General features: G+C 44.9%; 2 protein-coding genes and 1 pseudogene across 6 annotated transcripts; 2 read left to right on the forward strand and 1 right to left on the reverse strand.

The window, feature by feature from the left end:
• Window positions 1-1272: 1272 nt before the first annotated feature.
• On the reverse strand, window positions 1273-47095 carry HEPH (hephaestin). Of its 4 annotated transcripts, none has more exons than XM_088664686.1 (22): window positions 47054-47095; window positions 46448-46616; window positions 42245-42449; window positions 38611-38855; window positions 37551-37766; window positions 36831-37010; window positions 34414-34668; window positions 32323-32491; window positions 29299-29438; window positions 27882-28013; window positions 25689-25900; window positions 24452-24596; window positions 22586-22798; window positions 21325-21538; window positions 18856-18995; window positions 14239-14373; window positions 12772-12878; window positions 11593-11818; window positions 8294-8433; window positions 6680-6842; window positions 4758-4790; window positions 1273-2407 (listed from the first exon to the last, which is right to left on the reverse strand). In XM_088664686.1, the coding sequence occupies exons 3-22, from the start codon at window positions 42412-42414 to the stop codon at window positions 2169-2171; spliced, it is 3474 nt and encodes a 1157-aa protein (XP_088520812.1). In that variant the 5' UTR covers window positions 42415-42449; window positions 46448-46616; window positions 47054-47095; the 3' UTR covers window positions 1273-2168. The 4 variants fall into 4 exon arrangements, with proteins under 4 accessions (XP_088520812.1, XP_088520811.1, XP_034959171.1 ...); XM_088664685.1 differs by having other exon boundaries at window positions 46950-47066; XM_035103280.3 differs by lacking the exons at window positions 46448-46616; window positions 47054-47095 and adding an exon at window positions 44524-44665.
• A 169-nt stretch (window positions 47096-47264) lies between these two features.
• Window positions 47265-98817, forward strand: LOC118079254 (heat shock factor protein 3-like). Of its 2 annotated transcripts, XM_088664687.1 has the most exons (13): window positions 47265-47428; window positions 68981-69089; window positions 69965-70092; window positions 71423-71541; window positions 74192-74270; window positions 75521-75582; window positions 77621-77702; window positions 78292-78419; window positions 79867-80034; window positions 81748-81850; window positions 84335-84403; window positions 94426-94474; window positions 97580-98817. In XM_088664687.1, exons 1-13 carry the CDS (start codon window positions 47285-47287, stop codon window positions 97804-97806), a joined length of 1467 nt encoding a protein of 488 aa, XP_088520813.1. In that variant the 5' UTR covers window positions 47265-47284; the 3' UTR covers window positions 97807-98817. The 2 variants fall into 2 exon arrangements, with proteins under 2 accessions (XP_088520813.1, XP_060126231.2); XM_060270248.2 differs by lacking the exon at window positions 79867-80034.
• Window positions 81865-83986, forward strand: LOC148686611 (uncharacterized; annotated as a pseudogene).
• Window positions 98818-126743: the final 27926 nt, after the last annotated feature.

Below are 126743 nucleotides of genomic sequence, written 5' to 3' on the forward strand. Positions count from 1 at the left end.
CTATTTGATACCATTGGTCTATGCTTACTTCTGACAGGTCATTGCTCGGCATTTTTTAAAAATATAAAAATCAAAACAAAGTCTATTGGCTCACGTTTTATCTGTGGCTAAAGGATCATGTATCAATTTCGTCATTTGTATTGATGTAAAACTCCAGAACATATTTTGTATAGTCAACTGTTTAACTCTATCACCAGCATATTTTATCTTATCGCTATGGCTAGTGGCTAATGCAAATAACGTTTCCATCTATCTTGTCTATTCTGACAAATGGCAGCAGTGCCTTTCAAGGAGGCTATAAGTACACCATGGCCTGATACCAGTGGAGGAATTGGGGGTCTCAAATTTTAGTGGCACCTTGTGCGGTGCCAAAATTTGGTGCCCCTTGCCTCTTTGCTGAAAGATCAAGCCCTTTTGAGACATTTTCTTGTTGCATCTTTAAGTGGGAAATGGTATATCTAACAGCATCATAGGTAGAGTACTACACATCGCTTGGAATACAATGTTGGGGTCCATTTACAAGTTCAGCTGCCAGTGATGGATCAGTTCTGGCAAGGCAAAGCCAGTGAGAGTGTGTAGGTCCTGCAAGAACTCTCTTGAAGGAAAGGAAAATGACGAGCAGGACTCAACTCTGGATAAATATGGAGAGTAGAAGACAACTATGTAACCGATGCAATCAATTTTAAACTAATTACAAACATAATGTTTGACTGTACATTGCATATTCATGGGATGGTTCATTGTTGGGTGGTGGTATAAGGGAATTGTTATATATATGGAAACTGAAAAATAGTTAAGAAGTGTGTGTGTGGGAGCAGCCAAGAAACAAGACTTTCAGGACTCTGGACAGAGAACAGGGATCAGAGCGCCTGTTCCAAGATGTACTCAGCCTCAACTGTGCTAATACCTCTTGTTTGCTTGGATGGAGGTGTGGGTGTGGGTGTGTAGAAGCTTCTGGCTTCTGTGTGGCCGGAAGGTAGCCTACTTCACAAAAGCAAGAGTCACTGCTGCTACTTTGTCCACTTTCTGCCTCAAGCCCTGTCCAGATGGGGGTATGAGCAGAGCTTACAAATTGCAAGCCTCCTGCTACTTAGAACAGCAAATTAATGTGCACCTTCACTCATTTGCCCCATCTAATGTGTATACAATCACAAGCCACCAAACACTGATTCCTCCATTTCATTTAATTAGCAGTCATGACTATTTTACTGCAATGGCCAATTAGGAAGAATCACCCCCCCCCCCAAGCAGAGACAAACAGAAGTCACACTGTAAGATTTCCTTGTTTTTACTTTCTGTGCATGAAGGGGTGGGAGGAGATAGAAGCAGGTCAAAGCAGGGAAAAGAATTTGCTGTTTGAAAACTGTCCCATAGAGAAAACAGTCCCATGGAGTATTTGCTCCCTCCTCCCCCATGCTTCTCTGGGAAGATTCCTTCCCACATACAGTATGTTGTTTCTCTTCAGTTGGCTGGTAAGTCCAGTTAGACCTGCTGGAGCAGACAGTAGCCAAGCAGACTGTCTGAAACAAACTGACTAGGAGCAGAAGGAGAGAGAGCAGCAGAATGGGTGGCTTCTCTGAGCAAAAAAAAAAAAAAGACCAAGGGAATGCTGCACATCCAGGAGCTTTGTTCCACAGAATCACAGAATTATAGAGTTGGATGGGACCCCAAGGGTCATCTAGTCCAACCCGCTGCAATGCAGGAATCACAGCTAAAGAGTCCCAAACAGATGGCCATCCAACCTCTCTCTAAAAAACCCCAATGAAGGGGAGTCCAATGCTTTCCAAGGGTGTCTGTTCTGCTGCCGCAGAGCTCTTCCTAATGTTTAGCGGAATCTCCTTTCTTATAATATGAAAAATTGCTCCGGGTTGGTCCTTGCTTTTCAGCTGACTCTCCAAGTTCAGGAGGATCCCAGGATTATTGTATAAATGTGCCTGATTGAACTTATTGTGGCTTAATTCGAGTCCTGAGTAGAAAGTAGAAAAGTGGATGGCACTTGGAGGGGTTTCCTTTTTTTATTTTCCCTAAGAGGACAACACCATGGGTGGTTTTGAAACATAGCTCCCAAAGTGATTTTAAATTTTTATTTTGCAAAAGGCATTTCAAGGCACTTCCTCCTTGCATGCAGCTAAAAGGCCACAAAAACCTCCGCCACTCCTCTCCAGATGTTAGTGCTTTTTTGTAGACATAAGCTTGAACCCTTCGTCTAGTATGGACCTCCTGTTGCGTCTCAGCCGCTTTTGTCTCTGCAGGTAAATTATCACTCCCAGAAAGCTGCAGGCAATGAGGAACAGCAAGACACCGGTGACGACAAGGAAAATAATGGTTGCCTCTACTTGGCTATGCGCCAGTTTTGACCCGAACAAAACAATGTCATGGCCATTGTCTTCATCTTCAGGAGGTGTTTCTGAGGACAAATGGATGATGAAAGGTCACTTTTTGCGGGTGGGTGGGGAGGAAATGAGGTTGCATATGGAAGTTAATAGTAAGAACGACAGCAGCAAACAATCATTCTGCTGTCTTTTCAGTTTAAGAGCAAATTCAAATTTTCCAAGGAAAAACAGGTCCCTGTTACTTGTACCATGCAAAGAACTTGAAACAACTTGGAACCAGTCCTTAGCCCGCTCAACCACTTTGATCGGTGGAATTTATTTATTCCCCACCCTTCACTCTTAAGGTCCCAGGCCAGGTTACATTTTTAAAACACAGTATTAAAAGCAATGTAAAACAACTTACAAACCATAAAGTAAAAAGGGTCCTGAAAACATACACGTCAAGTGTTTAAAAACCAGGGTAAAGAGATGGGCTTTCAGCATCTTCTGAAAGGAAGGGAGCACCATGGCCACACAGAATGTTATATTCTGGGCTCCCCCCCCCAGCTTCTGAGGGCAGAGGAACTTCCAAGAGGACTGTCCCTGCCAATCTCAGCACCTAAGAAGGTCTGAAGCATGGGTAGGCAACCTAAGGCTGGGGGGCCAGATCCGGCCCAATCGCCTTCTAAATCCAGCCTGCTAATGGTCCGGGAATCAGCATGTTTTTACATGAGTAGAACGTGTCCTTTTATTTAAAATGCATCTCTGGGTTATTTGTGGGGCATAGGAATTCGTTCAAATTTTTCCCCAAAATATAGTCCGGCCCCCCACAAGGTCTGGAGGACAGTGGACCGGCCCCCTGCTCAAAAAGTTTGTTGACCCCTGGGTCTGAAGGAAAGGACTTTCAGATATTTCAGGCCTGAGTCACTCAAAACTGGCACTATGCAAGATGCCGCATAATACTTTTGTTCTTTTAGTGCTTACAAATTCCACATTTGTAAGAACTCAATCTTTTGGTGTGGTGGCACCTAAACTTTGGAATTCCTTGGGTATATGTGATTTTTGTGTATAATCAAACCTCGGTTTCCGAATGGCTCCGTTTCGGAATGTTTTGGCTCCTGAACGCCGAAAACCTAGAAGTAAATGCTCTGGTTTTCAAGCATTTTTTGGAAGCTGAATGTCCAATGCGGCTTCCACTTGAGTGCAGGAAGCTCCTGCAATCAATTGGAAGCTGTGCCTCGGTTGTCAAACATTTCAGAAGCCAAATGGGGTTCCGGAACAGATTATGTTCGACAACAGAGGTTTGACTGTATATGCAGAGCCCTTGGAACCAATCCACCCCACCCCCGTATAAGATGCAATCCGGGCCGTAGCTAGGGGGTGGTGAGGAAAGTTCCCACCAGGGGGCAGGTGGGGGGCGAGTGCACAAAATCTGCTAAAAGTATGTCCATAAAAATTAAATATTGGATTTTCTGTGAAAGAATTCATTACAAGGTAAAGTGTGTGAGGAATTGAATGGGTGGAGGGGGGAGGTTGGAGGAGAGGCAGAAAGAAGAGCCAGGGGGCGCAATCTGGACGGTTCTGCCAGGGTTGCAAGATCATCTACCGGTAGCTACAGCTCTGGATGCAATTGTTTTGTATTACAATTTGAATTCCTTGGAGTGTTACGTTTGCACAGATATCAGCCATAACAATGGCTAACTGGACTTCCATCTTAACCAGAGTTTGAACACTGTTTGCAAACCATGGCTAAAAGGGAATCTTCCTAGCATTAGGTGCAGTTAGTCAGTGAAGATGTAATAGCAAACCATGGTTAAAACTGGCAAAGTAATGGCTGCTTACCTGGGAAGCAGCAGTTTGCAGCCTGGTGCAGCCATGGCCCAATCTGTGGGCCATCTTTGGCAAAGCACGACCACTGGGGGACGTTAGAAGGCTGTGTGTGTGAGAGAGGTTGTGGCAACAGGCCTGACTTCCCTCAGGTCTATCCCTGTAGTATATATCCAGGCCGCAACCAGACCCCTCCAACTAAGATTGCCATGGGATTCCATCTTAAGTCTGAACATAGTTCATGGCTAAGAGGGAATTTTCCTACCGTAGCATTAGCTAGTCAGAGTCAGTGAAGATGTAACAGGAAACCATGGTTAAAGCTGACAAGATAATTTGCAATGGTTATGGGAGAAGGGAGCTGGGTAGAGTGCACACAGAGAACACTGACTCTCTTCCAGCTCTCATAGAATCATGGAGTTGGAAGGGACCCAAATGGTAACCTAATCAACCCCCTGCAGTGCATGGGGTTTGCAGGGAGCTAGCAGCACTGGACCATGGGGTGAACTTCAGGAATGAAAGAGGAATAAGGGTGGACAAAAGGGGTGCCTTGCTAGGCTTCACACCAGGAACTGTCCTTATTCAAGGATGCTCAAACCTGAGATGCAATGACAGCCATACCTGTATAGGAATTGGTCTTCAGAAGCACTGAATCTGAAAAAAAGAAGTACACAATTTAGTAGGAAGCTACTGGGAAGCACAAAAGGATGGTGCGACGTAAGAAGTCCCCACCTTACGCCTTTTGTTTTCAAACCTCTCAAATTATAAAAGCACTAATAGGGATTTCTGAGGTAACACTAAACCTCTCCACTCTTCCCTATAGCCTTATTGTAATTCCCCTATCCCTTGTGGGTTTTACAAATAAAATGAGAGTACTTTTCCAGCCCAAACGTGGCCCGGTATCTTCTTAAGCTCTGGGGTGAATATGAGACTATTCTTAGTGTACACACCAGTAAGGGGTTCTTCTCACTTGAGTTTTCCCCACTGTGAAGCTTTCCTCCCTCCTGAGGAAACTCTGTGTCACCCTTGAACCAGTCTCCCTCTTCCTCCCCCTCTCGGTGCACTCAAGGGACAACCAACTATCCTTTCTGCTTTAGGTAGGGGTTTTGTCCTTTTAATGAGTATCCCCACCAGATGAGCAATAGATACCTCTGCTGGAAAGATCACACCGACGATAGTTTAAATGGCACTTTAACTTAACATTTAATGTCGTAAAATCTTAACGGTTGCATTCAAGTTTCATGTGTACAAGCATGTGGTTTCAATAGAACTGTTCTTGTTAATCATATAATTGCAAAACTAACCAATTCCTCATCTACACCTACTCTAGTAACCTACTCCACAACCTCCCACACGCTCACGCTCCCAAAACCCTCTCTCTCCTGAATTAACGGCTACCCATGCTCTTTTAAACCCTTGGCTGTCCCGCCCCTCATGGAATGGAATGCTGTCAATCAACTAGGAGGCTGGGTTTAACACTTAACACCCTGGAGTTCTACTCAAGCCAGCCCAATCCGTCACAGATGGCATAGGAAGCTGTGTTCTACTTAGACCAAAGGAGAACAGATCTCTAAGGTTTCAGACAGGGGACAACTCCCAGTCCTACCTAGAGATGCTGGGGATTGAATCTGGGACCTTCTGCGTTCAAAGAAGATCTTCTAAGCACCAAACTGTGGCCCTTCCCAAGCACTGGGACACTGTACTAGAAATATTTTTTTATGGGGGAACTGTTTTTAAATATTCACATTGTTTTTAATAGTTTTTACACTTGTTTCTTGGACTGCAAACTGTTTTATTTGTTTTGTAATTGCATATTTTACCCACCCTCTGACCCGGTGGTGAAGGGTGGGGGGGGAAAATGAGACAAAACAAATAAGCACAAGAGATCCCTGTGTTCAAGCCAGATAAAATGGGTGTCTGTAGCATCATATTCTAATATTAAGAACACAAGAATAGCCTGCTGGATCAGGCCAATGGCCCATCTAGTCTGACATCCAACCAGATGCTTGTGGGAAACCTGCAAGCAGGATTCAAGCACAAGAACATTCCCCCCCTCCTGTGAGTTCCAGCAACTGGTTTTCAGAAGCATTTACTCCCTCCGACTGTAGAGGGCAGAGCATAGCCATCAATCGCCCTCTCCTCTTCCACGAATTTGTCTAATAATCTTTTAAAGCAATCTAGGTTGCTTGCCATCACTGCCGCCTGTGGGAGAGATTTCTACGGCTTAACAGTGCTTTTGCACTCTTCTAGTGACTTTGTCCATGGCCATCAGGGCTGGCTCTGCTCTGCTTTTCCTCCTCCTCTTCTTCCATCAGTCCATCTGTCTGAGTGCATGGACAGGCAAGGCGGGTTCCTAATCACTCGGTGCCAGAGTGGAGAGGCTCAATTTTTGTGTGTCCCTCTGCCCCCACCCCCGGACCTGCACCCTTGGTGGGGGCCAACCTAGGTATATCCCTGACAATGGCTGTAAATAAAATAATAGTAATGATATAATGATAATGATGATGACAAATAAACAAGCAACCAACCTGCTCTCTCCTTACCGTGCTTAGGAAAGACTGTGAAGAGAGTTTCCATTCCAGCATGGATGTGATCGGCCACATGGCAATGAAGCAGCCATGTTCCAGGATTGCCAACCAGCATCTCCACCACTTCAAAGGTCCCAGGGAAGAGGTCCACCACATCTGCTCTGTACGTCTTGCCACTCTGTCATGTGGGGAGGACCCAGAGAGCAAACATTACTTTGGAACAGGGAGGGCTGCCCCTGCAAAGCTACTGCCTGCACCAAGAAGAGCTGGGTTTCTGGGCCAGGAAAGTCAAATCATGTTACTTGTACCTATTAGGTAAGGCTTTTTTTAAAGGTAAGTTTATGCTGCAATCTTGTTGATTTTTCGGTAAAGGTAAAGGTAAAGGGACCCCTGACCTTTAAGTCCAGTCACGGACGACTCTGGGGTTGTGGCACTCATCTTGCTTTACATTTGTCCGCAGACAGTTTTTCCAAGTCATGTGGCCAGCATGACTAAGCCGCTTCTGGAGAAACCAGAGCAGTGCACGGAAATGCCGTTTACCTTCCCGCTGGAGCAGTACCTATTTATCTACTTGCACTTTGATGTGCTTTCGAACTGCTAGGTTGGCAGGAGCAGGGACCGAGCAACAGGAGCTCACCCCGTTGCGGGGATTCGAACCACCAACCTTCTGATCAACAAGCCCCAGGCTCTGTGGTTTAGACCACAGCGCCACCTGCGTTTGTTTGGGTTCAAATCCCCACTTGGCATTAAGTTCACTGAGTCTGACTTTGGGGGCCAGTCACTGCCTCCCAGCCTAACCTACATTACAAGGTTGCTGTGAGGATAAAACCAGGAAGGAGAGAACAATGTGGGATTTAAATGCAATTTAAAAGAAAAGAAAAAAGGTTGCCATTCCCCCCGGCTTAAAAATAAAAAAGTTAAGTATCTTATTAGTGGCCTCTAGAAGCAACACAGGGATTGTCATAAGAACATAAGAGCTTGCAGCTGCATCAGGCCCATGGCCCATCTAGTCCGACATCCTGTTCTCATAGTGGCCAACCACATGCCTGTGGGGAACCTGCAAGGAGGATCCAAGCACAAGAGCCAATCTCCCTTCCTTTATTTCCAGCGTCCAGTTTTCAGAAGCATGGCTGCCTCCAGAACTATGGAGGCAGAACACAGCTGCTGTGGTTAGTAGCCATTGATAGCCCTCTCCTCTAGTAACTTGGCCAATCATCCTTGGAGTCATCTTCCAAGTTGGTGGCCATCACTGCCTACTGTGGGAGTGAGTTCCACAGTCTGTGTGCTGCATAAACATGGACCTTCCTGAATCTCCCAACATTCACCTTCATTGGGCATCCAGGAATTCTGGTGTTATGAAAACTTTTCTCTGTCCGCTTTTCCTCCATGCCCTGTATAATTTTAGAAATCCCTGTCATGTCACCTCTTGCTTGCTTTTTCTTTAAACAAAAACTTTTCATGTCAACTTCGGGGGAGGGGTGAAGTTGAGAAGGACACTGACCCCACAGTTCTACATATACGGGCAGAGCACTGCATGGATTCATTACATGGGAAAGTTCTGCTTTGTAGCAGCAGACTGACATTACATAGTGTCATAAGGTTATTCAAGCAACAGCTTCAGATGCTCACCCGATAAATGAAGGTCTCAGCGTGGAAATGAACTGTGTGGATGTCAATCTCCTGGCCCATTCCCAGCAGGTACCAGTTCACCCAGTCTCCTTCGTACATTGTCAGCCCAGGCAAGTTTGCGTAGAGTTTACCATTGATGGCTAAGCGGGAGGAAGGAAGAAAAGGTCTGCTTATTGAATGAATGGAACCCACCTCTCTTTGGTTCATGAAATATTGCAAACTGCTGCTAGGGGGCACTGTTGGGATTTCCATGGGTTCATACAAGCAGAAACATGGGCAAAGTTGATTTCTGCAGGTTACATGCCTTGTAATGGCACAGAGCTGCTATCCATAAAGATAGTGGCAACTCACCTTGAAGCCTAAAAGTCAGAAACGATTACAAGGTTTCAATGCATCCTAATAACATACATTTTTTTGTCCATCTTCTTATACCCACAGGGGTACAGTTATTGACTGGGGCTGGTGGGAACTGTAGTCCAAAACAATTATGGGGGCTACTAGGACGCAGGTAGCGCTGTGGGTCCTAGGGCTTGCTGATAAGAAGGTCGACAGTTTGAATCCCTGCGACGGGGTGAGCTCCCGTTGCTCGGTCCCAGCTCTTGCCAACCTAGCAGTTCGAAAGCACGTCAAAGTGCAAGTAGATAAATAGGTACTGCTACAGCGGGAAGGTAAACGGCATTTCCTGTGCTGCTCTGGTTTGCCAGAAGCAGCTTTGTCATGCTGGCCACATGACCTGGAAGCTGTACGCCGGCTCCCTCGGCCAATAACGCGAGATGAGCGCACAACCCCAGAGTCGGTCATGACTGGACCTAATGGTCAGGGGTCCCTTTACCTTTACCTGGTTGCTGAAGGCTGAAATATTTGATCTTAAGATCCTCACTTCTCATTTCTGAGACACCAGGAACTGTTACAATCTCTTGGGATGCTTCTGTGGGTGGGATATTTTCCCCGCCCCAACAATGAGGTCTGGTTGACCACCCTATCTGGGAATAAAGAGGAATCTTCCCTAGGAAAGGTTGTCTAGTGACTCCGGTAAAGGTTTTAGTTGCCTCTCCCTATAATGTAGCTACATTACATTACATTACATTACATTACATTACATTACATTACATTACATTTATATCCCACCTTTCTTCCAAGAAGCTCAAGGTGGTATACATGGTTTTATGTCTCCCTTTCCTATCCCCACAAGGTAGAGTAGGCTGATAGACAGTGACTGGCCCAAGGTCACCCAGTGAGCTTCATGGCCGAGTGGGGACTAGAACCCCAGTCTCCAAGGTTTTAATCCAACACTCTTGACCACTATGCCACATTGACTCTCCCTCTCTTCTTTGCTCCTGGGTGTCCTTCCTGCAACACCCCTGCTTTCCCTCATGGCAGGGTTTGGGGGTTTGGGTTGGGTTGGTCTGGTTTCATTATCAGTGGATTCTAACTTACCAGTACAGTAATTAAAAAGGGCATTTAAGGTGCAGCCAAAAGTCAAATCCTAACAACTTCTGAGTCTTTCACGGATTACTTCCAGCAACTAATCATGTGCAAATTGCTACACAGCAGGCTTTTTTCTTTCACAACTTAGCAACAATTACCGTAGAGAGAAAAGCTAATGGCTGAAAGTGGCAGGTTCTGAAGTCTGTGCTGCTGCACTTTTCCTATAAAAGGGTGCTCCCCTGCAAAGTCTGAGATCCTTCCTTACTCCTCCCTCCTCAGAAGGTGTGTTTAATGGTCCTGAGTGCAGGGTGCTATGCAACACCTTCTCGACTCTTGAAACATTGGGTGAGGGCACAAAGTGGAATTGAACCTTACCCAAAACAGTTCTCCTGAGTTCTCTGCCAAGCTTCCCCAACACAACAGGTAGTTGGTGTGACCAACCTCATCACACCATTGTGCTGTGGGCCTCCCCCTCTACCCTCTGTTTTTCAGAAGAGCCTGCTGGATCAGGCCAACGATTCATCTACTCCAGCATCCTCTTCTCATAGTGCCCAACTGAATGCAAGCAGAATTTGGACACAAGTCTGCTCACCCCATTTGGTGAGGAAGCATTGCAAGATGGCAGAGGCTTCACCCCCCCCCCCTTGAGGGAACTGGAACAGCGGTGCCCTTCTTGATAGGGGGTTGGGGCTTAAGCCCCCTCCGCCTGTCAGGAACTGGATCCTAACCTGCACTCGGCTTTGGTTAATGGGGATGCAGGCTGGGACGTGGGCTGTGCCAGGGGGCGGAGCGGATGGAGCCAACAGTGGGCTTCCCTCGGATCCACCCCTTGCCCATTTAAGCAGCCCACATCTAGGGCTGTTTGTTCCGGGTTTTTCCCCTGCTCACCCACCTTTAGTTTAAGCTAATAGTCAATGATTTTGCTGTGGCTACGGTGGTTGCCGTTCTTTAAGGGGCTGGGTAGGAATTTGCCCACTGGGATAATTTGCTCTGACCCATGGTTTTGCCTACCTCAAAGCAATTGTCGCAACAGGTTGGCCATAGGGACAATCCTTTTGTCTTGGATGGAGGGGAGGTTGTAGTTTTTGCCTGCCCTTCCAAACGCTGGAGTATCCTGTTAAAGGGAACTGGGGGGAGTGGCCATGTCTGTGTGCCCAGAGGGGCCAGGGTCGAAGGCATTGCCCCATATGGTGGTCCCTGTGGGGGTCACCCTATTTGATGTAAATTTTAGGAACCTCCATCTGGATTGGCCTATGCGTCACTTTAGGTGGGCAGGCCGGAAGTATTTTGATTGCCCCATGCCCAAGCCAAACCTCCTTCATCTGCATTCAATAAAGTTGTGGCCTGTTTTGACTCATAAAACCAGCCTCATTAGTCTCTTATTTGCATGGGTTGGGGTAGGGGAGCCTGATGCCTGGTCCTGCAAGAGCATCTCTTCCCTACCCTCCAGGGGCTTCAGAAGTATTGCTGCCTATCTTATAAATATTATAGTTATTGCTGCTGTTATCATTTATTTATTACTTGCCCTTCACCAGCAGGTCCCAAGACAGTTTGCTAAAGTTTAAACTTAAATACTAAAACCAATTAACACAAATTACAGTCATCAGAATAAGGTGGGATCTGAAAACACACAATACCTTGGTTGAAAGGCGGTAGAGAGGTCTCTTTCTTTTCCCTACCCCCAAAGACTTTCCAGTAAGAAACCCAAATAAATAAATAGGAACATTACTTTTGAAAAGATGGTAACAGTGGGAAAATCAATTGCCCAGGTGTTGTTGTTTTTTTAATACAGACAATTCTAGGCAACACTTTGCAATCCAGGGCAAAGGCAGCCAGCCATGCAGGATGAAAAAGTAATAACACAAAGTCACCGTGCATTTTGTTGCTCTCCAGAAACTCTTCGTCCTCTCGGTGGGAATGAGCCCAGTCCCCCTGGGCATACTTTTGCACATTCTCCTCTAGGTACCAGGACTGATTTTCATCAAAAATCAAGAAGAGAAGTGCAAACTCCTTGTTGACACCTTTCCTTCTCCCATCTAAATCCAGCGTCCCTTTACGGCAGACTTTTAGGGGGCCAATGAGACCACTGAACACATCCTGGGGGTAAAAGGGGAGAGAAAAGTTGGGAAGCCTACCGTTGGCTCTCGCATGTAGCAGTGTTAGTTACAGACTCTTGTTAGCTGGTGCAGCTTCTGGAACCAAAATAATTCTCCTTCAAAGGACATTTCTATGGGCTACAACCATGGCTTTCTATAGACCAGGGTTTCCCAAACTGCCATACTTTGGATTTCCCTGGACATTACTGGGATTTCAAAGGTGGAATTGATGTCTGGGGGTGGGGGGTTATTTGTCTTGTGTTTTTTTGGGGGGGGGGTGTTTTTGTAAAATGAAAGCTCAACAGCTTTGGGGTGTCCTGTTGTTTTTTTTTTACTTTTTGAAATATGGCAACCCTATTGCCAGCTGTGAGGAATTCTCTCCCTCTCCCGATGGCACCAAGAAGCAGGGAGGAAACAAAGTTTTTTCTTATGAATTTTTTTTCATTCATCACTGTGAAGGGCAAAGAATCCAGTCAATCCTCAATGGTGGCATTGCTCGCACTGAGCTCCTCCCTCCTTCCCTTCTAGCAACAACACCTGCTTCTATGGTGTCCATCCATGGTCAACTGTCTCTGTGCCCTTTGTTCCTGCACCCTTAACGAATGTTGCATTTTGGGAGAAGGGGGGTTGGTTATGCTCTCCAGTGATGTGTCAGCTAACTGTTCTGTCTCCCCTCCTCCTTCTCCTAACACCTGTTTGCCTCTCTCTAAGCTGTTATCTTCCTCAAAGCCCTGCTGTAATTCAAGACTGCCATCCTCTTCTCTGGGAGCTACAGGAGAAGGGGGGTGGTGACCTTCACCATTCCTCCTCTTCAACCTAGTCCCTGAAACCTGTACAGTGAGCACAGGTCTTTTGCTTGCACAGTGTAAGTTTGGTATGAATAAACTTCCTGGTGGGGAGCTCCATCGCATGATTGTATAATCCTCTTACAAAAGCCAGAGAAAAACTGCAAACCTTTACAGGATCCACATTGGAATAGTAGATCCAAGAGACACAGGCAGAATCATTTGGTCCTGGGCCAGATCTTTCAGGAACATCCCACCGATAGGTGACAATTTCACCTGAGACAGAAACAGGCAGAAATTATTATTATTATTATTATTATTATTATTATTATTATTATTATTATTATTATTATTAAGACAGGTAGGTAGCCATGTTGGTCTGTTGGTCTCTAAGGTGCTACTGGAAGGAATTTTTTTAATTTTTTGTTTCAATTATTTTAGAGAGAGAGACATCTTTCTACTTCTGTTCGGAATCTCAGCGACTTACTTATTTCATAACATTTATACTGTAAAGGTAAAGGGCCTGTGACAGTTAAGTCCAGTCATGAACGAATCTGGGGTTGCAGCGCTCATATCGCTTTACTGGCTGAGGGAGCTGACCTTTGTCTGCAGACAGTTTTTCCGGGTCATGTGGCCAGCATGACTAAGCCCCTTCTGGCAAAACCAGAGCAGCGCATTGAAATGCTGTTTATCTTCCCGCTGGAATAGTACCTATTTATCTACTTGCACTTTGACGTGCTTTCGAACTGCTAGGTTGGCAGGAGCTGGGACCGAGCAACGGGAGCTCATTCCATCACAGGGATTCAAACTGCCCACCTTCCGATCGGCAAGCCCTAGGCTCAGTGGTTTAGACCACAGCGCCACCCACGTCACTTATACCGTACAGTGCTTAATTATATTTTAAAAAAACATCTCAAAAGGGTTTGCAAAAAAACAAAACAAAACAATACCTTTTGCCCTGCTCTTCCCAGGCACAGGCCTACACTTTAAAGTTCTGTATCTGTTCCTTTCCCTCTGGAGCTTTCTCCGTGATATGTCGCTCTTTAAAGGAGCGAACGGTCCTTTAATGGGAGGAAATGGCTATTTGGGGTTCCTGTGGGTTGCTGTTTGCTTCCATTGAGCTTTGAAGAGCAGGTTTTACGGGGAAAGCTCAGGAGCAAACAAACAAACAAACAAAAACCCTCCAAGGAAGGAGAGTCTACCACCTTCCAAGGGAGTCCATTCCACAGTCGAACAGCTCTGGCAGAAAGTTCTTCCTGATGTTTCATCAGAATCTCCTTTCTTGTCACTCAAGTCCATTGGTGTGGGTCCCAGACTATGCAAAATGATAGGGAGTCCACCCAGCCTCTAACCATACAGGTGCCTGAGAATGGACTCCAGGTGGTCTTTGTGAGCACTGCGGGGGGGGGGGGATAGTTAATAAGAAGCTCGGCTGCTATACATGACACAGGGGTCTAGGCAAGGCAACTCACAGCAGAGGGCTAAGACCAGGCACCCCCAAACTTCAGCCCTCCAGATGTTTTGGACTACAATTCCCATCTTCCCCAACCACTGGTCCTGTTAGCTAGGGATCATGGGAGTTGTAGGCCAAAACATCTGGAGGGTCACAGTTTGGGGATGCCTGGCTAAGACTCACCAGGCAGTGCTACTTCCGAGCCTTTGTTACTGTTCTTCTCCAGGACTCCATGGGCATGAAGGGAGTAAGGCCGTGTGGCATTGTTCTTGAACACAATATTGAGGACGTCTCCCACTTCTGCCCAGATGAATGGACCTAGAGGCAAGGAGATGCTTTAGGTAACAAACGCTGTTCGGACGGTGACTAGGAATGGATGAGAACAACATAAAAAGATGTACCTTACACTTGAAAGCAGTGCATTGAAAGCAATACGTGGGTGACAGAACAATGCTCATACAGTGATGTGCATGTGGTCATGCAGTAAAAAGGTTAAGGTAAAGGACCCCTGACAGCTAAGTCCAGTTGCGGACGACTCTGGGGCGCTCATCTCACTTTACTGGCTGAGGGAGCCGGCATTTGTCCGCAGACAGTTTTTCCGGGTCATGTGGCCAGCATGACCAAGCCTCTTCTGGCGAAACCAGAGCAGTGCACGGAAACACCGTTTACCTTCCCGCCGGAGCAGTACCTATTTATCTACTTGCACTTGACGTGCTTTCGAACTGCTAGGTGGGCAGGAGCTTGGACTGAACAATGGGAGCTCACCCCGTCATGGGGATTTGAACCGCTGACCTTCCGATTGGCAAGTCCTAGCCTAGACTCTGTGGTTTAGACCACAGCGCCACCTGTGTCCCGGTCATGCAGTAGCTGTGGCTATTGCTGGGTCAGTACAAAGAATTATCTCAATGTTTCCACAGTCCAAGCTATCGGAAGAAGTGGGTCTATTCAAGCCTGCCAAGATGTGCAGGGGGCACTGCTATACTAGGTTCAGAGTGAATTTGGGACCCAGGCCCACACCCCACTTGCCTGCTTCCCAAAGTAAGTCCCCACTCACTAACTAATGAGAGTTCTGAAGTGAAATACGCAAGCACTATTTTAACCTGCTGCTTTGGGAGAAAGCAACTCTCCAGGCCTCAATGCAGGCCACGCCTCTCAGTTCTGCACAACCCTGCCTGCTTTTACCTGAGTGTGTTTGATTTAGCCTACTATACATGGATGCGGGTGGTGCTGTGGGTTAAACCACAGAGCCTAAGGCTTGCTGATCAGGAGGTTGGTGGTTCGAATCCCTGCGATGGGGTGAGCTCCCGTTGCTCGGTCTCAGCTCCTGCCAACCTAGCAGTTTGAAAGCACGTCAAAGTGCAAGTAGAGAAATAGGGACCGCTCCAGCAGGAAGGTAAACGGTGTTTCCGTGCGCTGCTCTGGTTTGCCAGAAGCAGCTTAGTCATGCTGGCCAGTAAAGCGAGATGAGCACCACAACCCCAGAGTTGTCCGCGACTGGACCAAATAGTCAGGGGTCCCTTTACCTTTACCTGGGCATAACCAGGGGGGCAGGGAAGAATAGTTGCCCCCCAAATCAATAAAAATGCATAGTTAACTGAGGTTCTGTCACCCCAACAAACGGCCTGCCCCCTCAAAAAAAAAATCTTGCTACTATACTCATCTTTGCAAACAATTTTAATTAGCTAAAACACTGAAAGGCAGGAGGAGGCTCCCTTCTCCTGAATGAACTGGTTAGAATGGTGCCTGAATATCTTGCTTCAGAATTCTCATTCTTCAAGGGGAAGAGACTTTTACAAAAGGAAAGGAAAGCTACGGGGAAACCAAGACCCCCCTCCTGCAACTAATTAGCCAAGGAAAACCTGGCAAAGTATCTTAATGATAAAACTTATGTATAAGAAACATGCAGCACTTATTTTACTCCTCAGATTAAGAACATACCCAATAAGAACCTCATCCTCCATTTATTATTGGCAGCTAGATTAGTGATCACAAAGATTTGGAAAACTTTAAATGCAAATCTTTTTGAAGGCTGAAGTTTGCAAGTATGGGACGTCATGCGTATGGACAAACATTTCACAAACGGAATATTGATCCAGTGGGATGGGATGACTAACACTTTCTATATATCCTTTTATTCGCTTTGTTAAGGCAATCAAACATGGTTTTCACTCTCTACAGACTCAATGAAACTTATGGAGAGACACTTTCATTTGATTGTCTTTGGAATGTTTAAAAATACAACCGTCAGCTGCTATTTATCTTTCTTTTCTGAACATCTACTAAGTCTGGTTTTCCTTGTATGGGCATGTTTTGTTAATTGAAATCGAAAAACCAATTACCAAGAAAACCGAAGAAAGAAAAGAAAAATGCAATTTGAAATAATTAAGAAAACAAAATGTATTGAGAAGTTCTTACATTTCTGGATGACAATGTAAACGATGACATTTTTCCTTTTAATAATTGCCCCATAGAATTTTTTGTTATATTATCCCTTCCGCCTTCCACATCCCATGTTCTCTCCCCCCCCTCCCTATTTCTAGTTAATTTGTTTTCTTTCTTCTTCTTAGGAAACAAGAATGCTTGATATATAATAGCTATGGCAATGAATTGCAATAATAATGTTAATAAAACCATTTTTAAAAAGGAAAAGGAAAAAGGAAAGCTGAGAGTCTGGACCCCAGATTTGTTTTGTGCCTAGTACAGCTGTGCTCCCCTGCAATTATTATTGTCAGTCCTGAGCAGACCCATCTCTTCTGATGGCTTGCAGTGTGACTAAGCTGTAATAGTTATTTGTACTGACCCAGCTATTTTCCCATGTGAGGGGGAAAGGCATGGGCAGAAGAGAGTGGGCACGGACAGAACAGCCCATAATAAGCAACCCATAATAAATCTCCATCGCTACCCACAGTACACCAAAGAGCCACTGAGAGGGAAAAGCAGAAAAACTTCTTAAAAGAACACAACACTACAGAGATACAGTCCACATTGACACCATGCCATTAAAGTTCTATGGTACCAGTTTAAACAGTCAAGGCTTCCCCAAAAGATTTCTGGGAGCTGCAATTTTTTTTAAGAGTGCTGAGAGTTGTCTCAGACCCACCCACCCACCCCTCTCATTTCCCATCACAGAGGTACAATTCCCAGAGCTTCTTGCAAAGAGGGATTGATTATCAAACCACTCTGGGAATTGTACCTCTGGGAGGGGAATAGGGGTTTCCTACCAACTTTAAACCAGAGCAGCACAGTCTTCTGGTTTGTGCTGCTCTGGTTTGCCAGAAGTGGCTTTGTCATGCTGGCCACAGCAATAATGCGAGAGGAGTGCGCAGCCCCAGAGTCGGTCACGACTGGACCTAATGGTCAGGGGTCCCTTTACCTTTACCTTACCAACTTTAAGCACCCTTAACAAACTACCGTTCCCGGAATTCTTTTTTTTTGGGGGGGGAAGGCCTGTCGTGACTGTTTAAAGTGGCATGGTGCTCACATGCTGCTTTAAATGTGTGTTGTGAATGTTGCCAGAGAGAGACTCCCATCTACATCTGGAGAGGCATAACAAGGGGGGGGGGAGAGAAGACCCTCGAGTGCCTAGACATCCTCAGTTCTTACTACACATTTATAATGAGAGTCTAAGAAATATGATCATGATGATAATTTGAAGTCTGAGGTACATCTTCTTTTTATGTAATAATTTTTTCAGTTACAATAACCCAATAAAAGCCTCGTTGTCAATACCAAATTATAATACCAAATCATAATACAATTAATAATACCAATTGTTCAGATGCCAAACTATATTATTTTGTTGGCCCCCTGCGTGCTAGAATTGATGATTTGATAATTTACTCTGCAGTCCAATTACACACCAGTCAGAATAGCAAACCCTTATGCCTCCAGTGCTGTTTTTCTAGAAAAAGAGGTGCCGGAACTCACCACGAACACCCCCCATGTTCTCTTAGAATGGCAACGGTGCCCACCTAAGAGGTGAGCTCCAGCTGGAAAAAAAAGCCGTGACCGGGCTTGGTTTACACACACAGACATATGAAGTATCAATAGCATGGCAGGGTTCTGAGGTGGTGGAATGCAATGTACCACCTCAGACCACGAGGCATCCTATTTTTTGAACACTCTCCTAGAGTATCAAACTAAACCAAACCATTAAAAAACCCACCTCTTGTTAATTAGAAAACTGGTAAATCTAGCAACAATTTCCAGCGGGATAGCTGAGCTAGCCTATTGCTGTGAAAAATGAGAGTCCTGTAGCACCCCACTGCATTAAAGATCATTTGCAGAGAATGTTTTTACAAAGGGGCTGATTCAGAAGTTATACCCCCACCTGCTGTCTGAAACAGTGCAGTGCACCCTACTGTCTCTAGATTTCAAACATCTCATTCTGCTGCACGTGTAGACCAGGTGCATCTGGATGGGTGTTCACTGTGGGATTTTTGTGCACAATTATTATTATTTTTGCAGTGTCCATGCAATGCTGTTTTCATCAAAGTGACAACTGGCACCCCAACCCCCAGATGCAATTAATTTATATTCACCCTTTTCTATGGAAGTTAAAAAAAAAGTAAAAGTAAAAGTAAGTAAAAAAGACCCAGGTGGCCAAAGGCCTGTTTCTGATTGTGCTATCTAATAAACTTGCTTGCAGTTTTGCTCGACTGGAACACAGGAACAAAAGAAGAGCCTGCTGGATCGGGTCAGTGGGCCATCTTTTAAACCCATCTAAGTTGGTGGCTCATCACTCCCTCCTGCAGAAGTGAGAGGAGCAGCACCTACTTTGTGTACAATCCTTCTCCTTACCCAGGATCCCTAAGTGTTCCTCGACATCCTTCCTGCTCTTTGGGGTCTTGAACGTCCCATTTGTGTATTCCCTGTACACCGCTTTCTTGTACCGGGAGCCAAGGAGTCCGTTCTTGCCACTCAGAAACACGTCGCTATACCTGTGAATGTTGAAGTTCCTTTGTGAGTTAATGATGCTCTGTTGGCATTAATAAAATAATAACACACATCTTGTCTGTGAGGGGCAGGTCACGGCTCTAGGGAATCTGGGTTCTGGAGATGTGAAGCCCGTTGAGATGAAAGGCTTCGGGAGATGCCTGGAAAAGGCTTAGCATAGGGGGACCTGGGTACGGGTCAGCTAATGAACTAGCAGGGGAACTAAAAACGGTAATATTCTGGTGCATGACCTTGGTGTTTGTGGTGGAGTGGTTGCATGAGATTCCTCCAACCAGGGATTTCAGGGCTGCATTCCCACATGAGCAACTTTCAAGGGGCCAAATTTCAGGGATCAGCAGGGCCAGAGAGGCAAAAGTGGATGTGGCCAGAGCTAAAATGGATGTTGTTGCTCCCTTTCTGCAATCAGCTGCATTCTAGCTGTGCAAAAGTCAGAAGCTTTTACCCACCCACATGTCTTCCCAGCCTCTGTTCCGGCAAGTGGGAGGCATTCTGTTGAAGGACACATTTCACTCAGGTAAAAGCACTCAGGAGTGTGCGGAACTGAGGGGGTGGTTGGAGGCCGAGAGAGGGCCTCCTTTTCCCTTCAGCCTTAGGCTCCCCATGCCTTTCCTTAGGCCATATTGCTGCGATCAGCACATTTAAGGCATCAAAAATCTTCTGCCTTCCCTATGGTGCGGCTAGGGAGCAATAGCAGAGCAGGAGCTAAGGAAGCATGTTAAAAGGCCAGAGGGCACACCATCCCTTTTGTGTGCAGATATTCGAGAGGTTCAGGAAGACTGAAGAGGGCAAATGCCTGGGAGCAAGCAGCCAAGTTGGGAAGGGGCAAGGAAACAGGGAAAAGGAGAGGAATCTGCCTCATTTTAAACTAGAGAGCAGGAGGTGGGATGGGAGGGTAGAATGTGTCCCAGAATGTTATCCAGGGAGCGAGGAGGGTGGACTGTGATTCAGCCTTGCCTGGTTTTCTAGAGCACTTGGGGTTATTACTCAGGAAGCACCCCTACTTCTTGCCTGCGTCCTTGTTCTATTCTCTGAGCAACTATTGCGACTAACCACTCAACTTCGGCCTGCATTCCCAAAGCTTAGAAAAACAGTCTCTTTCTCAAGAGACTTTCCTTGGGCTGCGCTGATACTGATACCAGCAAGCACCTTCAGCGCTGTCTTATCGGCACCTACCAAGATATGTATTTTGTTTAGGCTAGCCTAAACCCATACATTTACGAAGTCGGTGTCAATTTGTTTTTAGTTTATTGTCATTTTGATTTCCACATACAACCCCCTGAAAAAGTCTTAGCTTAGAATCACTGAATTGTAGAGCTGGAAAGGGCCCCAAAGTATTGCAATTAACTATTCTTACTTATAATTTTATTGCTTTAGCTTTTTCATAAACAGCTTTGGGGTCCCGTCCCCCCAGAATAAAGCAGCATAGAATATTTTTTTATTAAATGAATTAAAATGAACAATATCACAATAATTATAAGCACCACAGCAACTACACTTAAAACACACTGCTGCTGTTGTTACTATTATTAATAAACTGACCTGGAATGCATGTATGATCTCTTTGCCCCGAAGACTGTCAAGTCAGGATTTTCACAGACCCTGATATTTTAGGGCCCAAATCTGGGATGCAGGTATGGGTCCCAGTGATGTCATGGGGGAACAGGTCTTGGTGACGTCACTATGTCTATGCAATAATTTGCAAAGACAGAGTCTAACTAGAAAAGTGGAAGGGGGAGGGGGGAAGTGAAGATATCCCCAGAGAGTTTGTGCAATGATTCTCAGCTGGCTCCTACTAGGCTGAAGCTTGCAAGCTGCACTCACAGCCATAATAATAATAATAATAATAATAATTTTTCAGGTGGTCTTGTCCATCTGGAGATTCAAGCCATCCCGTCCCCCCATCACCTGGTAATAGCCAAGCAAACCTGGGAACTTCAGGAAAGTCCTGGGGGTCTGGCAACCTCATTGCCCCTTTGGCTTAAAAGGACAAGCTGGGTTTTTAAGCTCTCTGTTTTTGAACTGTAACATTATTTTGTGGGTATGGACTAGTAATTGCCTTATGCTGTCTCTTTATAAAATTGCAGATATTTCTTTTTTTCCCCTTTTTTAATGACACTGACTATAAGCCCCCTTATGGAAACTTTTGTTTTGAAAGGTGGCATACAAATCCATAATGTAAAGCAAGCAAATAAAAGTTAACTCAGTCAACATGGCATGGAAAGGAGCCAGAAGAACAGAAGAAGAGCCTGCTAGCTAGATCAGGCCAATGGACTATCTAGTCCTCCTGCTCCTTTCTGAAGCAGACCCAGTTACCTCTCCTCCACAGAGCTGTTATATCTTTCCAGTGCCCAATGGCGATCTGGAGCATAGTCCCACTCTACTTCTTCTGCCATAATGTAGAGGGTCCTCACTTGCTCATATTGCTGGTCCGGAAACAGTGTGTTCTTCCCACACTGCTGAACTGAGTAGCGTCCTCTCATCCCAGACTGGTAGTGGTTGCTAGTCTGACAGTATACTTCAAAAGTCCCTAGTGGGCAGCATAAACAGAGATGTGCAAGATGGTGGCAAACAGGTCCCTCCAGATGTTTCCAATCAAAATTCCCACCAGCCAACACAGGAATGCCCCCCCCATACCATATGGCTGCGTTGGCTGTGGCTGATGGGCTTTGTAGTCCACCGCAGGGAGTTCCACAGTTCAACCCAGTCAGATGGGTGGGGTATAAATAATAAATTATTAATAATATTATAATATTATTTCATCTGTCTGAATCTTCCAACATTCGGCTTCATTGGATGCCCACAAATTCTAGTGTCATGAGAGAGGTAGAGCAACGTTTCTCTATCCACTTTCTCTTTGCCAGGCGTAATTTTTTATAAACATCAGTCATGTCACCTCCCTTCCCTTGGGTTTGCATTTGCAGGACAGATGTGTTCTATCATATCAAGCCATGGGTCTAACTAACAAACCCTCATTTTATCCTCAAAAAAATTCTGTGAGGTAGGTTAGGCTGAGAAGGAGGGAGTGACTCAAGATAGCCCACGAAGCTTCATTGCTGGGTGGAAATTTGAACACTAGTCTCCCAGGTTCTAATTCAATTGCACTATGCCCTACAAATCTGTGATTCTACCACACTGGCTTGTGCCTCAAGCACATTACAATGTTGGTGCTTTACTGAGCTTGAAAGCAAAACAAAACCCACAAAAATTCGTTTGGGCAGGGAATCTGCAAAACTTTTCTAGGGATTCAGGAGAGGGATCTTGCATATCCAAGGTCACTATCTGTACATGGCTTTGGCTGAAAGCTTGCATAACTCTTTTTCCTTGGATACACTGGAAGCACACGCTCCCCCCCCTCTCCAGCATCCTGCAAAATGTAGTCCATGCCTCACAGAGCTATAATTCCCCAAGACCCTTAACAAACTATAGTTCCCAGAATTCTTTCGGGGAAGCCTTGTGCTTTTAAGCATGCATAAAATATATGGTTTGGGCATGACCTATGTCTCCCTTGATGCTGAAAGAAACCCCATGATAAGCCTTAGAGAGAGAAAGGTTGCAAATGGGTCGAGGCATTTACCTTCACTATCCGGCCACATGAGGGCTGTGGCAAATGTGTGAGGAAAGAGACTGGCTCCGTCTCGCCTCATCCCATTCATCAAGACCGTATTTCCCTGGAAGGTTGCGCCATGGACGTCAGCTTCACTGCCAAAGCCCAAGAGATGCCAGGAGACAGTTTCTTCCCTGCAGACATCTAGGAGAGGCATGTTGCTGAACAGGAAGCCATTAATGGCTTTAAAGGGGAGGGGAACACCAAAGGAATAGAAACAAAAAAGGAGACATTTATTTATTTGATTCATGCATAGACCATACCTTTTCAAATAATTCTTTGAATTTTGGGGGGCTTTTTTCTTCTTCAACCAAGCGGAGTATAAATTTTACAGAAGAAATAAATGAAATAAATCGTAAGAGCCTGCTGGATCAGGCCAAAGGGACCCCATCGAATCCAGCATCCTGTTCTCACAGTGACCAACCAGATGCCCCATTGGGAAACCAGCAAGCAGCGCAAGAGATACACTTTCCCCTCCTGTGGTTTGCAGCAACTGGCATTGAGATGCATTGCTCACTCCAATGTGTTAACGCAGAGCATGGCCATCATGGCTTGTAATAATACTATCATAATAGTTTATTATTTATAATCTGCCCATCTGGCTGGGTTTCCCCAGCCACTCTGGGCGGCTCCAAACAGAATATTAAAAACACGATAAAACAGCAAACATTAAAAACTTCCCTAAACAGGGGTGCCTTCAGATGTCTTCTAAAAGTCACATAGTTGTTTATTTCCTTAATGGGAAGGCATTTCACAGGGTGGGCGCCACTACCAAGAAGGCCTTCTGCCTGGTTCCCTGTAACCTCACTTCTCTCAGTGAGGGAAGCACCAGAAGGCCCTCGGAGCTGGACCTCAGTGTCCGAGCTGAACGATGGGGGTGAAGATGCTCCTTCAGGTATACTGGGCCGAGGCCATTTAGTGCTTTAAAGGGCAGCACCAACACTTTGAATTGTGCTTGGAAACATACTGGGAGCCAATGTAGGTCTTTCATGACCGGTATTATATGGCCTCAGTGGCCACTCCCAGTCACCAGTCTAGCTGCCGCATTCTGGATTAGTTGTAGTTTCCGAGTCACCTTCAAAGGTAGCCCCACGTAGAGCGCATTGCAGTAGTCCAAGCGGGAGATAACTAGAGCATGCACCACTCTTGCTAGACAGTCTGCAGGCAGGTAGGGTCTCAGCCTGCGTACCAGATGGAGCTGATAGACAGCTGCCCTGGACACAGAATTGACCTGCGCCTCCATGGACAGCTGTGAGTCCAAAATGACCCCCAGGCTGCGCACCTGGTTCTTCAGGGGCACAGTTACCCCATTCAGGACCACACAGTCCTCCACACCTGTCTGCCCCCTGTCCCCCAAGAACAGTACTATAGGTTTGTAGCCATCAATACAGTCCTCTCCTCCATGAATTTGTCTAAACCTATAGGTTAGTGGCCCATCCTTGGCTCTTCTGGGAGCAAGTTCTGCAGTTCAGCTATGCTCTGAGTGAAGAAGTCCTCTCTTTAATATGTCCTTAATCTTCCTACATTCAGCTTTATTGGATGCCCATGCATTCTGGAGTTGTGTGTGTGTGTGGGGGGGGGGCTTTCCTCTATCCATTTTCTCCATGCCATGGATTTTTACAAACTTCTACCATGTTGTCTCTTACATGCCTTTTCTCTAAATTGAAGTCCCAAATGTTGCAACCTCTGATTACAGAGGAGTTGCTCCATCCCCTTAATCATTTTGGTTGCCCGTTTCTGAACCTTTCCCAACTCTATAACATCCTTTCTGAGGTGAAAGCTCAGAGTAGATATTTCAGATAGGTGCTCCAATTAAGAGTGGGCGTGATAACATACCATGCATCCTGTTGGATTCCTTGAAGTCTTGGTCTTGAAAAGGATGGTCCTTTCTCAAGAAGTACTTCAGATTTGCATCCAGATACCAACTTAGATTTTCATCGAACACACCAAACAAGAGATAAAACTCCTTCTCAACACCTTTCTATGATAGCAACAACACACAGGATGTCAGCTTTTGAAAAATACAGATTCTCATGCACTAATCATTATTGGTTATAGTCTCAAGAGCATTGCTGGTCATTCTCAAGTTGGTGAGGCTCATTTGACAACAATGAGAAACTAATCCTTGAGTGTCATTGGTCCAGTGCAGTGGAACTGCCTGCCACTGGAGATTCATGCCTTCTTTGTCAACTTTTAAATTTCTGCTGAAATCTTTTATATTCTGCCAGGCCTATGCTGGCAGTTAATAACACATCCTACAGCAATTGTTATTTGATATCTGTTTTTAACTTTTTAATGGTTTTATTGTATGGTTTTGTTGCTGTAAATGGCTTAGATTTTTTTAATGACAAAACGACATACAAATATACAATGGAACCTCAATTTTCGAACTTAAACCATTCCAGAAGACCGTTCGACTTCAGAAACATTCAAAAACTACTCAATACAGAAGCCTCAATACAATAGGGAAACTCAAAACGCAAGCCACGTGGCACGTTCAGCTTCCAAAAATTGTTCCAAAAAGCAGTTACTTCCAGGTTTTTGGAGTTTGAAAGTCGAAACGTTCGACTTCTGAGACACTTGAAAACCGAGGTTCCACTGTACTTATAAATAAAGTAAGTAAATAAGTAAAACTTTTGGTTTGTGTTTAATGCTGTAACTTTGCTGTTAATTGCCCTAGACCAGTGTTTCCCAACCTTGCGCCTCCAGCTGTTTTTGGACTACAACTCCCATCATCCCTAGCTAGCAAAACCAGTGGTCAGGAATGATGGGAATTATAGTCCGAAAACAGCTGGAGGCACAAGGTTGGGAAACACTGCCCTAGACTCTCCTGAGAGGATGGGCGAGATATAAGCAATAAAATAATCCCCATCATGTTCCAGGTCCACCCACCTAAACACAAGCCACTGTCAGTCAAATAGGGAGCCAGGGAATTCAGACCCTGTAGGGCTGGACGTTTTGATGGTGGTTGCATGGGAGTACTAATGTAGGTTCAGTCTCAAAAAAATTACCCATCTCCAGTCCCTTCTGTTGATACTGGTCAATGGCACAATGGCAAAGCAACAAAGCATACCTGCTTATTATGTTCATCGAGAGTCCCAGGCCGACATATAAGCAAGGGCCCCACTAAGCCAGAATTGGTGTCTCTGACCGGATCTGCTGCAGAAGAGTACATCCAGGTCAGACACGGAGGGTCGGTGGCTATAGGCCCAACATGCGGAGGGACCGTCCAGTGGTACACAAAGCTCCCCAGAGGCTTCACAGCAGCTCCGTTCCTGGATAAGCCTTTGAAAAGCAAGAAGGATTATGCAACTCCTTGTATCATTAGAGCTAGTCATGGTGTAGTAGTTAGAGTGTTGCAGAGACCAGGGATCAAATCCCCACTTGGGCATGAAGCTTGCTGGGTGACCTTGGGTCAGTCACTGCCTCTCGGTCAAACCTACCTCACAGTTGTGGGGATTTGATGACAATGGGGAGACCATGCATACCACACCTCAGGCTCCTTGAAGGAAAAGGTGGGATATAAAAGGAAAAAATAAATAAATGAAAATTTAAAGCCGTTCATAGCAGCTGGGGGAGACAGTGTGAACCAGGGAAAGCCTGCTTAGTGATCTCCAAATACTGCAGGACTCCAGTTCCCATGAGTCCCCACGAAGATGGTCAAGGATGATGGGAACTATCTGGAGTGCGCCAAGCTGGTGAGAGACAGTGCTGTGAGGGGTTAATTTCCTGTTTGGATCTTGTCAGTCTGGATCTTACTGACCAGTGCTGTTCAGCAATCTCCTGAGTCTAAGAATTATGATAGGCAGACACTCCTTTCTCACGCTACATTTTCCACACCATCCATCATTCTATATACCTCCACTATCTCCCCTCACCTGCCTTACCCTCAAAGGCCTCAGAAACTTTAACACCTACTCTTAGGAAGAGTTCTTCAATCCCTTGACAATTTGAGTTGTTCTTTTGTCTACCTTTTCGTGGCATTGTGTCTTCTTAATTTTTGTGGTTCGGCTCGTTTCCCCCACTTCATAACCAAGCTGTCAGCACGGCTTGCAACAAGTACAATTGCATCTTATTTGGGGTTCTGTTTATGTCTATCCAAAGCCTCAGAGCCGCCCTACAACTGGAAGGGTGGGGTGGACAAAGAGAAACCCTCATGCTCCCAGACCCCATGCTCTGAGTGGGCCTTGCTCCCTCTCCCAGCAAGTGGGGAGTCTTTTTCAGCTTGAGGGCTGCATTCTCTTCCAGGCAAGTTTCCAGGGGCCACATATCAGTGGTGGGTGGGGCTGGAGGCAAAAATGGGCAGGGGATCTATTGATGGCTACTAGGCTGGATAGCCATGCTCTGCCTCCAATGCTTCTGAATGCCAGCTGCTGGAAACTGCCCTTGAGGAGAGAGGACTGCCCTTGTGCTTAGATTCTACTCATGGGCTTCTTCCCATTCTGAGCCAGGTCCCTTGGAAACTTGCCCATATGAGGAATCAGCCCTCTAGCTGAAAAAGGATTCCTCACCTGATTTCCAGCAACTGTTATTCAGAATCATAATTCCTCTGGCAGTGACACTAGAATATTGCGGGTCGCTTAGCCCCAGGTCTAGAAAGCAGTGGACAAGAAGGAAAACCACTCGGTCTCATACTTTCTACACATGGGACAAGCGGGAGCATGGATAAGCCCTATGTGTCAACTTTTCGCCATCCACTTTCTCTGAAATGCCATGCACAATTATGCAGATTTCTATCATGCCATCTCTTAGGGCTCATTCACACTTATCAAGCCTCACACTTTCCAGGCAGATGTCCACACTTTAAAAGTCAATGTCCAAGCACTTTAAATTTTTTTTGCTCTGCTGCTTTCCACAGAAAGACCTGCTCTTTAATGCTGAATCGGAGCAAACAGAATCCTGTGGGAAATCCAAATGGCTGTTTGTTCCGATTGAGCAGTAAAGAGCGGGTTTCACAAGGGAAAGCACCAGGGGGGGGGTTGTCGAACATGGAGCTTTAAAGCAGAGACCTGATCCTAAAATATGTGGCACAAAAGTAAGTTTGAATGTGAGACCTCACTCCAAACTGGAAAGTTCCAAGACTGCAACTGCTTCTCATAGGGAGCTCTTGTATTAAAACCATTGTGAAACCTACCCTTTCTGAAATAACTGAAAACAACCTCTACTTCTTCACCCCAAGCAATTTATCCTGGTCTCGCTAAGCAAGTGAAGAGCACAGTTTTTATGCAGCTGTTGCTAAAATGAAAATGTGCATGTAAGAACTAACCATCCTGGTAAGCAGTTCCTTCCCATTCCTTTTCATAAAACACACCATGGGGCTGAATGCTAAAAGGCCAAGAGGCTTTGTTTGCAAACGTAACCTGGATGGTGTCTCCAACTTCAGCTTTGATCACTGGTCCTGCAGGGAGAAAGACAGGAATCATAGGTCATATAATTGTAGAGCTGGAAGGGACTTAGTCCAACCCCCTGCAATGCAGGAATCACAACTAAAGCTAGTCTGTAAGTTTGCCCCCTCTGCAAGCCATTTTGTTTTCAAACAGCAGGAGCATGCCTTATTTCCACTGAACACTGCGTGCAGAAGGCACCTATTTATAAGAATTGAAGCATAGCTAAAAATCAGTATTGTGCAAGAGCTCTATATTAAAAAGCAAAAAAGAAAACGTGTGTCCCAAAATAGCACAAGCCTCCGTAAGAACGTAAGCAGAACCTACTGGATCAGGCCAACGGCCCACCTAGTCTAGCATCCTGTTCTCACAGTGATCAACCAGAAGCCTCTTTTGGGAAACCGCAAGCAGAACCTAGGGCAAGAGTACTCTTCCCTCCTGCACTTCCAGCAATGGACGCAGAAGCATTTACTGTGTCTGGCCATGGAGGCAGAGCATAGCCATCATGGCTAGTAGACATTGATAGCTGTCTTCTCCTCCATAAGTTTGTCTAATCTTCTTTTAAAACCATCTTAGTTCGTAGCCATTACCACCTACATTTTGCCCTTAGCGAAGCATGGTAACTAGGAGCTGGTAACATTTGCTGTTTTGCACTAACACATTTCTGGTTAAAAAACAACTTTAAAAAAAGGTATTTGTGCACGGGCACAGAAATACCTCCATTCATCCCCAGAACAGGCAAAAGTAGTGGAAAACAGGAGAATAATGACTGAGGGCGGGGGCCAGAAATCATTGTATCAGAGACTATCTATTGCTGTGTGGACAGGAACTAGCAGAATGCATATGAAAAATCTAAGATTAAAATGCAGTGTGTATTGATAGTCTATCGTGCACAAAGAAAATTGTTTGCAACAAAATGTGGAACCCCCTCAGTGATTGTACCCAGATTGTGGGAATCTGCCTGCCTAGGGAGGGTTGACTGATTCTTCATTGGTGGTTTTCCACTGCCTTGTGAATACTATTTTTTTTCGTAGTAGGCATTTCATCTTTGGGGCTGCTCTTGTTTTTAGGTTTTTGTAACACTGCACTGGCTTTTGAATGACTACCCCTGTTTCCGAGATCATAAAACATTTATACAGTAGTTGATGTGAGCAGCATTGAGTGTCTCTGTTAAGACAGAATGAGCGAGATACAAATCTTCAAGATAAATAGATAAAACTTCCCACCGTGCCTCTCAAAATGTAACAAGTCACAGCCCATATATCTGGCTGGGCAGGAAAGTTAATTTTGATGTATTACCAAGTATTCCAAGATGCTTTTCTTCTTTTGTCCGCCCCTTCTCCACCTGAAAAGTTCCATCCGTGTATTCAGTGTACTGGACCTTCCAGTATGTTCCCCCAATCCTAGTGGAATTCTGCTTGAAAAACTGCTCTGAGAAACTAAACACAAAGAAGCAAACATGTGATTGATGCAACAACAACCAAATCTTTAGATTTTGCAGCTTTTGTTGCTGCTTCTGCAAATACAGCTGCATCAGCCAAGGTCCACATGAGTTTTCATGCTGAACTATCTAAGAGACTTGGCAAAAGAAGACAGTTCTCATCATTAACACTGTCTTTTTAGGGAGGTGGGGAGGGTGTTTATGTGTCACATATAAAGGCTGATAGTGCAGCTAGGCTGACAAAAAAAATCCAGCTAATTGCCTTTGGGGAGAAGGGCCAGAGAGGCTCAGTAGCAGAGCATCTCCTTAGCAAACAGAAGGTCCCAGGTTCCATCCCTGGCATCTCCAGGTAAACCTGGGGAAAACCCATGTCTGAGATGATAGAAAGCCTCTCCTGCCAATCAGTGTAGACCACACTGAGGTCTCATCCACACTTCTGCTTGTCCCTTGCCTAGAAAGCATGAGTCTGAATGGTTTTCTGCTTGTCCTGCACTTTCTAGCCACCATAGCTGCCAAGTTATCCCGTTTTTTCAGGGATTTCCCCTTATGCTAAATAGGCTTCCTCACGAGAAAAGGGAAAACTTGGCAGCTATGCTAGCCACAGTTCCAAGAGGTTTTGCCTTTTCTCTGCTGCTTTCCCCTGGAAAATCTGTTCTTCAGCACTAAATTGGAACAAAAGTCAATCCGAGTGCTGTTTGTTCTGATTTAGTGCTAAAGATTGGGTTTCTCCAGGGGAAAGCAGCTGGGTGAACAGAGGTGTGGATATGCCCTAAATTAGATGGACCAATAGTTTGACTCCATGAAAGTTGGATTCCTAGGAAGTAGGGAGCATTTCCCCTTTGCTAGTCAGCTCAGGCCAGAGGTGGATAATGTCATAAGAACATAAGAAAAGCCTGCTGAATCAGGTCCTGTGAGATTTTGCAAGAAAACAGTGGGGGCTGCCTAAGCAAGGCAGAGAGCTGAAAACTCTCTTTGTGAAGGGAAAACCTGGTGCTAAAAGAGCTTTAAAGAGCTCTGCCTTGCTTGCATTTAAATTGTGGAATTTTAGCCAGTGGGCCTTCAGCTGTGTGGGGTTGAAATGGTGCGAGTTAAATGAGCATTCGATGTGATCGTGCTGTTTATAAGTAGCTGAAATCAGGGTGACTTGGGGTGGAGTTGACAGAACACTGTGCATACCCAGTGATCCAAAAGCAAGACAATTAAGAGAAGTTGTTGTTGTTGTTTAGTCGTTTAGTCATGTCCAACTCTTCATGACCCCATGGACCAGAGCATGCCAGGCACTCCTCTCTTCCACTGCCTCCCGCAGTTTGGTCAAACTCATGTTCGTAGCTTCGAGAACACTGTCCAACCATCTCGTCCTCTGTCGTCCCCTTCTCCTTGTGCCCTCAATCTTTCCCAACATCAGGGTCTTTTCCAAGGATTCTTCTCTTCTCATGAGGTGGCCAAAGTATTGGAGCCTCAGCTTCCCGATCTGTCCTTCCAGTGAGCACTCAGGGCTGATTTCCTTCAGAATGGAGAGGTTTGATCTTCTTGCAGTCCATGGGACTCTCAAGAGTCTCCTCCAGCACCATCATTCAAAAGCATCAATTCTTCGGTGATCAGCCTTCTTTATGGTCCAGCTCTCACTTCCATACATCACTACTGGGAAAACTATAGCTTTAACTATATGGACCTTTGTCAGTATAGTTTGTCCATATTAAGAGAAGTAGCTCTCACCCAAATCAAGATTGGGGTAGGGAGGCTCATTCGAAACCCCCAGCTTTAAATGAAGAAGCCCAGATAATGAGCAGCTGGCAGATGGGATGAGAAAGTGCAACTGTTCAGTAATCATAAAACACCACCAAAAAAGCAACTGCAGAGCAGCCCCACTACTAGTAAGGAGTCAGAGCTGTTGCTTTGTAAACATGTACCTAGTGTTTTGTTTCCCAGGGAAGCACAATCCACCCCATTATTTCATTTAAAAAAAAACAGCATCTGGGCCAAGTAAGAGGTGACCTGATAGAAGATTAAAAAATTATGCATGGCCCATGGAAAGTGAAGAGAGAGAAGTTTTTATCCCTCTCTCGCAATTTAACACTAGAACTGGCTGACTTCCAATGAAGAAGAATGTTGGGAGACTCAGGACAGATAAGGACTTCTTCACACAGCACAGCTGATAGCTACCAGCCAGGGTGACTATGCTCTGCTTTCAGCTGGAGCCTGCTATGCTCCTGAATCCCAGTTGCTGGAAACCACAGGAGGGGAGAAAGTGATCTTGTGATCAGGTCCTGCCGGCAGGTTTCCCTTTGGGGCATCTGGTCAGAATAGTATGCTGGCCTGATCCAAAAGGCTCCTCTAATGTTTTGATGATCTACCTCCCAACCTTGGGACACAGGGAATTAAAAGGGATAGGGAGATCTCAGGATCTGTAGAAGACTACAATTGCCATGATTAGGGGTTTGGGGGTATTATCACCATCATTTTTATTTAGTTATTATTAGACTTCTATCCTGCCCTTCCTCCCAAAGGAGCCCAGGTGTCTATCCACTTGCTGTTATTTCTAATTGCAGGAGGGAGGTGGACTAGCCAACAAATTCCTGTCTTGTTATCAAACAGACCACAGGTGGACAAACTGCTATGGTTAACCATTTTTAAGCTGCTTTATATTTGCTGTATGGGTACCTAAATTCAAAACCTGGCCCACCACATTACAAATAAGCTTGGTTCAAAAAATATTTTGGTTTCTTGGGGCAAAATGTGCCATACTGTAGTGTCTTGAAAAGTGCAGATTTAGCTACTCTGTTGAAAAGTTAAAGTCTCCTGTGTGATGGGGACACCCTTTCAGCACTGTGTAAATGCATTCTCAAGCAGAGAAGGAAATCCACAAATAAAAGCCCCCTTACCTGTTTGGCTGCAGCAGGCTTTCCCCAGTGCCCAGGTCTAACCCTGAGGGTCCGTAATTCCACTGAACTTCTTTTGCTGCTATGTAGTATTTGCGAAGTTTCCCTTTCACGGCAGGCTCTGAATTCTGATAGGAGCAGTTCCTGACTTCATAGAGAGCCTCCATCCCAGCTGTAGGAAGCACAACAGAGCACAACACACTCAGCCTGGTCTGTTGTCAAAACAGCCTGCAGGTTGGGAGGGATGGGGGCGGGGGAGATGTCAGGAGCAGCCTAACAGTCAGATCCTGTTCACCACCACAGATGCAACTTCCAAACTCTATTTCACTTAAATAAACCATTTTTATAGTACATATCACAAGGGAAGAAGCATAAAGAAATTCAGTATGATCACATCTTGAGAGTGATCAACATGCACAATTTCATCCTTAAAAGGTTGAACCCAGGCTGGTTGAAACTGTGCAAATTAAATGCATGCAAGGCAGAGAGCTTAACAGCTCCTTCTGAGCTGTGCTTTCCTGGTGCAGAAAGAGCTTCTAACCTCTCAGACTTGTCTGCTGGGCTCAGGAATACTCTTGGAAGACCTTGTGGGAACTCGGATGGCCCCACAAGATCTCAGAAGAGCTTCCTAGAACACAGTTAGCAAGGCAGAAAGCTTAAATGCTCCCTGCCTTGCTTGTGGGGCAAGGTCCATTTGGTGCACCAGCTCCAGAAGGTAAGATTGTTCATGCAGGGGCTGTTCCAAGGGGCTGGTTCGAGCATACACATTTTTGCATATATGCGCCACCCCTGGAACGTAACCCCTGTGCAAGATGCAAACATGCTGTACTCATAATGTTACAGCAGGTCGAAAGCAGCATTAGGTGGAACGCTACCATTAAATTTACTGTTCCAAAACATTACTAATTTTTCCCACCATAGGCTGGTTTACATATATTCTTTTGTAGTAGATTAACTTAATCATAGTTATTAAGAGACCAATTTTTCTCAATTTGTTCATATGTAGTAAGAGATATGCAGCTTTCAAGCTTCGACCTGTATGAAAAATCCATCCTTGTACCCTTAGTGATTGCTGGTATCACAAGTATATTCCTATCTTGGCTCCTACAGCCACACAGCACTTAAAACTTACCTTCTCTAGACACAGGTCCATGTTTTAAAGAGCTGCGTTCGAGCCCCCCTCCCCTCTTTTTTTTGTCCTGCACTTTCCCCAGGAGAACCCACTCTTTACAGAAAAATCAGAGCAAACAGCAAATCTGCAGAAAACCCAATTTCTCTGATAAAGAGTAGGTTTTCCTGGGGGAAATGCCAGGGCAGAAAAAAGTAAAAAGGTAAAACGTGGCACTTTAAAGAGTGGACCTGTGCCCAGAAAACGCAGGATGAAAGGTAAGTGTGGATGAGCCCTCTCAACTCAATTGTTCCTGAAGGTATGATTCAAAAAAACTACTGCATGGCATATACCTAGATCAGGTTACACTTTACACAGTTCAAGAATTCAAAGTGGAGTTCTGAAGTACATGGCTGGGCAGAAGCTAATATGGTTATCTAAGCCCTGGCTGCAGTTTAGTTGAGCTGGAGTCCTATGTCTAAGAATGTATAAAAGAAAAGAAAAGAAAAAGCCTGCTGGATCAGGCCAGTGGCCCACCTAGTCTAGCACCCTGTTCTCAGTGAGGCCAGCCAGATACCTACAGGAAGCCTGCAAGCAGGATTCAAGCACAAGAGCCCTCCCTCTTCCTGTGGTTTCCAGAAACTGGTATTCATAAGCATTTACTGCCTCCAACCACAGAGGCAGAGCATAGCCATCCTATCAGCTATCAATAGCCCTCTCCTCCTCCATGAATTTGTCCAATCCACTTTAAAAGCCATCTAGGATGGTGGACACCACTGCCTCCATCGCTATATATAGTGATGAGAGCTGTAGTCCAAAACATCTGGAGAATTCCAGGGATGGCTAGCCTATTTACATCATCTGTGAAAAAGAAAATACTGATTCAGGCAGCCATATGCCCACTTTTTGTTGTCGTGGGCAAGGAATTCAGCAAAGGACTAGTGATCACAGTTGCAAGGGGAACTCGGTCTGGGAGACTGCCTTACCTTGCAGGTGATCATGGACCTCGCAGCTCAGCAGCCATTTCCCAATGTGGCGAGGGATCATTTCTGCTGCCACAAAAGTGGCTGGGAAGAGGCTGGCCACGTCAGTCCTGTGGCCCCGGACTATCAGGGTCTGTCCATGGAAGAAGACGGTGTGGACATCGATCTCATTGCCCATCCCAAAAAGATGCCATGACACGTGATCCCCAGCACACATGGTCATCTCAGGCAGGTTACCAAACACGTAACCATTAATTGCTGCAGAAATAGAGATGAAGATGTTAACACGAAAAGGGTGTTTAGTATCAGTGTGTGGGTGTACATATATGTAGCATCCTATAGTCATAAAAATGTAAGGCTGTTACTGTGCAACTGGAGAATTTACAGTGCCTCATCACAATCCTGGATTTGCATAAAGTCAGGATGAGAGAGGGAAGAAAAAGAGAAGGCCAGTTTAAAATGGTGGTTTCAAACAACAGCAGAGGTTTGAATAAAGCAAAGACAGAGGTCCACAGGTTCAATGTATCCTGTTAATCTAATCATAATTTAAATATCCTGTTAATCTAATCATAATTTAAATACCTTCCGCCTACTTTTTTTGGGGGGGGGGAAGCTCCAATATTAATAGATTTGCTTCATTTTCCTTCTGCTTTGCAGTTTGGAGTCACATTGTGGCTTGCCAATTTTGCTTTCAATGGCTGTGTAACTCCTGTGAAGTTGTGTAACTGAGTGGCTTGGGTTGTGTGGTTTCCCAGTACAGCGTTCCCAGGCTCACATTTGCTTTCATAAAGTATTAGGCATGGGTTTCCCTAAGGCAGTACCCATATGAGAGAACTAGTTGTACATGTGAAAGAACGAAAGCTGTGGCTGAAGAGGCTAGGGTGGAAGGTTATCAGAATGGCCTGTCCACATGATGCTCAATCACTGGTGCTCCAGTGGCAAACCTGTGGACAAGATACAGTTGCTAAGGATGATGGGAGATCTCACTTGCCACCCTTGTATTGTGTTCCCTACTGTCAAGTCATGTAAAGTGATTAACACGTTCCTCCAACTCTCAGAGGCTTGGGGAGGGGTATCCCAGCGGGAGGGGGCCTTGTAAGCTGCCAGACTTCCTCCTCACAGAGGCTCCCCTGGCACTTTGCTATACACTGTACAGTGGTGCCTCGCTTAACGAATGCCCTGCTTAATGAAATTTCCGCTTAACGAAAGGATTTTTCGAGCGGAGGTTGCCTCGCTAGACGAATTCATTTTATGATGCAGCAGCTAAAAAAGCCAATGCAATTCTGGGCTGCATCAATAGGAGTATAGCATCTAGATCAAGGGAAGTAATAGTACCACTGTATTCTGCTCTGGTCAGACCTCACCTGGAGTACTGTGTCCAGTTCTGGGCACCACAGTTCAAGAAGGATACTGACAAGCTGGAACATGTCCAGAAGAGGGCAACAAAAATGGTCAAAGGCCTGGAAACGATGCCTTATGAGGAACGGCTTAGGGAGCTGGGAATGTTTAGCCTGGAGAAGAGAAGGTTAAGGGGTGATATGATAGCCATGTTCAAATATATGAAAGGATGTCATATGGAGGAGGGATAAAAATTGTTTTCTGCTGCTCCAGAGAAGCGGACACAGAGCAATGGATTCAAACTTCAAGAAAGAAGATTCCACCTAAACATTAGGAAGAACTTCTTGACAGTAAGAGCTGTTCGGCAGTGGAATTTGCTACTAAGGAGTGTGGTGGAGTCTCCTTCCTTGGAGGTCTTTAAGCAGAGGCTTGACAGGCATATGTCAAGAATGCTTTGATGGTGTTTCCTGCTCGGCAGGGGGTTGGACTGGATGGCCCTTGTGGTCTCTTCCAACTCGTGATTCTATGATTCTATGAAAAATTCATCTAGCGAATCACGGTTTCCCATAGGAATGCATTGAAATTCAATTAATGCGTTCCTATGGGGAAAAAAAAATTCAAAAAAAATTCAATGCACACCTATGGGATTCGCTAGACAAATTTTTGGTTATAAGAAAAGACCTGTGGAACAAATTAAATTCGTCTAGTGAGGCACCACTGTACAACTTCCAGAGGATGCTGAAGACACACCTCTTTACCTGACACCTGAGGTGTATATTTTTTAGGAGTCACTTTATTTTTATGATTGTAAGTTGTTTCAAACTGTTTTCAGTGTTGTTTCAATGTGGTAACATCCATTGGAAACTTAGGGTGAAGAGCAGACAATCAATCAATCATCAATCAATCAGTCAGTCAGTCATTTTAATCAGTTATAATTCTTTCAGAGTTTGACACCCCTGAAGTTAATACACCTCCGTTCTTTATGATCTCTGAGTTTCTTTGATCCAGAGAGGGTGTGCTACAGCTGTCCCTACCTGGATATAAACAGAGGTCAAGGAAGGGCCCTGCCCAACTGCACCCACCATGCATCTTGTTGCTCTCCCTGAACCCCTCATCTTCCTCATCAACAGTGCTTGGATCTCCGCAGAAGGAGGCAATGTTTTGATCCAGGTGCCAGCTCTCATTCTCATCAACCACGCTGAACATCAGAAAGAAATCGAGGTCCACGTCATGCCGCCTTTGAGAAACACTCTTCAGAGTTCCTGGGCCAGGAGAAGATAGGAGTGAATGGAAGGAGCCAGGAGGCCTGATGTTGTAGGAAATGCTGGTTTTCTTCCTACTTTCAAGAAAACCCACCTCTCTTAGCCCTGAGGGAACACACTTCTGCTCTCAAAGCAAGTCTGGCGAAATCCACTTCATACATTTAAATCACATTCAGTTGAGAGCCAGCGTGATGTAATGAATGGTTAGATGTTGGCCACTCTGGAGGAAAGTGGCAGGGCAAACAGAACTGTGGCCAAGGCATTGACATCTTGCCACCTCTGTATGAGTTCAAAAACCAGTAACACCCAAACAAGAAAATATAACAATGCCTCTTTCATTTCCAGTTCTGCAAATGGCACGATCTCTTTCTTTCATTTAAACTCCCAGGCTGAATACGGTCTAGAAGCTTGTTTAAGTCAATTTAAACCTGAACTGAGGAACAATTCAGGGAAGGTACTTGTGGCCTATTGCACTGTTTGTGATATAATTTCAAAAATAAGCTATGAAACTAAGCAATATTTCCCCAAGGGCAGCCTTACCTTCTCTACATATCAGGAGGGGCCCAATTAAGCCAGTGGCAATGTCTTTTGCTGCATCAACATGAGAATGATAGATCCATGTTAAACAGGCTGGGTCATCATCTGTTGGGCCATGATCCTCAGGAACAGTCCAAGTATATGTGTGGTTCCTGCCCGGGGGGATGGCATCATCCTTTTTAAGGTCTTGGGAAGAGGACTCATCAGGGTATAGGGATCCTGGAAAAATTGAGAAATGGCAGTATCCATTCAGTACAATTTCCATTTAATACTGTTGCATTAGCCTTGAGAAGAGCCTGATGAACCTGGCCAGTGGCCCATTTAGTCCAGCATCCTGTTCTCACAGTGGCTGAACAGACGCCTCTTCTGGGAAACTCACAAGCAGGATTCAAGTGCAAGAGCGCCCTCTGCTTTGGAGATTTCCAGCAACTGGTATTCAGAGCACAGCCATCATGGCTAGAAGCCACTGGCAGCCTAATCTTCCATGAATTGTATTGATGCACACAACCCCAACTTCTGAGTTTCAAGAGACTGCAGGGTGCCAGTGCTTAGCCAGGGTTCCATTCCGTTGGAAAGAAAATAAGCTGAGACTGTGGCGTTGTTAGGATATATGTTTTTATTTACACATATATACTATATGAACATGGGGTGGAGGGGCTCACAGCCTTAATGCTCCAACCTATAACAGTATACTTTGAGAGCTTCCATTTGGACAGCAGCCTCTCCAACTTAACACTCCACCATGAATTGCTTTTAAATCATCCAGTGATCAGAGAGCCGGTGGTTAGAGTGTTTGACTAGGACCTAGGAGACCACGGCTCAAATCCCACTTGGCCCAAAAGCTCACTGGATCACCTTGGGCCAGTCATTGCATCCCATGTACACCTTGAGCTCCCTGGAAAAAAGGTGGCGTATAAATGCAATAAATAAATATATAGATAAATAAAAGCATCATATGCAACATGCCACCCCATGTAGAAACATCCACGAAAGCAGAGGTGAGAGGAAACTTGTTTATTATTATTTATTCAATTTATATACTGCCCTTTATCAAAATATTTACCTTCCGAGTCCTTCTTGTAGAAGACACCATGAGGGTGAATGGTGAATGGTTGCCTGCCAAAATTCTTCAGGTGTACAATGATGGTGTCACCCACTTCTGCTCGTATGATGGGCCCAAGGAATCCCAGCCAGGGGGGGTTGGGTATTTCTGATGTGTACGTCTCATCTAAGTATTGCTTATACACAGATTTCCTGTAGATGCTGCCAATTCTGTTCTTGGCAGGCTGGAGGAATCTAGAAGCTGTCCTGAAAAGAAAGGGGGAACAACAATAACAATATTGGTAGCAATTTTCATATGTGCTGATGCTAAAACATCCCGTGGAGTTTCTCTCCTGCTATCTGTATGCACAGCTGATTGTGTTTAAGGCAAGGCAGAGAGAAGAAAATGTGTGTTTTATTAGTCACTTTATCTTGCCCAAAGCAACCCAGAGTTGCTTACAACCACCCAACCAAAAACCCCCACATAGGTACATTAAAACCAAGAGGGAAAATAAATATATTAAAAACATCCCACCCACTTCTAAAAGCAGGTTTAGTACAGAAGTTCCCAAAGTGGATGGTACCTTCCCTGTTGGGTGGGGATTCCTAGCTGGACGCTAAGAGACAAGGAGCTGGCAGGGAGGCAATGGAGGTAGAAATGGCTATCAGACTTTGAAAAGTTGCCATCACTGAATCAAGTTCACTGGTGCCTCGCTAGACGAATTTAATTCGTTCCACGGGTCTATTCTTATAACGAAAAATTTGTCTAGTGAATCCCATAGGAATGCATTGGATATTTTTTTTTAAAAAAATTACCCATAGGAACGCATTAATTGAATTTCAATGCATTCCTATGGGAAACCATGATTCTCTAGACAAATTTTTCGTAAAATGAATTCGTCTAGCGAGGCAACCTCTGCTAGAAAAATCCTTTCTTTAAGCGAAAATTTCGTCTTACAGGGCGTTCGTTAAGCGAGGCACCACTGTTTATCAGTTTTGTTGAATCAATCAAACTAAAAAGTTTTAATTGGGTTTTAAATACAGTAAATGTCCAATTAATGGAACTAAACCATTGGTTTAATAAATTCTGAGTATGTTCTTGTTCCGCTTAAGAAACTCAACTGTGCTTTACTACATCAGATTAGGGGTCACATACCCCTTGGCAAGAATTCTGCTCTAGCAGGTAACTACATGGGCCCTTTTATCGAAGTTAAAGCAACCAGTGGGAGTCCTAAGTCCAGCCAAGCAGTGACGTGCTTTTTATCTCTACTTGAAGGTGAGAGGTGCACAGCCATTAATGTGCACGGCAACATCTTGGGAGGGATGTTTCCAGCTACCCCACCCTTTGGCCTTGGAAACTGCTGCAGGAGATGTGCTGTGAGCAACACATCAGGTATTTATTAGGACTAAGGTGAAAGTGTGAAGCTACCTTGCTATTCTTGCTATCGGATGGTGTTTAAGGAATCTTGTTATATGTATAGCATTAGAATATGGTATTTTGGTATGTTATTATATTTGCTATTGTTTTGCTATATTATTGGTGTTTTTCCAGTGCTTGTTCGAAATGCATCTGTTTCTTTGTTGCAAGCCACTTTGAGCATGGTGTGTGTGTGTGTGTGTGTGTGTGTGTGTGTGTGTGTGTGTAAAAGCAGGATACAAATAAAATGAATGAATGAATGTCAGGTTTTGAGTATTGGATGCAGAGGGTGGGGTGGGGGGTAGTTTATGATGATTCCAGGCAAGTGGGGAGTGGACAGAGGTGAAACCATCCCCCCCCCCCCGTGGGAAAGGCAATCTCCTGTATCTTTCACTGATACAGAAAATTGAATTCTAGTGGATACAATTTCTCTCTGCCCCTTGCATAACAACCTACACCAGCCAAAAGTCCTGTATATCAGTGTTCAGAAGTGCAGCCATTCTCCACTAGGCTTCTCTAAGCTGTCTAAAACGTGTCCAGAAGAGGGCAATGAAAATGGTCAAAGGCCTGGAAATGATGCCTTATGAGGAACGGCTTAGGGAGCTGGGTATGTTTAGCCTGGAGAAGAGAAGGTTAAGGGGTGATATGATAGCCATATACAAATATATAAAAGGATGTCATATAGAAGAGGGAGAAAGGTTGTTTTCTGCTGCTCCAGAGAAGCGGACACAGAGCAATGGATTCAAACTACAAGAAAGAAGATTCCACCTAAACATTAGGAAGAACTTCTTGACAGTAAGAGCTATTCGGCAGTGGAATTTCCTACCAAGGAGTGTGGTGGAGTCTCCTTCTTTGGAGGTCTTTAAGCAGAGGCTTGACAGGCATATGTCAAGAATGCTTTGATGGTGTTTCCTGCTCGGCAGGGGGTTGGACTGGATGGCCCTTGTGGTCTCTTCCAACTCTACGATTCTATGATTCTATAAAACATACATGTACCTGAAGAGTGGTTGGACATGTACAACTCGTTCTCACTTCCAGATGTTGGACTCCCAACTTCTATCAACCCCAGCCAGCAGGGTGCCCCTCGAACCAGCTGTTCAAATGCTTGAATTGATATTTTTTATATAAAAAGGGGAACTGAAAAAATAATAATCCAGAATTATGTTGCCTTTGGGGAGAAACACCAGTGTGTTAATCTCCTTTAATATTTTCACAGATGGCTTCAGGAAGGTTATTTTTGGGCTAGACCAGTGGCTCCCAAAGTGAGCAACACCAGGGTGGGGGTTCCCTGAGGGTGACAAAAAGGCATGGGGATGGCAAGGAGGGTGTTGCATCTATAAACGTCTATCAGGCTTTGAAAAGCTGGTATCACTGGATCAAGTTAATCAATTTTGTTGAAATATTTAAATTGAATAGTTTTAATCAGATTTTGAATAAATGCAATTATTTATTACTGTTGTTGAATTTTTAAAAAATCAAACTGTCCTACAAGCCACTATTATAAATGATGCTTTTTATATGAAAGTGTAGAGGGCACTAGGGATGAGATTATGGAACCAAGAGGTTGGGACCCAAAACGTTTTAGGAACCTCTGGGCTAATAACTCTCCCATGGAGTTTCAGCACCCACTTTTCAAACAAGGAAACTCAATCTGCTGGTGAACATTGGACAGAAGGTATTGTCCCCCAGTTCACAACCTGGTTGTGAACCTCAGCTCTTAAATGCCATGGCAGTGGTGTCAGTGCCACACACAGAAATTCCTGCATGTGCAATGTGTGTGAGAGAGGGGCAGCATTGCCAATAAGCCACCATAGCAGAACTTACAGATGCCTCATTATTGCTGCAATACCTGACTGATTCCCCATCACCTTCAGGTTATTTGAGTACATAGGCTTGACCAGCCTTTCTCAACCTGGGACCTTCCAGACATCTTGGACTCCAGCTCCCATCAGCCCCAGCCAGCATGGCCAATGGTCAGGGATGATGGGAACTGTATCCAACATCTGAAGAGTCATAGGTATACATCCTGGTATTTTGTATGTTACACTACTGAAGCTTGTTGATTCTCCTGTTTCTTACGTAACGTGGCATTAACCATTAAACCAACCAAGACCAGATACATATCAAGAATGTACCATATTATCCTCCTTTAAAAAATAAAAATAAATGCAACTCTGAAGTGGCTAAAGTTAACTAAGCCATTAAGCCAGGACCTAGTAAACCAAGAAATGAAGCTCACAGATCATTTGCTATGCTTTGTCCTGTGATGGTGTTCTTCCCCAAGGGAGCATAGTTCCAGTCCACTTCACGGATGCCCAGGTAGTAGACTCTGGTGGCACCTTCGGCCAAGACATGAACAAGGAGGTGGAGGTGGAATGCAGTGTGCCATGTTTGTTTACAGGTCAACATATCAGCTCTTGGAAGGTCAGTTCAGGTGTCAAGATCTTCAAAAAGGGAGGAAATAAAAATAAAATCTTAGCACAAGTGAAGAAGGAACAGAGGAGACTGGCTTATAGTGAGCCATGCCATGGGTCCAACCAGTTCGGTACTGGCCTTGCTGACGGACAGCACCTCTGCAGGCTTTCTGACATGGCCTGTTTCTCAGCCCACCTGGAAACATTGGGGGATTAAACCTAGTACCTTTCACATTCAACTCTGTTCTCTGCTGCTAAGTGATAGACTTTCCATAAAAAAAGGCAGGAGACGCTACAAGGCCATATAAATCTGCAGATTTTATTTTCCAACAGATGGCATGTGTGGGTGAATGAAGATTAGGTGATGTTCTCTGCATGTAATCCACCGCACTACTGTCCATTTAATTAAGTGCCAGATAATGTCAAGATGACATACAGCTTCAAGGACTCTCTTTGATGGTGGAGCAGGGGTTGATGGAATTGAATCAGCTAGGATTCAGACTTCAGTCTCCTAGTCTACAACCACCAGCACCCTTCATGGCCCTTTGGTTCCTCTAATCCCAGATGGGCTATAAATCCTTCAAAGTTGGGGCCTTCACCTGGGCAGCAGCCAAACTCTGGCCCTGCCTGCCTTTGGATGGACTCATCAGCCTGCCAAAACATCTGAAGGGTACCAGGTTAGGGAAGTGTGGGATAGAGGGAAGTCTGGAATAGACTCTCAGTGCACTAGCCCATTCCAAACACAACTAAAGCCTGCTAACATTTTATTTTATTTTTGCTGGCAGAAATAATGATATGGAATGAAATGAAAACATTTGTTTGTGTGCCTATAGCGTGAAGGTTTAAACCCCCCCAACAATCATCAGTTGCCTGGTTTCACATTTTTAGTTACTGATACAGGCAACAAGACCAGAGGTACATTTGACATTAATCTGCTGTTACCTTTTTTATTTATTTTTATGTAAAGGTGAAGGGACCCCTGACCATTAGGTCCAGTCGTGTCCGACTCTGCGGTTGCGGCGCTCATCTCGCGTTATTGGCCAAAGGAGCTGGCGTAAAGCTTCTAGGTCATGTGGCCAGCATGACTAAGCCGCTGTTAAGTTGTTTTTAATATTGTGTTTTAATGCAGCAATGCTAGCCATATTTCAAAAAGTGACAATTGGGACTCGAAAGTTGTTGAGCTGTTTTCTGGCGAAGTTCTTTCAAAATTTCAGGACATATGGCAGCACTAAGCAACACATCCTAGGATCTTAAGGTGAAGGACAATAATAGCTCTGTTGTTTGCCTCTTTTCAGTGGCAGAGATTGCGAAACACTTTAGACGTCCGGAAACTATGAAGATGATCCCAGTCTTTAAATACTGCTTGATAAACAAAATCCCTAAGTGGTCTACTTAAAACACAGTAAGACCATAAAAGAAAATTATAGGCAAACATATACACAAAGTTATAATCAAAAATACAAAGAAATACATTAGCAAAAACAGAAAATCCATCAATAAAACATTAAATTAAATTTCAACAAATAATAAAACAGAGCGGTTTTATTAATCTTATGAGCAAGGGAAATCCTGTTTAAATAAGTGAATCTTCAGGAAGTACTGAAAGCTTGCCACAATTTCTGCCTAATCTAGTGCATTCCAGTTGTCCTGAACTATTGCTCCCACCCTAAGTAGCCCAAAAAAACCTGGAGGCAGACCAGGATAGTGAAGATTTCCATCTTAGAAGTCACCTGCTTCAGAAATATTTCCCCTCCTTATCCTCCCCATATCATACCTCATGTCCCATTGAGAGATGTGACCCACTTGTACATGTGCAATTTGCACGCTTCCTAAGAAGTAAGCCCAGCCAGAATTAACACTCAAGTAAGGGGACAACAGAGAACGAGATGGTTGGACAGTGTTCTCGAAGCGACCAATATGCGTCTGACCAAACTGCGGGAGGCAGTGCAAGACAGGAGTGCCTGGCGTGCTCTGGTCCATGGGGTCACGAAGAGTCGGACACGACTAAACAACAACAAAAAGTGTGCCTAGTATTGCGGCCTCAGCAACCCACCCACCCCCTGCTAACTAAGTATTCAATTAAAGAAGTTCACAGATCCCTTACTTTGATACAGGAGAAGAGCTGGTTAGAAGCTGAGACCATGGGAAGGGCTTCAGAAGTGTTCCCCGAACATTTTCTTCCTGAAGCTCCAAAGAAGCTTTATGATAGCTACAGACGCCAAGAGGGGGCAAAGTCTAGGCCATAAAACCAGCTGATCCCTGGGCTCAAGCCATTGGCCTATCTGGAACACGTAATGCTTTGGGACTGCACTAAATAGAATAAACATTTTGCAAGCTGATTGGCTGCTGAGCAAGGTATACATGCTGTGCCCTACATTGATCAATTTGATGTCATTAGCATATCTGTATGCTGCCTGCATTTGTTTCATTTTCAAGCTTTAGATGGCAAGGGCAAGCTGCTTGTGTAGCTTGTCACTCCCAGGTCTTGTGCAGCTTGTCACTCCCAGGTCAATTATGACTGGATATTGCTTTATGGCAGAGTGAAAGAACAAATGTTAATATGTTGGTCGGAATTAACTGTGTGATAAGAAAGTAGAAATTGACCAAAATGGAGTAAACTGGGGACCTGAAATTTTGTAGGGTCATGCTATAACCTGCTCTGCCTCCACAGTTGGAGGCAGCAATACTTCTGAACTGCATTAGGGGAGAGTTGCTCTGGCGCTCAGGTCTTGCTTGAGGGTTTTCCACAGGTATGGGATTTGCCAGTGGGAAAAGTGAATGCTGGATCAGATGGGCCATTGGCCTGATCTAGCAGGGCTCTTCCTCTGTTCGTATATTCCCAAATATGTTTGAAGAGCATACCTAGAATTGAAGTGTGAATGTGCATGCCACCTTTTCGTTCCTGGAGGAAAGCTGGTACAGTATACAGTGGTACCTCTACTTATGAATGTTTCTACTTATGAATGGAGCTCCGTCCGCCATCTTGGATGCGGTTTAGATAGGATATTTTCTACTAACAAATTTTTAGATAGGGTTGCTTCTACTTAACGAATTTTTTCTCCCAATGCATTCCTATGGGATTTGAGTTACAAATTTTTTCGACTTACAAATGTGCATTCGGAACGCATTAAATTCGTAAGTAGAGGTACCACTGTATAAAGTATATAAAGGTAAAGGTGATCCTGACCATTAGGTCCAGTCGCAGACGACTCTGGGGTTGCAGCGCTCATCTCGCTTTATTGGCCAAGGGAGCTGGCATACAGCTTCCGGGTCATGTGGCCAGCATGACTAGCCGCTTCTGGCGAACCAGAGCAGCGCACGGAAACGCCATTTATCTTCCTGCCGGAGTGGCACCTATTTATCTACTTGCACTTTGATGTGCTTTCGAAGTGCTAGGTTGGCAGGAGCAGGGGCCGAGCAATGGGAGCTCACCCCGTCGCAGGGATTCGAACCACCGACCTTCTGGTCGGTAAGCCCTAGGCTCTGTGGTTTAACCCACAGCGCCACCCGCCACCGTACAGTATATATAAATGCAATAAATAAATGAATTAATCTAGTTGGACAGCAGGCAGCGGCTGGAAGAGCCGAAAATGGGCAGGGGTGGTCTGAGCAAAACCACAGCTTTAAAAAAAAACCCACAACAAACTGGGGAAAAAAACTCCCAAACTTCAAGCAAAGAGCAAAAGGAAAGAAAGTAGTTTCATTGTGCATACAGTGAAGAACCTACAATAAAGGGTTTCATATAAACACTTTTGGTTGGTTTCAGTGTTTATTTATTTTTGTGTTACCCTTTATGGATCTCTTGAGCCAGGATATATGAAGTGGACTTGAATTGGATTTGGATTTGGAAGAGGACCACCATCTTTCATGGAGAGTTGGTGGGGGAAAACATTTTTCATTTCCAATTTCTTCATGTATATTGTTTTGTAATATATTATCTTTTATTTATTTATTTTCCACTCGATTCCAAAACAACACAAATGTTGAGCATGGTTATATTAATTTTATAATATACAAAATTGCCTTACCGCATGCGTGTCCACTTGACTGCTTCGATCAGCAGAACTAGCACTGTTACAGGTGCCACACAAAATACCTTCTGCATTTGCGAGAAATTGATCTTCTGTTGTGTGTGGTGTCGCCTGCACTCTGGAACTCCCTGCCTTTTGATATCCTTCAGCATGCTCTTTTCGGCACCTGCTAAAAGTATTTATTGTTTAGCATAGGTGCTGTCAGGATTTATGTTGGGGGGCAGGCTTCATGCTGTGGGGAGCAGAACCTCAGTCAATTAAGTTTGTAGTTTTACTTGTTGGGGGGGGCGCAGCTCCTCCTCTTGGCTACGTCCAGATTGTTCAGATATGCTATTTTAACGTTTGAAAGTTTTAATTTTTTGTTGTTAATCCAATTGCTTTGTTATTATTTTGTAAAATGCATTGAGGTCGGGGGTTTTTTGCGTATAAATTCTTCGAAATAAATTAATACATGAAAGGGAAAGGGAAAGGGAAAGTGAAAGGACTTAGGACTACATACATATATATGTCAGAAAAGCTAAGCGATGCGCTTAGAGCGCATTCGCGGCCCCAGCGTCTGCAAGCGGCAGACCGCACCCGCTGCACCGTTTTTACCGCACGTACGGCCGTGACGCTTGGCCGCTACCTCCGAAATCCTCCCTTTTTCAATAGCCGGAGCGCTCTTCCAGCACATGTGTGCGTATTTGCGTCGCCTCCGCTCCAGGGGCAGCCAATGGGCGGCCGAGCGCGAGGCCCCGCCCCCTTAAAGCAAAGTTAAGCAAACTCTACCGCCCCATCTCTCTTCCCAGCAAAGGGATTCCCTCTGGCACGAACAGCAGCCGCTCTCCAGGTACCATGAGGAAGGCGCAAGCTGCTCCTGCCGCGGCTGCCGTGGGGGTCTCTGCAGCCCCCGCAACCCCGCAGCTGCCCCCCTTCCTGATGAAGCTGTGGGCTATCCTGGAGGATTCTCGGAACGACAGCATGATAACTTGGAGCCCGGTGAGGCGGGGAGCGGTGGGGTTGGATTGGGGATGGAGGGTTCCGCGGGACATATGTGCAGGTCGGGGGAGCGAGCTGTAATAGACTTCTTGCGCTTCTTTTTAAAGGGAGGGCAATTTGGAAGCTGGTTTAGACCAAGTTAATGGCATTTTAGGCTTCGTCCACGTGAATAGGAGTTCACTTTTTGAACAATAAGAATTAAATGTCATGGGATTTTAGAGATGCCTAGGTGGGGCATGGCCAAAAAAAGTTTGGGAACCACTGCGATAGAGGAATGTTTTTTTGCCTTCTCCCGTAACACTAGAACTCTATCGAAGTTGAATGTTGGGAGAAGGCAGAGAAAAGAAAGTCTTAACTTCACACAGCGCAAAGTTAAACTGTGGAACAGCTTCCCGCGGGAGGCGGCAATCATGGTCCCCAGCCCTAAACAGCTTTTTAAAGCGGAATAGGCAAAACTCACGAAGGAGGAGAGGGTTATCTACTGCAAGGGAACTGGTAAAGTGGTAGGAGGCAGCTATGCTTCTGACTACCAGTTGCCAGACGCCACAGGATGGGAGAGTTGATCTTGTTCTCAAAATCCCGCTTGCGGGTTCCCTAGATAGGAATCTGTTTGGCCACTTTGCGAAAAGGATACTGAACTAGATGGGCCGTTGGCTTGATCCATCAAGCTCTTCCTATGTTCTTACATTTTTCCAGGAGGCATTTAAAATCCGCCAGGTGCATTTTGCACCTGGCTATTGGTCACTTGCAACCAAGTGAAGATGCCAAGGTGCCAGGATGGCACCTGATATCTCCACCATCTGGATGTGCATGCCTGGGGATCCTTGGCATGCACGCAGGCTAGCAACACATCGTGTAGAATTCTATTCCTTATATTTTATCTGCACAATTGGAATGAATTTCAGGAACGAAAAAGCTGCATTGAAAAATACGATTTTCAAGCTGCATGGCAGCTTTTTGGTGACTTTCCTTTTTGATGACTGTAAAACTGGTTTAAGGAGTCATTTGGTGTCTAGCTTATTATATATCTGAGTTTCTCTGTTTCCAGGGGTTTTCAAGGCACCTGCAAATCAGCTGCTGACAAATATAAAACAGGTGACAAGGCATGCACACACAGAATTAAACCACAGTCAAAATGTTAATGTAAAGCTAAAGACGAATGTAACAATTCCGAAAACAACTAAAAAATAAGCACAGAGTTCAGCAAAGAAATTTAATTCGTTATCCAAGTGCCTTTTCAAGATGTCATCCCTTCACTAAGTGTCTAAAGTTCTATAATGGTGGGGGTTACTTCAGCCATGCCCCTTGCAGACCCAGGGCAGAGCTGCCTGCTTCCTTCCCCAATGCAGTAGAAGGCTTCATGTAGGGAAGTTAGGAACACCATTGCAGGAACTCATGCAGAGATGTAATAGGCAGCCTCCTCTGCGTTCTGATAACCTTGGCTCATCTAAGCTCTGTGTTGTTTATTGGCAGCAGCTGCTGGAGACTGAATTTGTGACCTGACGGGGGTCCTTTTCTGCACAATCCTGTGCATGTCTATCCAAAAGTTTTTCCTTTAAAAAGTTATTTATTTGGTTTTTTCAGATTAATATTTTACAATCACATATCCAACATACAACATAAAAACAGGATTCTGTCCTGGACCTACCTCCTCCACTTTCTGGGTCCTATTGTTAATTATTTCCTCCTCCTTCTTTTATGATAATCCAAGTCTTTTACCTCTCTATTGTGTCCAAAATTCACCATTAAACTACAAGTCTTATTCCAATCCTACCAGGGTGGATTTGATTTAAATCAAATCGATTTCAATCACTAAGACTTTATTTAAATAATTTTTTATTTTATTTTTTGCAGAAATATTCATTCTTGCTGGTATAATCTTAATATTTACAACCAGATGAAGGTTTCATTTTTGGAATAATAAATTTTCAGAGTAGTTTTTACAGTCATATCAAAAATTACTGATATGACTATACTATTAGAAATACAAAGACTGATAATTATGAAATTATTGTGAGGTTTAATAAGTTAACTTTATATTTGGAAAACTTTTCTACTGTACTTTATTAGAAGGAGAAAAATAATCATTTCCTTAATAACAATTTAAACAACTTATTTAACTAAATAATATTATAGCATTATAGCACAATTTAAACAACTTATTTAACTAAATAACATTATAGCATGTGTATCCATATTTGTTGAATGAATGATGTGGTTAAAGTATTTTTAAAAAACCACTTAGACTGAGTTTTAACACAAATGAGAAACTTAAACAAATCTTTATTTCCTGATGAATAGCCTTTGGACTATAATGTAACTTAAATAAAAGACCATATTTAGATTTTTTTTTCTCCAAAAGCATTTTATTTTAAAAATCCAATTTAAATAAACATCCAATTTAAATAAAAAAAACTGATAAAAAAACCCTGATATTTTTTTTAATAAAAAACCCCATTGATTTTTATCCACTCTGAATCCTACCAACGATTTTAGCTGTTTACAATGGTTTTTAAGATAAATTATGAATTTCCCCCATTCCTTATTAACACTTTTGGTCTTCCTGATTTCTTATTCTTCCAGTCATTTTAGCCATTTCAACATATTATATCAATTTAATCTGCTATTCTTCTCTGGTAGGGACTTTATCTACTTTCTACTTCTGGCCAATAGCATCTGTGCAGCTGTGGTCGCATAAATGTATTTATGTATCCAAAAGTTTCTCCCATGCATTTAGGATTGTAGTAGTAGTTTTGTTTTATTTCTTCTAGTTTTCTAATAGTTAATTAGTATAATAGTGTTAAATAGTTAAATAGTGTAACCTGATGTATGCACATGTTTCTTTTCTGGAATGCACGAATACATTCTGTGTGTGTGCATGCCCATGTATGTTCATATGAAGGTATATAATCTGGGTTGCAAAAGTTTGCCTAATTCTCGATGTGGCACATCTTGCCTGGTTGTATCGGTTTGTATTATCTTGCTCCCCTAATACTTGCTCAAAGGAAACTAGGCATATATGCATTGCAATTTGCAAACTGGAGAATTGTGCAGTAGTGAACAAGCCAAATGCCAATTTCATGGGGTCCACTGGTCTGAAATATTATTACTGTAATATGAAAATTGCACATTTTCATGATGTTTCCAATGCATATTTATTCGCTCTAGTGAGGGTAAACTGGTCCTAGCCTGTAAAATTGTACTTTTTGCATTGTTTAGTTTTTTAGTAGGACAGGACATGGTGTCAATTTGGTGCAGTGGGCAAGTACCGTAAATGCCAGCATTGGAAACTAGCTGACTGTACTCTGATAATTTGCCCATGTAGTGAGAGAATCAGAAACAGTTGAATGGTGTGATATATACGTAGGGAGACTGAGCCCTTTTAAGATGCATAGCCAAGTTGCATGTGTGCCTTAGAGAATGGCAAAGAAGGCAGAATATGCATGCTTGAGTTTGCTTTTTAAGCTGAGGATACTGTACTTTTGCTTATAACATGGCCATGAAGGATGGTGTAATGAAATTACAGCTACGTGTTTTCTTTGTTTGTAAGTTTTCAGTTCATACACCTGGGTCCATGCATGTAGTAGTAGTAGTAGTAATAACAATAATAATAATATGTTTGTACCCCACCCATCTGATTGGGTTCCCCTAGCCACTCTAGGCGGCTTCCAGCATATATTAAAACATAGAAAAATCTAAACCTTAAAAAGCTTCCCTTCCAAAAGTTATATAATTACGTACTCATCTACTTCACATCTGATGGGAGGGCATTTCACAGGGTGGGCGCCACTGCCAAGAAGGCCCCCTGCCTGGTTCCCTGTAACTTTACCTCTTGTAATGAGGGAACCGCCAGAAGGCCCTCGGAGCTGGATCTCAATGTCCGGGCTGAAGGATGGGGGTGGAGACACTTGTTCAGGTATACAGAGCCAAGGCCGTTTAGGGCTTTAAAAGTCAGCATCAACACGTTGAATTGTGCTAAAAAACAGGTGTTATATGTTCTTAGCAGCTGCAAGTATAGTTTATGCGTTAACCATATTCCCACCTACACTGTGCTGCTGGCAGTGTGTTGTGCAGTTTTAGCAACCCAGTTCAGTGGCGGAGGAAGCCGCTCAGGCACCCGGAGCAGCCAACATAGCGTGCATGTGCGGCATCACTACGTACAACGTAGCACAGGCATCCCCAAACTGCGGCCCTCCAGATGTTTTGGCCTACAACTCCCATGATCCCTAGCTAACAGGACAAGTGGTCAGGGATGATGGGAACTGTAGTCCAAAACATCTGGAGGGCCGAAGTTTGGGGATGCCTGACGTAGCACATGCGCGCTACGAAGCAGTTTGCTGGTGGCGCTGCTCGAGCGCCGTACGGGTAGTGACAGGATTATCTGCTCACGGCTGCAGCTGTGAAGGAAGGATCCTCTACATGCGGCTGCAGCCGTGACCAGAGGATCCCAGCACCATCCGTACGGGGCTGGAGTGATACCACCGGCAAACCGCTTCATAGCGTGCATGTGCAGCGTCGGCGGCGTACATAGTGACGCCACACATGTGTGCTACGAAGTGGTTTGCCAGGGCCATATGGATGGTGCCACGATGGTGCTGCAGCCGCGAGCAGAGGATCCCAGCACCATGAGCGAGCAAGTCAGCCTCCACCGCACTAAGCAAGGCTTTTTACCAGGCGGTGGCAGAGCTCGGCTTGGGAGTCGCGGTGGGGCACCGAGTGTCACCCCCCTCCAGGGTGGCACATGGGGCAACCTGCCCCAAACACACACCCTTGTTACGCCAGTGACCCAGTTTCATTACTGTCACTGAGATAGTTGTCTTTTCTCTTGGATAAGATTTCCATTTATATTTCTACATTAAGTGTAATACGGTAGCATAGGATTCCTCTTGTTCTTTGGGTTGAGATTCCAACCCTTTGGAAAACATACCAGGTTTTTTCCGTCTATAGGACGCCCCAAGGTATAAGACCCGCCCTCCTATTTTGGGGGACTCAATTTTAGGAAAATGAGGGGAGATCAGGGCCGGCGTGTCCATTTAGCCGAACTAGGCAGCTGCCTAGGGCGCCAAAATGGAGGGGGCGCTGGCTGGCCGGCCGGCCTGCTGCCGCCCCCCCCCCCGGTGCTGCCTCTATTGCGCCTGTCACCTGTTGAGCAGCTTCAGGCAGCTATCCTGAGGCATGTGCTTGCCTTCAGAGAGAGGTCTGAAGCAGCTCAACAGCTGACAGGCGCAGTGGAGGCGGCCCCAGGCTCGCGCTCCCTGCATGAAGCTCCAGAGGCATGTGGGGCATGGAAGCCTGGGGCTGCCTGCCTCCTCTGCACCTGTCACTGCACTTGAGTGGCTTCAGGTCGCTATCCTGAGGCGCGCCTCCGGAGAGCGGCCTGAAGCCGCTCAACAACAGTTGACAGGTGCAGTGGAGGGGCCCCCAGGCTCGCGCTCCCCACGCGAAGCTCCAGAGGTGTGCAGGGAGCGTGAGCCTGGGGCTGCCTGCCTCCCTCCTGCCTGTCACTGCACTTCAGGCAGCTATCCCGAGGTGCACGCATACTGTTTAGTGGAGGCGGCCCCAGGCTCCTGCTCCCTGCGCGAACCTCCGGAGGCACACAGGGAGCGTGAGCCTGGGGCTGCCTGACTCCTCCGCACCTGTCACTGCACTTGAGCGGCTTCAGGCCGTTATCCTAAGGTGCGGGCATGCCTCTGGAGAGCGGCCTGAAGCTGCTCAAAAACAGCTGACAGGCGCAGTGGAGGCGGCCCCAGGCTCGCGCTCCCCACGCGAACCTCTGGAGGTGCCATCTCGCCGCGCCTCTCAGCTGTTTTTTTTTTCCTACTTTTTATTTTCTCTATTTTCTATTTTTATTTTTTCTATTTCTAATTTTTATTTTTTCTATTTTATTTTATTTTATTAATGGGGGGCGGGGCGCCAGAAGGTGATCTCACCTAGGGCACAAAAAACCCTAGCACCGACCCTGGGGGAGATGGCCCAAAGTTGTTGAGCCTCTCCCCCCACGCAGCTGCGGGCAGGAAACACTCCCTAGATCGTTTCCGCACGCAGCAGCATCGGAGGAATTTGCACTCCCACCAGCCATTGCGTTCCAATGCTGCCGAACAGGGGAAACAATCCAGGGAGCGCCCGCCGCATGCAGTGGCACCGGGGGAAGTTGCGTTCTGGGATCACAACCTCCCCCGATGCCACCACATGCGAGAAACGACCCAGGGAGTGCCCACAGTGCACAGCGGCATCAGGGGGAAGTTGCACTCTCACCAACAAGCCGACTGGCAGCGTGCAGCTTCTCCCCCCCCCCACATCTGCGGGCAAGAAACACTCCCCGCTCGCTGTGGCATTGGGGGAAGCCGCACTCAGGGGCATAGGAAGATAGGGGCGGTGGGGGTGGTGCGCCCTGAGCGATGCGATCCCAGGGGCGGCATTGCCGCTGCCCGCCACGCCCCCAAAATGCGCCCCCGTCCCAAAATGTGTGCCATGTCCCTGGGGCCAGCACCCACAAATGAGCTGGCTGCCAGCACAGCGCTTCTCTCCCCCCCCATGCCACTATTTGTGTATTGGACGACCCCAGTTTTTTGACGTGATTTTTGAGTCAAAAAGCCTCGTCCAATACATGGAAAAATACGGTATGTCTTTCCTTGGTCCATAGCAACTATGCTTAACCTAACTTACTGCAAAAGAATACATATAAACCAGCCTAGCAGGTTTATGGAGGGAATTGTATTCTTTGAAAGAAAAAAACTGAGCAGGAAGTTCAAAGATAATGCCCAAACTTATGCTGCTTTCAACTTGCTATAACAGTATTTCTGTAAGTTTTCTATCTTTGGTTTTTTCATTTATTGGTGAATAAAGAATGTTTTGCAACATTTAAAAAGCATACCTTAATTTATTTATTTATTTTGGAGCCTGACTATTCAGCCATGATGGCAGGTGGTAGGGCTGGGCACATTCAGCTGAGTGGGGCCTCAGATTTTGCCCTCCAGGATCGTGCCCTGACCAAACAAATTAGTATACTTACTTTTGTGTTCAATGAAGTATCTCTGCAGTTCTGGGGTTCCACCACCAGAGGTGCATTTAGGGTTTTAGAATGACAGATAGCCTAGCACTGGACCATGTCTGATTATCGAGATCATGGTATACCAACAGCTAAGCATTGCGATATACTACCATCGCACAACATCTGAAATAACTCTGTTCGCCTGTACGTAGTTCTGTGCGTATCACCTGGTAACTGCTAGTACTCAGTGGCATAAAATGGATAGATTTTTCCTTGCCTTTCACATATTGCTATAACTGTGATTCTGTAGTACATATAATTTTTTATTAACACTTTTTCTCTAAATCTAAAGTTCTAGAAGTAATTAGTAGCACAGCAATCAAAGGTAAGGTGAGTGATTGTTCCCTAATAGGCATGAGAGAGAGACAGGGACACACCTGATTGTTGGGGAGCAACATGGGGGTGTGATTGGGGAGGTGAGGTGGAAATGGTTTCCTGCTCTTCCAAGGGCCCCAGGAAGGTTTGGGTGTCAGGTAAAAAGGTAAAGGGACCCCTGACCATTAGGTCTAGTCGTGACCGACTCTGGGGTTGCGGCGCTCATCTCGCATTATTGGCCGAGGGAGCCGGCGTACAGCTTCCAGGTCATGTGGCCAGCATGACAAAGCTGCTTCTGGCGAACCAGAGCAGTGCACGGAAACGCCGTTTACCTTCCCGCTGTAGCGGTACCTATTTATCTACTTGCACTTTGAGGTGCTTTCGAACTGCTAGGTTGGCAGGAGCTGGGACCGAGCAACAGGAGCTCACCCCGTTGCAGGGATTCGAAGTGCCAACCTTCTGATCGGCAAGCTCTAGGCTCTGTGGTTTAACCCACAGCACCACCGTAGTGAAGGGTAAATAAATAAACGAATGGAGAGCCGAGGAAACCCATTCTCCATTTATTTATTCCCCCCTGCCCATGAACACAATCACCTGTGCAAACCTCGCTCCACCCTCCCAAAGACGTACCTTTCATACCTCAGTTACTTAAAGCGGGGTGCTAATAATGCCAAGGTTGTGCGTTTGATCCCTGTATGCCACAGCTGCATATTCCTGCCTGCAGAAGGTTCGGCAAGAGGATGCTCGGGTCCCTTCCTACTCCAAAATCCTATGATTCTATGGTTAATATTTATTTGTCATTATTTGGCGCCCTCAGGTGGATCTTCTCTATTATGATTCTTTAGTACAGATAATTTTCGATTAGCGCATTTCTATCACAGGTAAGGTGAGAGAATGCTCCTTAATAGACAAGAGGAAGTGATAGGCACAGATCTGTATGTTGGACAGAGTTGGGCAGCAACATGGTCTGCAATTTGGGAGGCGGCTTCCTATTTCTTCAAGGGTGTCGGGAGGACCAGGTGGGAAGGAATGAACAAACGGAGAGTGGAAGAAATCCACTCCATTTTTTCATTCCACCCCCACCCCACCCCCAGTGCACATACCTGTGCAAACTGTGAATTTATCAGTTTTAGCCGGCTTTGGGAAGGCGGCAACATCCCAAAGATAAACGAGACAGACGGACTTTGGTAATACAGTGCAAGACGAATTTAATTCCTTCCACCGGTCAATTCGTTTTACGAAAATTTCGTCTTGCAAAAGCATAGTTTCCCATAGGAATGCATTGAAATTTAATTAATGTGTTCCTATGGGCTCTGGGGGACTGGCGGTAACAGCGCTTGCTTGGTTCAGGGAAGCCAGGCGGCGGCAGCACCGAGGCGGCCGATCCCGGCCTGGCCCAAGGGCGAGCGCAGCGTGCGGGGCAAGCAGGAGAAAGTATGTGGCAGCTGCAGCACTGAGAGGGCCGATCCGAGGGCGAGCGCTGCGTACTTTCTCCCGCTCGCCTTGGCGGCGCTGGCGCTGAAGCGGCCGATCCCAGTTCGGCCCGAGGGCGAGCGCAGCGCGTGGGGCGAGCAGGAGAAAGTGTGTGGTGCTCGCCCTCCGGCCGGCTTGAGGAAGACAGGCGGGGGCAGCCCCCAAACTGCCGCACTTTTTAAAAATATATATATATATACTTATTAAGGATTTTCACACATGCAAAAATACAAAACACACTAAACACAAAAAATACAAAAATACGAAAAATACAAAATACATAAAAAACACAAAAAATATACATAAACCAAACTTCTTATTTATAAACCTTATTTCTAATCTATTGACTTCCTCTCCCTCCTCCTGCTGCGCTTCTTTACATTTCATATTTAGTAAATTCTAAATCTTATATAGATTCTACCGTAGATTTGCATCAATATTACCATATTACTATATCTATTATATCTTATCTTTTAAACATCCGGTCTATATCTTTCATCTTAATACTAATATCCCTATCTTCTAACAATACTTATTTTCAAACCCTTATATAATCTACAACTTCCTTGTATCTCCCTCACTACCATTAAATCAATCTATTACATGCTTGTTTTTCAAATAAATTCTAAATTTCTTCCAATCTTCTTCCGCTGCTTCTTCACTCCAGTCCCGAAGTCTCCCCGTCAACTCACAGTTCCATAAATTCTATCAATTTCTTCTACCATTCGTCCACAGTTGGTAATTCTTCTCCAGGGGACGGAGCCAAAGCGCGGCAGGCGCTGCTTGCCAAGGCTGCCGTCTCCTGTCTTCCACTTGGCTCAGGGAAGACAGGCGGGGGCAGCCCCCGTACCACCACGCTTTGGCTCCGGGTATGAAGCCGAAGCATGGTGGGTGCTGCTTGCCAAGGCTGCTGCCTCCTGTCTTCCCCTTGGCTCGGGAAGACAGGCGGAGGCAGCCCACACACCGCCGCCTTTGGCTCCGTCCCCCCTGGCAAGCCCTGGGAAACCAGCTGTAGCGTGGAAGGCGGCAAAGGAAGATCAGCTGTCAGCTTCCCACGCTGACAGCTGATCTTCCTTTGCTGCCTTCCCGCGCTACATTCTATGGCTGCGCTTCGCAAGACGAAGCGGCGGCCATAGAAAACCTTGTTGTCTTGCGAATCCCTCGCGCAACGCAAAACTCTTTCGTCTTGCAAGTTCTTTGTTGTGTGAGGTACCACTCCGCGGGCCAGATTTAGAAGGCGATTGGGCCGCATCTGGCCCCCAGGCCTTAGTTTGGGGACCCCTGTCCTAGAGCCTTTCCCTCCTCCCAAAGATAGACAAAATGGAGGCACTCTTGTGATCTTTCATAAAATGACGCCTCTGGAAGGCTGCTATTTAGCGCCCCCAAGTGGATCTTTGTAATTTTGTGCCATCTCTGCTTGACATCTGTGCAGAGAAACCGCTGGCACCTCTCTGAATTTTGTACTGCATCAGAGCAAGGCTTCTAGCTCCAGGAATTAATGTCTAGGACTCTGGCAGGATCTTAGAGCTCTTCCCTCCTTCCCAAAGCTGGGCAAGTGTTTACTGGGCTTTGGGAAGAAGGCAGGAGGTCTCTGGAAGCATCTCAGATCACCTCACCACCACCTCCACCTCACCAAAGTCTGGTAAGCAGCCCTCTACCTTGCTGGGGGACCCTGTTCTGGGGGTCCTTTGCGCATTTTTCGACCTCAGTGTCCTGCCTTACTAAAGCAGTGATGAACATATGATTTACCCTTCTTTTCAATGAGGCGTCTATGCATTTCTGCTTTTCCACCACTAGAGGTGCATATAGGAGTTTTGAATGACTGGGATATTATAGCACTGTGTAAAAAAAAAAACCCACCAAGAACAGCAATAATGGAGTGAAAATAGCGTTAAGTATCTCAGGAAGAATATACCCTACAAGAAAACCAGGTCTTATATGCCCTTTATTAGACCATCGATGAAGTTCTGCTCTGTGAATAGGCAGGGAGGTAGAAAGACTGAATTGAGCATCTTACACGGACAACGGTCTGAAAGGAAAAGGGCTGCAAGTACGGCTGAGCGATGTCTGGTTTTCAACATCGTGATATGTGAGCAGCTAAACATTGCGATATATATATACCGAAATAGTAAGATGCCTGAAATAAGGACAGGACCACATAGAGGCGTACAGAGTAACGTCTTGGCAACTTAGTGGCATAAAACTCTTAGATTTTTACTTATCTTTCACTTATTGCTACAATTGTTACTTAGTAATGCAGATAGTTTTAAAATTGACACGTTTTATCTAAAGTTAAAGCTGTAGAAGTAATTAGTGGCATTTATGTCAAAAGTAAGGTGAGAGAATGTTCCCTAATAGACAGGAGGGAGACACAGGTACACACCTGTATGCTGGGCAGGGTTGGACAGCAACATGGGGCGGCGATTTGGGAGGCAACTTCCTGCTCATTCAGGAGGTGCTGGTGGGGAGGGACACGGGAACATGCTCTCCATTCACTTCTCCCTCCCCCCCCATACACACACCTGTACAAAACTGTGATTGTTTCAGGTTTTGCGGGGGGCGGACAGCATCCCAAAGATAGACTAGATATATGAACATTGGTAATCATTCAAAGCTGATATTTGAGTCCCCTCTGCGGCACCTCTGCTCTTGTTCCCTGTGCAGAAAAACAGCCAGGCTTCCAGCTTAGGGAAGGTGGTGCCAGGGATCTGGCAGATTCCCTGAGCTCTCACACCGCCCTCCCAAAGCCATACAAAATGGAGGCACTCTGTAATGTTTCATAAAATGGCCGCCTGTGCGAGGCTATTTGGCTCCCCCATGTGGAACTTCGTAATTTTGCGTCGCATCGGTTAGCACCCTGTGCAGATAAACTTTCTCTGCTGGCATATTTCAATGAGCAAGGTGCCTGACTCAGGGAAGGTAACTTCTGGGCTCTGGCAGAATCCTAGAGCCCTTCCTCCCTTCTGAAAGCTGGGCATCCACTTAATGGCTTTGGGAAGTGTTATGTACTGAACTGCCAGAGTCATGATGCCACCTCCCCAAACAGCCCTACACCATGCTGTGGCTCTAGTTCAGGGGTTTTCTAAGTTTACAGATTTTCCCTGTATACAGGATCCTCCAGCACATTCAGCTGAGTAGGGCAGCAGGTTGTACCCCCCCAGCGTCCTGCTGCCGCAAAACCAGTGATGTGTATATATACCTTTTTGTACAATGAAGTATTTATGCATTTCTTGGTTCTACCGCTAGAGGTTCATTTTGGTTTTTGAATAACTGAAACAGTGTAGCATTATGTAAAGATGCTATGGCAATAATAGATTGGAAACAGTGTTAATATACCCTACAAGAAAAGCAGGTCCTCTGTGCCATGTATCATAGATGACATCTGGAGGTGCGGGGGGGGGATAAATAATTGGAGAGCAAAGGAAAACCACACTCCATTTATTTATTCCATACACCTGTGCAGAACTGCAATTAATAATTTCCTTTCCCCCCTTTGTTTCTTATTCTTTATAAGAATAAAAGAAAATGGGATAAGCAGCACCCCACCTTTCTGGGAATCCAGTTGTAGGGGTTACTGGCTGTATTCATTTTTGCCTTAGATTTTATCCACCAGTGTCCTGCTCTGACAAAAACCAGTTATTTATAGATGCTTACCTTTTTGTTCAAGGAAGTATTTATTTAATTCTGGGGATTCAACAGTGGAGGTGCATTTAGGAATTTTGAATGGCTGAAGTAAGGATTGCATCGTTCAAAACTGATAACAGCAATAATGGACTGGAAACAGCTGTAAGTGCCCAGGAGGAATATACTTTACAAGAAAAGCAGGTCCTACATGCAGTGTATTAGATCATAGGTGCGGTTCTGCTGCATGAAAAGGCATGGTGCCTGAAAGACTGAAATGAGCATCCAACATGAACAAACATCAAAAAGGAAAAGGGCTGCAATTACGGCTGGGCGATACGAGATCATGATATACCAGGAACTAAACATCACGATTTGAAGCCGATATTTGCCGCCCCCAAGTGGATCTTCTTAATTTTGCATCACCTCAGCTCTGTTCCATATGCTTCCAGCTCAGGGCAGGGCTCTGGCAGCATCCCAAAGCCAGACAAAATGGAGGCACCCTGTAATCCTTCATAAAATGGCCGCCTTTGGGAGGCTATTTAGTGCCCCCAAGTGGATCTTTGTTATTTTGTGCCAGCTCTGCTTGATACCCTTTGCGGAGAAACTGCTACCGGTAGCACCTCTACGAATTTTGCACTGCAGCAGAGCAAGGATCCTGACTTTGGGAATTAAGGTCCATGGTCCTGGAGCCCTCCCTCCCCCTTCTCAAAGCTGGGCAAATGTTTCTCGACTTTGGGAAGAAGGCAGGAGGTCTCCGGCAGCATCCCAGAGCACACCCACACCCACCCACACATACCACCTTCCCAAAGTCTGGTAAGCAGCCCTCCACCTTGCTGGGGAACCAATTTTGGGATTACTGGCTTTATGCATTTTTGCCTTGGATTTTGCTTCCCATGTCCAGCCCTGACAGAAGCAATGATGTACATATGCTTACCCATTTGTACCTTGAAGTATTTCTGCAATTTTGAGATTCCACCAGCAGAGGCGCATTTAGGATTTTTGAATGAATGAGATAATGTAGCATGGGGGGGGGGAGAGAACAGCAGGAATGGACTGCAAACAGTGTTAAGTGTTTTAGAAGGAATATGCCCTACAAGAAAAGAAGGTCCTACATGCCCTGTATTAGATCGTGGTTGAGAATCTGCTAATTTAAAAGGCATGGAGATTGACAGACTGAAATGAGTATTATACATGAACACAGGTCAGAAATTAAAAGTATTGCAAGTAGGGCTGGGCAATGTCTGGTTCTCAAAAATTGTGGTATACCAGCAGCTAAACTTTGCAATATACCTATATTACAATGTCTGAAATAAGTATAGAGCTATGTGGCTATGTAGAGGCGAATGGAATAATGTCATAGCAGCTGCTAGTACTTAGGACCATAAAACGGATAGATTTTTCCATATCTTTCACATATTGCTACAACTGTGATTCTATAGTGCATATAATTTTTATTAACACCTTTTCTCCGAAGTTAAAGCTCTAGAAATCATTAGTAGCACAGCAATCAAAGGTAAGGTGAGTGAATGTTCCCTAATAGACATGAGGGAAACACAGGGACACATCTGTATGTTGGGGAGCAACATGGGGGCACGATTAGGGAGGTGAGGCAGAAATGGCTTCCTGCTCTTCTAAGGGCCCCAGGAAGGTTTGTGTGTCAGTTGGTGCAGGGTAAATAAAAAATGAATGAATGGAGGAAAGAGGAAACCCACTCTCCATTTATTTATCCCCCCCCCTCTTTGGCAGTCAATCGTAGCTGAGTAAGATTGTCTTCCATGAAAAATGAGCCCGTAAGTTAACAACGAATCTGTAAGTGACTGTGGAGGCCAATTCTGGATCCACATGTCCTTCCACAGTGGGGACATAGGTTTCGAGGCAGGAGTTTATCACTGTGAGGGTTTGCCAAGCATGCCTTCCTTTTAGCTCATTTCTTCCTTTCGTCCTTAGTTTAAGCGTCTTCAAAGTCCATGACACCTTTGGTAATGGCTATTCTCCAACTGGAGCGCTCACAGGCCAGCGTTTCCCAGTTGTTAATGTTCATACAGTGGTGCCTCGCAAGAGGAATTTAATTCATTCCAGGAGTCAATTCGTCCTACGAAAAATTCGTATTGCGAGTCGCGGTTTCCCATAGGAATGCATTGAAACTTAATCAATGCGTTCCTATAGGCTCCGGGGGACTGGCGGAGGCGCTTGCTCTCTTGGCTCGGGGAAGGCAGGCAGGCAGTTCCTACTGGCTCTGGGGCTGTTGCCGCCTGCCTTCCCTGAGCCAAGAGAGCAAGCGCCTCCGCCAGTGTGGCTCTGGCTGTGTGCGAGGCGGGGGGGGGGGAGGAGAAGCTGAGAATAAGGATCCTTATTCTCCGATTCTCCCCGCCGCCACACCACGGACACCCTGGGAGCATTGGACGGGGCTTCGGAGAAGCGCTTCTCCGATCCTTCGCCTGATGCCTTTCCCAGCTTGGGGGGGGGGGAGGCGAGCGGAGAGTAAAGATCCTTTCCTCTCCACTTCTCCCCCCCCCCCGCTGCCTTGCACAGAGCAGACATTGGACGGGGATCGGAAAAGCACTTCTCCAATCCCTTGTCATCGCCTGCCTTGTCAAGCCCCGGCAAGCAGCACCTGCCACGCTTTGACTCCGGGCGCTGCTTGCCGGGGTTGTCACCGTCTGCCTTGGCAAGCACTGGCAAGCAGCGCCCGGAGCCAAAGCGCAGCGGGCGCTGCTTGCCGGGGCTTGACAAGGCAGGCGGCAACAAGCTTGGGGGAACCAGCTGTAGCGCGAGAAGAAGGCAAAGGAATATCAGCTGTCAGTTTCCCGCACTGACAGCTGATCTTTCTTTACCGCCTTCCCGCGCTACATTCTATGGCCGCGCTTCACAACACGAAGCGGCGGCCATAGAAAATCTCCTCGTCTTGCAAGTCCCTCGCACAATGCAAAACTCTTTCATCTTGCGAGTTTTTTGTTGCGCGAGGCATTCGATTTGTGAGGTACCACTGCACTACATTTTAAAAAGATTTGCCTTGAGAGTCTTTAAACCTCTTTTGTTGACTACTACGGTAGCATTACGCTTTCCATTTTAAAGTTCGGAATAGAGTATAGTTGCTTTGGAAGACAATGATCAGGCATCTGCACAACATGACCAGTCCAACAAAGTTGATGTTGAACAATCATTGCTTTGACACTTGTGATCTTTGCTTCTTCCAGTACACTGGCATTAATTTACCTGTCTTCCCAAGTGATGTGTAAAAATTTTTGGAGGCACTGTTGATGGAATGTTTTGAGGAGTTGGAGATGGCGTTTATAGGTGGTCCATGTTTCACAAACCTAGAGTAAGGTTGGTAGTACAATAGCTTTGTAAACAAGCATTTTGGTTATTAGTAATTATTAGCATAGCTATTGCATAAAGGTGTAGGAAACCCACTCTCCCTATATTCCCCCCCAAAAAAATACACACACCTGTGCAAAGCTGCAATTGCATCAGGTTTAGCTGCCTTGGCAAAGGGAGTAGCATCCCAAAGATAGATAAGACAAGACAGACTTCGGTAATCTTTTGAAGCTGATATTTGGCTCCCACAAGTGGATCTTTCATTTTTTGCAGCATCTCCACTCAGCTCACTGTGCAGAAAAACTGCCACGCTTCTAGTTTAGGGAGGGCAGTGTCAGCATCCCAGAGCTCCACCCTCCCAAAGTGAGACAAAATGGAGCCACTGCGTAATCCTTCATAAAATGGCCGTTTGTGCGAGGCTATTTGGCACCCCCAAGTGGATCATTGCAATTTTGCGCCACCTCGGCTTGGTGCCCTGTGCAGCGAAATCGCTTGCATGGCTCTTCATCCCGCACTGCAGCAGAGCAAGTCACCTGGCTTGGGGAATGAAGGTCCAGGGCAGAATCTAATACACGCAATGTATTAAATCATAGATACGGTTCGAGTGTGAAAAAGCAGGGCGATTGACAGACTGAAATTAGCATCCTACATGAACATAGAAAGGAAAAGGGCTGTAATTATGGATGGACGATTTTCAACATCGTGATATATCAGCAGCTAAACATTGTGATATACTAATATTGCACAATGTCTGGAATAAGCCCAGCACTACATAGAGGCAAACGGAGTAATGTCTTGGCAACTGCTGGTACTTAGTGACAGAAAACTGATAGATTTTTACTTAATTTTCACATATTGCTACAAGTGTTATTTCAGTATCCTTGCTCCAAAGTTAAAGCTGTAGAAAGAATGAGTAGCATAGCTGTCAAAGGTAAGGCAGGAGAATGTTCCCTAATAGACAGGAGGGGAGATACAGGCACAGGTAAAATAGATTTTAAAAATCCTTCCAGTAGCACCTTAGAGACCAACTAAGTTTGTCATAGGTATGAGCTTTCGTGTGCATGCACACTTCTTCAGATACACTGAAACATAAGTCACCAGACCCTTATTATTATTATTTTTTAAAAAAGGTAAATGAGCCCTGGATGGTTAAGTCCAGTCAAAGGGGACTCTCACTTCAAGTTTGTCCACAGACAGCTTTCCATGTCTTGTGGTGGGCATGACTAAACTGCTTCTGGCACAATATACCCAAGAGCCTCAGTGTTTTAGACCACAGCACCACCCGAGTTCCTAGTATTGTCCCTAAGTGGGAGACACAGGCACACATCTGTATGTTTGGGAGGATTGGACAGCAGCATGGAGGGGCAATTTGGGAGGCAAGGCATTAATCGAATCGCTTCCCGCTCTTCCAAGGGTGTTGAATAAATAAATGGTGAGTGGAGTAAACCCATTCCCGATTTATTTATCTCCCTTCCTGTACAAAACCGCTATTGCATTTGGGAACGTGGTAGCATCCCAGAGCGCTCAAGCTGCCCTCCCAAATACATTGGTAATCTTTTGAGGCCAATTTTTGGTGCCCTCAAGGGGATCTTCTCTGTTATGGGTCTTATTGCTGGTACCACTCTGGCTCTGGGCAGGAATCTCCAGGGCTCTGGCACGGTCCTAGTGCCCTTCCCTCCTTCCCAGAGATGGGCAAGCACTTCTTAGGCTTCCGGCTTAGGGACTGCAGTGTCAGGGCTCTGGCAGCACCCCAGAGCCCTTGCGCCACCCTCTCCAGAAAGCCAGACAAAATGGAGGCACTCTTGTGATCTTTCACAAAATGACGGCTTTGTGAGTGCTATTTAGCGCCCCCAAGTGGATCTTCTTAATTTTGTGTTACCTTGACTGGCGTCCTGTACAGAGGAACAGCTGTTATTGCTGTCAATCCTGTATTAAGCATGGAGGCTTTCTGGGGTCCCTCATTCTGGCAGGTTCCTAGAGCCCTTCTTCCATTTGGAAAGCTGGACAAGCACTTACTGGCAGGCAAGAAGCTCTGGCAACATCCCATAGCCCCAACCACCACCTTCCCAAAATCAGGTAAGCAGCCCCATACCTTGCCAGGGACCAGTTTTGGGGGTTACTGGCTTTACTCATTTTTGCCTCAGATTTTGTCCTCCAGTATCCTGCCCTGACAAAACTAGTGATGTGTAGATTAGATGCTTTACCTTATTGTTCAATGAAGTATTTATGTGATTCTGTGTTCCACCACTAGAGGTGCATTTGGATTTGTGAATGACTGAGATAGCATAGCACTGTGTAAACATGGGAACAGCAATAATGGACTGGAAACTGTGTTAAGTATCTCGGGAAGAATAAATGCCATGTATTAGATAATAGATGTGGTTCTGCTATGTGAAAAAGGCATGGAGACTGACAGACTGAAATGAGCATCCTACATGAACACAATCCAGAAATTAAAAGGGCTACAAGTACAGCTGGGCGATTCTCAAGATCGTGATAAGTCAATAGCTAAACATCGCGATATATTGATATTGCACAAGGTCTGAAATACTTATTTCAGCAATTTAACATATTGCTGCAACTGATATTTCATAGTACAGATAATTTTAGCCTAGCACATTTTCCCCTAAGTTAAAGTTGCAGAAATAGTAGCATAGCTATCAAAGGTAAGGTGATAGAATGTTCCTTAACATTCAAGAGGGAGACACAAAAGCTGCCAGGCTCCTCGCTTAGGAAAGGCAGTGCCAGAGCCAAACAAAATGGAGGCACTCCGTAATCTTTCATAAAATGGCCACCTTTCCGAGGCTATTTAGCGCTCCCACGTGGATCTTTGTAATTTTGCGCCACCTTGGCTTTTGCAGATAACTTTTAAATCTGCACAGAGTTAAAGTTGTATAAGTAATTAATATTCTACATCTCAAAGGTAAAGTGAATGTTGCCTAATAGAAATGAGGGAGGCACAGGTACACATCTCTGTGTTATGCAGTGTTGGGCAGAAAAGGGGGGCCAATTTTGGAGGTGAGGTGGAAATCACTTTCTGTTCTTGCAAGTGTGTTAGGAGTCATGCGGGGGAATAAATAAATGGAGAGATGAGGAAACCCAGTCTTCTTTTATTTATACTCCCACACCCTTCCTGTGCAGAACTGTGATTGCAACAGATGTCTTTGGGAAGAGAGCACTCGTGCTGCCCAACCAAAGACGAATAAGATGGGTGGATTTTGCATAGCTCAGTTGGTTAGAGTGTGGTGCTGATAATGTCAAGGTTGCACATTTGATCCCCTTTTGGGACAGCTGCATATTCCTGCATTGCAGGGGGTTGGGCTGGATGACCCTCAGGGTCCCTTCCAACTCTACAGTTCTATGATTCTATGGTTAATTTTTCTGCTCCCAATATTTAGCGTCCTCAAGTGGATCTTCTCTATTATAGATCTTGCTGCTGGCACCCCTCTGGCTCTGGAAAGGAACACCCAGGGCTCTAGCTTGGTCCTAGAGCCCTTCCCTCCTTCCCAAAGATGGGCAAGCACTTCTTAGGCTTCCGGCTTAGGGAATGCAGTGCCAGGGCTCTGGCAGTACCCCAGAGCCCTTGTGCTGCCCTCTCCAAAAGCCAGACAAAATGGAGGTACTCTCTGTGATCTTTCATAACATGGCGGCCCTGAGTCTGCTATTTAGCGCCCCCAAGGGGATCTTCTTAATTTGGCACCCTGTGCAGAGAGAAACTGCTAGCACCACTCTCAATCATGCACTGAGCAAGAAGTCTGGCTCTGGAAGGAAGGTGTCGGGTTCTGGCAGGGTCCTAGAGCCCTTCTCTCCCTCCCAAAGCTGGGCAAGCACTTACTTGGCATTACATAGGGTCATAAGACTGACAAGATATTTACCTACCTTTCACATATTGCTGCAGCTGTTATTTCATAACTCAGATAATTTTAGAATTTGCACTTTTCCTCTAAAAGTAAGGCTGTAGCAGTAAACAGTAGCATAGCTAACAGAGGTAAGGTGATATGTTGTTTCCTAAAAGTTTAATTACATTAATAATCAGGGGGGGGAAAAAGCAAATTTTGTGAAGTGAGGGAGACAGAAACACACACACACACACACACACACACACAGAGAGAGAGAGAGAGAGAGAGAGAAGGGGAGCAGTGAGGAAGGAGGCATAAACAAGAGGCCAAGTTTTAGTTCTATTTTATTTAACTCAAATGTTTATAACCCCAGTTCATTTTTCTCCAGGACTAGCAGTGGCTTCCAAGGAAGCCCCAGCTGAGGGCAGCAGTCGCTCAAAAGGCAGGGCTGGGCAGCCACATGGCAGCTTTTGTGAGGCTAGACAGAATGGGCTTCCTGCATCAGAGACCTCCCTCAACCACCTACCAGCCTGGCCTCTGAGCTTAAAAACAAGATCATGGCCTCAATATTACTGAGGAAAGTTTCCGGGTAGGCTCCTTTCTTCAGTGCCTGCTCTCGTGGATTGCTCCCATATGCAAGAGGCAGGAAAGAGCTGAAGTGCCAGAGCAACAGGGGCAGCAGGAATCAGGAGAAAAGCAATGACTTGCTTCAGTTTTCCCCACATTATGATTTTTACACAGTGCACAGAGACATCATGAATTGCAATATATTGCCACATCACCTGTTATGAAACCATTACTGTGATGTGGTCTTTAAACTGTTTTTGGATGATGTAACAATTCACCCCCCAGCCCTTTTTCAGATTTATTCAGCACGTATCCCTTTTCTTAAAACAACACTTTCTGGCCGCAAGATATTGTATATGCTGCTTTAAAACTTAACCCCTTAAAGATACTATTTTTTTCCTTTTAGTATTTTACAGTGGTGGAGGAACCTGGGGCAGCGCACCCAGGGGCAGGGCGCACCACCCATAGGAGCGGGGTGCACCGCGGGGCCTCCAGAGTCTGCCTGCCTCCTCCCACACAGCCACCCTACAGTTGGGGGGAGGCAGTGGGCAGACCATTTGGGCAGTGCGGAGCCTGCGCGCCCAAGCCGCCGCATCTCTGTCATGAGAGACACGTGGCTCGGGCACACTGCAGGCCCCACAGTGAGTGCTGCCTAGCATTTTGTCATCCCCTTCACCCCCCTTCCTCCACCCCTGCTCACAGCTGTCTTGTGTCACTTGAGTGGGACTCTGTGTTTTGCAGCTACTTGCTGGGGGCCAGTAATGGGAATCAGTCTTGCTGAGCATTTTCTTATCCAATCCAAACCTTTGTAAAAAAAAAAGTTCACATAAGTTATTAGCCAAACCTCCCTGCCCTGTGTTAGGCACATCAGCACCCTGAAACCATGAAAAGAACCCAAATACCTTCTAGTTTATGTGTGATTGTTTGGCTGCTATCCTTTAATCACCCCAGCTAAGTGACTCTTTATATGCCTGTTCCATACACCATTTTGGGACCTGCTGCCATTTTCTGGGACCTGTTGCTGGGCTACAGCTCCTGTCTTCCCTGCCCCTTGGCCATGCTGGCTGGGGCTGGTCGTAGTCTCAGTCCAACAATGTCTGGAGGGCCAGAGTTTCCCCATCGCTGCTCTAAGATTAGGCAAAAGAGGATGGGAGCTTGGCCACAACCTACTGAATTTGTGAGTGTGGAAAATCAAATCTAGGATTTCTGCATGTAGTCATAAAGCATTAGGCATTGTGCCATACTCTTCCTCCTGCCTCCACAATGGCTCTTACAATAGCACTCCTTGTGTGTCTAATATGTAGGAAGCTCAGATTTGTTGCCGCTCTTCCTTACTGTGCTGTTCCCCACCTTTAATATTTCTAGGATGGGCAAAAAGTTTGCATCTTGGATGATCAAAGGTTTGCATATCAGCTGCTCCCAAAATACTTCAAACACTGCAACTTGTCCAGCTTCGTTCGTCAGCTCTACTCGTGTAAGTACCAGATCTGTGTCTGTTTACTGTTTTCTGTCCATGATTTTCAGTTAGTTCACAACATAAACACAAATGATCCAAAACTGTTCTCTAAATAAAAATCAAATGATTCTCCATTGTAGTTGAACAGAACAGAAATTGTGGAACAATTAAACACCCCTTCTCAAAATTTCCTAGTAGGTGTTATTCCAGATTTTTAAAGCCTATCATTCTGACAGTTGATATGCCCAGTTAACTAGGATATAATTAGTCAATGCACAACTCTTATGATTCATGTGAGTTGGCCACAAGTGTTGGAGGAAACAGCAGCAATTCTCTCAAACTCTCTCTATCCAGATGATTATGTTAAGTGAAGACAAAAACTCAACACAGTTTACAAAAAGGATAAAACAATAAAATCAGTAAGAAAAATGAATAAGACATTTGAAAAGTTAAAATAGCAATAGACTAAAAACAGATTAAAACACACATCAGCTTTTTTTTAGAATGTAAAGACAGGGTTGTCTAAACAAAAATGTTTTTAGCAGGTGCCAAAAAGATTACAGGGAAAGTGCCTGCCCGATGTCAATAGGCAGGGAGTTCCAAAGTATATGTGCTATAGCACGAAAAAATTCTTGCAGATGTGGAACAGGTGTTATATGGCACCTGTAGAAGTACCAGTTCTGCAGATTGAAGCTATTGAGTAGGTGTATATGGCAATCTTGCAGGTAAATTGGTTCCAAGCTGTTAAGGGCTTTGTATACCAATAGAAAAACCTTAAATAATGGATTGGTATATTGTTATGTTCTTACTAAGGAAGGTGAACAGATCTAGAATTGTATCACCTCTTGGGAGGAGAAACTAAAGAGCATTCATCTCCTTTAATGCCTTCACAGATGGCTTCAAGAAGGTGATGTCAATAAAGAATGGAACAATGGTCGCTGTCAACAACTCTCCCATGGAGTTTCAGCACCCATATTTCATACAAAGGAAACCTGAACTGCTGGTGAACATCCAACGGAAGGTATTGTCCCCCAGTTCACAACCTGGTGAAGACCTTAGGTCTTAAATGCAACCACAGTGATGTTGGCGTCACTCACAGGATTCCTGCATGTGCATGTGTGAGAGAGAGGGGCAGCATTGCTAATAAACCACCACAGCAGAACTTACAAGATGCCTCATTACTGCTGCAATACATGACTGATTCCCCATCACCTTCAGATTATTTGGGTATAAAGGCTTGACCAGCCTTTCTCAACCTGGTACCGTCCAGACATCTTGGACTCCAGCTCCCATCAGCCCCAGCCAGCATGGCCAACAGTCAAGAATGATTGGAGTTGTAATCCATCAAGGTGTGGAGGGGCCAGGTTGAGGAAGTCTGAACTTTACTGCGACTGGCTGTTACAGCCATCTATAGCAGTCATTTTTGTATGCCGCCTTCTGAGATTATTAAGAAATTGCAGTATTTTATTAGAAAAATATCTTGGTTATATAGGCTGAAATACCATATACAGATTCCAAGTAATGTTCAAGGCTTCCAACTGTTTTCACACATCTGTGCAATAGTCTTGTTGTTTGAATAGTCAGGAGTCAATAACTTTGGACTGGCCTTAGCAGCCTAGTTCTCCTGCTGCTTCTGGACCGGTGTGGGGGCAAATTCTTCACTGTGCCATCATTCTGCATCTCTGAGGGGGCTCCTCTGACCTGTTGGGGCAATTCTCTCCTCCCCAGGAGTGTACAGGGCTCTCACTGTTTCCTCTGATATTTTCTGAGGGTCAGTGCAAAGTTGATGCAACCCTCCACTTTCCTTCCAAGCCTGATTTCAGACCATGCAGTGACTCAGGACAGGGCCTCGATTGTGGAATTCCTTCCCCTGGAGGTGCAGAAGGCCACTATGCTGGTATAAGAGTAGGGAAGGATGACCTTGCGTGTGAACCCGAGGCTCATCTGTGGGGTGGGAAGCTGAGGTTTTCCTTTTGTGCGAATCAGGCCTCTGCGAGTGAAATACTAGTGGCCTCTCAAGTGTTCCCTAAACATTTTTTTCCAAACTGCACAAACCCACTTAAAGGGCTCACTTTTGAATGATGCCTGACTCAACCTGCACTGGCGGTTTTCTTACTGAGGCTCTAAGAGGCCATTTGTTTCCAAAATTATAGAGCTGCAGTTGTGTTGCTGCTGCCAGCTGAGGTGGCATATGCACCAGATTTGGGATTTCTCCTGCGATAGATAGCGGTGAGGCTGGATGGCTTCCAAAGCCCTCGCTCTGCAAAAGCCAATCTCTTAACTGCATTTGTTTCCTGCTTAAACAATAACTTGTCTTTAAAAAAAGTACCTGCAATCTGATTCTGTCACAGGTGCCTACACCCAAGGAGCCCGCAGCCGGCTCAATAGACCTGCAGGCAATGCTCTCCGAATTCCGGGCAGTGAGAGAACATCAGAATAACATAAGCCTCAAGCTGGATACCATGGCAAGGTATCCATATTTCTTCTGTTGAGCCTGTACTGTCTTGTAATGAGAGCCACTCTGCTCATTTTAGGTTTTGCAACATCTTCAACTTATCTGCATTTGCAAAGCTACAGGTAGGGTGGGGAAAAATAAGCAGAATCTGGGTAATTTACACACTCTTTTCAGTGCCCTTTTCACCATTATGGCTTAGTAGCTTGTAGGTACCACGAAGCTTCTATCTGTGCTATGTTTTGAGCTTCACTTGTGTGCCATATTATCTGTTTGCAGAGCTCAATTTAGGGCAGAGACTGAAATGTCCTGTTTAATTTCTGGGTAATTCAGCAGCATTAATACTTTCACACTTGGCTGTTTCTCACTTGCATTTAGGCGGTTCTGAAGGGGCTGTTAGGAAGAGCCATTCTGTATCATTGGCATCTGTCTGCCTTGAGAGACAATGGAGTGTGCCTCCAGGGGTTAAGTCAAACTGCTGGAGAACCCACAGCTCATTTCTAATAAGGGCATGCGAGGAATCCTGCTGGATCAGGCCTAAGACCCATCTTGTTCAGCATCCTGTTCTCACAGTGGCCATCCAAATGCCTCTGAGAGACTCAGAATTGTGAGCAACTGATATTCAGAGGCCTGCTATTCCCAGTACTGGAAGCACACAGTCATCATGATAACATTATTTGTTCATGACTGATAGACCAAATAAACTTATCCGCCATTAATTTGCCTAATCCCATTTTAAACCAGTCACATATGGTGGTTATCACTACATCTTGTGCTTAGCAGATTTCATAGTTTACGCACTGAGTGAATAAATACAGTGGTATCTCTACTTACGAATGTTTCTACTTACAAACGGAGCTCCGTCCGCCATCTTGGATGCGGTTTGAATAGGATTTTTTCTACTTACGAATTTTTAGATAGGGTTGCTTCTACTTACAATTTTTTTCTCCCAGTGCATTCCTATGGGATTCAACTTACAAATTTTTCTGACTTACGAATGTTCGGAACGCATTAAATTCGTAAGTAGAGGTACCACTGTAATAGCTTTTTTCTGTCTTGAAGGAAAGTGCCTTATATTGAACCATACATTTCCCCTCAGCTTTGTCTACACTGGTGTGGCCAACATGGTGCCCCCTAGATGCCCTATATAATATAGCCCAAGCTATCTGAAAAACCTTATTCCCTCATATAAACCTGCCCCGAACTCTAGATTTAGAGAGGCTGCTTCTAGGCTTTGAAGCTCTCTCTCCCCAAAGAAGCTACACTGGCTCCCATGTTGCCCTTCCACTGGCGGGGGAAGATGGTTTTATTCTGACAGTCTTTGGGGAACTTTTTTTAAGGAAGTGTTTTCAACAGTGCTGTTGTGTTTTTATTATCTAAAAGATCATCATTAAAAGGTAACTAAGCTCTTACAGAATTGAAACAATATAAAAACAAGTCTATTAAGAGTTACTTTTTAATGATTATCTCCCTGTTTTTAGATTTTTTCTTTTTTTGTATTTTATCTGTGTCATTGTGTCAGTCCCGGTCAGCAAAAGAATGTGAGATACAAATAAATGAAATAAGAATTCATAATGGATATTTTTGACTACAGTTCCCGGCAGCCCCAGCAAGCATGGTCTAGTATTAAGGGATGATAGGAGTTGTGATCCAAACATCTGGAGGGGGCGCCACCTTCTGCTTTAGAAGGGTACAGTACATATGCATGTCTAACATTTGTGATTTCAACTTTATGCTGTTGAAGACCAGCTGGTTGAAATCAAACAAATTAATTGCACAGAAGGTGGAGAGCTTAAAAGCTTTTATTGCACAGGATTTTTTCTGGAGTGGAAAGAGCTTTTAATCTCCCTGTTTTGCTTACCTGGCTCTCATGAAATCTTGGGTGGCCCCATGAGATCTCACAGCCCGGTAAGCAGAGAGCTTAAAAGCTCTCTACCTTCCTTTGGTGTGCTGGCTCCAGAAGATTGCTCATACGTGCATTTCAAGTACCATATATTCCGCGGTATAAGATGATTGGGTGTAGAAGATGACCCCCAACTTTTCCAGTTAAAATATAGAGTTTGGGATACACTCGCCGTATAAGAAATACAACCCAGCGTATAAGACGACCACTGACTTTTGAGAAGATTTTCCTGGGTTAAAAAGTAGTCTTATACACAGGACTGTACAGTATATGTGTTTTTGCATATACATACTATCCCTGGAATGCAGCCCCTGCAGAAGATGCAATTGTACTGTACCTTCCAACACGAGGACTGGCTGAACAGCAAGGGAGGTGTATGCGAAATTCCCCAGAACCAACCCAGCAGGCCTGGCATGTTGAGGAACAAGAGCTGGTTAACTCAAGGGTCGTCAGGACTGGCGGTCCAAGTACATAATCACTGTTTTTCTGACACATCAAGCTGTGGTTTTCCACTGAGTGCGGCACTGAAAAGCAGCTATGTCTAAAATGCTTGTATGAAGTGGGTACATTGCCTTCCCACTTCTTGTTTCTGGTTCTATCTCTGAAAAAAGCAGCATGAAATGCCCCCTCACGTTGTGCCATCATAAAGCAGGTATGTGACCATCTTCCCCTGTGAACTATTTGTAAACTAGAAAGCTGGTGTGAAGTGAACCAAGTTCCCTCTTCCTTAGTTCTTTTTACCTCCCTCTGTGCCTTTTCTTTCAGGGACAGCACATATCTTATCAAGAGAATGGCCTCTCTGCAAAAGAAGGACAATCAGCAGCAGCAGCACGTCTTATCTCAGGTACCAGAAAAAGACTTTGCTTTTCTCCTGATGTTCCAGAGCAGCCTTTGCCAACTAACTGTCCTCCTGGTGTGTTTTGGACTATGGCTTCCAAATGGTCAAATGGAAGTGGCATCTGGAGGGCACACCCCTGTTTGCAAAGGCTGCACTATAGCATACCAGAAGTAGATGAGTAAAGTATGCAGAGATAGATGGCAATCTTTTATGTCCTGTTAAGGCAGGGTAATTTAGAATAGTGGCTAAAACTGAGCTGTGAATTTGGAAGTCCATCCCCCCCCCATTCAGAACTCTCCTAAATGCTCTAGGTCGGTTGTGCAAACCACAGCCTGCCTCGCCTCACCTCCATAATATGCAGTATAGGGATAGTGCTTGTTTGCTTAAAAGTATTTACGTACCATTCAATATTTTCAAAAATCTAAACAGTGTACAAGACACAATCTAAAACCAGTAAATCAGCAATATAAAAACAAATGAAACAGATATTCAGAGGATTCAAACACACAAATATGCTTCCCTGAAAGTTGGTAAACGGCAAGCAAAGTTTCAAGGATGGCAAGTTCTTCAATTTATTTACAGCATTTTCCCTCTCACTCTTCATCCCCAAAAGCTTCCGAGCAGCTTGCATAAAATCATTAACAAATGAGGCAGTCTCATTTGCAAATGAGGTGGGGCAGCGCTGTCTGTGCTCGCTGTGACTTGAAGGAGTGTGGGCGGAAGGTAGCCCTGTTCCTCTTCCCTGCCGCCCCTCGACGGAGGCAGCTCCGCTGCTGCCATTGCTGCCGCTGCCTCGCTTCAGCCACCGCTGCCAGGAAAGGAGCGAAGCAGGCGAGGCGGAGGCGTGGGCGGCTCTGTGTGCCTCCTTGATGCGCCCTTTGCTGGGCGGGCACCCTGGTGCACTGCGCCATTCAGCCCAATGGGAAGGACGGCCCTGCCAAAATGTTACTGAGTAATTACTGCAATGACTAGTCTGAATGGAGCTGAGTGGAGCTGGTCTTTCCTTGATGCACCCTGATGGAACTCCTTCTGCCAAGTGGCAGTTGAAGGGCGGGAAGAGCCCATGCTGGCTGCTGCATGGCAAATGCTGTTTCAAACTCAGGCCTTATTCTGTAGCTTGCAAGACTGAGCATGGCAAGACTTGATAGCTAACTCTCAGCTGGAATGGTCCCCTGACCCTGTGGCAATGGCTAAGAGGGATACATGGCTCCTAACAGTCATTCATTCATTCTCTCTCTCTCTCTCTCTGACTTCAGATCCTCCAAATCATTGTGAATTGGATGTCTGAAAAAGGCAGGCTGGATGCTGAAAGGAAAAGGTAATTCTTACTACTTTCTTCTCCCGTTGCCCAAAATGAACCTATAAAATAATTTCCCCTGTTTAGTTGGGGAAAGAAGCCAAAGCTTGTATTTGCGGCATGCAGTGCTTTGACCTCTGGAAAACGTCTTAGACAAGATTGGCAGAAAGGGGTTTGCTGAGGCACTAAGACGCCAGGTATCCTCAGTGGTGCTTCTTTGAAACATGGCACTTCCTGTTCATTTCACACTGTCACCACACTATTTTAAATATTGAGGCTTCATCTCTCTGATTTCTTATATTTGGTTTTGTGAAATATTTGTTGTGGGCTTGTATGGAGATACTTAGTGTTTAAACTGTTTAGGGATGCTTTAGATACTGTGGCTTTCTTGCTTACCTGGAAAGGTCACATGAAGCTGCCTCATACCAAATCAGATCATCTACCTATCCATCTAGACCAGTGTTTCCCAACCTTGTGCCTCCAGATGTTTTTGGGACTACAACTCCCATCATCCCTAGCTAGCAAGACCAGTGGTCAGGAATGATGGGAATTGTAGTCCGGAAACAGCTGGAGGCACAAGGTTGGGAAACACTGATCTAGACCAATATTTCCTATACATGGACTGGCAGCAGCTCTCTGAGTTGTTCCCTGCCCACCCAAGCCCTCCTACCTGAGAATCTTTTAACGGGAGATGCTACAGATTGAACCTGGCCCCTCCTTCATGAAATGTGTGCGCCTCACCACTAAGAAGCTCCTTCCCCCATGGTCCATGTTCACCTGTTACATCCTTGTCCTTTTCTCTGTACATCCTCACCTTTTATGGATGCTTGGGGAGCCATAGCTCGCAAGAGCTTGCAATTTTTACTTGGAGTGTTTGTGCCTGGTTCTTCAGCCCAAAAAGCTTACATATAATCAATGAGTGGCTTACATATAATCAAAACAGGACAGTCCCCACCCAAAGGCTTAAGATCTTAAAACAACAACAACACCGACAAGGTAGAAGGGAAAAGGGAAGGTGGGGTGGAGAGGAAAACCAAAACCCAGATACCAATTTCTAAACAATTGTTCCTACAATGCCCAAATGGCACAGTTGAGGACCAGCAAGTGTCTGGTGGAACTGGGCCTCCAACAAAGCTGACTGACTGAGCTTCCTGCTTCCCTTCCTCTCCCCACTGAGGTAGCCTGATGGAAGGGCTGGCCACAGTTGATGGCTGAGGTAAGGGAAGGCCGGAGGCACTGGCCTGTCAAAAAAAAAAAAAAAAGCTTGGTAGGAAATTACGCATTTTAAATAATTTCACAAGACTGGCTTTCAGATTTTACTGCAGAAATCATACACGACAGAAAGCCTTTGTGAAGATACTTTATCAATCATCATAATATGATTGATATTAACAATACAGTAGTTAGTGTAAAGGGATCTCCCGTGCTGCAAAAGAGGATAAAATCTTTTGCAAGTGGATAAGATTTAGGCCAGGGGTCCCCAGACTTACCGGCGTTTGGGCCGCTTCCCACCGCGCCGATCGCGCGGTGGGCCAGAGGACGGGGGAGCACGCGCCTGTGCGCATGCGCACGGGCGCTTACTGGCACACCGGCGCACTTCCAGGGTGGAAAAAGCACCGAAAATCCATTGTGCGCATGCGTATGGGCCCCCCCGACCCGGAAGTGCACCAGAAATGACCTCTTCCGGGTCGGGAGAGGCCCATACGCATGCGCACAAAGGCTTTTCGGCACTTTTTTCCCGACCCGGAAGAGCGCTGCCGCGCTGCGCGCCGTAAGAGCGGGCGGCGGCGGGGGTCGTCGCGGGCCGGATTGGCAGGCCAATTGGGCCGCATCTGGCCCCCGGGCCATAGTCTGGGGACCCCTGATTTAGGCCAACCTATCTACTTCTGGCTTTGCCTCCTCCATTTCTTCTGCAGGCTAACCCAAGTAAGGATTGCCTTATGTGGAAGACACCTGCACAGATGAATTTTTGAATTGGATGTTTTGGCCCCTCATTTCTTTCTAAGCATGCCATAACAATTTGGTTGTGTCTCTGTGTGTTTCTCTCTCTATCTCTCAGATCTCAGAATGATGCTTCAGAAGCCCCTCGTCCAAAGAACAGCCGTCCACAGGCTCGCAGTGCTATGGAGGGTCGTGAAACAGTAAGCTTTTAAAAAAATAAAAAAACCCAAAACAATTCTCCTGTTTTACTTTGTGTACAATAGCCCAGGTAAAAGATATAACCAGTATGAGACTAGTCAGACATTTTATTTATTTCATAAGATTTATACACCTGCTTGATGGTTGCGGGGGTGGGGAGAACCTCAAGAGAAAATTAAAAACCTTCTAAGAGTAAAATAAGCTAAAAGCAGATTAAAACATATCAACATTCTATATGTCTGGGTAGGCTTGCCTAAACAAAAATGTTTTTAGCAGGCAGGCCGAAAAGACTACAGTCGTACCTCGGAAGTTGAACGGAATCCGTTCTGGATGTCTGTTCGACTTCCAAAACATCCTGCAGCCAATTGGAAACTGCAGAAGCCCCACGCCAGCCGTTTGGGTTCCAAAGAACGTTTGCAAACTGGAACACTCACTTCTGGGTTTGCTGCGTTCATGAGCCAAAATGTTCGAGTCTCAAGGCGTTCAGGATCCAAGGTACAACTGTATAGTGAAGCCTGATGTTAGTAGGGAGTTCCAAAGTGTAGGTGTTGTCACACTAACACATCAGTTTCTTGCTCTTGTCTCTTGCAGGCAGCTGTTCCAGGACACAGTGCAGACCGCAAAGACTTGATTGTGACCCCTAAAATCGAGGGTGAAGCAGGGGGTGCTGCTGGTACAAGTAATGGGCAGGCTGTAGTGCATGAGCGCCGTGGGACTAGGTGAGGATGCAGAATTCAAAATGTGCATTGTGGTTTAGACAGTCAGGTTGGCTGGCTGCTTCTCAGCAAACAATTCAGAGGCTGAAGACGGTGCTGCAGCCCTTTTTGCTTTGGGTGATATATGCATAGAGTGTCTCTCTTTGGCTGACTGCTTGGAAACCACAAAATGCCAATAAAGTGATACATGCTTCCCTGCTTCCCAAAGATTTGATTGTTGCTTCTTGCATAAATAAGTGAAAACAATCAATATTCAGCAATCCTACATAGAAGCCGCAAATTTAATTACATTTAACTTTACAGTCATTTTAGTTTTTAAACGAAGGCATCATTCCATAAGTTTTTGTGTGTTCTCGGAGGCCCTAAACTACGTTCTATCAGTGTTGCATATGCAGTGCTTTTTTTCTGGGAGGATGCAGGGGGACACATACCCCTAAACATTTTGTGAATCTAAGTTTGGTCTCATTGAGGGGCAGTATTTCAGTATGAGTAGGAAAATGAGAATACCCCTAAACATTGTTTTTAAAGAAAAGAAGCACGGTGCATATGTAAAGAGAACTATGCCAGGTTGATTGAAAAGTATTGCTTTTCTTGTCCGTTTCACTCTTTCAAACATGGGTTGTTAGTTTTTCTGTTAACATTAAGTACAAAAGTTGTGGAGTGTTTTATTTTTGCAGAATACTGTAATTTCTAGCCACTTTTACTTTAAAAGAAGCTTAGTAGAGCTGGCAAAGTGTGCAAGGAAATGAGTAAGTACAAAACTGAGTGGGTTTTCCTTGAAGAGCAAAGCTAGGAAAGATCCCAAACAGAGCCTTCCTCTGTGTTGGAGATTCTTGTAAATGGAGATGCTGAGTGCTGAATCAGGGGGCTCTCTGCATGGAACCCTGTGCTTTGGTGCTGGGTTATGTACCCACCTCCTAAGATTATACTTACAAAGTGTATAAATTAGTACAGAGTTAATGAATGGAGAAACCAGTTACTGAACTGAAGTTACTGAATTCACAGACATGTGGGGGATATTCAGTGTGAATGAACAAGTGGCTGCCAGCGATTGGAAGCACTTCCTCATAGTTAATCTATTTCTTTCAGTGAGTTCCATAAGATATGGCCATAGCCACTAGGCTCAATTACTTGTTGAAAGTTTTAAGTTAGCCCCTGGTAGCCAGCAATGTGGTGTTTACATTCAGAAGCCTCAAGAAAGTGTCGATGCTGTGGCACAACAGGGGCTGGAGATAATCATTTTAGGAGGCCTGTGGATTTTCCATGGGGTATCAAGTTAATGGGCCAGCAGTATTAGCATGGCATTTATGTTGTGGCTTGTTTAGGGTTATAGTTAGCTTTGTATAAAATGAAATAGAAGTGGTGGTATGTTGGTTTGACTATATTATATGCTAAGAAAAAGCAGCAAGGGTACTGGATTCTCATCTTGTGCCTGTGGAATGTCCCTTAGGGTGGCCCAAGTGCTTGCAACAGGAGACACTCCTGCCAACAATGGACTCCAGACTGTGAACACTCCACTCCGGACCACGGCAGCAGAGACCAGTGCTATGAAGCTGCTTTCCGCCTTTGCCGCCTATGCCAATAAAAAACAAGCACAGAGCGGCTCTTCTCATGACAGGTGCACCTAGTTTCATGGGGCACAGTCTGATTCCTTGAGTTGGGCATTCTGGTAAATCAGCTAGCCCAGCGGTTTCCAAAGTGGGTGGTATCACCCCCAGTAGGTGGTGGAATTACCTAGGCAGGTGCTAAGAGGCAAGGGGGTGCTAGAGGTGTCAGTAGTTTTCAAACCGTGAAAAACTGGTGTCACTGGATCAAATTCATCAATTTGGTTGAATTAAACTAAATAGTTTCAATTGAGCTTTGAATAAATATGAAATCAATTGTTACTGTTTTGAGTTTTATCTTCTTTATTGGGTTACGCAAAGCAGTATTCTGAGCGATGCTTTACGTAGGTTGGGGGGCTCTGGGGATGGGTTTATGGAACCAAGGGGGCAATGACCTGGAAAAGTTTGAAATGCCAGACCAGTGGTTCCCAAAGGATGATTCATTAGTGGCCTTGGGTGATCATCTAATGCAGGGATGAGCTGACTTAAAGGGCCCATCCACACTTTCGTATATGCCATGATATTTAGGCACAGGTCCGTGATTTGTAGGTGTGTTTGCTGCTGAACAAGAAGAAATATCAATTGGGTTTTCTGTGGATTGGTATTTGCTCCACTTCAGTGATAAGCAATGGGTTTTCTCAGGGAAAGCACTGATGCAAACAGAAAGCTGCTCAAACCAGTCCCTACAAATAAGGGGCCTGTGCCTGGAAATCATGGCACAAATGGAAGTGTGAGTAAGCTCCAAGTCTTGTATGATCAAGTCCCCTCTTCTCTCCCATTAGGTTTCAGTACCACTGTTCCACCTGTGTGTTAAATTTATAAAGCAAAAGTCAAGTGCCTCTTCAAGATCTTTTCACAGTTAAGGCATAATTCAACCAGGGTTAAGTGATGCTATGTATAGTATGTGTGCTTGCTTAAGAACAGCCTGCCTTAATGTGGTGCCCTGCAGAGCAGCCAGCGCAGGTTGGGAGAAACTGCCTGAAAACATGAAGAAGTGCCTTTCTGAGATCACATTTAAGCCAAGTTGAGTCCTCTTTGTTTTTGACCACAGCTAGGTTCATATGGACCTACATACTGTATTTCAAAGCAGGTTCTCAACCACTGAGCTGTGGCTCTACCCATCGTAACTACCCTTTGCACCAATTTTTATTGTTAAGGCTGTTTGGGAAAGGGCCATAGCCCACTGGTAGAGCATTGGCTTTGCATGCAGAAGGTCCCCAGGTTCAATCCCCAATGGTGCCTCCAAGTAAGGCTGAGAGAGATTTCCTGTCTGAAACCCTGGAGAACCACTTCCAGTCAGTGTAGACAACACTGAGTTGCATGGACCAATTGGGTTTAAGGCAAGCTACCTGTGTTCCTTTGATTTGTATTGAGAGGTGGGACATTAGCACTTTATTTAAAACAACAACAACCCTACTACATTCCTGCCATTGAATCAAAAGATCATAGTATTGTAGAGTTGGAAGGGACCCCCAAGGCTCATCCAGCCTAATCCTCTGCAATGCAGGAATCTCAACTAAATCATGCATGACAGATGGTCACCCAACCTCTGTTTCAAACCCTCCAAGGAAGGAGAGCCTTCCACATTCCAAGGGAATTCATTCCACTATGAAACAGCTCTTTGACCAGGCTGCTTGTTTCCTTTAGCTTCCCCCGTGAATGTGGTAATGCTTCCTTTTTTTCTTCTACCTATTGTTTAATTTTAGGCTTTCTGTTTTTCTTCACAGAAAGGAGCTTCAAGCCTTCTTGAATTTCTTCTGTTCAAACACTGTGGAGATTGGTGCGCTGCTGAGTGAGAAGTTTAACTCTATCTCAGAAATACTTACTGAGGTAAGTTCATCTTCATGTGGGCAAGTTCCTACCCTGTTTCTCCTATTTTAAGACGTAGTCATAAAATAAGCCATAGCAGGATTTTTATGCATTCAAGGAATATAAGCCATACCCTGAAAATAAGACATAGTGATAGGCACAGCAGCAATACCGGCCGCGGCAGGAGGAGGAGGAAAAATATAAGACATCCCCTGAAAATAAGCCATAGTGTGCTTTTTTGAGGAAAAATAAATATAAGACGGTGTCTTATTTTAGGAGAAACATAGGTAGATTTGTAATAGCAGGACTCAGTCATGCAAGGATAGTTCTTGTAGCACGTATGTATTTATATGTCACATTCTAACAAAGGACAAAAACAGCATTTGTGGATTAAAAAAAAAGTGGTTTGCCATTGTACTATCATCTCGGTTGTGAGTCTTGGAGGAGGGCAAGGTCCTTACTGACTGCAGATTTGAAAGCTGAGGCATCTGAAAAGACCTTTGGGTTGGGGTGCTTAGCTGGTTTCAGTTTTGTTATAATACCCCCATTGTCTAAAACGTTTTAAAACGTTTTAAACTGTTTTTGTCTTGCATGTTTCTTGTTTTCTGTGGAATATGCCTGGGGCGAGAGGAGCTGGGAACAGCAGCCTCCCCCCCCATCACAGTGGTTCAGGGTAGGGGAAGGTATGGTGTAGGAGGTGGGCAGGCAGGGTAAAAGGCACATGGCACAGGCAGTTGGTGACTGCCATGTGCCAGCTTCTCCTTGAACTCGAGGACTTATCTTATTATCCAGCCCTCAGGTCTATGGCTGCTGTTGCTGAATGCGAAGTTGGCTCAGAGTGAGAGCATCCTCACCCATTGTTCCACTGTGGATGTGGAGGCTCATCTGCACAATATAATTGAGACCTGGGTGGGTGAGCAGGGTGGAATTGGTCTCACCTAGTTGTGCCTACCTGGATATTTGGTGCAGCATCAGGGCAGATTTGAGGGTCAGGGAAAGGGGAGTCACTGTATTCTGTAGAAATTCTCTTTCTCTCCAGCGTGGGGCAGGGATCAAGAGTGTGTGTTCCCTGGCGTGGGGCAATCACAACAGATTAGGGATTCTGCTGGTTTACTGCCCATCTCGCTGCTCAGCAATCTCGCTGACAGAGCTGGTCTCAGTGTTGAGGATTCCCAGACTGGTGATTCTGGTGAACTTAAACATCCATGCTGAGGTGACTGGCTCTGGAGTGGCTCAAGACTTCATGGCTGCCACGATGACCATGGGGCTGTCCCAACAAGTCACCAGCCCAACACTTGTGGCACACCACATTCTGGACCTTGTTTTCTCAACTGGGCAGGAAGAGGGTGATTTGAAGGTGGGGGACATTGACATCAGTCCCTTGTCATGGTCAGATCACTTCCTGCTGAGATTTAGGCTATCAGCATCTTCCCCCCATCTCAGAGACGAGGGTCCTGTGTGAATGGTCCGCCCTCAAAGGCTGATAGACCCAATGAGTTTCCATAAGGCTCTGGGAGATTTTCTGGCTGATATGACTGGTTCTCCTGTTGAAGCCCTGGCCCACCTCTGGAACATCCAAATGACAATTGACACAATTGCCCCTGAGCACCCTTTCCCACTTTGTGGAGCCTGCTTGGCTCCATGGTATGTATACTCCAAAGCTTAGGGCGAGTGAGGTAGCCTGAACACAAGTGGAGGGAAGATCTGGTTGAACATGGGTGAGGGCTCATCATCAAGCCTACCTAGCAGCAGTGAAGGCAGCAAAGAAGGCCTATTTTGCTGCCTCCATTGCATTCTCACTATGTCATCTGGCAGAGCTTTTCCTGGTAGTGTGGAGCCTCGTTACAGTCTGAACCAAAGGAGATGGTGTAACTGACAGTGGCTCAATATGACTTGTTTGCAAAGCATTTTGTGGATAAAATTGCTTGCATCCCCTGTGATCTTGACTCCACCGTTATAGCAGATGAATCTCATGGGGTGTCTAGACCTGATGTGTTGGGTGAGTTTCAGTTAGTAAGGCTCAAGGATGTGGACAAGGTGCTTGGATCAGTCAGGGTGACAACCTGCAGTCTGTACCCTTGCCCCTCTTTGCTGATAAAAACTAGCAGGGAGAGGACAGCAGTCTGGGCCAGGGATGTGGTTAATGCCTCCCTGTGAGAGGGGCTGGCAGTGACAAAACCACACCTCAAGAAACCATCCCTGGATTTAGAAAATCTACGTAACTGCCAGAGAGTTGCTTGTCTCCTCTTCTTGGGGAGAACAGGATGCTGGACTGGATGGGCCACTGGCTTAATCCAGCAGGCTCCTCTGATGTTTTTATGTTCTATGTGAGAATCAGGAGAATCTGTCATCTTCAGTTCCCCTATTTCAAGTCTCTTGCCTGATTGGTTGGCAGGCAGAACCTTATTTGGGTTGATCAAAAGTTTATGTAACTGATTCACAGACAAAATGCTGTATCACTGCTTAATTGACAACATCTTTTATTTTCTTGGTTTGTGCTTTCAGACCTTCGTTCCTGAGCGTCAGGATCTGGATGTGAAGTTTGAAGGAGCTCTAGACGGTAGTTTGAAAAACGTAAGCGGCAGAGGCTTTTTCACTTACTGGCAGCGAGACGTGAGGCAGTGATATGGGGAGAGGTGGCTCTGAGTTCACAGTCAACTTTTTTGTCTCTTTGTGGGCAACAAAATTACCTGGATGCAGTGGCCCTATCCCAACAGGTTTGCCAGATAGATAGAACAGTAGGAATAGTATTTGTGAGGGGAAAGCTCTTGGGCAGGTGTCAGCAAACTTTTTCAGCAGGGGCCAGTCCACTGTCCCTCAGACCTTGTGGGGGGCTGGACTATAATTTTTATTGGGGGGGGGGAATGAGCAAATTCTTATGCCCCACAAATAACCCAGAGATGTGTTTTAAATAAAAGGACACATTCTACTCATTTAAAAACACGCTGATTCCCGGACCGTCCATGGGCCGGATTGAGAAGGTGATTGGGCCAGATCCGTGCCCCGGGCCTTAGTTTGCCTACCCATGCTATTGGGCATGTGGCAAATGCAGTCTTTTTCTGGCGTTTCTACAGGACCTGCCTGTTTTACGCAGCTCTGCCTTAACTCTCACAGCTTCCAAACAAGGAACTCAAACAGGGATGGAGGGCCACATTTCTGTTTTAAAAAAAGATATTCCATATCTGCCAAAAGAAAGGAGCAAAACAGTCATGTAGCGAAGTACTTGAAAAACATAGTCTGACTTGCCCATCTCTAAAACCCTGATAACTTTCATTTGAAGGGAATGGTTGGGATTCTTCCCCAATCCCTCCCAAAAAGCAGTTTTCTGAAGAAGTCACAGGAGTTGAGCAGATTCAAAGTGCTTTAAATCCTTGATTTCATCTGAACAGAAAACCTCCGTTTCTGAAAGAATTGCCGTCAGGGTGCATGTGAGGAGAAGGCCGGCCCTCCTATACCTGAATGCTTGTCAAGGATTATGAAAAGTCCAAAAAGCTACTCCCCAGCCCCCAACTTTCAACAACAACAACAACAACAACAATAATAGTAATAATAGTAAAAATAAATTATTTATACCCCGCCCTCCCCAGTCAAAACTGGGCTCAGGGCGGCTAACACCAATAAAATTACAATAAAACATAAAAAGCAATTAATTAAAATACAGATTAAAATACAATATTGAAATTTAAAATGCAGCCTCGTTTTAAGTAGTCCATAAATCCAAGCCATGAGGGAGGAAAACACAGGGGTCAGACTAAGTCCAGCCCAAAGGCCAGGCGGAACAGCTCTGTCTTGCAGGCCCTGCGGAAAGATGACAAATCCCGCAGGATTCTCCCCCACCAACCTCCCACCACCTCTGCCCAAGGAAATGTCACTCTCCTGTAATGGAAGAAGGGGATCCTGTGTGGTGGCTTTACCCCCACCTTAGAGAGGGAACTACTCCAGGGATTAGCCGTAGGTGCAGAAAACCTTTCATGGTAGCTACAAACTTCTGCTTTTCTCTTTAGCCTTTAAGTGGCACCAAATGGTTTTCTTCAGATTGTTGAGTGGCTTAAGGATGGTTACCAAGCTAGACTGATTATGGGTGTGTGTGTGTGTGATGTGCTGATTCTTTTGACTGGCCTTGAGTTGCTTTAGCAATTGCTTTTCTTCTGAGCATATCTGATAGGCTGGGAGATTAGATGAACCTTCTGGTGAGTTTTGTTGCTATTGGCAGCAGCTCAAGCACAGTGTTCCTGGCCGAGGCCCCTTCACCTACTGATATGCATTACCAGTTTGTGATATCAGCTCTGTGCAACTTTTGAGACAAGCTCATCTGCTGTTTGAGCTCCCTGGCTTGGCTTCCATTAGAAGCAAATGGAACAGCATTTTTAGGGGTCTTCTAGTGAGTCCAAACCTGTTTTTTTAATTAAAAAAAAGTTTAGATTCAATAAAGAAAGAAAGAAAATTCATAAAGTTAAAAAGCAAAGCCAAAACTTACACACATTTAACTTGTGCACATTCAGCTGGTCCCTTCCCACTCTACAATTCTTTGGTTCTATGATTTAAACACATGGCAATAAAAAAATGAAAATTAAAAGCCAGAGGTTCCGGGATAAATAGCATCCAACCACCACTGGGTTTTTACTGTACACGATTTTGGCTTTAGGCGTGATCCCCAGAATGTAACCCTTGCATAAGTTTCAGAGAGGCTTCACTCAAAATATTACAGCAGATTGAACATTGTCTTTAAACATATTATTCCAAAACATTAACACCCCTCCCCAATATTTCCAGAAACTTGTTAAGCTGATTCTAACAGTATTCTTTTATGATAAGTTAACTCAACAATTGCTAATATATTCCAGATTTTTTCCAATCCATCCACATATGGTAGGAGATGTACTGCCCGCCCCCAATTATTACCGGTATTATTATTATTATTCATAATCTTAGTAGAAGTTATGACATAATACTGATTATTGATCATTTTCAAGGATAGCATGCTTTAGATAGGTCAAACAGAACTATTTTATATTCCAAGCGTATAAGGGTTGTTAGGTTTTTCCTTTAAGAATGATGTGGTCAATGGTGCTACACAGAGATGTGTGTTTGTAACCTTGATGTGAATGATAGCACACCTGTGAGCTTTTGCTAATTTGAATATTTGAAGGTAGAGTTTGCTTACTGTAATGTGATTGGGTAATTGATTATTTTGAATTCTGTATTTAAGCAAATGGTTCATGGGTGTGGTTGTGGTGATGTATTGTGAAATGAGAGGAAAGGAGTAGAGGAGTGTGGTGTATATAATTGTAAATAAAAACAAGCAAAGATACTGAAGACGACTTTGTTATTTCGTCGACCCTGCCGCTGTTGCCACTCAGTTGGTGCGTATTTTGCCCAACATCCGGTTATGGGCCCAGGAACTGCGCATGGGTGTTTGAACTGCTTGCTAAGAGGGCTGCAAAGCTGAGCTATCTGCCAGTCGAAAAGGAGCCAGAAGTATATCCAAGATGGATGACGGCGAAAAGACGGCGCTTACCTTTCCTCAACTAACTGATGGTAATTATAGTCTTTGGTCCTATAGAATGAGAGGATTACTCGAATGTAAGGACCTGTTTAACTACGCCACAGACACCCCTCCTCAGCCACTTACCCCTGAATGGACACGGGGGGATAACAAAGCCAAAGCTTTTATAAACTTAGCAGTGTCCGACCAGCAAGTTGTGTATATCAGAGATAAAACGTCGGCTAAAGAAATGTGGGAGAGTTTGGCTGCGGTCCATTTGAGAAAAGAGTCCGCGTCAGCCTTGGCTTTTTACCGCCAGCTTTATCAGGCAAAGCTGCAACCTGGCGGTGACTTGGCAGCTCACCTGAGACATTTACAGGAAATCAGGTTGGAGCTTTTGAGAAGAGACGTTGTGGTTCCTGTTAATCAATTTTGTTTTATAATCCTCTGCTCATTAAACAAAGAGTATGATGCAGTCGCAAGCCAGCTCGCTTTGGTCCCTCCTGACCAGCTGAGTATTGAAGGCATGACTGCAAAACTGATGGCGGAGCTGGACAGGCGAGATGCCTCTGTTATGTCAGTTCCCAAAGAGCAGAATGTGCATTCAAATGACAATAGGGATGTTGTAGCTTTAAGAGCCAACAAGAAATGCTTTGCCTGTGGCCTTTTGGGACATTTTGCTTCGGAATGCAGAACAAAGAGTAAAAAGACTTCCTCTAGGTCGCAAAAGGGACACACAGCCACTCAGGCGTGGAAGCCTTCACAGCGACCGAAGCGAGGTAGTCAACTCGAGCCACAAGCATTCTTTGCAGAACCACAGCCTTGTGAAGTTAAAAGAGGTAACTGGGACTTTTTCATCATCGATAGTGGCGCATCGCAGCACTTGTGCAGCAATCGCAGTCTCTTCATAAATTACACACCAGAGACTGGAAATGTGCATTTAGCGAATGGAATAGTTTTGCCCTCACTTGGAAAGGGTACTATAAAACTGCATAGTTTGAATATTACTATATCAGATGTTGTTTATTGCCCTGAACTGTGTGGGAATTTATTATCGGTTTATCAGTTTGCACGTCAAGGTATTAGAGCTAAATTTACTGAAAAAATGTGCCGGTTTTATCGGGCCAATAAGCAGGTTCTCTATGCAAAACAGACTCATGGGCTTTACAGGCTCAAGTTTCACTCCTCTTCAGGAGGAAGCAATAGCTGTTGTGGTGTAGCCAATAGGAGCATGCAGGGGTTGGCAAATTGCCAGCCACATAAAAACTGCCTACATGAAGCTCACCGCAAACTTTGCCATAAAAACTTTGCAGATGTTTTGAAAACACGGGATATAGTGCATGGTCTAGAGATTAAACCGTGTAAATTTTACATGAACTGTTTGTCATGCTGCAAACATAAAATTAAGGTGGCACGAAAGGGCAAAAGCACTATGAGAGAAGTAGCAGAGCCTTTTGAAAGGGTTCACTGTGATCTAGTAGGACCATTGCCAGAATCACTTGGAGGGTCCCGATTCTGGCTAACACTTGTGGACCAGAAAACCAGATATGTTTGGACATATGCAATCTCTAAGAAGTCTCAAGCACTAGAAATGTATAAAAAGTTTTGCAATTGGGTTAAGACTCATTTTGGTAAAAATATACAAAATCTGTACTCTGATCTTGGAGGTGAATTTATGTCGCAGGATTTTGAAGAGTTCCTAAATGCGCAGGGGACAGTACACCAAATGTCCTCACCCAGGAGTCCCTGGCAGAATGGGATTGCTGAGGTTGTTAACAAAAACCTACAATCTGGGATAAAAACAATGCTCCATGACGCTCAACTTCCTGATAGCTTCTGGGCTGAATGTTTGAGCTGTTACACGCATACAAAGAATCGATCCTATCATTCTGCATTAACAGTAACACCTTATGAAATGCTTTTTGGAAAGCGTCCCAATCTAAAGTATTTGTGTGTTTGGGGCAGTGATGTTATGATGCATTACCCAGCTAAAGGGAAGCTGCAGGAAAGAGGTATCCCAGGTAAATTTATGGGATATCAGCAAGGGAATTATCGCATTTATTTACCAGACACAAAAAAGTTTCACCTTACCCGTAGCATTATACCATCAGTACACTGGGATGGTGTAGCTGAGTTTCAAGATAGTGATGGTCTTAAAGAAATATCCCCAGAGAGTACAGCTGATGCTAACGAGCAGCCAGTTGATACCGATCCTGACAGTAATCAGTCAGAGATTGGAGAATGTGAGTTTAAAGGGGAAGAAGAGGCAATGGACAACTCAGACCATACTTTAAGTCCAAAGCCCTCTACTAGCCATATTTCTGAAGTTTTGGAAGGAAATTTAAAAGCTGACAGTGAAAGTTTACCAGAGCTTAGACACTCCAGTAGGATAACTAGACAGCCGCAGCGTTACATCGATGAACAACAGCTACAAAGGCAAAAACGACAGGAGCAGTTGTTTAAACGTAGAAATATTGCTACTGATGAGGAAATAGAAGAAGTTGCAAACAATGTATACTGTAACCAAGTTAATTTTGAACCAAAAAGTTTTAAAGAGATACAAACCATGCCAAAGTCACAAGCTCAACAATGGAAAAAAGCAATAGACGCTGAGCTTGCATCTCTAAATCAAAATAACACCTGGACTTTTGTGAAGCAAACACCTGATATGCGAGTCATAGACTCAAGATGGGTGTTCAAAGTAAAACTTAATGATAAAAATGAAGTAATGAGATATAAAGTTAGGTTAGTAGCAAGGGGTTATCAACAATTGGAAGACATTGATTACGAGAATGTGTTTTCTCCGAGTGTGAAGTTTGAAAGTATAAAGTTGATGATGCTAGACGCTGTTAAAAATGGGTGTGAATTGTACCATTGTGATATTTCCACAGCTTATCTTAATGCTGATTTGCATGAAAACATATACATGAAAGTTCCGGATGGTGTAGATGCTGCACCTGGAGTAGTTTGTAAATTAAACAAATCTCTGTATGGCCTACATCAAAGTGGCAGGAATTGGCATGAAACTTTAAAACAAACCTTGATTGAATTTGGATTTGTGCAGGGGAAAGCTGATAATTGCATTTTTACCAAACAATGTGATAATTCTGTTGTCAAATTGGCCGTTTATGTTGATGATTTATTATTTTCATGTAAACATTTAAAGGAATACCAGTTGTTTCTTTCTCAACTTTGTAAACGCTTTGATGTAAAAGATTTGGGGAAAGTTAAGAATTACCTGTCCATGCAAATAGACAGGGCTGCAGATGGTTCTTTTGCTGTACATCAAACTGCAAAAATTAAGGATTTAATAGAAGTGCTAAATTTGGAGAACGCAAAAGGAAAAGAAACCCCATTAACATGTGGATTTACTTTTACTGAAGAGGATACACCTTTTCATGACAAAACACTTTACAGGTCGATATTAGGAAAGCTGAACTTTATTCAGCGCGTGTCCAGACCAGACATATCTTTCAGTTTTAATTTTCTTTCCACATTTGTGGAGAATCCAACCAAGCAGTGTTTCCGAGCGTTAAAAAGAGTGGTGCTTTATCTTAAACACACACTGCATTACAGGTTACATTTTAAGGCGCATAATGACACAGGGTTCGATATTTTTTGTGACGCATCTCATGCATCTGAACATTTCAAATATAAAGGTGTGTCCGGTTTTGTTTACAGATACAATGAATGTCCATTTGAATGGAGAACGCGCAGACAGCATATAATTTGTATGTCAACCACAGAAAGTGAACTTTGTGCATGCTCTGAAGCCATCAGAGACATTGAATGGTTTTTGCAGTTGTTTGCAGACCTAAAAATAAAAGTAAAATTACCAATACCTGTGCACATTGATTCCCAAAGTGGAATAGCCATTTTGACATCAGAAGGCAATACCCAACGTACCAGAACGTTACGGTTACGCTTGGAGTTTGCAAAACAAATGATTAATGAAAAAATGATTACTTTTGAATATGTAGCTGGACTAGAGCAAATAGCAGATATTTTCACAAAAGCTTTGCCAACAGCTACGCATCTTAAACATACAGAGAAGATGCTGGATGTTACTGCTACGCATCATTGACCAGCAGGGGGTTGTTAGGTTTTTCCTTTAAGAATGATGTGGTCAATGGTGCTACACAGAGATGTGTGTTTGTAACCTTGATGTGAATGATAGCACACCTGTGAGCTTTTGCTAATTTGAATATTTGAAGGTAGAGTTTGCTTACTGTAATGTGATTGGGTAATTGATTATTTTGAATTCTGTATTTAAGCAAATGGTTCATGGGTGTGGTTGTGGTGATGTATTGTGAAATGAGAGGAAAGGAGTAGAGGAGTGTGGTGTATATAATTGTAAATAAAAGCAAGCAAAGATACTGAAGACGACTTTGTTATTTCGTCGACCCTGCCGCTGTTGCCACTCAGTTGGTGCGTATTTTGCCCAACAAGGGTATCTTAACATGTCAGAAATATTATCCCGAACAGATTTCAAAAATATTTGGACAATCACATTGGTTCTTCATTTGAAGTGTCTGTACTTCTTTCTACAAATTGGGTGGGGATGTTGAGTTCTTGCACATGGAATGGACATACAGAACAGGGAGGCTGGGTCTACTCCTAGGTCAGAGAAAAGGAGCCCAGTGGACAAAGAATGATCCCTGATAAGTTAAAGGCATTTCCCCCCCCCCCCAGAGTTGACCCTTAAGTACATCCACTTTATGTCCCGTTTTCCTGAACTCTCTCTAACTTCCCTTCAATATTAGTTGGGGTCCAGTATTTTAAAGCCTCCTGTGTTATACTACAAGCACCTGCCTTTGACTTCTTGAGAAGTTTTCCCCCTTTCCTCGCTCCCACCCCCCAGCCTCCCCCCTACCCCCCACTCCATTCCTGGGCCCATCAGAGGTAAAGCTCTTCTGTGTGTTTAGATAGACAGTGGGAAATACCTCTTCCACGATCTTGTCTGCCTTCTCTTTGATCAAGTTCTTAGAAGAAAGCGTGTTCACTTTTTCTTTCTGAATTAGCTCATTTTCCAAGATGTTTTGGGTTTTGCTAATGCTGCAGTGGCGTCTACCAGCAACACCAGTCCCGCAAGTGTTGCTCAAAACTGTAGTGTGTAGTCTGACCTCCTGGAAGAATGCCCTGTGCAGGTTTCCTAAGGGAGAATGGCTGGTTGGCGATGGGGAGCCTCTCTTGCAAAATGCAGTGCAGCAGGGACGCTTTGGTTGGTTTTGTTTTGGGAGCATGGGCACTTCAGGCTGCTGCTCCTTGCTTCTTGAAGAAGCTGCTTTACTGGGTGGCGGGAGCATTGCAAGCTTGGACTCCTGGCTTTCATGCAATTGTAAGATAAAATGGTTTCAGTGTGAGGGATCAAATTGGAGCAATGTATTCGATTATTTCCTCTATATCCCACCTTTCCCAGCAAGGCTCTCTCATTTTATCCCCACAACAACCTAGGCTGACATGCAGTGACTGGTCACACCCAATGAACTTCATGGCTGAGTTGGGATTTGAACCTGGTTACCCAAGGCCCTGGTCCAACACTTGAACCACACCATCGCGCTGCCTCTCAGTGAATGAGTTCTATTAAGAATTACACTGGAGGTGCAAAAAGAAGAACAGGATGCATTGCTATATGCAGTGAACCTATAATTCTGCACAAAAATACTGGAAGATCATTATTAGAATAATAACAAAAAAATGAAATCTGAAGTTCCCTTAGATCCGGTTTGATTGCCGCTTGGCAGCCAAGGCTGGCTCTCAGTGCTTCTTAAAATTATTTATTTAAAATATGTATACGGTACACTGCAGCTAAGCAGAGCAGAACTACCAGGGTAACAGACCCCCCCCCCCCAAATAGTTACTTTAGATGCCTTAATGTTTTAGCTGACACACAGAACATATCAAGCACATACTGGGATTTACTGGTACACATCTGGGAGCAGCTGCAGCAGTGCCCCAAGTGATCTCAAGCAAAGTGTCAGTGACAAAACATGAGGAAATGACCTGCATGAATTTGGCCTCTAGGACTAAACAGATGAAGTATATTAGAGTAAAGAAGAGTAGACCTTTTTCAGTAGATTAGTAAACAACATTCAAAGATTTATTGATTCCTGATCAAATGAACTATGCACAAGCTGTGTGTTTTATTATAAATACTTTGCAAACCAGGCAAAGCTAAGCAACTGTCACCTCACATTCAGATTGGTTTTTAAGCATCTGCCCTGGCTGCTCATCTACTACTGTGCCAGGTTTATGGTTCCTGAACTAATTTACAAGGCCCTGAGCTACTTAGGTACTGGGTACTTCAGGGACTGCCTAAACCAGGCATAGGCAACCTTGGCTCTCCAGATGTTTTGGAACTACAACTCCCATGATCCCTAGCTAACAGGGCCAGTGGTCAGGGACCATGGGAGTTGTAGTTCCAAAACATCTGGACAGCCAAGGTTGCCTATGCCTGGCTAAACCCTAATATCCCAGCTCAGTTACTGAGATCACCCACAGGAGCGTTGTTGGTCATTCCCCAAGTTGGTGAGGCTTCTTTGACAACAATGAAGGACCAAGCCTTTCATGTCATTGGCCCAGTGCTGTGGAACACCCTGCCAATAGAGATTCAGCAGGCACCTTCTGTGCCAACTTACCGTAAGTCCCTGAGATGTTTCTACAGTCATACCTCGGGTTACAGACACTTCAGGTTGTGTCTTTTCAACTTGCATCCCGCACTGAACCCGGAAGTACCCGAACGGGTTACTTCCGGGTTTCGGCATGCATGCATGCACAGAATCACTAAACCATGCTTTGCGCATGCGCAGAAGCACCGAATCGCAACCCGAGTGTGCGCAGATGTAGGTTGCAAACATGCCTCCACACGGATCACGTTCACAACCCGAGCGTCCACTGTATTCCTTGTATATAGGTAGTTAAGAATACAACTTTCCATAATAGTTGATTCCTGATTTTAATTTTTTACATGATCTTTATTGAATGGGCTTTATATAGAATTGTTGTAAACCACTCTGATTTTTTTAAATGAATAACAGAATTTAATTTATATATAAGTAAGTGTTCATCCTTAATTGTTTCCTTGTATGTTTGCTTTTGGATTATTTGGCAGGAAACACTTGCGACTGGGATGAATGAGCAGGAGGCACCAAGGAGGAATGGTGAGTTATTGGAAATAGGTGAACTGCTTTGGTAGAAAGTTTATTTATTCCCAGAGGTAGAAAGTTTATTTATTCCCAGATGTTGCTCAACGTGGTGGTGGTGGTGGCGGTGGCAGTGCAGGGAGATGATATCTTTCTTTCTTTCTTTCTTTCTTTCTTTCTTTCTTTCTTTCTTTCTTTCTTTCTTTCTTTCTTTCTATCTTTCTCTCTCTCTCTCTCTCTCTCTCTCTCTCTCTCTCTCTCACACACACACACACACACACACACACACGTTCACCTGGTGTTCAAGACCATGTGATGATGGGAACACTTTTATCTCCATTTGGTGATCTGTTTTTTACATACTATATTGAAGAAAATAAAAACTGCTCCCTGCACTGCAGAGGCAGGCCCAGGCACACGTTCCTTGACTTGAGAAAAATGAAACAAAGGGTAATAACTATTGCACCAAGTGTCATACCTTTTGAAAGTTTCCTGCTTTTCAAAAAACATTACATTGAGCGTATGCGAGCAGGTCTTCAAACTCTCATAGCATTGTAGAGTTGTAAGGGAGGGACCCCAAGGGTCATCTACTCCAGCCCCCTGCAATGCAGGAGTCACAGCTTAAGGCATCCCTGACAGGTAGTCACCCAACATTTCCAGTGAAGAAGAGTCCACCACCTTCTGAGGAAGTCTGTTCCACTATTGAACAGTTCTAACCATCAGAAAGTCCAGATCTCCTTTCTTGTCATTTGAATTCATTGGGTCAGGTCCTCCCCTCCAGAGCAGCAGAAAAGAAGCTTGCCCTATTTCCCATGTGACAGCCCTTCAGATGTTTGAAGGTGGCTATTGTAGAAGAAGAAGAGGAGTTTGGATTTGATATCCCGCTTTATCACTACCCTAAGGAGTCTCAAAGCGGCTAACATTCTCCTTTCCCTTCCTCCCCCACAACAAACACTCTGTGAGGTGGGTGGGGCTGAGAGACTTCAGAGAAGTGTGACTAGCCCAAGGTCACCCAGCAGCTGCATGTGGAGGAGTGGAGACGCGAACCGGTTCCCCAGATTAAGAGTCTACCGCTCTTAACCACTACACGTCACACTGGCTCTCCTCTGTATCACCTCTCAGTCTTCTCTTCTTCCGGCTAAACACCCCCAACTTCCCTCAACCATTCCTCATAAGGCTTTGTTTCCATACCCTTGGTTGCACTCCTCTGCACATGTTCCAGCTTGCCTTAAATTGTGGCACCCAGGTCACAAGACTCCAGGTGGTGTTCTGACCAAGGCAAAATAGAACAGTACTGTATTGGGACTTCCCTTGATCTGGGTACCATAATCCATTGATGCAGCCTAGAATTACTTGACTAAGAACCTTGCTGCCTCCAGCCCCTGAAATGGTGAGACCTTGTCTAAAACTGCACATCCGTTTCTCAGTTTAAGCCCATTGGCTACCTACTAGATTTAGGGGAACACATTCCACTCCTGCAGCACTTGGCTTCAGAATGCTCCTGGGTTTAGCTTTGCCTTTAACACAAAAGTTGTGAATTAAGTTAAAAAGAAGAAGAAGTATGGTGCTTTGAGTGAGCTTGTATAAAAGCAATGCTTTTTTTTTCTTAAAAAATGTTTAGAGGTACTCTCATTTTGACTCAAGAAAATCACCATTTTATAGTTCAAATCAGGGGGAAATAAATACAGTAAATGGACAAAAGTACAAAGATTCACAAAATGTTTAGGGGTATGCATACCCCTGCGGATCCCCAGAAAAAAAGCACTAGATAAAAGTATTTATTTATTTATTTATTGGTGGGTTTTGATGGATTTATATCCCACCTTTTTCTCTGAGGAACTCAAGGCATCCATGGTTTTCTCCCACCTCATTTAATCCCCACAACATCCCTGTGAGGTAGGTTAGGCTGAGAGGCAATGACTGGCTCAAGGTCACCCGGTGAGCTTCATGGTCGAGTAGGGATTTGAACCCTGTTCTCTCCCAGATCCTAGTCTAAAACACTAACCACAATGGCTTCTCCCCCCCCCCAAAAGTAGGTTAAAAAGGAATTGCAATAAATAACTATTCACTAAAAAAAAGGTGAAATGTCTTACTACATTTCATGGGAAGTGAAGCTCCCACCGCCCCCGCCCCCCCCCCCCGCATTGAAAAGTGTCATGAAACAGTCTGTTCCCATCCACCCTCGTTCCTTTTGTTCTTCCTTTCTCTGCCCCTCTGGTTGCTCTTAGGTCTGGGATACACACAGGCACACATTGCTCAGCTTCTCTGTGCTTGAAAGGCAGCTGAACGCATGAACGGAAAGAATTAGGAAGGGTTATGGACTGGTCAGGCATAGGGCTTGCCCACAGTTTGCTTGTGCCATGCCCACCCAGCACATGTCTGAGAGACTTTCCGCTTGTCCTGAGATTTCGAGGCACGAGTCAGAGAGGTTTTTCCGTTCGCCCTGCCACTTTCCCAGGGAAACCCTTAGCCCTGAACCTGAGCAAACATCAGTCCACAGAAAACCTGATTGACATTTGTTCCGATCCAGTGGTAAAAAGTGGGTTTTCCCAGGGGAAAGTGGTGGGGAGAGTGGATGAGCTCATATATGTGTGGTCTGGGGAGAAGCCAAACTAGACAGTTTTGATGTGGACTCCATTTATTATTATTATTATTATTATTATTATTATTATTATTATTATTATCATCATTACTATTTATAAAAATAGGGAGAGTCACATAAGTACTCCTCCCGGTAGTTACTCTTTGCTATAGCTGGGCTATATAGACTCATCTTAAAATCTTGGATATGTGCAACTGCATCTTTTTATTTATTTTTATGCCGGGTATGCTACGTGTTTGCTTGGTCATGTGCTAATGATTAATAAATAAATAATTGAAAAGAAAAGAAAAGGATTACGGTTCAGGCAGCATGGAATTCTTTTTTGTAAACCGCTTTGGGGTTTTTGTTTTTTTTACAAAAGCAGCATATAAATTTTATGAAATAATAAAAGGAATAAAGTCCACTCTGTGGACTTTACATCTGTGACCCATTCGGACATGCAGACCACCCCTCGATGTTGCTTGTTCACCCCTTGATTATACATGTGGCGTCTCACTTAGTTGTGTTTTCCCTCTTCGCAGACTTGCAGCTGTTTCAGAACCGCGCGAATCCCATGTTGGGAGAGCCTCCAACTATCAAGATGGAATATGGCAGCAATGTTCCCCTGGGGGCTTCTGTAGAGAACAGACCTCCTGTTCCTTTCAGCGGTCAGGCACCTGTGGCATACATTGGTCCAGTACACCAAGTACCTACCCTGTTGCTCCTGAATCAGCCACTTTTCTTCGGAAATGTGTATGGGAACCACTAAAGAGGTCCCCCCTCCTGCTCCCCAGCCCAGTTGCAGACTTCATAGAGAAAAAGCTACCTAGATGTAGCTGTCAGCACCGAAGGCTGGTGAAGATCTGTGGTTTTCTATAAGGGGAGGATTTATTCTTCTTTTTCTAAGTACCAAAGCCAGTGCAGCTAGAAAGCTTGAATTGTGCCACAATGGTTTGTTTGTTTTTTCCAAAAAAGATAAAGTAGATAATTTTATATACAAGTAATTTTTCTAGTCTTAGCAACTTGTAAAGGTAAAGTGGCCCCTGACCATCAGGTCCAGTCGTGTCCGACTCTGGGGTTGCGGCGCTCATCTTGCTCTATAGGCCGAGGGAGCCAGCGTTTGTCCACAGACAGCTTCCAGGTCATGTGGCCGGCATGACAAAGCTGTTTCTGGCGAACCAGAGCAGCGCACGGAAACGCTGTTTACCTTCCCACTGTAGCGGTCCCTATTTATCTACTTGCACTTTGATGTGCTTTTGAACTGCAAGGTGGGCAGGAGCTGGGACCGAGCAACGGGAGCTCACCCCATTGCAGGGATTCGAACTGCCAACCTTCTGATCAGCAAGCCTTAGGCTCTGTGGTTTAACCCACAGCGCCACCTGGGTCCCCTTGTAGCAACTTGTAGCTCACTGTAAACCTTTGCCTATCAAATTGTCTAGTCTCATGATATCTATAATAATTATAATAATAATAATTTATTATTTATACCCCGCCCATCTGGCCGGGTTCCCCCAGCCACTCTGGGCGGCTTCCAACAAAACATTAAAATACAAAAATCTAGTATTACAAAACTGCAATAATTTAACTCTTGTTAAATTTTGATTCAGAGGTGGTTTGTACTCCCGTTAGGATTGATTAACTTTTGTGAAAATCAGAACTGAAGAGGCTGTTCCCTCTTCAGTTATTTTAATTACTGTTGTCAGAATAATGCTGTATTCTTTGGTTATGTATTCGTTGGTTTCACCTCTATTTTTTATTGCTATTAAATTTATTATCATCATCATTGTCATCATCATCATTATTAAATTTATTACTCACTTTTTCTTTGCCACAGTGACCCAGAGCAACTAATGAAATAAAAAAACAACAACAACCTGAAATACACACACTAAAACTGGGGGCGGGCAGGTGAGAAATACATTAAAACACCCCACTCACTTTAAACCAGACACCCCCAAACTGCGGCCCTCCAGATGTTTGGCCTACAACTCCCATGATCCCTAGCTAAGAGGACCAGTGGTCAGAGAAGATGGGAATTGTAGCCCGAAACATCTGGAGGGCCGAAGTTTGGGAATGGCTGCTTTAAACGATCACAGATAGAGGCCTGGTTGGAAAGGAAAGCAAAAATTTTGCCCAGCACTGAAGATCTATAACAAGGGCACCAGGTCTCCCTCCCAAGGAGGAGCATCCCACAAGAAAGAGTCACATTGAGAAGGCCCTGTTCTCACGTTGCCAACCTCGGGTGCTCCCATGGGTGGAGCACAAGAAGGAGGGCCTCAGATGACAATTGCAGGGACTGTGTTGGTTCATATGGGAAGGGCTGGTCCTTGGGGTAGTGGGGTTCTGATAAGCATAATACTTTGGTCAAAACCAGCACTTTAAACTGGGCCCAGAAACCTATTGCTAGCCAGTGCAGTTGGGCTAGGATCGGTGTTATATGTGCAGAACATCTTGCCACAATGAGAAAATATCAATGTAAGCAATTAGTTTCCTTTGGGAAATTATATTTCTAATTCCTATGTGTGAAATGACGCCAGCATGTAGCTACAATACTGAATATAAAGACAACACTTCAAAAAGCTGGTTTCTTCTGTGCACTGTCCGCCAAATCTTCCCAAGTCACTTCTCAATAAATTTGTAGCAATAAGCAAAATAAATATCATTAAGATGGTGTTAGTTTGTGTAGTTAAATTTTCTCTTTTTAACTCCTGGGCCAAAAGTTTGAATGATTCCTGTGACCTGTCCCACCTGCACATCTCTGGCAAATGACCTTTATTATAAAGAGTGTGACCTGCTACTTGTTTTCTCACAAAGCTCTTCACAAGGCTTCAAAGTTTGAGACTGGGGGTGGGGGTGGCAGGGAGAGTCCTCCCTGCGCTCAAAAAACAGTGCTAGGAAACAATCTAGCATTGCTTTTCTTTAAAGTGCTTTAGTTACACAATCACTTTCCATAAAGTCTGCTGTTTGCCTTGTGAGGTTGCTTAATGGTTCGCTTTCCCAAAAGCAAAGCCCCTCTGTAGTCCCTAGGCAGTGTTAAATGTCCTCCTCCTTTCTGCCATTCCTGGATTTGGCCCTTGCACCATCATCCAAAGCAGGAACATGGAAGAGCAAATGCAAAGGGGATGGTGGTTTAGGTTTGCTGATGAGCTGCGTGGCAATGATGAGGCCTAGCAAAGTTCCTATTCAAATGGAAGACTTTTGTTTTCAAATAATTGTATAACCGGCTAGGAAAACCTTTTGGGAATTTAATATGGCTCTTCTTGTGTCAATCTGGGAATGAAGAACAGAGGTTCTCAAAATCAGTGGGTTTATTTTATCCTAAGCTTTGTTTTCAATAAATTAAGGACCTGTGATTTTCATATATATTAGAAAGTTTATACTGGCAAATCAAAACTCAAGTACATTCGCTCCTGCTAATTAGTGCTCATCATAGATTTTTGCATTCCTTCCAGTCTTTTTTTATTCTTTTGGTTCAACTGATGGATGCAGATTTAAATTCTTGGGTTTCAGAACTGACATTTAAAATGCCACTGACACAAGTACTTAGACCACTTACACAGTACACAGAAACCACTTGCAGGACCAGGCATCGGGGTCCCCATACCCCAACCCATATAAGAGACCAATAAGACTGGTTTGGGGTAAAAACAGGCCACAACTTTATTGAATACAAATGAAAGAGGTTTGGCTTGGGCATGGGGCAATCAAAATACTTCCGACCCGCTCACCGGAAGTGACGTGTGGTCAATCCAGGTGGGGGTTCCTAAAACTTGCATCGAATAGGGTGACCTCCACAGGGACGCTCCCCCCCCCGGGCATGCGGACGTGGCCACTCCCCCCAGCTCCCTTTAACGGGATACCCCAGCATTTGGAGGGGCAGACGGAGACTACAACCTCGCCTCCATCCAAGACAAAGGACTGCTCCAATGCCCAACAAGCTGTGACGATTGCGATGAGGTGGGCAAAACCACCAGCTCAGAGCCAATTAGCCCAGTGGGCAAATTCCTACCCGGCTCCATGAAGAACAGCGACCACCGTAGCCACAGCAAAGTCATTGACTATCATTGTAAACCAAGGGTGGGTGGGCAGGGAAATCCAGCGAAGGAATGAACAGGTAGTGCCCCGTGTGCGGGCTGCTTAAATGGGCAAGGGGAGGATCCGAGGGAAGCCTATCTGCTCTGTCAGTTCTGCTCCCTGGTGCAGCCTGCATCCCCATTAGCCAAAGCCAGGAGCAGGTTAGGATCCTCTTCCTGATAGGCAGCTGGGGCTTATGCCTCCACCGCCCATCAGGAAGGGCACTGAAGTTCAAGTTCCCTCATTGGGGCCCCAGTGATGCCTTTGCCATCCTGCAACGCTGCCACACCAAGAGGACTTTGCAGCACTTCTTTCTTTTAGCACATGCTAAAATGTGGAAATGCTTAACATGAGAAACTTGCACAATTCATTAAATTTCAGGATTGTCACGCCAGCAAATCCTTTACATTTCTCTCTTAAACCAAGAGAAGCGAGACAAAAGGGCAGGGTCAGCTGCAAGGGCTCTAGCTGAAGAGACTCCAGCCATCAGGGTGTGGCACTGTTGGAACACACAAAATGTTCCAGGGGAGGCATGAAGGAGAGAAAGTCTTTCCATGGACAGCAGCACCAGGGGACCTTCCAACCTTACAGTGCTGTTGTCCTGTTGTAGTCTCAACCACAAAAGAGATACTGTAAAATTGGAAAGGTTCAGGAAAGGGCAACCAAAATCATCAGGGGGGTGGAGTGACACCCCCCCCCCAATCTGAAGAAAGGTTGCAACATTTGGGACTTTTTGGTTTAGAGAAAGGATGAGTAAGAGGTGACATGGTAGAAGTTTGTAAAATTATGCACCGCCTAGAGAGAAAGGAGATAGAGAAGTGTTTCTCTCTGACATAACACTAGAACTTGTGGGCACCCCAGGAAGCTAAGCAGTGGAAGAGTGAGGACAGGTAAAAGAAATGACTTTTTCATGCAGCACATCGTTAAACTCTGGAACTCCATCCCACAGGAGGCAGTGCTGGACACCAACTTGGTTGGCTTTAAAAGAGGATTAGACAAATTCATTGGGAGGGCTACAAAGGGCTATTAGACATATGCCAATCGTCTGCCTCCACAGTCTGAGAATGTTCTGGATACCAGTGAATTTGTCTACCCCATATTTTAAAATTAATCCATTAAAAAACAACAACATGCACACAAGAACTCTCTCCCCTATTGCAGTTCCCAACAAACTGGTGGTATTCAGAAGCATTGTTGCCTTTGACCTGTGCCAGAGCATAAGAATCATGCCTAGCAGTCTTTCATAGTCTTATGATCCTTCATGAATTTGTCCAATACTCTTTTAAAGCCATCTAGGTTGGTGTCATCACTGCCTCTTGTGGGAGTGAGTTCCATAGTTTAATAATAATAATAATAATAATAATAATAATAATAATAATAATTTCTTATTTATACTCCGCCCATCCGGTTGGGTTTCCCCAGCCACTCTGAGGGGCTTCCAACAAAGATTAAAATACATTAAAATGTCACACATTAAAAAACTTCCCTAAACAGGGCTGCCTTCAGATGTTTTCTAAAAGTCTGGTAGTTGTTTATCGCTTTGACATCTGATGGGAGGGCATGCCACAGGGTGGGTGCCACTACTGAGAAGGCCCTCTGCCTGGTTCCCTGTAGCTTTGCTTCTCATAGTGAGGGAACCGCCAGAAGGCCCTCGGCACTGGACCTCAGTGTCCAGGCAGAACGATGGGGGTGGAGATGCTCCTTCAGGTATACAAGGCACTGTGTTAATAACTTTTCTTTCATCTGCCAGAATCTTCCAGCATTCAGCTTCATTGTATGGCAGAGGCTCTACTTGCATCAATGGGCTGGCTGCACGATGCAAAACCCTGAACAAAATCAAGGTTCTAAATTGCCTACATGAATACAGGAGGCTCCCTGCTCCACAAGGCTGCCCACCAATTCCTGGAGGAGGGTGATTTGGAATAAGGGTGGGGTGGGTTGCTTGCCTCCACAACTTTCAACATTTGTGCATTTAGTTAAAAATATGGAGCTGAGTCAGAATACCTCCGCACAGAAGTCCTTCAATTCTACAGGTCCAGTTCCTGAAAATATGTGCTGCGTACATGCCAGAAATTATGTCTGATGCATCCACGGCGTGTATTGTATTCCCTCACCACAGTGATGTGTCCAGACAGAAATTATACAGGTGCAGCTCCCCCCCCCAACAGTTGCTATGTACATACCCAACAATTTATGCCTGATGCATCCACAAAATACACAGTGTTCCTTCACCATGACAACATGTGAATGTCAAGACAAAAATTCTGCAAATGCAGCTAAGAATTTCTTCCTGATGTGTGCCCTTAAAATTTCTGTGTGCACAAAAGACTGTTACCTCACCAGAACAACATGTAGTGAATGTCCAGGCAGAAATAATACAGATACGCTTCTCCCAACAGTTGCCTCGAATGCAGATGAGGAATTCCTGCCCCAACACATAGTACCCTGTTTCTCCGAAAATAAGACGTAGACATAAAATAAGCCATAGCAGGATTTTCAAGCATTCAAGGAATACAGTCAAACCTCGGTTTACGTCTACCTCTGTTTGCGACTGCTTTGACGAGCGACCGCTGCGGACCCAAGTGTTTACATCCAGGTTCTGCGGTGCCGGATGCGCAGACGCGATCTGTGCAGCTTGCGCATGCACAGAAGCGTGCCTTCAGGGAGTGGCCGCTTCGGTGAGCAGCCGCCTCTGCGGAACAGATTGCGGTCGCAAACCGAGGTACCACTATATAAGCCATACGCCGAAAATAAGCCAGTGATAGGCAGTTTAACCTTGTAGGTTAAACTGTACCATACTTAATAAAAAATAAGACATCCCCTGAAAATAAGCCATAGTGTTGTTGTTTTTAGGAAAAATAAATATAAGACGGTGCCTTATTTTTGGAGAAACGGTATACTCTTCACATAACAAACTAAGCCCAGTTTTCAACTGATAGAAGACATGGTGTAAGTGAAATCTGGCCAAATTATACACTGCCTCAGATCCTATATACCAAATTTCATACTGACACAGTCAATCATTTTAATTTTATAAATGATAGAATTTAGAGAGAGTGGTGAATTGGTTAGAGCTTTAGAAAAGAACCAAGGGAACCAGGGATTCAAATTCCCACTCAGCCATGAAGCTTGCTAGGTCCCCTGGGGGCCACTCATAATCTATTAACATAACCTACCTCACAGGACTTTTAGGAGGATAAAATGTAGAGGGGGGGGGGAACAGCACATATAGCCTTTGACTCACATATGAGGAAAGATAGCAGTGTTTGGGACTTTTTAATTTAAAGAGAATGCAAATTTGGGAAACTGGTATCACTTCATCCAGCCCATCCCTCCCATTAAGAATTTGCTGACCAGTGAAGTAGTTACAAAATGGTGTATCCAAGACTATCATACTTTGAACACCATGTTATGGCTGGATCAAGTTCATCAGTTTTGTTGAATTAATTAAGCTAAATAGTTTCAATTGGATTTTGAATAAATGTGTAATTAATTGTTACTCTTCGGGATTTTCTTGTGTTATTTTCCTTAGTGGGTCAAGCAAATTGCTATTCTAAATAACGCTTATAAGATTGGGTAGGATGATGACTGTATGGAATTAAGGTCTTGGGCCTCCAAAAAATGTTTCGCAACTATAATCCCTGAATACCCCACCCTCAAGAAAAACCTCATGCCACTTGCTTTTGCAAACACAGCTGCAGCACCCATAAACACATACTTTCCCTCTAGTTTATTTGTGAAAAATCAAAGACACTCTGCTTTAGAAGAAGAAACAGTCCATTGCCCAGTTCCTGACCATCTTGACGCCAGAAAAAAAGGAACATGCAGGCACAATCTGCCCATGCAGTTCAGTGACCCTCCAGAAATTTCTCGTTTGCTTTAGCATAACTGCATGTTGTAATGTTATTGTGTTTCTTGCACCACTGTTGTAATAACTGCATTGGTGGAAGAGACCAGAACACAATTGTTAATGCTGAGAACCTGGAACTGCAAAAGCAGATAGCCTCTGAGCATTTTGCCACTGCATTAAAAAACAACTCAGAAGCCAACCCTCCATGAATTTTCCTAACCATGTTATGAAAGCTACAGTCCAGGTTTTTTGTCCTGATGGCTGTCATCTGCCTGCTGACATGATTTAAGGGCACCTCACTCCTAGATCTTTCATTATTCACACATGTGGACAACTGCCACCTGGGTTCAGCAATTGCTGCAGTGAGAGCAGAGAAGCCACATTTCAAAAAGTGAATATCTGGCCACCAAATATGTTGAGCTATTTTATTGAAAAATCTCAAAAGAAGAATTCATCATACACCCAGGTTTTGCCAATTTTTGGAAATTTTGCCCAGATGCTTTTTTCAGCAGACGAATCCTGGCTATGTCCGGGGAATTCCATGTGTATGGCAGCCCTGGTATAATCCAGGTTGCAAAAGTATGCATAGTTCGCAATGTGGCACATCCTGCCTGGTTGCATCAGTCTGTATTCTTTTGCTCCTCTAATACTTGCTCAAAGGAAACTAGGCATTGCAATTTGCAAACTGGCTTAGTGAACTGCAGTAGTGAACAAGCCAAATGCCAATTTCATAGGGGTCTACCAGTCCGAAATATTACTATTGTAATATGAAAAGTGCATGTTTTCATGACGTTTCCAATGCATATTTATTTGCTCTAGTGAGGGTAAACTGGTCCTAGCCTGTAAAAATCAACTCTGTGCATTGTTTAGTTTTTTAATAGGTCAAGACATGCTGTAACTTTGGTGCAGTTGGCAGGTAAATGCCAGCATTGGAAACTAGCTGACTGTACACTGAAAATTTGCCCACGTAGTGAGAGAATCATATACACAGGGAGACTATCATAATGATTAAGGCCTTAAACGATAATTTTAGGTTGCATTTTAGTAACTAAGTTTTAATTTATATATATTTGATCACTGCAGATGGTGACAGCAGTCACAAAATTAAAAGACGCCTGCTTCTTGGGAGAAAAGCGATGAAAAACCTAGACAGCATCTTCAAAAGCAGAGACATCACCTTGCCGACAAAGGTACGTATAGTTAAAGCTATGGTTTTCCCAGTAGTGATGTTAGTGATGTATGGAAGTGAGAGCTGGACCATAAAGAAGGCTGATCGCCGAAGAATTGATACTTTTGAATTGTGGTGCTGGAGGAGACTCTTGAGAGTCCCATGGACTGCTAGAAGATCAAACCTATCCATTCTTAAGGAAATCAGCCCTGAGTGCTCACTGGAAGGACGGATCCTGAAGCTGAGGCTCCAATACTTTGGCCACCTCATGAGAAGAGAAGAATCCTTGGAAAAGACCCTGATGTTGGGAAAGATTGAGGGCACTAGGAGAAGGGGACGACAGAGGACAAGATGGTTGGACAGTGTTCTCGAAGCTACGAACATGAGTTTGACCAAACTGCGGGAGGCAGTGCAAGACAGGAGTGCCTGGCGTGCTATGGTCCATGGGGTCACGAAGAGTCGGACACGACTAAACGACTAAACAACAAAAATAATTGTTGTTATATCTGTATTGTCCCTGTTATATTTGATTGCAAATTCAAATGTATCCCTATCGTGTTTTATGATTTCCTTGATACTGTATGTGGGCTGGAAGTGGGCTGTGACCTTAATAATAAATTCATACATACATACATAGGGAGACTGAGCCCTTTCATGATGCATACCCGAGTTCCGTGTGTACCTTAGAGAATGGCAAAGAATGCAGAAAATGCATGTTTGGGTGTGTTTTTGTAGCTGAGGATACTGTCCTTTTGCTTATAACATGGTCATGCAACATGGTGCAATGAAATTACAGCTACATGTTTTCTGAGTTTGTAAGTTTTCAGTTCACGTCTTTGAGCTTTTTTTTTTTTTTTGAAATTTGCAAACTTGCTATACACCCAGGTTTCCCCAGACATTTTTTCTGATTTTCAGAAATTCCGCCTGGACGCTACTTCCGACGGATGAATCATGGATATGTCCTGGGAATTCTGGATGTATGGCAGCCCTAAAGGTAAAGGTAAAGGTAAAGGTAAAGGGACCCCTGACCATTAGGTCCAGTCGTGACCGACTCTGGGGTTGCAGCGCTCGTCTCGCATTATTGGCCAAGGGAGCCGGTGTACAGCTTCCAGGTCGGGAGCTTCCAACAACGGGAGCATGACAAAGCCGCTTCTGGCGAACCAGAGCAGCGCACAGAAACGCTGTTTACCTTCCTGCTTGGAGCGGTACCTATTTATCTACTTGCACTTTGAGGTGCTTTCGAACTGCTAGGTGGGCAGGAGCTGGGACCAAACAACGGGAGCTCACCCCGTTGTGGGGATTCGAACCGCCGACCTTCTGATCGGCAAGCCGTAGGCTCAGTGGTTTAACCTAAACAAGACAACCCCAACATTGGTCATGTTACCCAGCTTTTCTTCAGCCAGAACTCACTGGAACTCAGTTCTGGCACCTCTCAGGTGGGCGCCATTTCCCCCACTAAGAGAACGAGGGAGATGTTCATGGTGCACCTCTTTTTCTAGAAAAATAACACTGCCCAGCACCCATTTTCAGTGAGGGTATCTGTCACAGCCTCCTCTTTTGCTTTTTTAAAAAACTGGGTTACCTTTGTACATGATTGCAAAGCTATAGGGTTGTCTTTGCATGTTGTCTTTGCAAATGAAGGAAGAAAACATGAGCAAATTAAGCCATAACAAGGCAAACACAAGCTGCTATAAACAGAAGAAATGTGGAATGTTTGAAGGGCATTTCCACAGAAGCAGGTGGGGAGAAGACAACACATTTCTGCAGGAAAGATCCACAATTCCACAGCAACTCTCAGATATGATATAGACTAAATTGTACTCTCCACCATATACATTTTCTAAGAAAACATACTGACAGCACTTCTTGGAGTTTATTTTTTTAAAAACAAAACAAAACATGATAACAGTTAAAGATGTTTATTTCCAAAGTGGCTGTCCTGTACTGAGTGTTTCATAACATGACTTCTATCCTTTTGCTCTAGTAAAATTCAGAACTCAACTGCAGGCACTAAAAACATAAGGAGACCCAGTCACATATCCCTGGAACAGCATGGAATTTGGCTCTCAGTTTTTATGCCAATAGATACATGTTTTTCTCCTTCTCTCATAACACCGCAACCCATGTACAGCCGTGGATTCTAAATGTCAATATATTCAGGACAGACAATAGGAAGTCATTCACGCACTCACTGCCTTGTAAAACTATGGAACTCATTCCCACTGGAGGCAGTAATGACTACCAACCTGGATGGCTTGAAAAGAGGATTATACAAATTACTTAAGCTCTTCTTACAGGATGGAAACTGAGGGCTGTTGTCTTTACACCCTGCTTGTGAGTTTCTTTGGGGGATCTGGTTGGCTGCTGTTAGATACTGAGTGTTGAACTAGATTGGGCACAACACCTGACCCATTTGTTACATGCTGGAATGGATGTGGCTAACAATTCCCTTGCTTTTTGTTGTTTGCAGCCCTGCCCCAAAGCAATACAGTCGTACCTTAGAAGTCAAACGGAATCCGTTCCAAAAGTCCGTTCAACTTCCAAAATGTTCGGAAACCAAAGCACAGCTTCTGATTGGTTGCAGGAAGCTCCTGCAGAAAATTATTTTATTTACTCATTTGGAGCATTTGGTACCAACCCAAAAGGGTTCCCAGAGTGGCTTTCATATGGTCAAAACAAGACAGTCCCTACCTGCAGGCTTACAATCTAGAGAAACATGATACACAAGGGGGAAAGGAAAGGAAGGGGAGGGGGGAATCAAATTTAAGGCACTGATTTTTAAACTGTTCTTCCTATACAGTATTTTATTTATTTTTATTCATTAAATTTGTATACTGCCCTATACCTGCAGGTCTCACAGACCAGCTTGCACAATTCAGGGGCAAGATGTTTGTGTTTAATAGTAGCATGATATTATCATTATCTGAAGGCGAACTTGTGACTACTTTTCCTCAGAAACAGCAATCTGGGCATCCTCAACACTACTTCCATAACCAACTCTTTCAGTTTACGCAAAGACACTGCTGGGCAGCAAGGTGATGAGATCTTGAGGAACATTTTAGAACACAACAAGAACTTTTATATGTTTACATTCAATGAGGTTATAGCTTAGTGGTTACTTTTGAAAGGCACCACACTCTGGGGCCCATCCACACCTCTGCTTGCTCTACCATTTTCCCAGGGGAAACCTGTGGATTACAGCTGAATTGGACCAAACAGCAATTGAGTTCTCCATGGATGGCTTTTTCTTGCAATTCGGTGGTAAAGAATGTGTTTTCCATGGGAAAGCTGCAAGGCAAGTGCAAAATCATTTGGACCCACGTCTAGAAGCACAGGACAAGCAGGAAAGCACAGGACAACTAGAGCTGTGCAGTAGCCCTTTGTTTCAAACAAACACTTTGCAGAGATATTTAGGGTTATTCTTAACGTCACACTTTAAACTTGTCACTGGATGCTTAAATTGTTTCTAGCATGACTACTGACTTGCACTACCCAAATAAGCACTCCCAGACCCTTCTAGTATCCTAACCCTTCTGTCAGGGAATCAAAACTGGATTGTCCTGCCTAGGCTAACCCCACTCAAATTGTTCAGTCTTGTCTACCCACAGACAATCCCTAATTCTAACTGAGAGCCAGTTTCAGAAGAAACCTATGGCACATCTATGGAACAAGGAGAAAGGGTATTGGGCCTGGGAGGATTAGCCATAGACCCCTTCTGTCCAACTAAACTGAAAGTCCCTAACTATTAAACTGTCAGCATCAAACTGTCACTCTCACTCACCTGGCTAGCTAATGCTCCCACCAACTCTTACTAGTAGCTGGGTCACCAGGAAGCAGACCCATGGCATGTCCTTCACAGAGGGCTTCCTTATTTAACAGGTCATGCCTTTATTATGATGGGGTATGTGAATGAATGTATAGGATGTGTAGATTGAAAGGGAGTATCCAGGTGACAGGTTAATGCAGGGGTAGAAGAAACAAGCTCATCGTGCACAGAGGTGTATTGTATACCTCCAAACATATCTGTCAGTGAGGGTCTGGGCTACCCCCTGCCCTGCTCCACCGCAGAACGGAGGGTAGATTTTACCCCTTAGGTGCAGGCACTTCTAGACATCCTGTTGATTGAACATTCATCCAGATTTGTTTGCACAGAGATTAGACGATGTTGTCTATTCAATTAGCATTTACTCTGATAGGTTTGCTGGGATGTTGGCTGATGGTTTACTAAGGATGCTGAGAAGTGGCTACAGTTCTCAGCATCCATCACTCCAGTTCCCAGAATTCTCTGGGGGAAGCTCTGAGAATTCAAGTGGTATCATAGGGCTTTAAATGCATGGTGTGAATGTGACTGGCCTTGCTGCTTTTCGTAGAAAGGTGCTACAGAGGTTTGTTCATATTTGGTTTTGAGGCAGAAGAATCCCACCCTGTCCTGAGGGAATAATGCTCTGCAGCCACTTATTCACTTCATCTACTCCAATCCACTCTGGCAAAAGAGGAAAATTGGTACTTACTGTTAATTTCAGTTTGAAGAGTGGACTGGAGAACATTAACCCACCTCATTTCCCCCCCCCCCCTCTGCTTTCTCTTAGACTCAGAATGGATTAATATGTTTTTGTTCTCTTGGTTTGAATGAAAATGTAACTGCTGTTATGTAATTTCCAAATGCTAGCTTTGCCTGTTCATACAATCATTTAATTGTAGAGCTGGAAGGGATCCTGGGGTCATCTAGTCCAACCCCCTGCAATGCAGGAATCTCAGCTAAAGCATCCCTGACAGAAGGCCCTCCAACATCTGCTTTAAAACCTCCAAGGGAGGAGAGTCCACCACCTCTTGTGGGAGTCTGTTCCATTGCCAACATCTCTTACAGTCAGAAAGTTCTTCCTGATGTTTTGTCATAATCTCCTTCCTTGTTCTTTGACTCCATGTGTCTTCCTTTTGAGCCCTTAAGTACTTTAAGTTTTTAACTTTGAAAACTGTTTTCTTATTGCCATGACTTCAGCTCATAGGTTTTCAGAGTTGAGGGCCTTGTCCTCTGATCTTCAACTCATTGTTTTCCCACCAGGATAAAGTTGTGTTCTTCCCAACCCCTTCTTTTTAATGTCCAAAATTAATTCAGTTTTTCATAGAACCCAAGACTAGGTGCTTCTTTCTTTCTTTCTTTCTTTCTTTCTTTCTTTCTTTCTTTCTTTCTTTCTTTCTTTCTTTTCTTTCTTTCTTTTCTTTCTTTTCTTTCTTTCCTAGTCCCTCATGCAGTCAGGGATGTAGATGGTATTCCCTAGATTTAAGACATGCCCTACCCCCCTTTTAAGCAGAGCACTAGAGTTCTGGAAGGTAGGGTCCCCGTTTATGTCTTACTTAGGTCCATTTAAGGAGAAAAGGGTGTCTTCATCCTCTATTTTCTAGATGGCTTGAATTCTGTATCACTCAGGCATATGGGACACTGGGGAAGGAGCCTTCTAGGGGATCTACTACTCATTCTTTAAGGGGAGTGGCAATAACAGCTGCCTTTAAGGGCGTTTATTCTGGGTCCTTTGAAGGAAAAGACTTTTGTATCTGATTGAGTGGGATTTGACTTGGGGATGATTGGAATAGAAACACCAGTTTGGGTAGGATCATAACTTTTACTGTTGCTAATCTGTCTGGGAGTGTATAATGAGTTTTGCTCCATTTTTTTCCCTTCAAATTTTGAAGAATTGTCCACCATACAAGCGAGACAGTGTTTTGAATAAAGGTTTATTGCTATAATTAATCTAAGCTTTGTGTGACAGAATCTAATGCCTATGAGTTATGTGAATTCCTTTTGGATCTTGGTGGTAAAATAATGTTGACTAGCATGGACATAAAGATTTTATAATCCTGATTAATCAGATAGATTGGCCAGAAAGATTCTACCTTCTGTTCTTCTTTAAATAGTTTTGGAATAGCTACAATTTTGGAGTTGTACCATGTTTTGGGGAGGAGGGGCTCCTCTTGCTAGGTCAATAAATAGGTGGACAATATATGCTAATGACATTTCTTCAAAATTGTTTAAAAAACTCAGAAGTAGCAGAGATTTATGTGGTTTCAATGTTTTAAGAACATTGTCAATTTTTTCTAGGGAGATGGGGCTATCTTAAAAGGTTTTCTCATCATGAGTTGTTGATGATATGGCTAAATTTTCTAAGAAATTGCGGGTATCTTTTTTTATTTGGAGATTGCGAAGCAAATTCTGAGCAGATGTCTTTAGGAGAGACATCTGCTCAGAATGCGATTTGTGCCATTGCTTTTTACATCTGTTTGCCAAAAGTCTAGAGTTTTTACCTCTAAAAGTGTTTTCATGTATAAGAGGTTGACTAGTGTTATTAATTTCTAAAGAGTCTATTTCTCGCCTCCTATTAGTTCTCCCAGCCTTCTATCTTGTGGTAGGAAGAATTGAGTGATGTCTTTTATTTTCAGCTTTCCTGAATCCTTTTGCATTCCACTCTACTTTAGATCCTTTAGATCTATCCAATTACCACCCAGTTTCGAATCTTCCATATCTGGACAAGGTAAATGAGAGAGTGGTTGCTGAACAGCTTGGCAGGTTTCTGGAGGAAACATCGGCTTTAGACCCATTTCAGTCCGGTTTCTGCCCTGGTTTTGGGACCTAACAGATGATCTCCGTAGACAACTGGACGGAGGTGGGTCAGGACTGCTGATTCTCTTAGATTTGTCAGCAGCCTTTGACATGGTCAATCATGATCTTCTGGACCACCGCCTTGCCGATGTGGGGATACAGGGCATAGCCCAACAATGACTGTGCTCTTTTATCTCTAGGGAGGGAGATGTTGTCGCGCCACTCCTTGGTGTGTGGAGTGCCGCAGGGTGCAATCCTCTCCCCGATGCTTTTTAACATCTTTATGCGCCCCCTTGCCAGGATTGTCCGGAGCTTTGGGCTTGGTTGTCACCAATATGCTGTTGATACTCAGCTCTATGTGCTGATGGATGGCCACACCGACTCGGCCCCGGACACACTGACCAGTTGCTTGGAGGCTGTGGCTGGATGGTTTCGTGGGAGCCGACTGAAACTAAATCCTTCGAAGACAGTGGTCCTCTGGCTAACTCGGGATGGCATGGGGATGAGGGACCAACTCCCTTCTCTTGCGGGGGCCCAATTAGTGCCATTGCCTTCCGTTAAGAGCTTGGGTGTAATCCTTGATGCCTCCCTTTCTAATGTGGCGCAGGTTACTACAACAGCTGAGGCGACATTTTTTCACCTTCGCCGCATTAAGCAGTTGATCCCTTACCTCTCCTGCCCCGACCTGGCCACAGTGATCCATGCGACGGTCACCTCCAGGCTTGACTACTGTAATTCGCTCTATTCGGGGCTGCCCTTGAAGCTGTCCCAGAAACTCCAGCAGGTGCAGAATGCTGCAGCGAGGCTCCTCACGGGGTCCCTGCCATGGGAGCATATTCACCCAGTGCTCTTCCAGCTGCAGTGGCTCCCAGTGGAGTACAGGGTCAGATTTAAGCTGCTGGTTTTGACCTTTAAAGCCCTTTACGGCCTAGGACCCTCGTACTTACGGGACCGTCTCTCCCGGTATGCCCCACGGAGGACCTTAAGGTCCATAAACAGTAATACCTTAGAGGTCCCGGGCCCAAAGGAAATCAGATTAGCCTCTACTAGAACCAGGGCCTTCTCAACACTGGCCCCGACCTGGTGGAACGCTCTGTCCCCTGAGACCAGGGCCCTGTGGGACCTGATTTCTTTCCGCAGGGCCTGTAAGACAGAGTTGTTCCGCCTGACATTTGGCCTGGAGCCAACCTGATTCCCTTCCCCATTTTCCCTTTCTTTCCCCCTTTTATATGAGGCTGCATTTTTAATTTAATTTTGATGTATGTAGTCTTGTTGAGTTGTATTTTAATTAGTTGTTTTATATTTGGTGTTAGCCACTCTGAGCCCGGCTTTGGCTGGGGAGGGCGGGCTATAAATAAAAATTTATTATTATTATGACTTTCTTCAAGGTTTAGGCTTTTTTAGGCAGTGGGGGCTTTTGCTCCAAGCTGTTTTTCTGGGCCTTCAAAAAGAACTTAGAGTTCAAGCCAGGCCAGGGACAAAACTAGGCTTTGTTTCACCAGAGTCAAAGACTCAGTCTGTCACATACACGCACCCTCCCCTCAACTCATTTGTTCTTACAGGGCATAAAAAAGTAGGCAACCTTAAGTATATTTTCTCAGAGAGTAATTGATCATTTGAGGAATCCTAAGAAGTATTATGACTGTATGACCAAAGCACAAATGAGGATCCTTTCCAGTAAAAGTAAATTGTTTCCCAAAAGTAGTGCTTCCATGTGCAGCAACCGTCTATCTGAATAAGTCTTATTGAACTCAGTGGGACCTCTGATTAAAAAATGCTTAAGGTTGCAGTATAAGATTGCACAATCTTTACACAGTTGCCTCCATTGAATTCAGTGGGATTTACTTTGAGTAGACATGTACAGTGGTACCTTGGTTCTCAAACTTAATCCGTTCTGGAAGTCTGTTCCAAAACCAAAGTGTTCCAAAACCAAGGCGCGCTTTCCCATAGAAAGTAATGCAAAACGGATTAATCCGTTTCAGACTTTTAAAAACAACCCCTAAAACAGCAATTCACCATGAATTTTACTATCTCATGAATGAGACTATTGATCCATAAAATGAAAGCAATAATCAATGTACTATACTATAAAATAAATAAGACAGTATTGTAAATGATAAAAATTAAAATTTATTTATTTTTCTTAGCTGCACTGATGATAGTCACTGTTTGGATGGGGGCTTTTATCCATTTCCGCAGTCACTCACTCACTCACTCAATCAGTAGCTGAACTGGGTTCTACACAGTCACAAAAACAAATAACCAAAAAAGCCTCAAAAACAAAAATGCAAAATAAATAGCAAAAACAAAAGCACCAAACCTAATCTGTTCACGAAGCCCGTTTGACTTCTGAAATATTCAAAAACCAAGGCACAGCTTCTGATTGGTGCAGGTGCCCCGGAAACAATGCCTGACAGCTGCATCGGATGTTTAGCTTCTGAAAATCCTTTGAAAACTGGAACACTTACTTCCGGGTTTTCGGTGTTTGAGAACCAAGGCGTTTGAGAACCAAGGTACCACTGTAAAGGGTTGCAGTGTAAGACTCTAAGGAATAAAATAAAAAAGTAAAGAATAGAAGCATCACTTTTCTTTCATTGCAGGTATTTTATTTGAAGTATAAACAAGTCTCAGTTTTTATAGCTGATTGTATGGCCTCTTTATATATTCACATGGTGTAAACATGTATGTTGTCCTCTAGATCCTAACACACACAGAGAAATTAGAACACCTGTATTAGAAGCAAGCAATATTCCAAAGTGCTTGTGAACTTGCCATTTAATCATAATAAAAGATCCTGTTTCAAAAAAAAGGACAGAAGGTGATGGAGGCTTCACCCAGGGCAAAAAAAACCCCAGCTAGCCTCCCCGCCCCCGCCCCCGCCCCCGCCAACTACAGCTTTGTTTAAGCAGCCATCTTCTTCCTTCAGCCCCCCACGGCCCCACCCATCTATAATAATTATATATATATATATATAAAGGTAAAAGTATCCCTGACCATTAGGTCCAGTCGTGGACGACTGGGGTTGCGGCACTCATCTTGCTTTATTGGCCGATGGAGCCGGCGTACAGCTTCCGGGTCATGTGGCCAGTATGACAAAGCCGCTTCTGGTGAACCAGAGCAGTGCACAGAAACACTGTTTACCTTCCCACTAGAGTGGTACCTATTTATCTACTTGCACTTGGACGTGCTTTCGAACTGCTAGGTTGGCAGGAGAATAATATATATACCACCTATAATATAATATAATAATATAATATAATATAATATACTGTAGTCTTATTATAGTTAGCTCATTCAGCTTTCCTGGTTGTATCAAAAACTTAAGGAAAAGAAGCCACAGTTAGTGGTACAGAGTAAGGAAAAACTTTCCTTACAGGGGAAAAGGGGACCTGCCAAGATGACCAGGGGCAAAGCAGAACTGGGAGGGTGGGATGGCTCCTGCCCCTGGAAGAGGAGACAGAAGACTTGAAAGGCCCTGCCTTGCCAGTCCATGAGGCTGAGTCATCCTATTCACTGAAGGTGCTCCAGTCCATTCTGGCAAAATTGAATTATTGGAAGAGGTACTATTTTTGTTGCTGCTGTCCTACCTAACATAGTTGAAATTCATGCCATCTCTTGAAATAATGTGTAATTGACTTTTGACACCTGGGTGTAATTATCTACCCCCCCACCCCCAAAAAAGCTTATTAAGCTTTCCCGTGCTGTTTTTCTAGAAAAAAAGAGGTGCCAGAACTCAGCATGAACACCTCCCTTGTTCTCTTAGAAAGGCAATGGTGCCCACCTGAGAGGGGCCAGAACTGAGTTCCGGCTGAAAAAAGGCTGGAAGGGAATAGTATGATCTTGGCTGGTATGGCCATGCCACTGACCTCCCTTTCGCACAGACATCATGCCTTACCCATAAAAGAAAGCAAGAGAAAGTCGTAACAACATTTCACTTTCTGAACATACAACTTGCACGTCTGTAAAATCATAAGAAATATAACACATATGGAGTTTCAGTATTTAATGTATTAGTGTGCTGCAGATGTATGGTTGTGAGTTTTATCCTGTGGATGATGATGATGATGATTGGGGGTTGCTTTAAATGTTCTCAGATATATTTTTAATTAAGAGAGGGTATTATAGGTATCATAGTGGGGGTGGAGAGCACATTGAATAAACCTCCAGCTCTGCACACAAAAAGGAGATTTCAAGGAACACGTTCTGTGCCATCTCAGAGAAATGAAATGAGTTATCACAAGCATAAACAGATGGCACGCAACTGTGGAGAAAAACAATGGCAAGACACACAACCCATGCATCAAGGACGCCTGTACATCATTTATGGGAGCTGTGCGAAACTAACTCCCATTGATTCATGCCCATGAGCCGGGGCAGAAGGGGGATCAAATACCACCCGGCTTTCAGGGAGCGGGCTGCTGCTTAGCTTAATGAGATCATGAGATTATAACTCTAATAACAATTAACATCACTAAGTGGAGGGGGGGGGAACAGCCTTGCAAAGCCTGACACTGACTGAAGCTAGATAAGTAATTAAGGCTTGGCTTTGAGCAGATTTCAGGATATTTGAACCTGATTTTTCCGTGCCCTTCATGACTTGACGTCAAAGCCTAGAGGACTGGTTCTTGTTTTCCATAACCCACACCTCCGCTGTCTGATTTTCAAGATCTTCAGATTTCAATTCATCCTCACTCTGCAGGACTGAGAGGCCAAGAGGAATCCGAGTACGTATGAGTTACTTCTGAGCAAGAGACAGCAGAGTGCACGATCCCACCCATTGTAACCAATAGTCAAAAGGGGATAGGGGGTATTGGCCTCACACAATTTCTCCATGGCCAGAACTAAATATCTCCTACTTTTAAAAATGTCGCTGCAGAGATTCTGTAGGACTGTAAAGGGAAATTTCTTGTAGGTAATTTTTTTTAAAGAGCAGACTCTGTGTAAGAAATCTTTCTTAGTAAGGTGGTAGGTAAAACAAACAACCACATCCTGGGCAGAATGACATATGCTTGCTCAGTCACGTAGGATGTTCCCCCATTTGGGAAACAGCTTAGAAAACCAAGCAATCTCATGTCCTGCCCCTCAAGATCTCATTACCTCGCTGCCCAGTAGTGTCATTGCCTGAGTTGAAATATTTAGTTACAGGTAGGTAGCTGTGTTGGTCTGACGTAGTCGAAACAAAATAAAAAAATTCCATCCAGTAGCACCTTAGAGACCAACTAAGTTTGTCATTTGTATGAGCTTTCGTGTGCATGCACACGAAAGCTCGTACCAATGACAAACTTAATTGGACTAGTCTAAGGTGCTACTGGAAGGAATTTTTTTTATTTGAGTTGAAAGAGTTGGTTATGGAAGTAGTGTTGAGGATGCCCAGACTGCTGGTTCTGGGGGATTTCAACACCTATGCTTTAACTTGGTGTTGAAAACTAAAACAGTGACACTTTATCATGTTTTGTCTTCTTCTGGCAATGTTAAAGAATGTGGGTTGTATTCAACTAAGTCCTACTCAGAAGCAGATCCACTGAAATTAGTGAATCTAAGTTAGTATTGCCCATGAACTTCAATTGGCCTGCTCTGAATAGGACTACCATGTATCCCAAAGAATAAAAATGCAATCCTTTCCCCCAATACTGGAGTGCTGTACTCACAGAAACCCTCACCGCCAGTCATGCCAGTGATCTTAACAATAAAATGCACAAATAGATGTGTATTGTATGTAAGGGCTATACCTGATGAGATGAGGAAGAAAGGAGCACAAAATCAAGTTGTTTTGTAATCCACCTTTTTTCCCCTTGCTGACTACTCAAGCAATTTCCTGCTGGTTCTCACAGCGCCTTTTATCAATACAGTGGTACCTCGGTTTTTTAAAGTAATCCGCTCTGGAAGACCGTTCGAGTTCCGAAATGTTTGAAAACTGAAAACTCAATACGGAAACCTTGATACAGAAAACTCAATATGGAAAACTCAGTATGGAAGGCACGTGGCATGTTCAACTTCTGAGGATCACGATGCTAGAGCCGCACCGCCAGCAACCCACTCCATAGCTCGCTGACGCCCCTCACCGCTCTGCCTCCACCTGAGTAGGAAGAAGCACAAAGCGAGCTATGGAGCGGGTTGCTGGCGCCACCGCTCTGGCATCGGGATCCTCGGATCTGGGCACTGGAGCACCGCCGCCAGCAACCCGCTCCATAGCGCGCTTTGTGCGTCTTTCTACTCAGGCAGCGGCTGCCACTGATGCGGCTCTCTGGCCCACCCCTTGCCTCCGCCCCACCAGGAAGAAGTGAGGAGCGAGGCCAGCAACATCGGGGCCTCCGCGATGGCGGTCGCGCCACCACCGCGGTAGTGGCAGCCATCGGTGGAGGGGGCGCCGTGCTGCCCCCCGCAGAGTGGAGCCCAGGGCGCCCCGCCCCCCCACCCCCTATTGCGACGCCCCTGCTGCCACTGAGCTACACTGATCCCCAGGAAGCCATTCATTCTTAGACAAGGAGACCCCGCCAGGCTACTTTAAGCAGAATCATGTTTTAGAGCAGGAGTTGGGGTGGGGGACCTTAAGGAAGGGGGCCAAATGCAGCCCTCCAGGCCTCTCTAATCTAGTCCTCAAAGCTTGCCCTCATCCTCCCTGGTCCTGTGATGCATTACAGGTGTCTTATCCTTGCTGAAATATCGCCTTGAACTTTTATAATGCCTCTTGCTTACCCAGACAGAGGAAAGCAGAGATTTGTGAGTGGGTGTACAATCTAGACTGCTAAACACAGGCAAAATGTACACGTGTTCCTCCATCCACTGTTGCTTTCTGACCTACCAGCATGTGGCGCTCAGGAAGTCGCCCAGAAATCCCTGGGCTGAAAGGGCTCTATTCCCTGTTTTAGAGTTGCTCCCACCCTCTGCAGGATGTTCCCATTGCCCAGCTGCTCCATGGACAAGATTGCTTCTCCAATTGCTTCCATCCTGATAGCTGATGGCAACAATTCACCTCTTAAATGTCTGAAAAATGTTTGGTGTGACTCCCCTCTTCCATCCTTTTCCTGTTTGTTTGTTTGTTTGTTTGTTTGTCTTTTCTACTAAATTGCATATTCCATCCCCCCTCCCCCTGATTATATGTAACACTCAGGCCCCAATGATTATGTATGATTTTTCTCTTCTTCAGTGACAGTGTGAATCACGAGAGCTATATACAGTGGGGAGTGTTTCTCTGAAACATGAAGTACACTGCGTATTTTCTATTTTTTTCATGTTTAATGCTGTTAAATCGAATAGAGGGGGAATGAAGGTTTTATGGTCATATTTGAAGGGGTTGGACTAGATGACCTTTGGAAGTCCCTTCCAACTCTACAATTCCATGGTTTTATGGTTCTATTATATTTTTGGGGAGAGGTAATACTGGTGTTTATTTTGCTGTAGGAGGCTTAGTTTGGTCAGAATCAAGTATAAACTCCCAGAGTTAATGAAAAAATACATTGTCTTTGTTAAATGAGCCACCATAGCCGCTAGAGGGCCATGGAAATTTGCGCCCGGGGCTTTTTAGACTTGTCTACCCATGTACTATCTGGAACCATTGTGGCACATTGGTTCCCAAATGTGAAATATTTTGGCATTATCTTCACTCCACTAATTAGCTTGGAGGGCCTGTCACTTAGTTGTAGTTCTTGCAGCCCAACTCATTCTTTTGGGATGCTGATGAGGACATTTGAGTGGCTAGTTAAGGTCACTGTCTTACAAAGGGACCCAGGTGGCGCTGTGGTTAAACCACTGAGCCTAGGGCTTGCTGATCAGAAGGTCGGCGGTTCGAATCCCTGTGATGGGGTGAGCTCCCATTGCTTGGTCCCAGCTCCTGCCAACCTAGCAGTTCGAAAGCACGTCAAAATGCAAGTAGATAAATAGAAACCGCTACAGCGGGAAGGTAAACGGTGTTTCCATGTGCTGCTCTGGTTTGCCAGAAGCAGCTTTGTCATGCTGGCCACATGACCTGGAAGCTGTCTTCGGACAAACGCCGGCTCCCTCGGCCAATAATGCGAGATGAGCGCGCAACCCCAGAGTCGGTCACGACTGGACCTAATGGTCAGGGGTCCCTTTACCTTTACCTTACAAAGAAACCTCCCTGTTTAGTTCAACAACCTCTTCTTTATGATTGTAACCCTCGCTTGGGTACAGAACCCTAAGAACTGGAAGGGACTCAAGGCATCATCCAGACTGACCCCCCCAAAAAATCCAGAACAATATTTAATTGAAAATACATGTGATTGGGATGTTTTGTTTCTTTTCACAAGGGGTGGGGGATGGTAGAGAAACGCCGACTACTCCAGCATTACTTAGTTCCAACGGCTGCTAAATTTGACAGCTACTGCAGTTCACAAAACACTTTCCTTAGTGGCAGCCCTCCAGAGCAAGGACACCCTCAACTTCCCCATCTTGAGCAGCTGTGTTGCTACCTTTGAAGAAAAGTGTGTGCCAGGGGTGGGTGGGTGGGTGGGTGCACTTTTACTCATTGCATACGGAGAACGAGATCTGGGTGTGAGTCAGCTGTGCAAAAGCACATGCATCATTTTTTCATTATGTCAGCAGCTCTGGCTGGCTTTGCACAAAGCATCATCACGGCACTGCACTCTTTTCACCTGGAAAGTGTGTGTATGCGCATGCCGACGCCATGCCTTGCAAAGTGAGGAGGGTAGTCCTGCGGTGTGGTGCCCAGTGGAAGACTGTATTGGTCCTGGGTGCCTTGAAAACACCTGAATCTGGCATCTGCTAGAGCCAGCCTTGCTCCTCAGATTGCGATGACTTACAATTATAGAATTGTAGAGTTTGAGGGGATCCTGAGAGTCATCTAGTCAGGAATCTCAACAAAAGAATGCATGTCAGATGGTCACTAAACCCTCTGCTTAAAAACCTCCAATGAAGGAGTGTCCACCACCTTCTGAGGGTGTCTGCTCCACAGTCAAACAGCTCTCACGGTAAGAAAGTTCTTCCTATGTTTAGTCCTTTCTTGTAACTTGAATCTATTGGTTTGGGTCCTACCCTCCAGAACAATAAGAAACCTTGCTCCACCTTCCTTTTGACAGCTATTTAGATATTTGAAGATGGCTATCATATCTCCTCTCAGTGTCTTCTTTTCCAGGCAAAACATACCCAATTCCCTCTACCGTTCCTCATAAAGCTTCATTTCCTTGATTATTGCAATGTGGTCACATATTTTGGCTTAAGTTCTGCATACATCCTTCAATCCTTTTGGGTCTGTTTTCTGTTAAAGGAATGAACAATAAGCAGTATGGACCAAATAAAAAAAAAGTCCAAAGTTGTGGTTTAAGAACATCAAAAGAGCCTGGCTGCTGTATGAGACCAAATTGCAATCTACTTCAGTATTAGGGTTGTCAAATAAGGGGCATCCTAGACGGTGAGATTTCAGTGCCCAAACCTGAGACCTAGGGACAGTCCCTGCTGATGTCATGGGGGAAGTCCCTGGAGACAGATTAATTGGGAGAGGGGAGCAGAGGGGGATTGGCCCCTATCCTGAGTGCTTACGCTATAATTTGCAGCCAGCTCCTGGCAGGCTGCAGCTTGTAAGTTGCATACTGAGTTGTTGTTGTTCAGGGCCGGCTCTATGTAGAGTCCCGGTGGCGTGGGGCAACAGGGCGCCGGGCTGGTAGGCAGGGCACTGCGCGGTGAAGCTGCGCGGAAGCCATGCTGCGCCCTGCGAGGGCGGGGTCGCCGGAGCGATCCCCGCCCCCTCAGTGCCAGGGCGCCCGACCTGCTCGAGACTGCCCTGTTGTTGTTGTTGTTGTTGTTGTTGTTGTTGTTGTTGTTGTTGTTGTTGTTGAAGGCACTCTTGCCTACCTGGAAATCCAAGCCCTCCTCCTGCCACCTGGAGGGGACCAGGCAAACCTGGAGACTTCAAGTCAGCCTTGGAGGTCTGGCAACCCTATTTAGTATCGAGTTCTCACAGTGGCCTACCAGAATATCTATGGCATGAATAGAGCAGCCCTTCTCTCACTTGTGAGTTTTGCTTTGGGAACCTTGATAGCCTGGAAAAGTTTATCGTGCTGCAAAAGTTGCAGCTTTTCGTGCTGCAAAACCAAAATTTCCCCCAATTCTGAGTTTAAAGGGCAGTGTGCAGAATTAGTATATTGCAGGGGTGTCAAACTCAAATTCATCAGGGGCCGCATCAGCAGTTTGGTCACCCTCAAAGGGCCGGTTGTATCTGTAGGACTATGTGTCCACTCTTTATTATCATAAATTATTGTCACTGCATTCAATTATTACTGTTTTTTGTAATAATGTAAGTAATAACTAGCTCTGAAAGCAGAAACATAGTCAGAATAATGGCAAGTAGATATTCAAATGTACAATTATTGTACAATTTATTGAAAAATGATTTTTGGTAACTGCACTGGGTGGTGGAGGCTTGCTAGGGTTTCATGCAGGACCTTTGCAGAGCTACTAGATGTTCTGCCAGTGAGCCACCACCCTTCACCAAAGGGACTGGCTGAGGTTGACTCACTGGAGCTGCTCTCCTGGTTCCAGGGTTTAAGGGCGAGAAGTATAAAGCAGCATCCTATGTTTCTGAGGGGAGGGAGGGGAGGGAGGAAGGAAGGAAGGCAGAAAAGAGGGAGTGGGAGGGAGAGAGGAAGGAAGGAAAGAGGGGAGAGAAAGAAGAGTAGGAAATAAGGAAGGGAATAAAGAAGAAAAGAAAAAGAAAGAGGGAGAGAAGACGGAAAGGGAGAAAGAAGGAAGGAAGTAGAGGGAAAGAAAGAATAAGAATGAGGGAGAGGAAGAAAGATGGGAAGGACGGAAGGACGGAAGGAAGAAAGAAAGAAAGAAAAGAGGGAGAAGGAGGGAGAGAGGAAGGAAAGAGGTGAGAGAAAGAAGAGTAGGAAAGAAGGAATAAAGAAGGAAAGAAAAAGAAAGAGGGAGAGAAGACAGATAAAGAAGGAAGGAAGGAGAGGGAAAGAAAGAATAAGAACGAGAGAGAGGAAGAAAGAAAGGGAAGGGGGGGTCGCCGCCTTGATTCAGCGCCAGAATAGAGCGCGAAGGGACCCAGGGGCAAAAAGCATTTCCCGTGCAGCGTGAAGCAGCGGGTGTCCGTTTTAGGAGAAGTGCGTAAAGCCTCAGAGTTGCACGTTTGTGAGGCTAGCCGCTGCTGAGCTCACGTTCATGAGGCTGAGCCGCGGCAGGAGGAGGAGGAGGTGAGGCAAGAGGAGGAGGAGGCGGCTTGCCAGGTCGGTGCCCGGCAGCGCCATGCGGAGAGTCCCGAGCCTCTGGGACGCAGCTCTGTAGCACTTTGAATCCTCCTCCTCCACACGGCGCTGCTGGGTGCTTTGTCTGTGCTTCAGCAGCAGCAGCAGCAGCAGCAGCAGCAGCAGCAGCAGCAGCCATTTCTAGGCGCCGAGCTGTGGCAGGAGGAGGAGGATTCAAAGTGCTACAGAGCACTGCTGCGTCACAGAGGCTCGGGACTCTCCGTGCGGCGCTGCCGGGTGCTGACCCAGCAAGCTGCCTCCTCCTCCTCCTGCTTTGGCTCGGGGCACTCCACGCAGCGCTGCTCCGGCTGCCTTTCTAACCCCCCCCCCGGCCCCAGCTGTTTGTCGGCGCTTTGTCGGCGCGGCGCTTCAGCAGCAAGGTCTCGCTGCTGGGTCCCGCTGGCTGGGGCGCTCGGCGGGCCACATGATGAGCTCTGGCACGCCAGATTTGGCCCACGGGCCTTGTGTTTGACACCTGTGGTGTATTGTCTCACCCACCCACCTCCACAAGAAGCAGGAGGGTTATTAATCCAAGATGGCAAAAGGTTTGTCTCTAACAATTCTAACTGTCTAGATGCTTTCAGGCTGTGACCTTTGGTTGTTCTATAAATATGAAGCTGCAAGAATGTATATAATAACAAGATGGAAACAGCTTCAATTGTTTTGAAAGATTGTACCAGCAAAGAACATTTGCCATATCATGCCCCTTTCAGGAGGTCAGCTGCCAGACTGTTATTGAGAACTGTCCTTGTTTTTTTAAAGTAAGGTTCCAGATAAGTCTGGGAGGTTGCAGGGAAATTACTCTGGTCCCCTTCTCCTGCCAACCCAATAATTGGCCAAGTCAGATGCATGAGTGAAAACTAGCTGAACTTTACTGACAGACAGACCCCAACCCCACCCTGGCGGGCTGGCATAGTGTTGAATTTGGATCTGTTGACCAAAAGGATTTCCAGCCCAAAGTCTGCCCACCATCCCAATTCTTCAACAAGAGGAAAGAGGGTGGCTGGTCCTTTTAAAGGTTCTGCCACCCTGCCCATTTGCAAGGTCTTAACAAGCTGTTAAAGATGCTTGGGCCCCAAGATCTCATGAGAAGTCTTCTCTTTTGCTATGGCGTCTACCACACTGCCCTGCAAACCAACCTGACAGCTTAGCTGGGCCAAGAGTTAATGCAGGAACACAAGACTCAGAGAGGAAGGTTGTAGCGAAGAAGCTACCATGTTAAGACAGAAGCTTTCGAGCACATAAGAACTGCAGAAGAGTCCTGCTGAATCAGGCCAATGGCCCATCTAGTCCTATGTCCTGTTCTCACATTGACCGATCAGATACCCCTATGGGAAACCCAAAAGCAGGACTTGAGCAGAAATTTATGGAAACTGGCATTCAGAAGCATTGCTGCCCTCCTACTATGGAGGGCCAAGCAAAGCCATCCTGGCTAGTAGCCATCCATAGACCTCTCCTCATGAATTTGTCTAACCAACTTTGCCTTTCTGAAAGGCCATATGAATGGATTGGTTAATATAAGCATTTTATATGCATCTAGCATTTCTGTCAGAGAAAGCATAGGTCTATTCTATTCTAAGGGTTCCCAAAATTAAGAAAGGCTCTCAGGTTGGATGTGCTGATATACAAGGCCCTGAACAACTTTAGCTCCATGCACAGCGGTACCTCTACTTACGAATAACTCTACTTACGAATGTTTCTACTTACGAATGGAGCTCCGTCCGCCATCTTGGATGCGGTTTAGATAGGATTTTCTTCTACTTACGAATTTTCAGATAGGGTTGCTTCGACTTACGAATTTTTTCTCCCAATGCATTCCTATGAGATTCGACTCACAATTTTTTTCGACTTACGAATGTGCCTTCGGAACACATTAAATTCGTAAGTAGAGGTACCACTGTACCTTAAAGACCACCTGAGCCTTTATATCCCAGCTTAGCCAGAGCTTATCTGAAAGAGGGCTGTTACTTGTCCCCACACCAGGGTTACTGATGCCCAGCTGGCCCCAAATAGAAGTTGGGCATTTGGTGTCACCAGAGATTTGGAAGACATCCTCAATGTTGACTTTCAGGCATCTCTTGGATGCCTGACAACAGGACTATCTGCACCAGACATTAAGAGAACATGGCTTCCCAGAAAGAATTTTGGGAGTTGTAGTTTGTTAAGGGCGCTGGGAGTTGTTAGGAAGCTCCTATTCCCCTCCCAGAACTATAGTTCACAGAGTGCTTTAACACTCAATCCCTCTTCTCAGGGAGATTTGGGAACTATAGTTCTTGCAGGGGGAGTAGGAGTCTCCTCACAACTCTCAGCGCCCTTAACAAACTACAACTCCCAGAATTCCTTCTGGGAAGCCATGTTCTCTTAATGTCTGGTGCAGATGCGCCCTGAACAAACTACACTTCCCAGGATCATTGAGGGCAAGCCATGAGTGTTTAAAAGTGGCGTCATAAGGCTTCAAATGTGTGGGGCAGATGTGGCCCCTGAATGACATCAACTGATCCGGCTGCACCTAATAAATATCCACCATGATTCTTCCTCGCCCTTTCAACTCCCTTACTGAACCTGACACTCAACAGGCCTGCTCCATTGCATCAGCAGAAGGCCTCAGTCCTGACAGTGGCACTATGATGCCCTCAGAGGTCGCAGAAACCATTTCACAAAGCAGAAAACATAGGCAGACAGGCATATATTCACAGCATGTCCACACTCTCCCCTGCCCCTAGTCTGCTTCCTCTGTTTTTCTTCCCTGCTCCCCAACTACCTACCTACGTTTCTTCAATTAAGGCCACAT

Source organism: Zootoca vivipara, chromosome Z2 (assembly GCF_965207765.1).
Source record: "Zootoca vivipara chromosome Z2, rZooViv2.hap1.1, whole genome shotgun sequence".
Lineage (NCBI taxonomy): Eukaryota > Metazoa > Chordata > Lepidosauria > Squamata > Lacertidae > Zootoca > Zootoca vivipara.

Excerpts from the sequence above, each read along its gene's own strand:
- HEPH (XM_088664686.1), bottom strand. The coding sequence starts at position 42,414 with ATGTTGACCTGTAAACAAACATGGCACACTGCATTCCACCTCCACCTC. Across the intron at positions 22,799-24,451 it reads GGAATCCAACAGGATGCATG|CCATTAATGGCTTCCTGTTC; the intron begins GTATGTTATCAC and ends TCCCCTTTAAAG. Across the intron at positions 21,539-22,585 it reads CATGTGGCCGGATAGTGAAG|GGACTTTTGAAGTATACTGT; the intron begins GTAAATGCCTCG and ends GCTGCCCACTAG.
- LOC118079254 (XM_088664687.1), top strand. The coding sequence starts at position 47,285 with ATGAGGAAGGCGCAAGCTGCTCCTGCCGCGGCTGCCGTGGGGGTCTCT. Across the intron at positions 75,583-77,620 it reads CTGGATGCTGAAAGGAAAAG|ATCTCAGAATGATGCTTCAG; the intron begins GTAATTCTTACT and ends TCTATCTCTCAG. Across the intron at positions 77,703-78,291 it reads CTATGGAGGGTCGTGAAACA|GCAGCTGTTCCAGGACACAG; the intron begins GTAAGCTTTTAA and ends TGTCTCTTGCAG.